Genomic DNA, 144,179 nt, shown 5'->3' with positions numbered 1-144,179 from the left:
CACGTATTCCCAGTGTTGCCAGATTCTCATCAGTGTCCCTCAGTAGACCAACAAAGTGAGAGGTGGAAGGAGAAAAGAAAAAAAACTTGTCCAATCTCAAACACCTCCACGCAATCTCGGTGCAACATGTAGGGCTGTGGCCAAAGCAGATTAAAATGAAAGAAGCAGTAATTACCACATCTGATGATCGCTGGCAGTGCGCTCTCACAACCACGACAAACCATAACTCACGTCAAAGATGCATTTGAAAGTAATGATTCATTAGAGGCTATTTATGATAGAAACAGCAGGATGCCGCCGTACTGCTCACATCTATCTGTAGGAGATGTATGGCCAATGGTTGCATCAGGAACTTAAGTTGTTTTGTGTGTGTGTGTGTGCGTGTGTGTGTGTGTGTGTGTGTGTGTGTGTGTGTGTGTGTGTGTGCGTGCCCTGAAAGAAGAATGAATCCAGTCCGAGCACATGTGGCTGTAGGGGTGTGTCGTTAGAAACCCCAGCACAGCAGGACGCCTCGCGCTGCCGTATTTGGCTGACAGGTACGATGAGCTATGAGCAATGTGGAAAAATAGATGTTGAACAAAGTCCTGCGCAAACTTCAAAGACGTAAGTCAAGGTTGACATGCATTCTGAATAGTTGTAAAGCGATGTCACAAATTGGATCATTAGGCTTGACGTCTTTTCTGGCCTCTTACCCCTTTGACATGCCCTGATGATCCACAACATTACGTGCTTTTTTGGTCCTTTTTCATGGTGACCAAACATCCCCAGGCCACTGAGGCGTGGACAAGACACCAGAAGGCGCTCTTTGGTATCTCATACCAAGACCCTTTAAGGTTTGTACAGCTTTGTTCACACACAGATGTTTACAGATCTTGCCTGAAATCAGGTTGTGTCATAGACCTAAGGAGAAACGTAAACAGATATTCTTTCCTCAGACCTAAAACATGCACACACCCTTCAGGACATTCTGATTTTCGTGACAGATCAGGGAGCACTGAATACTGAGGAACAAGATGCAAGCAGAACTGAGGGTGGGTGACTGTAATGCACATGCAGGCTGGTTTGCTAACCAACAAATCAAACTAATAGAAGAACAAGTTGATGCAACAAACTAACTAAGCAGAAACCAGCTGAGTAAATGACTGAGGATGAGTAATTGTCTCTTCAGTGAGAACTAGATGTGAAACACACTCTTGTACAGCACTGTAGCAGTAGGGTAGTATGCTAGCTAATGTTAGGTTACGACATATGACATACAAACTAGTATGGGTTTGAAAAAGTGGATTAGCCTCAGTTTCAGTTAGTTTTAGGTAATTTCAGTTATGATAAATGTAGCAAAAAAAAAAAAAAGATGCTAATGCTAAGAGCTTTACTGAGAAGTTAGTCATACAATACTGTAGCGTCTGACTGGATGTTAAAAGGATGACGGAGTGATCATATCTTTTGGTACAGTCAATCTTAAACAACTCTTCACATTTTTTAAATTCATTTTATAATTAAAACGCTATTAGCGTCTATGATTCAAACTAATGCTGCTAATCTCCATGCTCGACTGTCACTTTTTGCCGCTCAGCGGCCGTAACATCAAATTAGCTCCAACACCCCTGAAAATCTCATGGTTAGTCCTTCCTCAGACCACTGAGCCTGCCTCAGTAATACTTGAAGCAGTCGTCCAGCCATAACAACTAGGCCCTTTCCAAAGGGATGGGTGTCACTAAACATTTCCGGCATCAATTCGATTCGGATTCACACGGTTTCAATTTGATTCAATAATCAGTTCATTTAGAGCTATTTATTTTCGGAAACTATTTTACATAAAACAAAAAGAACGTTATAATTGGTTCCAGAGATTTGTCTTATGTCCTCAATATGCTTTCGTTCAGCCCTTCTCTGTTGTCATAAGTTTTAAATCCATTCAGCTTTCAGGCCCGATGGTGCCCTTTTGGTGGTAGCTTCTGTCAAGTTTTGGCACATATTTAAAAGATCGATCCAAGGATTTTAGGAATCAGAATCAGATCATTCAAACTAACAGATTTGAATGAAAAAATCTTCTTTTTTTTCTAAACCCGGCACCGCTTTATCTTTAAACCTGCCCATCAGAACCGACTGTTCACCTCCATATCCCAGACTTTGACATCGAGCCAATGTTATTTGCTTCTTCTGTGTATGGCATTGGTTTCCTACTGTTTATCATGATAAGATTTGTTGGTAGAAGCTGCACTGCCGGCTTTGTCTGTTATCCTGGACAAAACTCACGGCTGTTTCATCCACTTTTTTGTGCCTCATCAAATGTGTGAACGGATGTTGTTCTTATTCTTGCTATCCGTCCGCTCGTTGTGTTTGTTTGGAAGGTGCTGACCCAACCAGCCTTTGTGGGATTAGCTCAAGTTTGGCTCCACCACACTTTTGATCTCCATACTAATCAGCAGGCTTTCCATTTCCCATTTACTATGCTGCTGGATGGCCTTTTGTACACCTACATAGTAATCTCCCCCAGGTATTGGGGTGGACTCAAGGAAGCATAACATTTACATACCAAGTGTACCGAGGCTGGAAAATTAGGTGGCAATTATGTAACAATGGGGCAGGTAAAAAGAAGATATCAAACGGTTACTCGGATATGATATTACTCTTTTGCAGGTAAAGTGCTATTCAGCTTAGTCTCCCAGGAGTTTGATCAAAGAATGGGCAACCTTATGCTCCAGTTTGTCTTGTAATGTGCTGCCATGTGATTTATCTTTACTGTAAGGTGCATCGACAGTGCAATACAATATGAAATATTCAAGGACTCAGATTAGGTCGAAGATGCAGCGGTGCTATAGAGGCTTTATTTTCATTGTCACCAGTCTCTATGTGACTGCCAATCACACCCAGCAATAGGCTCCTGTATAGTGATCTTCCCAATAAAGCGTCAAATTTTTGATCTCTACTCAACTGTGGCCATACTCGATTACATTTTCTCTAGTAGAAAACTTCTTTATGATATGTAAAAACAATCACAACGTCATTTTAGTCTCAATGATTCCCTCCCTGGTTGATTTGGTCGTCAGTGGGTGGTTTGTACTTACCGGTGGCAACAACAAACGTGCTTCACTACAATAGATCGTGATCCTCTAAGAATAAGTGGTAATAGACAATGGGCTGGTGGATAATAGAATGTTTCATAGTGATCTGCTGTCAAAAATGATTGTTTTTGATGATACAGTCGAGCGCGAACGCATATTTCCTGGGAGTGCTGCGACTGTAACTGCTCCTACTACTGAGTCACCTAATGTAATGTGGCAGCAGTGGAAATGTTTGGTTTGCATTAGCGGCAGTCTCGTAATTCATCAGTTTCCTCATCTCATTTGGCATCCTACATTTAGCACAGATATCTGTTCGCATTAGCACTAGCTTAATACGAGATTTTTACAGGAAAGTTGCAACAGATTTCCAGCTCATAAGAATACAATTATATAAAGTTATAGTACATTTATTTAAATGAATCCCTGCTGAAGCTAGTTTATATGCATTGTTGGATGGATTAAGTGGGTGCAGAATGAAAAGGACCCCCAAAGTCTAGACTCTACTTGTGCTGGTGGTGAAGAAATAGGTGCAATAGACAGTCAAACAGAGTGAGGCAGAGGCAATGTGGCACTGATAGGCTTGGAGAAGGCAGGCAAATAATTAATTGGATGAAACTAGTGACGTGAAAATTGAATGATTGATTTTGACGTCATAGGAAAATGGAGGAGAAGTGGAAACAGAGCAATAGCTCATCATCAGTGGAGGAGAACATCTTGAGGGGATAGGTCTTCATTACTGAATTTCTGCTTAAGCGTCAGTACAATGACAAATAGCCAGAAAAGACAGACAGAGAGACAGGCCTTAATCAACAGTATTCAGTAAACTCTGAACAAAACAAAGCTCCACTGAGAGCAATGGCTGGTGATATATACCTGTTACACAACAGCAGCCATCTTATTGCTGCACAGAATCACAACGGAGTTTGAGAGATTACTCTCAGAATGTCTGTGCACTGTAGATTCATCTCCGCCATCAAGGCAGTACAAAGTGGGGCAGAATGAACAAAAGGACTTCTGTTGAAAAGTGGATATCGATTCTTTTATTTCTCCCCGTCTTTGCAAACAACAAAAATTTTTGCTTTCCCGCCATCGTCTGGTGAAGCTCACTCTGTCGACAAATTTGGCTGGGTAGAGTGTCCCGTGTCGCCTTTTTTCTTGGTTCTCTTACGCTGGGTTTTCATGGGAGGAGAAGGTGGATACTGTCATTGAGGATAAAAATAGACTTTAAAATGTGTCCACACTGCTGTGGATGTGGCCTAAAACATTTTTCATTCTTTTACTACATCCAGTTTCTGAACATACCTTGAATTTGTTCGTAGGGTGTTTTGCGTTAATACATATTTATATGCAAAATGGAAGATGTAATTATAGACTCAGTAGTAATGAGAGACAGTGTGGATATTGACATTGATGCTGTTTTTTTTGTGTACTCATTTGTGTACTCGAATTTTCATTTATTTGTCCTATTTTATATTGGCGTTAATGTGTACGTGGTGACATTTCTGTGTCCACTGTTAGATTGCTGTGGATCAATCACTGTGTAGCGCCCTAATTAACGGATGTGAAGCAGTTTGCGAGTCCTTTTTATTGTGATGTTAAAAATGTCTGTGCCTTCTCCTCATTTTAAATATACCTATAGATTCTGTATCCATTCACTATGTACCCAAGCCACAGGCTCGTTACTGGCACAGCTTTTAACTCACATTAAAGTTTCCCTGTGCGTAATGGAATGCTTCCTCTTCAGATGCTCTAACACACAGTGGAAGGTTGGGCTACTATAGCAGATGAAAATATGTGCGGAAGACGGCCTTAGGAGAATACTGATGAGGCAGTGGAATTAAGTTGGATTTATGGTGGGGATGAGCTCTTCATTTATCCCTTGTACTACCTCCATCCTGTGTTGTAAGGCTCGGGACGAGGCTTTGTCTTTGTCACAGTACGCCTGTATGCTGGGTTCTTCTTCTTTTTTTTCTTTTTTTTGCGATCAGCAAGACATCCGGGATCGTGTTGTCAGTCCCTCAGTTTGACTACTGGCCCAAGACTGAACCAGATTTTCATTACTTTTTGCACATTTGGGTTTACTAATTCTTGAATCCTCAGTTTGATGATCTGCTGCAAACGTCTTTTTCGTCTAGTCCTTTAAGCCAGACTAAATAGCTAACGTGTAGGCAGCTTTAAGGTGTATTAAACATGAGATAGAGGAAATACTCGTGCATGTTTTGCTGCTGACAAAAAATCACCTTCAGTTGGAAGCTAGAAGATAAAAAATACAAACGCACAAACAGAAAATCTTTTTTCTTCTATTGACCTCTGCCTATATTGTATCTGTCAATCTAATAATGTGACAGATGGATTTCCAACGCAAAGCCTGGAGAATACACTCATTATCACCTTAAGGCACAGAGAGAAGTGAAGTAAAATAGAGACAGAAAATACAGGCCATAGCAAAATAAACAGCTCAGAGAATTGATTAGTCATGTGTTTATTTAGTCCGGATCATTACTGGAAGCAAAAGGAGAGATGGAAGCAGAGCATCACACTGGTCTTTCCTTGGAATAGAGAAGAAAGGAGATGGTTATAGATCCAGATCCTTTTCACAAAGGTGAATAGAAAGAGAAAAAGCAGCTATGTACAGTTGCGTTCTTATTTACAGTTGTACCAGAGTCTGGGTTTTAAGCACTCTCGAGAGACATATCGGGTTCTGGTTATCATCATTGTCCCCGAGGCACGTCCCTGCGGCAAGAGTTCACATAATGACAGAAAACAAATCAATAACTCCACCATCAGCGATAAATCCCAAAAACAGAAATATACAGAACAAAATGAAATTCATTACACCCAAGTGCAAATGTGCAAGAGTGAAAGGAACACAGCCATCCGTAACAGCAGGGATTAAAGAAACATGGCATCTTTTAGTCCTTCCAACTGGTGCCTGGAAACGACAGCCAAGGGAGTGCAAGAGCTCCAGCTAGAGTTGATATCCTGGCTGTCCAATATAACATTGGCCCTGCTGAAGACCTGCCTGTTAGAAATGACTGGAAGTCAGTCTTTTCTTATTGGACAAATGTTGGTTGTCAAACCAAGCACTACCGCACAAAAACTAAAGTAGATTCTCTACAGCTTCTGACAGTTATCGTGTAGTGGAAGCAAATATTTGTGAATATTTAAACAGTCTCATTACCTAAATTGTCTTATATAAGCCAAAATTGATTTCTGAACGCCTCGCAATAGACTAGCGATCTGTCCAGGGTGTGCCCCGCCTCCGTCCATTGACAGCTGGGATAGGCTCCAGCCCCCCTCCGGAGGACAAATTGTTACAGAAAATGACTGAACAAACAAATCAAAGGATTTCGCTGCGTTTGGTGTAGCTGCAGCTGCTGTTTTGAATCCTGTTCGCCGTTGTTTCTCGTTGCTGTACAACAAATATTTATACTGTAAATACACAAGATGTATTATGATGTATTTCTCCTTTCCCATTTCCATATTTATCAGTCTAATTTGAAAAGTGATTCATCCTTCATGGTATTGTTATGCTGAATTTAAATAGTAAATTGCAGGTTGCATCTCAAAGTGTTATTGATGAATCAGTTCTCGGTCAACACAAATCCCTGGTTTAGGAAAAGGCAGTGTTAAAACTACAATGACGATGTTCCTCTGTACGGAAGCCCTAAAGGGTCAGACATACATACAATTTATTCCATCCGTTTTCTCGTGATAACGATAGAATTTCCCTGTTTTCTCGTGATAACGAGATAATTCATTTGCGTGCAGCATGTCTGCTCCTCTCACCCACGTTTAGCTTCTAAATGGAAACTGTGTTGTCATTGTTGAGTTATCAATACCTACATTACGTGAGCTTGCTAGCTATACGCTCCCATTTAGTTAACGTAACGTTAGGTAATATTAGAAAATAAGCACCACGAAAACTAATATTTATCATCATCATTTAGCATTTAGAAGCTAAACGTGGGAGACTTATGGGGTGGTTATTTGTGTCCAGTTTCTCCTGATTTGCTGCTGGCAAATGAATTATCTCGTTATCACAAGAAAACAGGGGAAATTTAGGTCGTTATCACGGGAAAACGGGTGGAATAAAATGCATGTATGGTATGACCCTTTAGGGCTTCTGTAGCTCTATGTTTACCACTGCTTCCTTTTTTCCTGAAGAGTCTTGACAACATCCAGCTATGGGGCTGCGTTTAGCATTTTACTAATGACTTTTCTGACCTCTGTATCCTGACCGTCCTCAGATCAGACAGCACACTGCTGGCTGTGGATCTGATCTGCACGCATGTAGCGACTAAGATGAAGCGACATCACACATACTGCACACTTCACAGCGTCCGCAGGATGTTGTCCATCGTTTTAATTGAAGGGACCTGGATGAGTCTCGTGCTTGTCTATCTTGCATATAATGTGAAGTGGAACTTTCTTCATAAATCCCCTGGCACATTCACAGAGGGCTGAAATCACCAGCCCCCGAACTCAACACAAATCACTTCACATTCCCAATAATATTTCATGCGAGCAGAGCTTTAGAGCAGCCAAGGAGTGTCTGATGGCTTGTTTTTGACAAATAGCTCTTTTAGTGGCTGGGCTTCACTAACACTAAACAGTAGGCCCCTTGAGCCACTTCAACATTTTAGAGCTCATTTTCTGGCTGAGTGCAGGCGTGGACTAAAGTAAATCAGGAAGTCATAATGAGCAACACAGTCAAGGTGATGGCAGAAAAAAAACAGAGTGTGGTGTGGAAGGCGGTCAGAATCTCAGCAGCTCTTCCTCAGAAACGACATTAGCCACCAGCTGTTTCCCTGTCTGTCAGACCGCCGCCATGCAATCTGCACACCCCTCATGTGGAATAACCTTGTTTGTCCCATCTCTTTCAGTGACTTCACGACAGCTTGCTTAATGATTAAAAAGAGGCAGAGCAATGAGAGGAAAAACATCGAAATATGTCATCCTGACTGGATGGCGTGCACGGCCCCCACTTAAATCTTTCATTAATCGCGCTGTGTGTCATTTTGGTGTGAAGCAGCAGTCAAGTCAGTTAAAAACAGAGGCAGGAAACCTCTCGTCTGATGGGGAAATAAAACAAAACATTCGATCGGCAAGGGACAAATCCTAGTTTCTTCTTTTTGAAAAGCTGCTTAAATGAACTTCAAATTGAAACATGATGGTCGATGAGGGATTTCAGGGTAGCCATTTTGGGGTAAACACATCAAGTTCTAAGAGCTAATACAACAAATACAATAGATTCATCTAAATGTCTACAGATACAGTCATTAAGCCACTTAGGGAAAGAAAGTAGATGGCCTTCCCACACAACTTCCAGCCTTCGTGCTAAGTTGATTATCTTTTATTTCATCTATAGGCCACGACACACCAACCCCGCAGTCGACTGAAACCAAAGTCCATCGGTGAACGTCTGTGGCCCTCGTTTTTGTGCCATGTCTCGCACCGGTGACACCAGTCAGAGCGTAGCTTTTCGGTCAATTGAGCATCGAACCGGCAGTTGAGCTGAGAGAGGCCAGAGTCTGATTAGCTGCTCAACCTTTGAAAACTAGTGCATCCCCTCTCACTGCATTCAGTGCTGGTCTATGGTTTCACACCCTCCTACATTTTTTCTTTTCTTTTCCATTTAAATCATTTAACTAAATACACAACTACAGTTGGTTTTGTTATGGCATTAGCTTATTGGCACATTGACACCACACTGTATTCTTGGTGAGGTGCACACATTTCCTTTACGTTGTTTTGTTGTCAGTTTAAATAAGTTGCACTGATTGCTTTTCTTTGTCTTTGAGTCTAGAGTTTTGCTTACGGGTCCCAGGAACTGGGCAAGACCGTGAACTGTCATGTTTCAAGGTGTTGTGTTTGCAGTTTTGTTTGCATTGGTCAGACCGGTCTGCAGAAAAGTTCCCCCATCTTGCTAGGTGAGTTAGTTGAGTTATAATGTTGGTCTGTTACCGCTTGAGTTTGTTTCTCTATTCAGTTGTACTTTGGGTAAAATAAAACTTTTTTTTTCTTTCAAAAAGTATATCTGGGCCCGTCTGCCCTTGTCTGCTCGACTGCCCTGACCAAAAAAAAAAAAATGACATAAACAAATGACAAATTCAAGAAGGAACGCAGAGAAGGCTCTTCTCGTCTGAACATTCCAGTGCTTTTCACGACGACCCATTCGTCTGGAAGAAAGAAACTGCAGAGCAGCTGATGAGTATGACTCAGGAGAGACCAACAATGATTTCTATCGCCTCTTTTTAAGAAAAAAAAAAAAAATGACAAACACAGGCTACTGCCACCTGCTGGTATGAATTTCTTTTTACCTTAGTGCAGAACACATTTGTGTGTGTCATTAAGTGTGTCAAGTACAACTTTTGGCTCAAGGCACATTTGATTAGTTTTAAATTAAAAATAGTATTTTTGTAATTTGTACTTTAAACGTATATTAAAGGGTTGACAGTAAACATTAACAGCTTCCTAATATGCACTTTTTATAGCACCTTGCATTACAGATAATTATCAATAGTAATTATGTATTAGTTTAGTAAAATTACCATGTATATAAAACCGTATTTATATGTATATAAACCGTGCAAATTACTGACGCCCATATAAAACTGTTTCCAATGAGGGCTGTAAACAAGTGTTAAAACATATGCGACCGTTCCTTGGTAAGTTGTTACTAAAAGCAATAAAAACATTTTGGGTCAGTAGAAGTGTTTCTCCCTCAACATTACGGAAAAAAACTAAAGTTGTCTGCAGTGTGGAGGTGGAATAGAGGAGTCATCTCCAAGGACTCAAGCAGAAAATAAGGGACTCCTTATGTTACACATGCCTTTGCTTGGCAGCACACTCACTCTCGTCCCAAAGCACGAAACAGAAGGGGGATAAGCGGGAGAAAGTCTTTAGCTGTGGATGGGTTTTCTTTTTTTCCCCTCCCTTTTTTGTTGTTGTTTTGTTATGATGGATAGTCCAGACTGAGCGGCATGATGTGTGTGTCTCTGGGAGTGCTGTGTTGTGACCAGTAGGGTCGCTCATCGATTCCCAGCCATCTCTACTAAACCACTAATAAGACACTTGGCATTTTCCCTGGTGCTAGATTACTCCCTTTGTGAGCTGCCTCGACTTCTTTCAGTTATTGGAGAGAGTGGAAAGTGTGTGTGTGTGTGTTTCTGTGTCTGCCCAAGTTTAGCTCTCGTGTTTCTATGTACATCCGTATATCCGTGTCCATATGCGACCGTGTGTGTGATGGCGTTAAGTCCACTGTGCTCAGCATGACGCGTGTGCACATGTACGCAGCTTTGCGCGTGTGTCTGTACATACATATGTGCATATGCCAGGAAAAGATAGATTACATCACGTGAGGCTGGATTTGTGGACCACTGCTGGTAACAATGCAGAAATCCCAGTGGGGGGTTAGGAGAAGTACACTGGGTTGAAATGAGATGAAAATGTCACTTTGGAAGTCACTCGAGGCTTGGTAAGGCTCGATTCCCCAGGTGAGATCCAGAATGTCATCAGATTTGAAGGAGAATCATCAGCGAATACGGTCTGATCTGTCTAAGGAGGGGGATTAGATGCAATGTTGGTGATGAGATCAGCGCAGGCAGATGGAGTATTTATTCAAGCGAGGAGTTGGAGGAACCCGACATGGAAGCGGGCTGCACTGTGTATTCACTCTTAACTCTGCTGCCAACTTTTAAGAAGCTGCTGTGAGCCTGGGCTGCTATGAAATCAAAGATATGAATAAATTAGGTGTTGCGTTTAATGTGTTCTGCAGTGTTGCTAATTTGAACTCTGGGATATTCACACTTTGTGACTTTGTCGTGCAGCCTGCTTAGTGTATTAACAGTTTGTCCAGTGGGCCACTTTGCTCCATGATTGTCAGAAAGCCTGAGTGCTCCAATTACTATCGTCAAATAACTAAAGTGCAAGAACAACAGAATATTAACATGTTTAATAGGCGTAACAGTGGTAAGTATTGTTCAGCTAGGTCTTGTTCATACATGTGTATTTAACGATTCAAAGAGCCACGTACAGGAGCATGAAGAAGATATACAATAGCCCAGAGCTGGGTGGCTCAAGGCCAGCGACCTCCATCGTAATAAATTTGTCTGAGGAAAAAAACGATGACAAATAAAGGCCTTTAAATGTTCCTATTTTCTCGGCACGTCAGTAAGAATTGATGTCTCACCATGCAGCGCCACAAATTACCCCCAGAGAGGAAAAACAGCTCACTGCAGACAGCTGAGTGTGGGGGATCCACTCCCTCTGGAAAAGTCATATTCAGACTGATAGGCTTGTGTGGAATTCAGTGAACCTGACTGCACCTTCCACCCACAGGGCTCAGCTCCTTTCTTATTGGTGCAGTTCAGATACCTTAGGGGAATATTCCTTTTCAGCTACATTTTTTTTTTACTTGTTTCCTTTAGAGGACCTGCTGCCAACCCAATTTCAGATGGCTTTTACACTTCAGCTACATGCCTCCTTGGTGTCATCCAGTAACTCTCGGGGCAATATATTCTATTACCATATTTAGGTTTTTTCTTTCGATATGTAGAGTCAAACATAGACTATATCAGATTGTAAACTGAGGCTTGATGCCCCTGAGCTAACTGCCTGTGAGTGTCCTGCTGTCCACAAATCCCTCTGCTCCTCATGTGTGTCCTGCAGATTGGTTTAGTGCTGCTCCATGCCCCAGACTGGGCTTCATTAACTGATAGCAGCAGAGATGGAGACATAGTGGGGAAAGGAGCCAGATAGAGAGGAGTCCGTCTCCAGGGATACACCAAATCACACCACTTTACCGTACAGGTCTTAGTACTCAGTGACACATACTTTCTCTACAGAAACCATAAAGGACATTAAAGCCACAGATATCCAGATTAAGCTAAGTGGAGAGGCGGTTAATAGGGTTACTGATCAATACTACTCACTAAATTCCCTGGCCCTGTGTTTAAGTTGTGGGGTTCTAAACATTCACTTACCTTCTGGTGTTAAATTTACTTCTACTAGAAGTAAAACATCCACAATTATCACTAGCGTCCCTACAGAGTTGGTAGTGCACTATTTGCTTCCTCTTATAACAGCAAGAGAAGGTGACACCTCCTGAAAAAACCTGCTCCAATTGGTTAGCTCCAAAGGCCTGAGCAAGCACAGCAAATGTACACTCACCAGACACTTTATTAGGTACACCTTGCTTGAAAAAGGTTGGACCCCCTTCTGCCTTCAGAACCGCCTTAATTATTCATGGCATATTTTCAACAATGTTGGAAACATTTCTCAGGGATTTCGGTCCATATTACATCATGCAGGAGCTGCTGATTTGTCGGCTGCACATCTATGATGCGAATCTTATTCAAGAAACCAGTTTGAGATGATATGAGCTTTGTGACATGGTGCATTATCCTGCTGGACGTAGCCGTCAGAAGATGGTGCACTGTGGTCATAAAGGGATGGACATGGTCAGCAACAATACTTAGGAAGGCTGTGGCATTTAAACCACGCTCAGTTTGTACTAAGGGGCAAAAGTGTGCCAAGAAAATATCCCCCACGCCATTACACCACCACTACCAGCCTGAATCATTGATACAAGGCAGGATGGATCCATGCTTTCATGTTGTTTACACCAAATTCTGACACTGCCATCTGAATGTCACAGCTGAAATTGAGACTCGTCAGACCAGGCAACATTTTTCCAATCTTCTATTGTCCAATTTGTGATCCTGTGAGAACTATAGTCTCAGTTCCCTGTTCTTAGCTGACGGGAGTGGCACCCGGTGTGGTCTTCTGCTGCTGTAGCCCATCTTCTTCAAGGTCGGACGTGTTGTGCGTTCAGAGATGGTATTCTGCATTCCTTGGTTGTAATGAGTGGTTATTTGAGTTATTGTTGCCTTTCTATTATCTCCAACCAGTCTGCCCATTTTCCTCTTGCCTCTCAGATCAACAAGGTATTTTCATCCACACAACTGCAACTCACTGGATATTTTCTTTTTTCCGGACCATTCTCTGTAAACCCTAGAGATGGCTGAAAAAATCCCAGGAGATCAGCAGTTTCTGAAATACTCAGACCAGCCCATCTGGCACCAACAACCATACCACGTTCAAAGCCACTTAAATCCCCTTTCTTCTCCATTCTGATGCTCAGGTTAAACTTCAACAAGTTGTCTTGATCACCTCTACATGCCTAAATGCACTGAATTGCAGCCATGTGATGTGTGGCTGATTAGCTATTTGTGTTAACAAGTAATTGAACAGGTGTACCTAATAAAGTGGCAAGTAGGGGTAGCGTTTAGGAGGCACACGAAAATTCAAGATAAGAGAATTTGTGAACAGGTGTGCAGAATGAGGCATCAATATTTTTTGTAAAGTGGTTTTAAAGGCTGCAAAAAATGATTAATGTTTTGGATTATTCAAGTGATTGTTTTCTAAGTAGTCAGTTAATCATATCGTTGACTTACTACTAAATAAATCCATTCATCTTTCCATCTTTTATTCAAACATTTTATCAAATGAATACTTTTCAATATGCAGTCTATTCAAAAAGCTCCCAGACATTTTCCGTTGTGATGGATGAGCATAGCAATTAAAAAACAGGTTTAGGATTTTTGGGAAGTGAAACAGGCCTCAGAGGATCAAACATCTTAAACACTGAACATGGTGACTTCAAAGCGGCAATATTATTGGAGCATGTGCTCGTTCTTGCTTTAAGTATCTGCATTTGCTCTCTTTCTTTGGGTCATTTATAGGCCACTGGGAGCTTTGCCACAGACCTATTCTTGGCATTTGAACTGATTGCCAAGTGATTTTTGAGTGCCTGTGTTTTCACTCAGATTGTTATGTCGCTTCATTATCCAAAGAGCACACAGTAGTCTTTATCATCACAAGTCGAAATGCTTCCCAGCCTATTTTATAGTTCGTTTGCCACTTGAAGGTCATTGTACAACAGCCATGTCAGAGTGGACTTATTGATACAGGAGCTCCTTTAGGATCTCTATATCTGCTTTAGTTGCGGTGCCTAGATGCCGAGGATGACACACGACCTCGTTTTCCTGACAGTCTTACAAATATCCTCAAAATTAGTCAGCCAAATTAGCCGACCACTCAGCGTTGAACTAGATTCAGAAATCTTGGAGAGCTCTGGGGGAGTTTTTCTTGCCCGAGGTTAAATGGCTGACAGCAGTTAAATGTCATTAGGCAAAAAAATGACAAAAACAAATAGCTAGGAAATGTCGACACTACTTACTGTGATCCTAATTTGTCCTTTTATCAAGTTTAATGAAACCAACATTGTAAGCCCTCACCCTCCTCTCTCTTCCGTCCAGCATATTATTCATCATTTTATGCACCTGAGTGTGTGATTTCTCAGCTAATTGACTCAGATTGCCGAGGACAATAAAATTAATTACAACATTACTTGCGGTGTCATTCAGCATTCACTGCAATGAAATCAACTACTTAACTATTTAAAACAGCCAGTGTTTCCACAGAGGAGATATTTCCAGTCCTTGCTCTTTATTGATTCTTCCAGCCTACACCATTCTAGGAGAGGCTAGAGGCAGGAGGCTAATATCAGGCAGAGGGATGACCAGAGGACGCTCTGTTATATTCCCAAAACCTCCCTCATACTTCAGAAGAGGAGTCCAGTTTAATTAGGGGAGCTTAATGTTGCTTTTTATGAGGCCTAAAGGGTACGCTCCTTTCCTTTTCCTTCTGCATATTTAACTACACTTTTGTTGGGAGAGACAAGACGAATTGCTCTATGTTTCTCATAAATCCCCACAAAAATATAACAATGGTAAAAATTTAATATCAACTCAAGCAGGTTCCTTCCGACGGGGCGGAAAGTCACTAAGTGCGCAATTTCTGCAGTATCGCCCATTATACTCAAGATTTACTTCTTTACACTTTCACAAGGGCAAACTAAAGCGTCCGCCGGGTGACTGGTGTTCAGTGTCTTTGAGTAACTTGAAACAAAATGCATCTGTAAAGAGCTGTGGCCATAGCACATCTCAGTAATGGCAATCATAAAAAGCGGCACCAAAGGAAAGGTCAGTGTTAATGGCTTCCGAGCAATAATTTGTGTCACTCAAAGCACGCAGCTTTGATGGCGTTTAATAAGAGCGGCCTTGTGAACAGTTTCCTTAACTCACAGTAATTAACAGGTTGCTCCGGAGGTAAGTGGTTGACACCTTCTCCTCCAAGGTATTAGTATACATGCCTATATTCAGAGAATGGATGTAGTTGTAGTTTCAGACTGTCTTAATAGACTTACTGTAATGGGAGGAAACTTCAACCCAGCATATCAATATCAATATGGCCATTACCTCCATGGTAAATATACACATATGTACCTATAATTCCACTCAGAGCAAAAGATAATAATAAGATAAGCCAGCCCACCTTCCATAACATTAGAGTCTCCCCGCTGGGAACTGATTATGTTCCTACAAACCTCTGCAAGGCCAATCAAATCGTTTGGATGGGCCTTATGCAGTGATGGACAGACTCATTTACAACACGATGGCTCTGATTGGTTATTGGACTATGTCATTGCGTACAGGTATTTCATCCTCTGCACTGGTTGACACATGACGCCTAATGAAATCCTAATGGTGTGTTACCAGACTCTGAGGAAATCTGAAGAGTCCGGCTATGTTATGGCTATACTAGGCTAATGAAACAATAACAAACAATAAATAGTTCAAATTATGTGAAGAATTGTCGGGAAAGCCAAAGATGCATGCAGTGAATCAACATCAGTGTTGTAGATAAATATAGAAATATGAGGTTTATGAATCAGCAACTGTCTGCCTGCAGTAACCTACAAAGACTTTTTTGCATCAAAAGTTGACTTTCAAGGTGGAGAAAAGGTATTCTAGACCATAGGTCTTCAACAGGGGGTCCATGACCCCTAGGGGGTCCGCGGAGGCATTGCAGTTGGGTCGCAAAATATTTGGCTGTTTAGACATTTTTTATACATAGCTTAATAATGAATGCACAATGATAATAATGTATATTTATAAATAGCACAACACATATAGTAGGTAGGGGGTCCCTACTTAATCTCTCCATCAGTTTGGGGTCCTTGGCCTGAATAATGTTGAAGACCCCTGATCCAGACCAAAAAAGTAGAGCAAGGAAGAATCACAAAAATTGTTCCAATTTCACTCTCATAGAAGCATCCTGCATGTATTTTCTTAGAGAAGACAAGTATTGAGGAATTAATGCAAAAAAGGACCTTGTTAGATGCTTCAACTGAAGCACGTGGGAGTTTCAGTCCCAACGGTATGAGCTGTGGTTGTAACATTTTCATGGTAAATCAACAACACTTCAGTTTTAATTTAACAGCGTTTTTTATATTAATATCAAAAACATGATACGATAAAGTTTAAAACATCATACCATAATTAAAGCCTACCATATGTACCAGTCTGTGCAGAGTTTATTGTTTACTATAGAATTTGACTGATGGAAGTAGTAAAAATACTATATTATCATAATGTCATAATGTATATCATCTTAATCGTATTTAGAATATAACTGCATGGCATCCCACTAAAGAGAGACTGGTCTCATCTATAGAAATCCTTTCTTGGGAGGCTTTCCAGCTTTACGACCTGTACTACAGCCACGCAGTTCATTTATAGTCTGTTTGCAAATCTTATTGACAAATAAAAAGAAAAAACGTGCAAGGAATACTAATACTGAATACTAACCTCCTTTTCCTTCCCCTGTTTTGTAGCATTCTGGAAAAACAAGGCAACAAGTAAACAAAGAGAGAAATTTAATCAAGCTGTGCTCACAAATCTAGTCCGTTAACATATCTTACAAATGAGCCTCTGTTTGCAGCAACATATTTCATGTGTGACACGTGAAAACTCTGCTAATTGATGCAAATGCAGCTTTATATTCAAAACAATTCTCCTAGATCTTAATTTCTATGGATACTTCTATGCCGGCCGCATGCTGATGCCCTGTTGTTGTATAAGGAGCAAGAGAAAACATGCATATTACCATAATATAGGTGTAACATGTGACATTTAAGGTTATTCTCCCCCTGCTTATTCAACTATCAGGCATAGTTAAGGCATATTTGTTTCTTATATCTGAGAGCTTTGATTTATAATGCTAGTAACTTCCCTGCAGAGTATGTTATTCTCAGATGTATGAACAAAACCAGTCTGATAGCAGTTTAATACTAAATGGTGACATGGCAATACACACAGCTCCCTCTGTAAGGCAATTATTAAGCGATCACCCCAGAGGTCAAATATAAAGTTCTACAAGCAGTTATGCAAATTAAATCAGGTTTCAGCTGAATTCTTGTGAGGAAATATTACACCATTCAACCATGATTAAAGGCATGTTATAACAAGGCGACACAACTAAAGAGCTCACTTTAATGAGTTTTCTTTTACCAAGTCTCTCACAAGACTGAAACATCCCCCTTTTTTTACGACTTTGAGAAAAGTAGCTGAAATAACTAGTCAGCTTTATTGGATCCCAAAACCACTTAGCAATCAGAGAAATCAAAGGAACACAATGACATACGTCTTCTGACCCTAAGGAGATCACCAGCACCTGTGGAATACATTATGTAAACCTTTGCTATTCAGAGCCTTCTTCAGATCTCATTATCAGCGGAGAACCAATCTGAGACGAGCACGGAGCCTTGAGAGGCCACAACCTCTGTAAATTGGGGAAAGGCAGCAGGTCTGGAGGGACTGTGTATAGATATGTAGATTCTTCTTTTTTTTTTTTTTTTTCTAAGGGAAAACACTAGGACTGAATTTAAAGCAATGAATAACAATGCCAATTCCTTTGAGTACTTAACATCCAGTTACATGTGACTCACATAGACCCCTTTTCAGCATTAAACGCTAATCAAAACATGACTTCAGTGACTCTTTCATGCTTTTCACGAGAAGGGTTCTCGGTATTGTTCATGCAAAAAAACGGAAAACTCTTTTCAGGCATAGTACCACCAGTCACATTGAACAACTTGTGAGTGCTCGTGGATGTTTTGGCGTTAAGATTTAAGACTCCTGAAAATGGATAAACATTTTGTCAGCTGCAAATCTTCAGCAATGACATAATTTTCCATCATTTCATGCTTAATCATGGATGTCATCGGGCAGCAGTCTTTCCCTCTTGCTACTTTTTTCTAGCCCGAGAACAGCCTGCTGTCGCTGTCACATCTCATTAGCATATTTCTGAAATGAAATTAGTAAACTTTCAGAATGGGCTGGCTGTACATGCACATGATGCAATTTAGTGTACATCCAATGACGCAATCTGTACCAGCACGAGCTCACCCTTATTAAAAAATACGGGTTATCTTCTATATATGCTATTCAAACTCTACTTATTGACTGATTTAGTGCCAACTCATTTTTGTAATCCATCTTTAGGTTTTAAGTACCTTGGTGTTCACATTACATTAGATTTGATGGTATCAGTTCAGCAATTAAATTGTCACATCACTTAATTCCTGGGGCTGGACACACTCTATCTATATAATTATAATAACGCTTTAAAAGATGATATGCCATATTCCATAAATTCATTCAATACCACTAAAATCTTAGACATAATTTTTCTGTGTATAATTGAAGAATATTTTATCACATTTTAATGGAACTATAAGAGATAGGGGATAGTAATAGCTTTCAATTACAGAAATGTGCAGACATATGGCGGTCCAAAAGTGACACAATAAAACCCAAGAATTCATTCAATAAATAGATCAATATGTCATTACTGATATGCCCATTCAATTGTTTATTAATTGATTCATGTTCATTTATTTATTTGCTTTTAAGTGTGTCATGGGGTCAACCACCCACTGGTTAAAAAAAACGTAATCAACAAATCAATATACGGATCAACACATAATTAAAATGCAGTTAATCAATAAAATACTCAATAGGGAGGTAAATAATATGGAAATGGAATAAATACAGAAACATTTTCACATTTTATTTCTGTCACATTTTATAAATTATTCTGGGCTCTAGGGGTCGAGCCAAACCTGAATATAGTATTCGGAAAGGCACAAATGATGTATTTTTTACAAATACTTTTTTCGAACAAATAGTTTTCAGATTATTTGTATTCGAGAAGAACAAAAACATCCTATCAAAAAGCTTCTTTTCATCATGTGACTGCAGTGAATATTTGTGCGTCTGCCCAGACTGAGTGACATTCAGGAGTTGGGGTGAAAAGTCTTGACTCCGTAACAGAGGAGGTTCTGACTGGACGAAACACGACTTAACTTAATCATGACTTTTGTCGAATTTTTTTTTTTTTTTTCTTTTCTTTTTTTAACTTAATTGGGTTGCAGAAGCAGCAAATAACTTTTGGGCAGAGGCGTTTGACCAGGTGATTATTCCGTCACGTTAGATTAGTATTGAGAAGTCTGCAGTCAGGTTCTCTCACGTTAGCATTCGTCTTAGCATTTGTTAGCTTGGTAATTCATACTATTGTTTATTGCTAAATAGTCTGGTTTGTATGTTGCACTTTTCTACCTGTTGGTACTCACAGCGCTTTACAGTCACAGAGGTTCAGTGTCTTGCTCAAGGACACATGTGGTACATCCAGGGATCGAACCACTAACCGCTCTACCTACTGAGACACAGCCACCTCTCTTGTCTGCCCAGGCACCAAATCATTATCACAGTCATGTTCTGCCCCTCAAGTCAACCTAAATCCCGTATAAGCTGCATTTATTGCAAAACATCAACAAATACTGCATATACATGCGTAATTATTATAATGGCTAGTTAAAGAATACTCATTTTAACACTGACATATCCTAAATTAGAAGTGTAACTTAAAAAAAAAAGGATTTTTACACTTATTTTGAACTTTTTTCTTATACAAACACTTTTTTCCCCTCAACAAATACAAATACTTGATGCTTTGCACACCCCTTCTGGGTACATTTCATGGCATGTTAAATAATTTATTGAATATTTATTTCTGTCTTTCCATTATATTTTGTCAGTTTCAGTCCTCTATACAAACATCATTGTATGACTCATGCATGTGCTACATTAATATTATTTGTTGGTATATTCTCATCAAACCTTTTCGATTCTTTTCAACAGAACAATAGACCAGGTATGTATCTCTAATGGTGAGTATCACTTACCATCAGTGCTGTGGCCTCACAGTGATGACCAGACTATTACCCCAAGGTGCCAGTGGAAGTGGTATCAACAGTGAGGTTACCACGTGTCAGACAGACGACAGCTCCAAAATGCCTCTAATGGATCTCAATGACTTTCTGGGATTTGTTTTAAATCAACAACAGAGAACACGGGCTTGGAAGGATGCAGATCTTTGCTTTTTTTCACCATAATTGTCACTGTTGCGTATAATGGCTGTGTGTGACAGATTAAATAGGAAGTAGCGAGTCCTTGGGCCTGGCAGGGACACTGCTAGGAAAGTGCCAATTTCATTTTCAGGCTGTGTGCGAGCATCTGGCCACTGACATTCATTACTGACAGCATGTCATTAGAAAGCCAATTTCCCCCACTTTAGGAAACTTTCAAGTGTAAGCTTTTCATGCACACAGCTGGAGCACAGACATATACTGAACTTAAAACACGTACCTTGGAAGGCTGCTTTTTATCTGAGTGTTTTTTTTTAGGTTAAGAACAGTTTGTCTGATCTGTGTTTCTATTTTTTACAAAGTTTGTGTAATGTCAAGCAGGTTCTCTTGGACTGTTACAGCCTCGACTAGCACCAGCACTCTGGATTAAACACTATCCATGACTGTGTGTGTGAGAAGAATATGATGTGCGATCCCCTACATGTGACTGACCTTGATCCTGAGATGACCCACCCACCCCATCATGCTTTACAGCTGCAAATTGAGGGTTGTGATGGAAGGACGCCCAGCGCATCCAATCAACCTTTCCAATCGTCAGAAATCCATTTTATTACCGAGTTACCAAATATGCAGCACAGTCCATCACATATGTCTCATGTTTTCATGTAGATCTGAAAAAAAAATCAAAATGTGAAACAGAGCATGAAGAAGAAATATTTAACCTCGGGCACTATTTCTCAGGTCTGCTCAAGGCTCATTTTTTTAATTGGGTTGAGTGCATTGGGTAATTGGGTAAGTCCAAAGAGTCTAAAACTCATTGGGCTTTGGAGACAAGATCATAGATCAATACTTTGTTCACCAAGAGAAAAAAAACAACTTGAACATTGGAGGAGAATTCGCTAAATAAAGACAGAAGGACTCTAACCAGAAAAGTACAATTGTCTAGGAGTGTTCTCAGAGGATGACTAAACTGTTACTCAGGAGAAGAAGGAAGGACAAACTGTTGGAAACGCACCAGATCTGTGGTGGTAAGGGAGAGGCGGTGTGTACGGAGGAGACACATGCAAGGTCTATCAAACACGGTGAAAATGTGGCGGTAATATTCATGTCGGGGGATTCTTTAGTACAATACAATTGTGCTCTTGCACTAAACTGACTCCACTTTGACCAAGGCGCACTCAGTTTTCCCAAGACCTGCTCCACCCATCTAGGTTTGCATGTAAATGTAGAAGGCTTCCCACTGCAGCAGGATAATGAGCGCAAATACAAAGCCTCCAAGAAGGACTGGAGATGACCAACGAATGCTCACTGAACATTTATGGGGCACTTGAAGACCAAGGAGGTGTCTGTTAGCTCGTGTCCATACTGTCGTTAAAGGAATTTACCTCATGCTATTTCTATATCAATTTATAATTAAAGTGCTGGACCTATTCAGCTAATTCAATAATGTTAACCAACCATAAAAAACACAAAATAAATATATTCCACCCCAACATTTATTTTGCTCCTTTACGTATTTAAAAAGCACTACATGCTCCATACAAACTACGCTGCCCATGTAAATAGTAATAATTATAATAATAACCACTGTATCAAATATTACAAGGAATAGAATATTTATCAAATGTGTAAACTGATTTAATCAGTATCAGATAATAATCTTCCGTATTGCTGCACACATTTGTTGAATACTGCAGAAGAATCAAACATTTATTGGGTTTCAAATTAAAAAAAAAATAATCACCACAACATTCGGATCTTTGCTCAAATGAAAATTCAGCGCTTTTGTTAAAATTAAATGATGTGATGAAAACCAGGACTCTTCCTCTGCAACAGTGTTGATAAAGCGTTGTTCTAAAATACATGTGTTCCGTTACGTGCAGCACGTATGCAATGTATCACGCCCATCGATTTTCTAAAGCTGTTATTCTGAGTGTGTTTACTCCATATGAACATGAACGCATACATCATTTCCGAGACATTATCGTGGCCGTCTCCATTCTGCATCTCATTAAGCGGAGACGGGCTGTTGACCTCCATTTCAGCCCCGCTTTGTGACGGGCTGGAAGTTCAGCTGAAAATCTTCCGCTAAGCAACATTTCACTTTCCGTTCTATTTTTGTAAATGGAGCTAACATCTATTAATGTTATGTATTATCCCCTGTCACCTTGATTTTCATTACCTCGGACTGCTGACACTGCGGCTGATTAATGCTCGTTTTCACTCCCTGTGTTGACACAATTTTGCAATTTGGGACACCAGGTGGGACGTACGGAGCCTTCAGATATCCCCACATTATTCTTTTAATCTCCACGATGAGGCTGAGGTAAACGTTATCCTCCGCTGCCAGCCTGTGCACACAGTGGATCCTGTGTTTTTGTGAATTTGGCATAAGTTTCTCCATGGGTGTTAATTACAAGCGCCAACAGCTTGAAAACGTCTTTGAAAAAGTTCTGGGACGTTGTACGACACAGTCCCTTTGTAGCATATTCTAACGACCCTTCATCTGAATCTTGGCATCTCTGCAACACAACGCGGACCCGTAACAAGGATGCTGCACACTACACCGTGTCACAAGTCTTTATTAATGTGGCAAAGTCTTCCAGCAAACAGCAGGGCATTTCCAAACAGCGTCAGTGGGTCTCAGCGGAGGTCGTTACAGCGGGGACGAGCAGCGGCTCCTTGCGCCGTCGAGTGTCCACTGACAATTTAGCAGGGAACGCGTGGATAGAAGAAGTGAGCTTTTGGAGGGAGAGGACATGGATGAGTGTAGTGAGTGATCGGTCATAATTGGAGACACACAAAACAGCATGGGGAGCACTGGAGGAGGGGGGGACATGAAAAGAAGCTGGATTATGGAGTAATCTGAGAAACCAGAGCGGTTTGCTATCTGGTTTGTGTGCAGCGAATGCCAATTCTGCTTGCACTAATTGGTAATGTGAGAGGAACTGACGCTCTCCATTAAATCATCTAGTCATAGCTGTTGACTATAGTTACCACATAGTAGTTTATTGTGGGCTTTAATTTTATTTTGCACAAGAACAGGAACACTCATTTCTCTCATACTGGCCTCCCTTCACTGGCTCCCAGTACATGTTAGGATTGAGTTTAATATTTTAGTGCATCTCTTCTTTAAACACACGTACTGTTCTGCCAACCATTTGCAACACAGTGTCCAAGCACATGGGAAATCATGCTCTTGCGGCTGCATCCCCCAAACTCTGCCTCCGGCCGTTCATCAGGCCCAGACACTGCCTGCTTTTTTAAACCGCTTCCTAAAAACTCCTTTTTATTCTTGAGTGTTTAATTCAGTTTGAGGGCTGCACTGTGTAATTTTGTGTTTTTAATTTTTTCCTCTTCCTCTGTATTTGAATTATTGATTAATGTATCGATCAAGGCGGTGCAGGCTAAGCTCCGCATTGGTCCCTTTGCCTCTTTTTCTTTCCATCTGACTGACTATTTCAGCAGTTTTGTCTCCGGTGCAAGTTTCAGCTGAGTTAGCTGAACTGACAGGTCAAAGGCTGCCTTTATTAAAGGTACATGAGAAAAAGCGAATCTTGACAAGATCCAACTTATTTAAAGTAATGACAGGGAGATACATTTTTTTGCCAATTGTAAAGTAAAGTATTTTACTTGTTTATATGTGTTTTTATGGATTTTTATAGTCTTTTATTGTTGTCTTTCTTAATCTGTATTTTTATTTCTTTTAATCTCCTTATATTTATCTACTGTATATATTTATATAAGGGTGCTTCTTTTCTTGAAAAGAAAGTCCCTCAGTTGGCATCAGTCTCTGATGTAAGTTGCATAAGTTAAAAGTATCAGAACAATTGATGGTAATTGGATCTGAAAAATTAAGGTCAGGGTATTTGCATATGAGACCGGCCCGTGTCAAAACCAGCTGAACCAATCTCAAACAGGGCCGGCCCAAATTGGTCCCATCAGTCGTCATGTCCACGCGGGTTCATTAGCAGTGATGGGCGCTCATAAACGTTATGCAGTCCAGGAAACGTTGAACCTGCAGCGTCGGTGGCCAAAAATGTATTTGGTCAGCAGCCAAAAGCCATGACGTGCACAGAACGCTGAAATAGTGACAGCCAAGTACAAGTACGCATCTCTGGCATATTGACAATTGCATAGAAGTCTTTAAAGACACTCCGGTCTGATCTGAGTTGGATAATACAGAGTAAATACTCTTGATGTTATGTACTCAGAGTGCAATAAATCCATATTCGAATGCATGTGAACATACATCAAAGATATCCCATCCAAGGAGAATAAACATCCAGACACACACACATGTTGCAAACATCAGATTTTAATGTATTTTTCATTTTTTGTGAAATATGCAGGCCCTTTCAGATATAGCGTGTGCATGCATCACACATTTGGATGGTTTTTGGGGATATATAAGCTCTGCAGATTTAAAATGATCTGACCTTTATCTGGATTAATAACATCTTCAAAGGACGACTGAGTCTTTTTCTTCAAAACTTCAGCTCACTCGTGTTTGTTGTGTGGGGGCTTTGTTGGTGTCATAATGCTGCGACGATATGAATCAATCCAGAGTAACAGCTTCGTGCGCAGCACTTAAAATACTTTGTCCCTGTCCCTGCACTTTGTTTTGAAGGAGGCCTCTTTGTTGAGCTTTAGGACTTTCAGACTGGCATTATCCCAAAGAATGAGTTGTTTTAAATAAAAATAAAAAATTAACAAAAAAATCAGTGCTTAGCGCTAACAACTCTGCTCACATTTCCATAGTCCTGCTTGTTTTTCTCCAGAGTGAATACATTTGAGAACTCAGCTGCACTGACCTGCTAGATAATTTAAAAATGAATGCAATATGAGACATCAGTAACCTTATTCGCCAGCATAGGTATATTGGTTTCGTTTTCTACAGTTGTTTGCATACTGAATATCTAATGTGAAATGTGCTTTGAACTATAGAAAATTCCTTTGCATACTGAAGGTTCTGAGTGTCAGTCCCACTTAATCTTTGTCATTTTTTAATGTATTATTCCGAAGATAATCCTATACCAGTTCAATTCATTTGCATGTGATAATTGGTTTGCAGCAGTGAATGCAGTAGGTAATTGCCAGTAACCAAGCATTCGGCCCCACCGACTCCAGGATACAGACAAATAAATTGATGGTGGAGTCAACTGATGTGACTCAAGGTGAGATTCCCACTTCACAGTTTGAGCATAATGCATGTATGTGTGGAGATGCAGACACAATCCTATCTGTGTGTGTCAGAGGCAGATTCCCTGTTGAGGCCTTAATTGCATCTCTCACTAATCCCATTGCTTGTCAGGGCTGCCGCTGCTGATGGCCCTTTACAGGCGGATAATCGCCAGACTCATGGGCAAAACAGTCCACACCTGTCCCACTTCAACCTGTCTCCCCTCCACCTGTCTCACTTCCAGCAGGTTTGCGAGCATGCCCTGTGCCGAAAGAGCTTCGATGTCGGTCTGAATGCAGCCATTCAGATCACCAAGATAAGATAAGACCCCCACCACCCCCTTCAAACAGCTGAAATGTACAACAAAGTAATAACCTTGTACACTCATCCCATAGTGATGAACGTGCAAAGTGTACTGATACAGGCATAAAGCCATAAAGCTGTCACTTTTTCAATATGAAATTTATTTTGTTATATGAGAACAAACGTATCGTGTTTGAAAAAATCGTGTTCGTTTAGTGAGATCTGATCAATATAAGACACTTAAGGCATACAGGGCTTATATTAGTTTCCTGAGTCTTTTCAGAGTGTATTTTGTTGCTGCTTAAATTGGTTAAATGCATTTTTCTGAACCACAAGGGCGGAGAAAGCAAACACAGGCATTTTTTTTTTTTTTACCTGTCTGTCATCTGTCATTATACATTAAAACCACTGACAAGAGAAGTGAATAACACTGAACATCTTGTGACAATACAATGTTCTGCTGGGAACCATTATGACCTGGCATTCATGTGGATGTTACTTAGACATGTACCACCCACCTAGACCAGACCAGACACCAATGACACTCCTTGATGGCAGCAGCCATCCCCAGGAGGATGCAGCCTGACACAGACACACACACAAAAACATGAAAAACTGTACAAAGTGTTGATCTGGCCTCCAAATCTACTAGATCCCGACTGATCAAGTATCTGTGGAGTGAAATCCACAGATACTTGATCTGATCTGACCACTTTTTTACAGTGACGAGTAATCTAAGGTGTTGCTATTTCCAAACCAGTAATCAGATTAAAGTTACTCATCCAAGTCACTGTGCGTCACTATTTTTCCCATTTTCCTGAGTAAAAAGATATATTTTTGCTTTCTTCTGGCAGGAGCGACAAGTCACAGCATGAGGACAACTCACGTGTACTACCACACAGCGACACACGCGTAAACAACTTTAAAGGAAAGAGAAAGATGCATGTTTTCGACCTGGAAATACAGCCATTGGTTTGAGTTTGTGTCAGCTAAAGAAAACAATATTAAGGTTCGCTGTAGACACGGTGCTACAAAACCGCACAAAGTCCTATAGCTTCAACAACACAACATCGAATTTAAAGAAACTTTTGGAGTCGCAGCACGGCACGGTCAAGCTAATAGAGTGAGTCCCAGCAGGTGGTGCGAAGCAGAGAGCTGCACCTAATACAGGAGGCTGCCTATCACCCAAACAACAAAAGTTGGACTTTGGTGCAAAACCAGTGAGTCGGGGAAGAGTTGAAGAAGTTGGTCGGGCAGTCAGTCCTATGTTGTAGAGGGAATGCTGCCCCTTTAAAAAGAACTTGTATTTTTTATATATGGAGGTTGTTTTTAAGTTAAACTGTTACTTACTAGTGATCTGCAGAACAATACTGAAATATCGATATTTCCGATACCAGGTCTTTATGCTCCAAAATCGTTTCTCAAATCAAAATATCGATACTTTCAATATATTAAGCAGTTTACAGTTTAGCGAGCTAGCAACCAGGACGCTTAATGTTGGAAATGTAAAGGTGTAATGAAGGCAGGAGGCCTTCTCCTCAACATCCTCCTCAGTCATAGCACTATGAAGAAAACTCAGAAGGACTAAATTACAATATTTTAACTCCATCCACCTCCACCTTGTGTGTTGCGTGGGAGTTGAAGAAAGATAAGAAAAGGTAAATAGATAGAATGTGTTATTAATGAGCTGTTTTGTAGATTCAATATCATATTTCTGTTAATAACAGTCATGCATCAGAGGTATGAACTTAAGGCAAGTGGTTGGTCTAGTCCCTGCATCCCCTCCTCGTGCTTCTGGAAAGTAGTCCTAAATATTTGACTCTTGTCAGACATTGTCCTGCTTCGATCTGCATGTACAGTACCGCTCAATTCATGTTAAGGGCAAATCCCGTTGGGGTCCTGGAGTCCTTTACCTGAGGCGTTGCCCCTTGATATCCGATTGTGTTCTCCCTTTCAGAGGCGGTATGCTTGTGATTCTTTCCTGGGAACTGTGTGTACCCCCTTGATGGCTTTCCACCTACTATAGCAGAATTTTGATATCAAAGCAAACACTGTATCACACCTGCCTCAGACACCAAGAGGCTTTTGGTAATCCCACTTTTCCGCCAACATTTGAGCAGCTCATGTGCTTCTGACCCATCCAGCTCTACCCACAGCTTACTGCCACTGTACAGGTCCTTGGCTCCCTGACAGAAAGATCAGTCGGATGGTGAGTTACCACTCCATGCGAAAAGGACGGACAATGCCAAAACCGTCTTGTCTCCTCATGCCAACTCTAAAAGAGCAAGAGAAGATTGTTTTTAATGATAGATGCTGGATGTCATTGTCCATGATTCTCGTCAAAAGATATTCTCGAAGACAACTGTCAAAACAGGACTTTTTGTTACAAGATGGCAAACTGTACGCAAAGACGGCACAGCAGTAGCCACAAAATGTTTGGAGGGCGATAATTAGCGATTACAAATGCAAAGATGCACTGAGTGCAACTGTCTGTCACTGTTGACTAAAACCTGACCCGAAATAACAAAATCAAATTTGCACAAGAACAAATCAAATCAAACCAAATCAGCAAAGTCAGTCAATGGTAATTAATTCCCTCATCCCTCATCCCTCATCCGTCCGACTGGCAGAGGTGTTTGAGGAAAACGTGGTTTCCTTCGAATGAGTGATCCCATCAACTCCAAAAAGGCCTCCACTTGAAAGTTTGCTTCCACCTGGATTCACCAACGTCCACTCCAAAATGGCATCGCAAGCTGACACATCTACGATGTGGCAAAACGGGGGCCTTCACAGGGTCACGAGCAACGTGCGACAGTTGATCATCAGAACAGCAGACACTTCATCTAGCAGTTTGACCTCCTCTACAGTGTCATTACCAAATATCTGATCAAAAGCCTTGCACGGGGATAGTCTTCGGGGAGCTGTAGTGTCATACAATGAAGGTAATGACCCGAGGAAGCTTTATATCCCAGAACTCTGAACAGAACGCTAGAACCTGTCATGCATGATGCCCCAATACACCCTTTCCTAACTAAAGAATACACTCTGTCTTTTGCACCGTAAAGGCTTTACATCAGAAAACAGCCAGCGCCTTTTTGTAATAGACAAGAGCATAGTATGTCATTATCAAGTGGCTGTTAATGGGACTAAAGTGCACATTCAGAAATACCGTACTTGTGGAACCAGGATTTCATCTCTCAAATTCTGCTTTTTCAACTTGGGCTGTATAAATTAATATAAAAAATTCCACCCTGAGAGAAGATATCAACCAACAATCCAGTTTTTATATTTCAAGATAAACTGTTTGTCAGCAGTGACTCAAAGGGATTTCACCCAGAAAGAGAGATCAATTCTTGAAACTCTAACATAGAATATCATCACTTCTTCTCATTGTTCTTGTATCTTCTCTGCATATATCACTGACTCTCCAAATGTATATTCTTGTTAAAATTATTTATTAATATGTTTGATTCATCCACAGTTTATTACATAATCTACAGGTACTCTAATGGACTGTTTTATGATGCATTGCAACCGTCTCGATTTGCAACATTAGCCTTGAAATTGATAGACACTGCGTGTGCACAATTCAAACAACATCAAAAATCATTTGTCTCTTGTCGCTGACGACTGCAGATAATGCAAAATATCATGAACGCCGTAATGTGGTCAGTGTCCTTTGCTGTACTGGTGTGTCTGATGCAAACCAGCTTTTAAAAAAAGCCATTTATTGTGTAAAGTAATGAGTTTCTTGTGACTAAAAACCACTTCAAGGTAAGGGAACCCATCTCTGATCGACTGCTGAGGAATCCACGGGGCCGCGTGTAATGCCTTGCAGCGCATTACGCTATTCAAGGTGAAGGGATCAATAATTCAGATGCTGTTTGTGATGAGTTGTTGGGCTTGCATGACAATACAAGGACCAGAACCGTCACTAGTCACAGCAGCTGCCGACGCTTGTTGCTGACAGATGTTCAGCGTGTCACAGGTGTACTCTTGCATGAAGCTGCTGACATCCCGCTGCAGGTCGTTCCTGTTAGCGCTGCAGATTCAGAGAGCTCTTTGACGAGGGTGACATTCTGCATAAAGAATTACTGTATAAACTTTTTTATTTAAAGACATTAATATGCTTGATTTTGGCTGAGATTTGTTTTCAGCATTTATTTTCACTATTTAACTAAAAGGTTTATTTAAATATGGTGTGTAATACACCTATTTAATATACGCTGCCTAACCAAAAAAAATAAAACCCGGATTTCAGCTAATATTGTGTTGGGCCGCCTTTAGCTTTGATTACTGCAGCAGTCGCTGTGGCATTGTTTCAATAAGCTTCTTAGACTTTCAAATTAGACTTAGACAGACTTTATTTGTCATTTAGATTTCCATCCAAATAAAATGTCGGCGCAATGGCTCAGAGCACAGCAGTAATGCTGATCAGAAACTGTATATACAGTATAAATACAGTATACAGTGTATACATTTAGAAACTTTGTGTAACAAAGATAATATAGGACGAGGATAAATATATTGCGCAAAAACAAATATTGCACAGCAACAGCAGTGGAGCAGTCCATGAGTCGAGCAGTCTTGTGGCATGTGGGAAGAAACTGCTTTTGAATCTGACTGTTTAACTGTACCAGAGGCCAGCAGCGAGAAAAGTCCATGGTGGGGGTGGGAGGGGTCTGTAGTGATGTTTTGAGCCCTTGTCAAACAGTGTGTCTTTGCAATGTCCTGGATAGGAGGAAGTGAAGTGAAGTGAAGTTTTCCACCCAGTGCTGCATTAATCTTTCACCAAGATCCTGTGTTGATGATGGGAGAGTCTGACCACGGCACAAAGCCTTCTCCAGCACATACCAAATATTCTCAGTGGGGTTAAGTTCTGGACTCTGCGGTGGTCAATCCATGTCTGAAAATGATGTCTCATGTTCCCTGAACCACTCTTTCAAAATTTGAGCCCTATGAATCCTGTATCACTTCATGAAGTGTAATCACTTCATCTGCCTCTTACCCTCTGCCTCTCACTCTGGAACAGAGTAAATCTGGACTCATCAGACCACATGATCTTCTTCCATTGCTCCAGAGTCCAATCTTTATACTCCCTAGCAAATCAAAGACTTTTTTCCAGTTAGCCTCACTGATTGGTGGTTTTGTCAGGGTTTGTAGGTTATGTTGACCCATGTGGAGGCCTCCAAAAAAAACAGCTGCCAAAAAAACATTACATGTACAGTACAGTAACATAAGGTACTGCAGAAAAAGCAGGAAAATTCAAATGGAGAAGAACCACACGGAAGATATGACAGAATGGTGGGATGACGAAAATCAGTAAAGCAATCGAGGAAAACACAGGAAACCAAAGAAGAACATCTTAAAATAAGACAGGAAACTAAATGTAGAACCATGATAGGTTTGTGTTCCCTTCGCATTGTATTTGTGGAAGTGCTCTCACTTTCACTATTAAACATGGCCCTTAGTTGTACTGTTGTTTTTCTTTCAATTGATTTTGCCAAAGGTTTAAGCGATCAACGGTCGCTATCAATCATGATTTTCTTCGACCACATTTCATCCTGGGAGACGATGCTTCCCCACTATCCTTCCAGTTTTTAATAATGCATTGGACAGTTCTTAACCTATTTTTTTGTAGTTTCTGCGTCAGCCTCCTTAGATGTTTTCTGTGCTTGATGCATGCCAATGATTTGACACTTCGCAAACAGACTAAGGTCTTTTCCACGACAAACTGGACTAAAGACTACTGTCTTTAGACATAAGAAATGAGAAGCTACTCATTGCGTCGGTTGAGGTTAAATAACTTGTTGTAGCTCAAAAATAATTGCCCATGCAGTAATTATCCAACAGAAGCCTCGTACCTATTTGGTTAGTTACATCCAGGTGTGTGTTTCATAGACTAAATATGCATGAAAAAACACTAAAGCATCTCTGAATGTTCCTATTAAAAGTTAAATACGCGATGATAGGCATACAACGTTACTGCTTAGGCAGCAAAGTTTGTTCACATGCAACTTATTTGCACTGGCTTACAGGCTTCAGAGCTGACGTGATGGTACAGTTTTTCTTGGAAAGCACATTATTACAAATTACACAAGGATTTCAATGTTAAACCATCATCACAAATCATGATCACAAATCTTCACTTTTACCATGTACTTAAGAGTTTCTCTTAATGTAACCTGAACCACAAAAACAGGCTTTCGTTGCCCAGCCATAAACACTGAAAATGGTGTTGTGCAGCAGTAACTACTCAGGGGTGAGAGGAAACCGTTCCTTGTGTGAGTGCGACCCAGTGTGATCAAGCAGGTCATCATATTTTCTCCTCTGAAAATACGCTTACAGAAGCGCTCTGAAACTGAACCTGTGATTGTACGTGAGAAGTAGAGACAGTGTGTTGATATGATTGAGAATATTCCAGTCTTCACTATTCGAGTCATCCTCTCTGTGGACAGAAGTAATTTAATGTATGAGCAACTTCAAAGATTCTGATTTTGACAGATGATTCCAATGTTGACGTGCTGCTGATTTATTTATTTTTTTTTTTTAATGGTCTTTTCAGTTGATATGGCGGTCTGCCGCACGCATTGAGAGCTAGACTATACCGCTAGCATTTTGTTTCGGCGTCTGTGGCTCAACTTAATGTTTGCGCTTTTTCAAAACCTTTCACTACTTTTCAAAGAGAGGCCCCTGCTTCGTTTTTCCCCACCTGAACTTGATGCATTCTGCTTTTGTTTGCGCTCAAAGTATTCTTTACAGGTAACAACATTTTCTGTCATATGGAAGAGATCCATTAGAGCAGTAAAAGACAGACTCTCAGCGTGGCCCTGCAGATATTCAGGTGATGAGAGGAGGCGAACAAGGTGAGGTTTCAGAATGTGAGAATGTGATCGGTACCCTGTCCTAGCTGAGCACAAAGAAAGACCAAGGTGACACCACTACCATGACTGTCTAAAATAACACACATACATTACATTGTACCTTATTTATTTAATTTGTACACAACGTGTCAGTCGTTTTTTGTTTTTGCTGACATTCAACGCTGTACTCATTTTATGACATTTCTGTAAGGTTTCCACCTGAGACTGCAGAAAACCACCACTGCTTTCTGAGAAATAGTAATTTCCCCAAACAAATGAGGTCCTACCAACACTTTTAGGATGATGTGTTTTTGAACTATGGGCAGAGGCAGGAAAGCTGTTTCCTTACTTTTGTACTCTTTATGCCAAATTGCGGTAATGGCCTTGTAGGCTGACTGAAACATTCTACTTGAGATTGGTATTGATTTTGTTGTATAACTTTTGAAAAAGAAAAAAAAAAAGATGAAAAATAGCTGAGGACAAACAACTATTTCCATCAAAGCGTGAATTACCAGTGCTGCCAGTGTGACTGGGCTCTACTGGTAAACGGGCTCATATACAGAGCATCTGGTAGAGTCGCATGTTTGACCTCAACCGTCCACCTTGATGCTCGAAGCGTTGTCGGAATCTGGCAGTTTGAGAAATTTCTCCAGCAGATTCTGCTGAAATATGGACCCTCAGCGGAGTTGTGGCCGGTTACTCATGAATGTGACAAATCACCTTTATAAAGGTCCTGGTCTCTAACACATTGCTCAATACAAACAGTGGCAGCAGGTCGATAATGGACATAGAGGTGACAATGGCCGCGACCTTGCAGGTTCTCGTCAATGGACATTTCAGTGGTCGTGGGTCGGAGTTCGCACACAATCACCTGAGATTGTGGATCGAAGGTCAAATGGAATCCCAAGTGTGTTTGAACACAAAGCAATTGTTTTCCCTTTTCCTCTGGCTACGTCATGTAGAGCTTTACTTGAGTCAAACATTTCTCAAAGAACATTGTTATCATATTTTATTAAATTAAGGTGTGATGGTCTGAGAATCATTTAATTTAGTGGTTTAACCCCCTACAGAAGAATATCAGATCAATCTGATGCCTGACTGTTGCCGGGTGTTAATTATCACATTTTTATAATAATTGAACAGAACCTCTCAATGCTTTAGTCGTATATAGCTGCGTAGCAGTCAATATATCTAAAAAATAAATAACTAAATCTCACAATGCACAATGTTATGATGATTTTGTAGTTGGGTAGTTTTAGTGGTTTTAATCAGCTCAGTCTGTGGCTTCTTCTTCATATTGCGTTTTATTGGCGTATAAAACAGTCTTACGAAGCTCCAGCATCACCTTCTGATTTGAGGTGTGGATGAGGACGGGTCTAATGGCATGCTGTATTCCTCCCAGGCAATGTTCCTCGGCTCACTTTAGGACGGTAAAATATGGATCTCACATCTGTGGTTATGTATCTTTTCTCAAGGCGCGCGTGTTGCGATGAGGAGTGTGACGCGTTCGCTCTCTGTTTAATTTCCATGCAGCTGCTGAACAGGCTGCGACTCGTCTAGTTTGCAGCTCTCCATTTTAGCCTTTAGTTTATTTGGAGCGAGAAAGACTAGCATTTCAATGCAACATTCAATGAAATAAGAAAAAAAGGAAATAATGTGGCTAGATTTATAAGTGATAATTTTCCTCAAATAGGAGCATTATAAGCCTCTGAAAGACGGTTATATCTTTCAAATGTCCAAAACAAATTAGGTACAATTACAGGGGCAGTCTTAACTGGCGCTTAGTATTATTATTATTATATACTGTAGTGCACAGGTCGTCAACAGTGGGTCCGCGACCCATAGGATAATTTTTTTTAATTGCTTTAAACACACATTAACATGAATCCAACACATTTTAGTAAAGGGATAAGGGATAGCTTAATATTGAATGCAAAATGATAATGATATATATTTATAAATAGGCCGAGTTTAATATAGAACACATATAGTAGGTGGGAGGTCCCTACTTAATCTCTCCATCAGTCTAGGGGTCCTTGGCCTGGAAAACAATGAAGACCCCTGCTGTAGTGTATGTCAAGCCTATTGTATTTATTTATTTTGGCTTATAGCACAGAACAGCATCTTGAGAAGCATCAGGAGTTGGTGCAAGATGTTTACGTCATTACATATGCACGGCTGGGCTCAGTCAGGGGCTAACCGAGCTGAGGTATTCTAGTGTTAAGAAGTTTGTATTTGCTGTGGATAAGTTCCGGCACGTGTGTCTTTTTTCAAGGACAAATCTTAACAAGAATAAAGACAGTAAACCGCATCACGAAGCATTAGCGTCAGTTCTTTCAGTCCTTGTCAACCCATATGAAATCACTTAATAACTTTATTCGCAGCTTGTTAATAGAAAAAAGAAAAAAGAGAACACTCTCATTGATATGACGGAGCGCTCTAATACCACAGAGCTTCCTCTGCTGCTTAAATGTGCTCCAAATGAAAGGGCTGCCAGGGACGACATTTTTCCATCATACCACACAAAATGTCAAACATTTCCTCACGTAACATCTCACGGGGCAGTTACGCACATTTTTAGGTAAAGTGGTACCTTTTTTTTGTTTTAAGTGGCCGCCATTATTTTTTGCACAACTTCTCAAGCGGGATGTCAGTCTTTGTGAATTTTTACCTCTCGAGAAGCTGCTCTTGCTGTTTGATTGACACGCGCAAAAAAAAAAAAAGCTTTTATGTGATTGTTAGCTCATGTGAGTCACTCGCTGTTGGCTCGAAGCGAAGCAGCGCCCCGATGCAGATGATGACGACTGTAACATAAACCGTCAGACTCGGAGTGTTTTTTTTTTTTTTTTGCCTCTTAATTTTTGAAGCTGATATAAATGAAGTTAATATAAGGTGAAAGTATATGTAGAATATGCTGGGATCATTGTGTTGAAAGGTCAGAACTGTGATGTGCCGTCCCACTGAACCTCTTGCAAAGAGCAAAATATATAAGTAGCAGAGGTACAGAAGATGGACACTGGCCATGATGAAGACTTGAATATTTGCCATTTTGGGACCTGCAGAGGAAGGGATCAGTTGTGCAGTCAACTTCTCTGCCACAAGATACCCTAAAGTGTACCCTGTTATTTTTTACTCTTTACAACATCATGTTAAATTGAACAAGACTTAAAACCACTGAAAACCACAAGGAAAACATTCACTTAGATGATATTGAGTGAGGAGGAGGAGGGTCGTTGTATTTGCGACCAGTGGAGCTGTTACCTGCTGCTGGCCATCAGAAATAATTCAGGTTTAAGGACACTTCAGGTTGGCTTCCATTTCAAGATGCGTATTGTATCCATTTTTTATGCACAGTGACAAACAGTGGCACACAACACAAAATAGCAGCAGCGGCTAGAGAGTCTTTCCCAGGAAAAGGTGATTAAAAAATGAATGACAAACATTCGTGGCCATCCTTCCCGTGACCTTAGGGACGTTCCATTCCCATTTAGCAGATTTGGATATGCCGATCCAATCAGAATATGTAAAATGCAATTCAAAAACTAACCCATGTTAATATCGGAAGGACCAGTATCCAGAAGAAGCCTCTATGTCCGGATCACATGCGATTCACCTTGTGATTTCCACCTTTAAGCCTATGATACTGTATCACGGGGATGTTAAAAAGGTTTGTGAGTTTGCTGCTGTTGGTATTTCCTTCATGTAGTTTAAGGCCAGTGCCCGATATATATGGATCACATAACAATAGAATAACAACAGAGCTCAAGTCTTCTTCAGATCAGGTTTGCAGTTGGCCTCTACACTATTTACCAAATCCATTCCCGGACCTGGTAAGTCCCAGGTGTGTCCCTGAACATGTACGGCTATGAATATTCAGTCCGGTTTTAATTAGGATTCGATCTTGTTAACAATCAGGGAAGGGATGTGCCACATTACACACATCTGACCGCTTTCGCCGTGTAACTGTGAGAAGAGGTGACCTCTCCAGGGGTGGGTGGGGGGCGGGGGGGAGCCAAAGAGTGGATCTTATTTTTTCTTTCCATTTCCTGCATGAGTGGATCTGAGTGCAGGCTTTGGTCTGCTTTTGTCTCCACTCTCTGCTGTTTCTCTCATCTGCTCCCTGCCTTACAGTTGACATTTCTTCTCCATATAGGTCAGTCTCCATTGGAGGCAAGGGAAGGAAGCAGGCATGGAAAATAAAAAACAAAACACAGCGTCAACAAAGGGAAACAACTGTTTAGGCAACCTGTGATGTTACGTGGCATCAAGGAGAAGATGCTAATTGCCTCTACTCAGAGGACAATCTATGCTCCATTTTATTTTCTCTCCTCCACCAACCTCTGCGCCGGTTAATTAGGAAATGAAGGATCGTGTTCTTGTGCGTTGAAGAAAAAAAAAGAAATGAAAGACAGAAGCACACAGAGACTGCTTGATTACACAAAGGTATCTTTTAATAGAATAGAAACTGAAACGAAGACCAGATCAAATGTGATTAGTGGCGTGCACAGTGAGAGCTGGCGAGTGAAAAAAAAAAACAACAAAAAAAAATCAAAACCTGTTTTGGAACTAACGGGGAGAGGCTTTGTGAATTTTAAACGTCTGTGAGAAAATATGACAACAGATAGAGAGGAAGAGCGTGGAGATCGGATCAGTTCTACACCCTCTCAATCATCCAGCTGTGAAGTCAAACACCAGCGCCGAGAGATAGAGTCATTTGTAAGATAAATAAAGCTAGATACTGCAGCGTGCCCTCCTGAACTAGACAAAGGAAAAGTAGCTGGGCGTCCCTCTCTGTCATCTGTCGCTGGGCCGAAGCTCAGCCTAGAAACTATCAGGAAGATGATGTGTCTCTGGAGACAAAGACGCCTGGGGGAAAGAGGCAGCTCTTAATCATCTGAGACCCACTTCTCTGGCATTTCTCTCATTGTTACAGGACACTCTAACTCATGCACACATACCGCATCTGCTTATTATGCTATTTGCATACTTGCAAAATGCAATTCTGAGCTCCCATTTGTTTAGGACTTGCAGACAATGGCATCTCTAAACTGAGAGTGTTGGTTCTTCCCTTTCATGGTTCTGCAGCGGCTGTTATTAGGCAGCGCAATAACTCTCCCAACAAGGCAAAGGCCTATGTGGCTAATTAGAGACGTGAACTCAAACATGGCTCATCTCTTCGAATGGAGCCTGGCATGCTCGAGTGGAGAATGACACAGGGAATCCATCTCCAGTCATCCTCTCACCCCCCCCCCCCCCCCCCCCCCCCCCCCTCTCCTCCATTAGATCTATATGGGAGCAGCAGCCAGCCACTGTGGACCATTTCAGCCAGGGCTGCAGAGAGCAGCCAGCAGGATGATCATTTGTTACAAGTCAAGATGCGCTAGACCACACAGGGACAGGAGGTGATATGACCTCAAGCAAATCTGAAAGACACGGCCTGTGAGAAAAATTAGATATGATATGTGATCAATAAGAAGCATGCACCATATAACAACTTGCACGTCTGTCAGCGTTGTGCGTCTTACTGCCATTAAACCTCAACAATCACTTTGAGGAGTGTACGGCTCATCGGACTTCCTGTGTGCAGGATTTATGTCATTGTCAGCATTTGCTATGTGTCTATTAATTTGCATTACTTCAAACGCATAACGGAAAAAATGTCACCTGGGGCGCGAGTCAGCAATGGCGGCAGGCTACCGCGACGGTTCGGAATGTCAAGAATAAAAAGTAGCGTTTGTTCCACAAGTAATTAACAGTGCACCCATGTTTCAATTGTGTCAAATCAACAACAATTATTTTAATTGTTCAGCATAAACACATTAAGTATGAGATTTATGTGTGCCGTGTAATTACAGAAACAAAATAAGGCCCCCAACAGATATTAGCTATGCACAGTTTTACACATTCTGCTGGGTTGTGAATGATTTATCACATTGTCCAATGTCTATTTTAAGCATTTAGTTTAATTGAACCTAACTGCAAAATAATCCGCACCATGTCAAGATTTCTAATGTGCTAGGCATGCAGCAGAAGCCCTCACTCATGTTCTGGTTTTCCCTGTTATGGCCCATTGGGGGCAGTAAGCTTCCAGAAACAGACACCTATTCGGTTAGTGAGGATCAAGGATAAGTATAGGGCAACCAGTATCTCCCTGTCACCCCCCTCTATCTCTGTCTCTCTTTGTCTTATATGCACTTAGAGGAAAATGACTAGTGTTAGAGAAAAAAATTTAGCATTCATTGTCAGCTTAGGGACTCGATTAATAATGCCTGCGATGGGGCTCGTATCAAATCTCGACTTGTTAAGTAAACAATCAATGGGTGGACGCGGGAAGTGAAAAAGCTGCCCTCGTTTTGACTTGTTTGGGAAAACAAGGGGATATAATAAAGGCCCCAGACACAAGGTGGAACTTCAATTAATATTCTTGCTTGAAGAGAGAAGCAGGCTTGATTTTAGGCCGGCCAGGAGGACGTGGCGGTGCTCTCTCCCTCTCTATCTCTCTCTCTCTCTCTCTCCCCTTCTCGGCTTCACACAAGTCAGATAATTACCTATTTAGATTTCACCCTGACAGCCTTTCTCCTGCGGGTGAAGAAGATCCTCGGCGTGTGAATGATAGCGAGCGGATAAGGCAGGAGGAGGGAGGGGCAAGTAGTCAGAGGCCGCAATAAACTCCAGGGAAAATTAATATGCCATTGTTCAACGCGCATTAGAAATGACTGAATGTCTTCACAGAGGTGTTTTCCATGAAGATGGGCAATTAAATTTTAAGCTTGCCAGCGTTTCAGAGGACATTTGTTTTGCCACTAAAAGACAGCTAACAGATGTACTTTGATGAGTGGCGCGCAAAGCCAGACCAATTGGATGTTGATGTGCTTGTGGCTGATTCATCTAAATCAGTGGAAAAAGAGGGGACATTTGTTTTCAGCGGAGAGGGCTATTTATCAACAGTGATTGATATCCAGCAACACTGGGCTGCCTCGGGCTGCACTCATCCATCCGCTGCCAATCACCGAGTTTGCCAGGAAAATTCACAGCACCTTCAGCACTGGAGTCCCTCTGCTTTAACAGCCCGGCCTCGCTCCGGGGACTTCGCCCTGATGAAACTTTTCAAACGTGGGGGATAATAATGGTCACATGCTGTGTTTATACATGTATACATTTAAAGTTCATTGCTGCATACAGATTTGTAGCACACTGGATCACTAACAACCATTAATCCTAGAGTGTATTGTAAAATGTGTCGCGAGGCTCACCACGGGATAATTTGTGTTTTGAGGGCTGGGGGATTTGGCCAAGACGCAAATCAAACTATTGAGGGCCAGTCACCTCAAGGAAAGAACGCGGCCACCTTGTATCACAAACAATGACTGTTTGAGTGCTGGCCATGTTGCCTGCCATCATTAGCCAAGGGGGAAAAAGAGAAGAAGAAGAGAAGAAAAGAGCTTTGTCTGTCCTTTTGAGATAGTGTCTGTCTGTGCTCTGTTCTTCCATGGTTGTCTGCTCTGCTCCTTTGTGTTTTTTTCCTCTATCTGGAGCGGGGCCAAGTGTGTCTGCGGTACTCTGCACACATGTACACAGAATGTGTTTTGTGAAACGAACCAGGATTAAAGGTGAATGACATCTGTGCTTTGCAAAAGCCATTACTATTCTAGCAGCAGGTTGCTGCCCCATTCATTAGAGGGAGAACTCCTGTAATTAGTGCGGGTTTTTATTATACTATGCTTTTTTATTTGACATCCCATTTTCCACTATTGCTCTTTCTCTTTTCCTCCATGGCAGTTCTAAATACTAAAAAACAACAACAAAAACTAATCAAAAAACACCTGCTTAAATGTCACCTGTTTAACTCCCTGGTTCCATTTGTCTTGTCAGTGTTTCCATCATTATATTTTCTGTATCTGAACTAAACGATGATGTTCAGAAATACTGCTGATGTGACATGTTAGACCAACCGCGCAGCCAGTGTTATGGATGCTGACTTAACTTGAACCAAATGCTGGCGTGTTGTTGTTACATTGATTAGAGCTTAGGATAAGTAGGGATTACATCTCCAGAGGACTCCTGAATTGATTTTGGCCTTCATTGTGTGTGCTGTTAATGACTGAGAACTTTCAGTTTGTCAGTAACGTAGCTACGCGTGTTCACAAAATAGAACTAAAACAGTTATTGCACTGACTTGTGGATGACTCTTAGTTGTTTCTAGCCATGTTATTTTATTTCTTCAATGTGTTGCATTGATTCATTTACTTATTGGCAGAAACATATTTGCTTTGAGGCCTTCATGTCAACACCAGGAGGATAGAGTCCAACATGTCACTATCATATTTCTGTCCAAAATGGACAAACCAAACACTGGCTCTTGGGAGGACTTGACACATAGTTTCTCCTGCATGAATGGCGCGAGGAAGGAAGGGGTCTTTAGTTGGTTCCAATCTGTAACCTCACTGCTAGAAGCCATTAAATCCTACACTCTAGTCTAAAAGGTTTGAATTTAATGTGATATGTGTTAAAAGACGGATCATGTCCAACCATTAAGGTCCCTAACTTTAATTTAGCAGTCATTTATACTGCTACTGGCAACAGTTCCCTAGCTGTAACTTCTTTTGACCCAAGCCCTGTCCTCCTCTAAACCCAGCCAAACGAGAACAGTGATTTGTTTGAATGTGTAGACACATTGTATTTCCTTGCTGATGTGGTAAAGCGAATTATCTTCGTGTGTCGTTCTGCATTGGAAACACCCCCAGATCTCTTAACATGAAGCTTTTTACTCCCTTTTCTGTAAGTGCATTGTTGCTAACCCATTATCGTCTCTTGGTGCCACAAGTTGAGTTGTGAGCCGTAACGTAAGGCTATGATTCAAAAAGAATGGAGCACATTAAGATCTGTAATGCTTGGCCTACTCTTATTCCTTAACAACGTAATAAATCAGGTGTACAACATTTTTACCAAATTTGAAAATGTGAAGATTTGCTTAAAAAACTGGGTGAAAAGGGGCCTAAACTGTACAAAAACAGCACATTTGTGAAATCAGCTCAAGATGTCTCAGATTCCTTTGGAAGAAATTTGTTCCCTTTTTTTTTTTTTTTTCTCAAGAACACCTGCATCATGTTTCAACTTCAGAGAGAAACAATATAATGCTTGAGGGCGCCACTAAGTCAGTGTTTTCAAGGAGCATATGAACTAAACATAAAAAATCCAAAACAAGCTAACAGATGCATTCACTCGACAAATTATCATTTTGCAAAATAATAAATAATAAATTATTATATTTATTATATAATAAACTAAAACTATGGACACTTAAAAACACTGATGTAATGTTGGCAATGCATATATATATATATATATATATATATATATATATATATATATATATATATGTAGCCCTTTGATTTGATGTTGCAGCATCGGAGCAATTGCTTGATAAGTGGTTTGTTTGTATCTCCTGCTCTACTGCAAAGTTCACATGCAGGCAATTTGAAACACTTCTGCAGACTGCGGGGGCGGTGACACGGTGGTACAGTGCATTGAACCCATGGTATACCGTAAATAACAGTTGGTGCTGGTTACACAAAAAGAAATGCAGTAAGGTTCCAACAAAAGCATGGAAGTCGCATGGATGCTAATTAATGTGACCATGGACATAAACCATGCAGGTTTTAAAATTTGCAGTGTCAGGGTGTTTTAGGAGTCGCTGACGACATCATTACAGCATTCCTAGGCTGAGTCCTGGTTGGATGTACAGTAATTACATATCCTACCTCCACATTCTCTGTCCATTTCCTATCAATTATCAAATATAAGGCTATGAAACATAATGCAAAAAAGAAAGGACTTTTACATTTTCTCTTCATAAACTATTTAAGTTTATTTATTAAATATATAATATGCCAAAGTAAGATGACTCCAGAAGGGTTTGAGGTTAAGGAACTTGGGTGCTCTGAGGAGATTCCAGTGTTTCTCACCAAAATGAGCTGTGCATTTCCCACTGACTTTCTATAAAGATGGAGAGGAACTATGACGGTGACCTTAGGACACCGAAAAGAAGAGCAGTTTTGAAGCTCGGTGTTGTGGCCGTGGTTGTCGTCTGGCAACACCTTACCCTGCCCAATTCCAGCCAATTCAAAAATAGGAAAAGAGGCGGAGAGTGAATGGAGTCGAGGGTGGCAGGTGGCCGGCGGCAGGTAGGCTGACCACTAGTGACTTATGGTGGCAGTCACATGTCATTCAAAAGAGTCACTCTCTTAATTGCGCATATTTTTAATCCTTTATATTGTTTAAACATAGGGGTTATATAAAAGTAAGCAGGCTGTAAATATGTCTATTTGTGCCTTAAAGTTTGGGCATGGAGGTCTATTGGGTTTAACTTGCATTTGCTGCCAGTCTCAAGTGGCCATTTGCTGTTTGTTGGTTTCATTTTTCACAACTCAGTTGCCACTTGGTTTTTCCAGTTAGCAGCTTTCAACACTCTTGCAAACTCGTTTACTAACTTCCAGCCTTCTACTTTTCCCCAAGTGACACATTGCTATATACAGTAGGTAATTTGGAAAATTTGGCACCAAAATCAGACAATACTCTGATAACACTTTCAGGACTGTTTGTCACATCACCAGTGTGCATGCATAGATGAATGTGAATCTTTATGTATGTGCATGAGGTACACCACGTAGGTCAATAGCATCACCAGAGGCCACAAACGCTATGGGCAGCAATTATTGGTACTTTCCTGCCATTGACAGAGCAGACTGTTTTATGCACATGGTCCAATGGACAGAATGTAAACTGCACAGTACTAAAAGGCTACTGAATAGATTTTTAATTTACAAACCGAGCACAAATCACTCTTGGGATTCTGTGGCACAGTCTCAATGCAATTGATATTCCACAGTAAATTTGATCATTATTGTCACATAATATAAGCAGGCCGCTGTTTAACAGATGCCATTTTATATTCAGAGTGAACAACTATCTCAGAGACAAAACAAACATTTAGGCCTATTAACAGTAGCTTTTCACATAATAAAGCACAGTGGGAAATAAACCAATCCAATAACTCCAGCCACTTTTGTCCTGGGAATAATCCCCCTGATTACTTGTCGGTCCCATTCCTTTGAAAAAGCTTTTTTTTCTCCTCTCGACTTCATTTTTAGTTTTGGTAGCAGAAGTGTTGCAATTAATGATAGATTGCGCAGGCTAAAGATCCTCTGGGCCTTTGAGTCAGGGAGTTACCAAGGCATGCCAACTGCTAAGAGACTATTACTATTGTTTTCCAACTGATTAATATTGCACTCCATAATAAAAATAAACTTCAAATGAAATAGTTTTCATGATGCCCATGTGTTCAGAGGCCACATATGCAGCTGGAGCTTCAAAAGCAGTTAGCCCTGTTTCTCTTACTAACAGCCATCCCTGATGAAGAGATACAAAACTGATGGATAAACAAAATTGAGATTGCCAGTGAAAGTTGTATTGTGACACTTCTGATATAATCTAAAATGCTCTAAGAAAGCCCGAAAGATTAGGTTTCACCAGTGTCCCAACATGATAGTATTGAATGGGCTTCTTTTTACCCTGAAATTTCAAGGCTTACGTACAAGTCCCTTGTGAGTTAAATGTCTCTTTCCCCAGACAGCCTCCAAAATGAAACACAGTAGCAAGATGTAATATTTTGGCTGCAGAATGTATTCAATGCTTTCCATTTCCTTTACACATATATATAAAAGGTGTATAAAATGAATGAATGGATATCTTACAATTAAAGTTTGGGTAAATTATAAGATACTTTGATCCCACACGTTTTAATGGAAGTGTCCGTATAAGGGGTTACACCACAGACGGACTGATCTTTTGTCTTTCCACAGCAGTTTGTAGCTTCACAGTTTTTGCATTTGTGTATATAACAATCTCACTGGCATAGATTTGCAATGATTTCTTGGAAACCGCTGTGTAATATCACTAATGTACTGTGCAAACTAAATAACAGCAAGGCCAAACACTGCTCCTTGATGCACACCTATTTTATATTTCATGGACCGTTCCATCGCTGAAAAGCTGCGAATGGAGGAAATAACTGCATGATGCTAAAAAAAATATACATGTATGTGTGTATTGTGGTTCAGCAGTGTTGGGTAAATGGAATTTGTAGAAAAGAAAGACTACTGCAGACATTCTTAACCCATACGCAGGCTCATTTGAAACCACACAACTATACAGCTTTAAGAACAATTTATTTGGAGAAGATATTTGCCATAGTCCATAATGGAAAGAAACTATGAGACTATAAGAAGTGTGTGTGTGTGTGTGTGTGTGTGTGTGTGTGTGTGTGTTATTTCCCGTCATCTAAACTTCACTGAAGGGCACATGAAGGACTTACGGTGACACACGAACTCCCCAATACATTCTCATGTTTTTGTGTATCTGCTATGCAAGTTTAGAAGATCTGGCTTCTGCTTTATTCCTGTCTTTTCCAAAAGAGTATATGCAAACAACATTTATCCCTTGGTAAAACGAGTCAGGCATTATCGGGGTAAAAAAACAAACAAACAATAGAGCCGGTAATTCTCTTTGCACTTGCCTGTATCCAAACATAAAATAAACAAAGGAAGAAATTACCTGCTCTGAGTCCACACTCAACACCCCCAACACCATATTACTGTTGTGGCATGTTCTTTCGTGTCTGGAATTGACGTGAAATAACGCTCCCATTCTATCAGTGGCCTGCATGCTCAGTGTCCCAGGTTGATTTGATAAAAAAAAAAAAGAAAAAAAGAAAAGGAATAAAGAAGCTGCAGTCTTCTTGCTGCCCTTTTTGAAAACTGTAAAGGCAGTTAGGATAGAAGGATTTATTTTTGGCTGTTGGATAACAAATGTCTAATGCAATGAATTGCGGGTATCCTTTTAAATGATTCATTAACAAGAAATAACTTTGTAGTTTAATGTTGTGGAGCCATTAAAACGAGATGACTTTGAGTAACCTTGCGTTTTGCAGCTTGTATCAAAACACTTTCATGTTGTCACTTTAAACACGTGTGTCAACACGTCCAGGATATTAAAAACTGTTTTCAATTTACTTGACACGCCACTGATTAATAATGAGGTCTGCGAATAAGTTCATACGCGGGATGTCGCGCATTAAAATCTGCAAATGAAAACTGGATCGCCTAACCTGACATTTTGGTGGACCATGTAGGTGAGGACAAACGACTGACAGTCTGCTGCAGCATCCAGCCTGACTTTTCCACCCAACACTTATTAGCGCTGGACAGTTTTTCTTTTCTACTGACGTGCAGTTCACATGTCAGACTTTTAAAGTATTAAAGCAATGACCATTAGGTGAAATTTTGATCATGTTTTTCTTTATAATTTCCAATTCAGCAATAGGCATTAAAAAGTCAAACGTACAATGAAATCCGCATTTCAGTGTCTATTTTTAATGTCCAGCAAGCGTGAGAGTAGACAGTAACTGTATGAATCAATATATACTGAGCATTTTTGTGCTGCTATAAATATTAAATGTCGAACCAAATGCGTTTTGATCAACAATGCTGAAATCAAATACGATAAATAAATATTCAACGTTAACATTCGCGGCTTCACAATTTCAGTTGTGTTAGCATCTTCTGCTTGCTCAGTCCGTTCGTTCCCTTGAACAACTGGCATGTAGTTGCGTTAGGGACAGAGAAAGCGAGCAAAGAGAAGGGAGGAGAAGAGAGCAGCAGAAGCAAGGGGATCAATTCATACATACAGTACGTCTGAATAAAGCATACACGCATGCATGCATGCATCAATCGCGACACAAACAATATACATGATATAGGCGATACATGTTACATGAGGGATTAATAATGAAAGAAAAGGAATGGATACAGCTAGCATACAAAATATTCCCTGCAGAAACTCCTAATGGGTAAACCAAGCGCTCTGAAAGTTACTGTTATAGGAATAAATAAGAGCACAGTGGCATAAAGCTGTCACTGACAAACAGTAGCCCTATTACAGGTGAGTGAGCTGGTACGATGTACGATATAAAAAGGTATGGAGAATTATGCATGGCATTTCAATCAACCTGTCCAATGAAAACTGGACAGGTTGATGAGGCCAAGGACATAGCTGAGCAGCAGGAAGTGCTGCAGATCACAAAACACTCAAAGGGAGATGGGGGACCAGAGAGAACCACAACAATTCAGAATAATTATAATTGTTTTTAATTTAAAGAGAAGCGACGCGTGTGGAAAGCTTGACTTGGATTAGCAGCGTTGTTCAAAAGAAGGTAGGGTTGGACGTATCGATCTAAATATAGATAGTATTGATGCCATGGCTGGTATCGGTATCGGATCGATATTAGTGGGTTGGGATCTACACTTGCACACTGCAATATTACTCACATGCAGTGTTGGGCAAGTTACTTCCAAAATGTAATATATTTCATATTACAAGTTACTGGCATTTGAAAGTAATACGTTTCTTTACAATATTATCTTCTGTGTAGAGTGATAAGTTACTTTACATAAGTTTCCTTACAAAATGAAGGCAATATTTAATCATGGCTAATAGTCCTTTTATTATTTTCACCTTATTCTTTTAATCTACTACAAGTATATGAATTGCAATTTACATTGCACAGTTTTAAAGGTTGTCCTCTATGAATGAATGTTCCTCAGGCACCGAGACACAAATCTCTAATGAGTCATAACTTTGTGTTTCTATCCATATTTTTTCTTTGTTAGCGCTTTGTTCATTATCACCCACAGTCTCATTTTTGAGTACTGTAAAACATGGATGTATTATTGTTACTGTTAAAGTATTCTGAGATGATGTGAAAATAACGATTAAAATCCCTCTGCAAACACAGCTGACTTAACAAATTAAAACAATGTTTAATCATTGAACCACCTGTAGTGTCTCATTTTAAATTAACTATCTGTGGAAATGTGTTTATACCTTAACAATGGGACTAAAGTTATATCATTAGAGATTTGTTTTTACCTTGTCACTTGATCGAACAGGGATTTTGCTGACAAGCTTTTGAAACGCCAGCGACTCAACTGTAGAAAGAGGCAGCGCATCCTCAGCCATTCAGCCCCTTCTCACTTCTCCTGGGTCAAACATCTTCACCTCTGGTCTGAAGAAATCCAACTTTCGTTGTTTAGATTTGCTCGTGCTGTCATCTTGCGTCTGTTTGCTGGCAAGAAGTTGTTTAGCCTCTAACTCCGGGTGTTTCTTCAAGTTACTTGTACTATTTTTAGCCATAGATATTGACCAAAGAGCACCTTGCTGTGAGGTTCTTATCCATTTCTGTGACAAATTCAAAATAGTGCGAGTATAACCACTTAGAAAATGTTCAGTTGTTGCTACCTTGCCGTCTTCTTCTTCTTCTTGTGTTGATTTTAAACCGTCTTCTTCTTCTCCTCTTTATTTACGGCTGTTGCGCCTGTGTTGTTTTTTCGAAACCTCCACCTGAGCGACAGCTCGGATTGTAACATATTACCGGACTCAGTAACTGTAATAATATTACTAAAATATAAGTTAGTAACGCGTTATATTACTCCGTTACTGCCTACACGTAATGTATTACGGCAACGCGTTACTTTTGTAGCGCGTTACCCCCAACACTGCTCATATGTAGCAAGAGGTGGGATATGGAGTCCTAGCGTCACAGCAGCATAACACAGCTGGCACTGGTTCCATTATTGCCTCTCTGCGCAGTTTTTATATATATTATTACATTGTTGCTTTTGTTTACATTGTGACATATTTTTGTTACATTGTTCCTTTTTCTTTTTTTTCTTGTTTTGCACTAATGACTTTTTTTTTGTAAAACAATTACGTGTGGTAAAAGGGGAACTGTTTAATTTCTATACTATAAAATTGTTTTATATTGCAATTAGTTAACAGAAACAGGATTATTTGCCAAACATATTTGTCGATGTTTTATCAAAATCATAATCAACAAACTAAAGGCAAAAATACATAGTTATCCAATGATCAAGTTAAAATCACTATCAGATTCCGCAACGGCGATATCGGATCCATACCAAAATCCCCAGTATCGCCCAGCCTTAAAAGAGCGGGGAACAGATGCGGATGTGAGTTGTAAAGCCTTCATCATCACTGGCAATCCTCACCTGGATTCCACTTAGTAAAACGATAGCTGGCATCTGTGGTCAGGTATCAGAAGAACAGGACTCAGCTGGAATAAACTCGACCAGAGAGATCACATTAAAGATATATGCCTTGATACTGCTGCGGCACAATACCTGCAATTGTGGTAAAATGTTGGGTATATAAACAGCTGTTGATTAAAAAAAACATATATGCCACCAGATATATCAGCCATCCAGATGAGGACACCACCATATCATCCATATCATTGCTTGTACTGGTTCTAACACATTACAGAGGTGAGAGGTCTGCGAGAAGTGCATTCAACATGTGTGATAGCAGTATCACACTTGGCTTAATAAATGACAAGTATGTGACGGCACATGGTGTGAAATGCATGATGAAAGGCTTCATGCAACCACACAGTTTAAAGTTATAAGTGCATGTTTTGAAGCACACATACGGTACTGGAAACTTTTCCAATAAACAGGTCTTACTGTTCTTCAGTCATACAAGGTTAGATCACTCCTTTCATCCATGATTAATTTCCAACAACAGGAAGTTATTTTGGAAGTCTTCCAGCAGTGCAGTTACCAATAAAGTTAGAGCGTTCCCACCATGAACCCACCTACAAATAATAACATCTGCCATAACTCTATTAAAAGCTTGTACTTAGCAACACAGCTGTGCCACGCAGTTTGTTGTGGCTCGTTCAAACCGAAGGAAACTAACAAGCAACATCTGCCCGATTCCACGTTTGCCTACATTTTAATGGGCTAATAGTGCCATTCGATTCCACATTACATTAGTTTAGCGCGCCATGCCTCAAAGTCAATGGGACACAAATGCTCAGATGGGGCCTCATTACAGGTAATGGGACATGAGCAACACCTACAGCTCTCCTTTAGTGTCCTTGGTATGACATCTGTTTACTTCTAGGTCCGAATGACATGGCTGCACGTTATAGCGCTGTAATTAACAATGCACACTCACTAAAATGTTTTATTCACACGTGTCAGACGAAGAGGAACTTTCAAGGACTTTTGGCTAGCCATGTCCTTGTCACTCTATAACAGTGGGATTCTATGCGACTGTCTTGCATACCTCAGATAATTTATTTGCTGAGAAAACTGAATTCCTCTCACTCCTGTAAGAGGTTCCATTTCTCTGGGTGCATTACAATGACAGATCACTTCTTTTTATTGCACTGTAGATTAATTCAAACACATTTTATGAAACACCTGGGCTCACAGGTCTTTCGCAGTTCCGACTTGAATTAGGCTTTATGCACGACTTTGCCGTCCTGTGGTTACCTATCAGTTCTTTTGCATCCTGCGCTTCCTCTGCTTTCCATTCCACACCAGTAATGAATATGTATAGTTTGATTAGAATGTTTTGTCCCTAAATGATCTTAATAACCTGTTATAACTTTCTACTGAGATTGTCTTTCTGGTTCTTGGCAAGTTGGTGCTTAAAATGAGAACCGTTTTAGATGAACACAAACAAGTACGAAAATATTTGACAAGGTTAGAATTTCTTATTTCAAGCATCTTATCCTTTAAAACAGATAATGACCAAATGTAATTCATTTTATTATCGTTTACTGTGTTATTAGTCACATCTATCGCTGAGGAAACGTTTTTCCTTGCATCAACCCAAATCTGCTTATTTTTAATCTAAAAACACTAGTTTTGACATATCTGTGGCTTCTTTAATGCTAGATATGTTTAATTGTTTTAAGAAACTCTTGCCAGATGTTCCCGTTGTATTGGCAGAGAATTATTTAAAGTAACATATCCCTCATTTACTACAAGACTAATCTTATCTTAAATGGATTAAATGATCAAAAATGGTCAATATCTCAAGAAAACCAGTTACAATATTGGCTTGCCATCCCATCATCGTACAGAGAACAAACATACTTTTGTGTGTAGCATGTTTCCTTGGATGGAAAAAAAAATGTAAACTTTGCATACGACTTAATCACGTTGACTACATTCAGTGGCTTTGGTGCTGTAAGAACTAATCTGGTTCAAATAAGAACTTCATTAATGATGACGAACCAGGCAGCGTGCACAGTGGATATTGAGCTGAAAGAGGTTTATGCACAAGCATCCAAAAATGGTATTTGATGGATATAAAAGCCCCCCAGTGACAGCTGATGTGGGTAGTGACATTGACAGGGCCAGAAATAATAATAATAAAAAAATTTAAAAAAATTAAAAAAAAACTGAAAAAACTGTGCAGCTTTCTCTCATCTGTTCCTCTGATATTGTGCCGCAGATGCTGTAAGGTGGGAACTGAACTACTAAAATATTTACCCCCAGGTTTTGAATTCAAATGTTTGTATAATGAGAGCATGGAGTCACATTAATATATGTATATGTAATATAACGTGTAATAATTGTGTGGAGACCACATCCACAGCAGCATACTAAACCATACGGCAAGATTATATCCACCAACCCTCACCCTTTCACCAGCGAGCTGAACGACACAGGAATACTGACAGGGAATGCTCGGGGGATTAGTTCATGTACCTGAGCCTTGCTGATGGAATAATCTATGGAATTTGTGTTAATTATTTAGCATAAGTAAAGTAAAACTTGTTTAAAAGTCTAAAGTGGAAAAAGGAAACAACAGGAAAATATAGCTGTGAACATCACTGGGCAGCTTTTGATTACTGTCTGTGTCAATTTTCCACCCACTTTCTTAAGTAGTGTTGTCTCTTTGATAGTTAATAAGTTTGACTGTGCACTGAGGGGAGGGGGCACTGTGCCTCATCCCACAGATACTTGATCAGTTTAGGATCTAGTGAATTTGGAGGCCAGGTCAACACCTTGTGCTGTTTTTCTGCTGTGTCCTGGGTGTCATTGCTTTGGGGTGGTGGTGCCTGGTTTGTCTGATCAGTAAAATACAGTAAAATCTAATCTGTAATAAATTTTTTTTTTTACAGATTAATGTAAAAAGGTTAACATGGACTTTATTTTTACACATTCTTGAAAAAAAAATCTATTACAAAGTTGTGAAATGTTAGAGGTGTTAAGGACAAAACCCATCCCAGAGAGAACGAAAACGTTTGTGGCCTTTTTGAACAGTTTAGACTTTCAGCTTTCAATTCCGAAGAATCCTCAGTTGATTTCAGGGAGAATGGGACTCAAAGCAGCGTGAGGTGAAAGCAGTATTGATGCCGCCTTCCCTCGCTGCGGCAGAGAATCCAGAAAGCACGACTAAAGGCAGCAGGGTGGATATGTACTGATTGAGAGCAGAGACAGCTCATGATAGCTTATCAAAAGGTGAGGTTCATACCACCCAGCCACTCTCGGGAATGAGCTTCTTCCAGGAGGATCTCTCCCTAGAGAAGGGTAGCTGTATTAGGATTCAACGTCTTTTAATCTCACAGGGGTGGGATGAGGATCAGACACCTCCCCCGTCTGATCTTTGTTCTCTAAAGGAAGAGATAGTGAAAGGCAGGCTGTGGTGTTTGTAACAGAGCATCCATTAAGAACCCATATTCCTTCCTCCTGTCGCTGCATCATGAGAAAAATCCGAACTGTGATCAAGAGTGAAGAATTGTCGTCTGATTCTTCCAGACATCATTCACAGTGGAGGACACCGGCAGGTTTGGAAGGCCAGATTTATGGGAGCTTCCTCAGCAGGAAACGGAAAACTATTAGTGTCACCAGTTACTGCATGCGCATAAAAACACTGGTGCAATAAGTGTGTAAAAAAAAAAAAAAGAATGACATACTCGGACACTTGAATTGTTTTGTCTGGTCAATTCTCTGGGCATCGGATGAACCTGCATTTATCTCTGTTTAAGTCTCCAGCATCTCTAGAGAAAACGATCTGACGCCTTAGCTGCTGAGCCTATGACTGCTGTCAGTGGAGTTCGTAGACTCCGAATGGGCCTCGGCAAAGAAACCACCACCATCGCATCTAGACCAGTCAAAAAACGCACACAAACACGCACCCTTGTCAAAGTATCCAAACAGGAAGAGCAACAGGTGTTTATTAGCTTACACATGCTGCAAAATCTAAATACCACAATAAAAAACTGGTAATGGAAACACCTACATTCCGAATAATCTCTCAAATATCGCTAAAACAGTTTTACGCTCTTATGAGGTGTTTTTTCAAACATATCGATATAAAGGTTTATCACAAAAGTGCAATGGAAAGACCTTTACCGGCGCCCGTTACCGGCGTCACTGGAGATGATGCAGGGTGTCATGTGACCAAGGGAATCATGGGATATCAAGAGACTTTACGAGAGTCATTCGCAACTACAACTTTCAATGGAAACACGTACAATTGTACTTTATCAAATTTCAGAAATATCGCATTTATTTATGGAAACGCAGCTACTCTCACATTCAGAAACAGCTAGAGTTACTTATGCGAATTCTCTATAGGCTACACCTTTACTTTACATGCAGTCATGCGATACTTGTGATAAGGGCACAACATTAGTCAGGTGGTCACAATGTTACGCTTGTAAAATGTGACAGAATGTCTTCAGGGTAACATTCTCTCTGGATGGCTGCGATTTTTTCCCCTGGTAAATTGATGCACTCATTGATACAGTATGTCAAGTAAAACAATATAGCTTTCAAGTGTAAATGCCTCCAGTTTCTTCACTTGAGAGGCTGGTTTAAGTGCGTGCTTGACCTGTGGCGTCAACGCACTGTCTGCTAGTAACAGGAAGTACTTGTTGAAACTGCACTCATTCATGCGCAAAGGTCTCCGGCTCTCCGGCACCTTGAGGAAGACATTTTTAATCTTTTCCTTGTGTCTGTAGAAGCGCGAGCGTGGGGAGGCAAGTGAAAGATCGTTTTTGTACTTCAAGGATTCAGCTGTGGCGGCGACAAATCACCTTTGTGTCAGTTTAATGAAACAGATAACATTCTGCTGCGTAAATGTATTAGGTGTCTTCGTGGGATTCAATTCATGATAAAAAAATAATGAGGCACAACAACCCCGTATTTTAATAAATGGAAGCTCCACAGTTCTTTTGAAAACACAGACTGAAAATCATTAGTGTTAGAAATTTACATTTATCCATTTGATACCGCCAAACCTTAATCACCCCTGTCTATTTTTGTGTTGCATGTGTGCGTTTGTGCGTGCATGCCCGAGGAGATTATTCTATGATACGAGTGTAGTCTTCGAGGAAAACTGAGAATATAACAAAATGTGTTTAGTTGTAATATATTGTTGTTTGGAGAGGTCTTTCTGCAACTTCCCCAACAAACTGTAAATGTAAAAACCAAGTAGCCCCCCCAGAGAGGTCCATTAAACATGATTAAATTAGCCCATAAGAATATTTAAATAAAAATGGCAAAGTTCTGTCACATTTATCAAGGTACAAATTCCGAGTATATCTCAGGAAGGGCAGGACTTTGCCACCAGTTATTATTCATACTCCCAGGTCACACCTAGTTTATTTTGTGTTCATTTTAAAATGTTCTGCATGACGTCTCAGTTCTCGGGGGTATTGTGCCAGTGGAGTCGGGAATATGCATTCAGAGGATGATTTGCCTGAAGTACCTTACCCTTGATTATTTGAACATGAAAATCATATCATTCCACTATTAACATAAAAAAGTTGAATAATTTCCATTCATCATCCAGGCAAAAATAACAAGCCAAAGCCAACCTTCCAGGAATATGCAACAAAAGCTCTGATGGCACTAGTAATCAAAATTCACTTGTGCTTTGAGCATGTTTGATAGTGGTTAATTTAAGTGCCAGAGGGACTTGGTTCAGGGTTAATGAAGTTGTGTCACGTTCTGGAGATCCTGTAGTATCTCTAACATGCCCTGAAACATTAAACAAGTATTTAGATTAGGGACCAAAGGCAAATACATATTACATGACATTGTAGTGTTGTTACTAGTGTGTAGTTAATGGCCTAATTGGAGGAGGAAGTGAGAGAATATCCAGCATCCTTATGGGAGGCAGTAGAAGGACAGGATGGTTGACAGATCCGACGTGTTAGGAGCGGTCCACGGCAGGCCTCAATCAGCTCGGCTATAGCTGCTGTGAGCCGCCAGTTCTGTCTTTCCAAGTATTGTTGAAAGTTAAAAAAAATGGTGAAGAGGTGATAGGTTGCGAAGAACTATTCGAATGTCAAAACTGGATTTGTGTTGGCATCTCCACGTCTGGATGCGTCTGAATCCCCCTGCGGGCTCACCTGACCATGTCTTATGCCTCCTTATAGGGTCATGACACTGGAAGTCAAATTCACTTCTTCAAAGTCAGCATGAGAGACCAACCCACCAAAACAAAGACTACAATAGAAGTCAATGGAGTGTTTGAACGCATGTTGAGAATTATCCTGACATGTATATACTGTATACATATAGACAGTATAAAGAGAGATGGCTTAACAGCTCCTCAAAAGTGAAGCTGAAGCAAGTAGAGCTCCCCCTTGTGTCTGGCTGCAGTATAGGTCTTAGGCTCCACCTCCTCTATGTTACCAATGGGACTTGGGCCAAGCTAAAACACTGAAATACATTCGTTTTAGGTAAATAGTAGTATACTGATGCATGTTTAAGTGTCAATTCTTTGCATATGTTTAGTTTTAGTTAGTTATTTGATGCTTTAAAAACAGGATGCGTCATAACGGCGACTACCAGTTGCCATGCCAACCGCTCCATAAAGCGGTCCCGTGTGACCGTGAGAGTTGTGCAAAATAAAAAAAAAATAAAAAAGAAAACCATTTACAGAAAAATATTTAGCCAGCAGTTTGTCCTGCTTTACCTGTGTTGCTACAGATTGGATCGATTTTAAAAGCTGCCATTTTTCAAAAAAGAAGGAATGCCTTAATTTGTTGGTGAACAGTTTGCTATCGGAACTTCCAGACAGGTGCAGTAGTTTCTGCATAAACTGGGGGGCATCCAAAGGTTTCTGCAAAGACTGTCAATCAGGAGAAATTGGGCTTTTAAGGGAGGAGGTCCTATGAGAGACAGAATGATTTCGGATCATTTCCGATAGTGGATGAACTAAGGGCCTAGGGTTTATTTGAACTGTGAATAATTTAAACTATAATCCAGTCCTTGAGTAGAAATGTAGAGCTAGAAATGAGCACAATACACTGATCCGGCATAACAGTACAACCACCTCTGATAAAAGTTTCGCACCAGAACATGGACACAAGATGGTCAATGTTCTTTACTTCTCCTGCCATTGGCTTTAATGTTGTGGCTGATCGGTGTGTGTCCCCTTTGAAACACAGGCAAACTAATAATTAATGGCAGAACGCTTTGCTTTCCCAGCAACCTTCAACCCCATCAGCAGAAATCAGGGGTGACCTCTGTATTAGTTTCAGCAAAATGTTAAACAAAAGACCGACAGTAATACAATCCAGAACATCCAGAGACAACACTGATAGTACTAAATGGGATGGCTGGCTCTATTCCAAGATTCACACTTGCAGTGAGGTTCCGAGTTGTGTTTCACATTTCCGATAATTACCCGGTACTCAAGCAGGAGACTGCAAGTCTGAGGTGTGAAGGATTTTCAAAATGTGCTGGGAAACATTGGGTTAATGAAATCAACTCTTCTTTGTGTAAAAACACAACTTTTCTTTTCTTCTCCAAACACAATGAAGTATGAGTAACAGATTTCAAGTTAAAGCAAAAAAACAAACAAACCCAACCACAATGCAACAAGGTGTAGGGTGAAACAATGCAGTGCGCTGGCAACTCGCAATTTATGTTGTATTCACACACTGTTAGTTGTTCAGGATTTTTTTTTTTTTTTTTTTTTTTTGTTCAAGAAACAAAAAGGGACATAAATGCACAAATTGGTTGGACAAATCCTTGAACAGGGGTTCAAGCAAATAGTGTGGATAAGGTAGACGCACAACTATTTTCCTGTAAAAACAAGCCTAGATACACTGCCAGTCAAAACTTTTTTTCCTAAAGTAATCAGACACATCACCTCATAATACACAAGTTCAAACTGTGCTGCTCTCTTTTCTACTGAATGTAATACCTTCTAAAAGCACTGACTCACTTGCCCCTTTTGCCCAAAACACTATGCGTTACATTGCGGTTTACCCGGCTTGTGTATACCCAGAAGATGTAATGGAGTCTTGAAGTTTTTGGATCCATTATAGATTAAAGCAATATTTGATTTTATTGATTTTTTTTTTCCTTTTTGTGCTTTCAGGAAGATGCGGTTAAAGTAAGTGTTAGAGTTCGTACCAGCCTTTGGTAAATTGCAGCATTTGATGTGTTCTGAGGAGTTGAAATTAAGAGACGCGCTTTTTCCAGTATTTCTTCTTCTTTTATGTGAAATCGTGTAAATGAACATGCACATGAGACAATAAATACACAGAAAACCATCGGATATACAGAATTAATTCATTCTGCATTACATCAGTGAACTCCATTTGTGAACTACTTTGAATAGTTAAGTTTTCAAGGTGAGTTAATATTTTTCCTCATCTTACAGCACCTAATATTCCAATATATTGCTAGATCCAAAAGTTCTATATTCAAAGGATATTCAAACATTTGATTCATGCCCCAGAATTGCAATCATCTATTTTTTTCACCTTTAAAATACTTGTTGTAAACCAGTTAATTAAGTATTTGTGGATTTTATTTTCATGTCGAAACTGGATGACTGGTAACAGTTCTGTGTTTAACTTCAACCACCAATAACAACACTTTAGTCGTTGTCTGATATAATCTCTGAGCTAACAATGCATGGACGTCTTGTAAACAAGCACATTCTTGCAGGAGGCACTTGCTTGCGCCCTGCGGTAATGACAATGTAATGGCACTGTTCACACTATCATGGAAGGCTGATTGCCCCAGACAACAAGATAAACCCACACACACACACACACACACACACACTGTGTTACCAGAATAACTGATGATCTCAACTAAGCAGCCGTCGCAGGCAAGCAATTTCACTTACCACTCAGTGAAAATGTAGAAGACAAAAAAAAAATAGTAGAACTTTATGTTATTCTGGCATTAACTTAATTACAGCCATGCTAAAAGTCACCTCCAAAATTATGTTCCAAGGAAAAGGCCCACAGAAAAACCTCACACTCACTGCTGAAACTTCACAAAAGGTCAAGACGCTTCATGTCTGAACAAGAGACAGCGCCCACCCCAAAAGTCCAGGATGAGTGTTATACAGATTTTTCAGTATTTCTCTCACAACTTTATGACCTTTATAAACCTGACGTGATTGTCTGGTCATGCATTACCACACTGAAATATGTTGCATTCAAATTAAGGATTTAAATTGTTTTTCATTGGTGTTGCAAAGAAGCCATGAGTCGGGAGGGAGGTTCCTCTTTATCACACCTTCAGACTGTCATAACTTGTATGGTCTTTGTCCAATAGTAGCAGCATAATACCAGCATGTCCATAGAGTGAAACACAATATGGAAACTTGCCACTTTTTTCTGTGCCAGCTGTTCCTTGTACACCAATCAGGCGTAACATATATCATATCATGACTATCTTCCTAATGTTGTGTAGATCTTCTTTGTTCCTCATGGGTCTTCTCAGGGTGTCCTGTGGTGTCAGGCAACAGGATGTTATTAGTGGGGGTCTTTGAGTCCTATGGGTGGAGGGGAGGGGTCTCTGTGGATCAGGTTTGTTCCAGTTCATTCCACAGATACTTGCTCAGTGTGGGATCTAGTGAATTTGGAGGCCAGGTCAACACCTTGTGCTGTTTTTCATGTTTTTTGAGTAGTTCCTAAAGCGTTTTTGTGTGTGAGCCTGTGTCTGGCTGCACCCTGCTGCCATTAAGGAGTGTCATTGTTATGGGGTGGTGGTACCAGGTCCAAATGTTTCCCAGCAGAACATTGTACTGTCACAAGATGGTCAATGTTATTCACTTCTCCTCAGTGGTCATAATGTTGTGGCTGACTGGTGCATTCTATGTGGGTTTTCTGTGAAATATGGCAACCTTCAATTTGCATCTGCAGCGTTTTATCTTGTGGTATGTAGTGTTTCAGGCAGGATTTTTATGTTTATCATAGTCATATGTTTTTCACTGCTGCATGTAGAGGTCAGAATTGTCCTTCATAACACCTCAACCACCAGCCTGGTGCAGCCACACTCAATTCTGGAGCCACACAAGAATATGATGACCCAGTCTAATGGGATCAGGGTCTTACAGAGAGTTTTATAGTCTAGCTGATGTATCTCATCAGATGTGAGTCGACCCCCTGCTCACACACACGTATCCTGCTGCTTACTCTCCATGCATGAAGAGAGCGAGTTCGGTGAAAAGGTTAGAGGTGGGACAGGGCAAAGCGGATCTAGTGCATTACAATGCAGCAAGGAACAATCATGTGTGTGCCAGGTTTGTTATCCGTTTCCCAGTGCAGCAGTCCATCTCGTGGGATGTGTCTGATACTTAAGTTCAGCCAAAACAAATTAAATATCCCATTAGTTTTAAGTATTTTTGGCACAAAACACAATTCCACACAGCGCCAGTGTTATAGGCATTAACATCCAAAACCTCCTCAAACTTAAACAGGTTAAGATGAAGAAATACTGATGATGATACTGGTACTTCAACATCATCACAACATGTACTGTATCTCTTCCGCCACTATAAGGACACCTCTTTTAAACAATGTCCTCCCCACCCCTGAGATGCTGCACCAGTGTCCCCTGAGGTTTTAACGCCTGCATTTGTCAGTTTAGACTAGTGTCTTGCAGCAGCCGCTGTGCTAAGTGTGTGGCCTAAAACTGTGTTTCCTTGGCAGCATATTCTTGTCTCGCAATTAAACTAGAAGATGTCTGCTACATAATCATTAACACACAGGGCACCAGGCAGGTTTGTAGGGTTACCTAAATTCTTTTTAAACCCCTGAGTAAAAAAACAGGCAATGTTTTGCAGAAATATTTAACATTTGGTTCAGTTTAGTTGTCGATATTTTAAGCCTGTACCTCTAATGATATACTTTAACGCTAATAAGAGAGGGTAAGCCTGGTTCCTTTGGTTAAATAAATTGTTAGTTGTCCAATTCAATTTAGATAAAAACCAATTTAGCTGTCTCCACTATTTTCTGGTTGTTATGCTAAGTTAGTCATGCAAAGCTAACTCTCCTGCAGCTCTAGCTACGTAATTGTACTATTCCTACATGAACGACTACCATTTATAACATCGAAGCTGCTTTTAACAATACTATTTTATTTGACGTTATTATCGCATAATCGTTTTTCTCTCTGCAGTCCAAGATGTCTGTTTGGTGTCAGGACTTGATTAGTACGAGAAACCTTACTATATTTGGTGCAGCTTTTAGGCGACCGTACAAGAGGAGCAATTTTAGAGGCTGCAATTAACATCCATTTCGATAATTAACGTAATGTTCCCATGGATGACCTTTAAATTCAAATGCATGCAGGGTTTTTGATAACAAAGAATCTCTGCTATGGTATTTAGCACAAGTGACAGCTAAGTAGCAGCTTAATATCAACATCGGTTGCAGACGCACCCATTCAATTCTTAATCACTCTAATTAAGGGCAATTAGACAATGGGCATCTGAAATATTCATGCAGCACTTAACTTTGCCTTTCTTTTCCAATGGGTTATAATTCAGAAGTCCTTCAACGAGATCTGAAGTTATTTTTGTGTCTGGGCAGCGTCTGAAAGTCAAAGCATTACAAGGAGTGGAAATTTCTACGCGAGCATCTTCAAAGACTGGGTGAAAGGAAAGGTAGGACTCCTAAAATGTTGCCAAGCCCAGCTTCTACATCATGTGATAATGGTAATCAAAGGACAACATAGGGCATAAAGCAACAAGATGCTACTTGACAATGACAAAAGGCAGAATGCATCATTTTAAGAGCAGTCTTTTCTGCAAAGACGAACTTCCTCTTCACATGAAAGGTGGAATGACCATCTGACGGTTTTGGCCCACTAAACCCCTCGGCAGCGATGCACTACACTCCCAACGCAGGCACAGAATGGATGAATCTGTTAATAGTGCTGTCCTCATATTGTAATACCATCTGTTCCGTGGCAGGCCGTCGAGGGGTTTGCCATCAATTTGACTGTGCAGATTGAATTTTTATGCCCTATTTTTTTTTTCTTTGCAACTTTAAAATCTTTTGCACTTTTTTTGCATCTTGGGAGAGAAGGACTCGACAGGAATCTTCCGTGTGCACTTCGACAGATTCAGGACTCATTATAAAGCCGCTTCTAACATGCGTTGCTGGACGGATAAACAATACAGCACATCATGTATGAATTTCCAGCCAAGATGCCAGGGCATTCACATGATGATTGAGTTCTGGGAGTCACTACATTTTCATTCCAGTTTTCATCTTTGCGCCTCCGTTTTTTTTCTGTATGACCTCAGGATTTTGAATGTCTTGGAAGGGGCTTTAACATATCAGGATTTTATTAACACGGTGGTTCAGATTTGCAAAAAATAAAAAACTTTTGAGAAAAACTACTGTAATATCTCACAGGACAGTTCGTATATTGTGTGTGAGTGGCCGTGTTTGTTTGTATTCTATTAGGACCCACTCAGTGCTTATTATTGTGCCTGAAAAGACTGGAGGTCAATTTTTCTCTCTTTCTGGACTGAATTGAAAACAGCCGAATAATAGCTTCTCTCCACACATTCCTATAAACATAATTTATCACCAGGAAGGCAAAAGAAATTAGATTTCTGTGCAGCGTGAGACAAACAAAAGCACTGGTATTACATGAATGCCACACATATCGATAGGTCACCTGACCTCATCTTGGGAGGCAATACTGGGACGTTATGGTGACTACAAAGACGTCTCAGAAACCCATTTCTTTCATTCTAAATAGCATCCATCTGCCTAATATGTGCTGTCCTGAAACTTGATTTATTTTCTTATCATTTGTTTTGCTCTTCTTGTGGATTTGGACGCATTTGCCAGCATTGCCATAAACTTTTTGTGAAAAATTGGTCTGTTTGAAACATTTAACAGTAAATGGAGCAACATTATCATTCATTTGGAGAGGCGTTCATGACCACCTGATAAACGTAAGACCAGTATTCTCGTTCAGGTTCTGGCCTCTTCTAAAACTTGAGGGAAATCCGTATGGCTGCTAAATGCTCCATTACGTTACACCAACTAGCTACTAACTCTGTCTGCTGTTTGGTGCTGAGTAGGCAGTGCGTCTATAGAGCTTCTTTTCCTGAAAACAGCAAACCTCCGCGTTGGCTGATATTGGAACGATTAGTGAGATGAGAGGAATAAAACGTTAAACTTGCAGACTGGGTGGCTAAACAACAGCCAGAAATTGTCTATAAAGCCGCAGCCTCAGCAGATATATAAACAGATGCTTTCACTTTGCCTTTCATCCCAATCATCCCATCACTACCATAAAAATATTGATTAAAACCACTTTATCTGTGAGACTGAGTGAAAGGCAGGTTTCAGAGAGATGAGCCTTTCAGCGTATTTGACTGCTTTAAGAGAGTGTGATGCGTGCATATTTATAGTGTTTGACTAGATGACAATTCGTTACCAGTTTGTAAAAGCAACGCAAAGAAAACTGACACGACCAGGTTGTTAAGGAAACGAAAGATCTATTTTAGGGAACCTGTGTTGTCCTTCCTTTTTCCATCTACCTTCATAACTTTCGCCAAATTGTCATGGAAGTGACAGCCCAATGCTGTCAACATGGGTTTAATTAAATTGTGTGATTTTAGGTTTGTCTGCTCTGCTTTCTGCCAAAGATAGCAGAGCAGTTGGGGACTGAACGAGACAAGACTCTGCGCCTGTAAGCATTACTCGTACAGTCTCCCTTGACATGATGAGGAATATTGCGAGTGGGACCAATGGACTGTGTCATTTTAATGTCCAATTTCAGCTTGAGCTCAGACCTCCCGCCAAACAAATCAATTGATGTTTTACCACGGGGCATTTGTTGATGAGCTATGTCAGACAGAAGAAGCTCTGAGCCTTAATCAGGATCACATCGTGTTCATCTCTGACGTTCAGTATCAAGACATCTGCAAGTCTATAGACACTGTTTAGAGTTAGGAATCACTCATAGTCAACTACAACATCATAATGCAATTATACTTTCTTACACTACACCAAAATAGACCATTCACATCTCTGAAACCATCTTTTGCCCTCGTATACAGCATTAGTTGTTCCATACATGGATTTGGAGATGTGAAAAAACACTTTGCCGCGCACTAATGGGGCACATAGTTTTGTAATGAAACAATGAAACAATGATCAGACCCTCCAGAGCTGATTTCCAGCAGTGCAAATGCGCCTGGTACAAGGCTGCATAAACACAAATCTCAAGTGTTACATGAGGCATTTGAATTTAATTACTTGTTTTAATTGGCAGCATTGACATTATTGTCACATGTGAACATTGTGTCAGGTGAAGAAACACAAGAGGCGAGGAGGGGAAGACAAAAAATATTAATTCAAAGTGTAGGTTGCATTGAAGCAACAACCACGTTGTGAGACAATAAGAGCAGACAAGGCACAATGGTGCTAAACTAGGTGGGAAATAGTGTGGGCAGCTCCGAGCCGTTTTGGTATTATTCACATAATTTATTCTCTAATAGTCACAATAGAAAAAAAAAAAAAAAAAAAAACAGTGTTGAAAGCATGGAAAGGGTGTTAAACTCTGCTTTAATTCTCTCATTGTGAGACGTTGTGAGGAATACTGGCTGCCATGACAGCTATGATAATGCTTTGGAAATGTGGAATGGCTAACACAGAAAGGTGGAAGTAATATCTTTTCTCATCACCAAAAAAAAATTTCAAAACAAGGTGAAGAAAGAGAGAGAGAAAAAAATATATATATATATTACAGACAGAAGGCACCAAGACAAGCCAGAGTAGTTATTTAAAAGGACAAGCACAGGTTTTGTTAAAGACTTGGAACAGGTTGTATTTTTAAGCTGGTCAGTGAAATGAAAATATGGACTGAGTCTAACTTGCATAGTTGAACGCGTCACCTGAGCATCGTTGAGTGCCTCTATTGGTTGCAGTGAAGGACTATCAAGTTGCATGCAGTGTTACAATGTTGGTGTGTTACCAGATTCATTTTCTGAGTCAAGCTAGCTTCTTCCTCTCACTAATTAACATTCAAGGATTCAAGGAAACTTTATTCAAGTCATTCCAACACACATAACCCCAACCCTAACATTTCAATAAAATTCAATTCTATATGTGGTATTAAATAAAATGCCGTTGTAATGTTCATTTACTTTGGTAGTCGGCCGAACTACCATTAACTTTAATACTGTAACTACAGCATTTCAACGTCCGTTTGTTTACAGTCAAATGTTTCATTTCAAACATATTTTCTCGTCAGAACCGTCCCGGTTATATTAGTCATTTAATTAGGAGCGGTTGCAGGTGTTTTGTTTGCAGGCTAACTTGCACTGCACCCAATCAGAGGCACATTGTTGTCCAACTCAACGATGCTCAGTCCATATTTTCATTTCACTGACCAACTTACAAATACAACCTGTTCCAAGTCTTTAACAAAACCTTGTTGAGTACCTGTTTTGACAGCTACGATGGCTCACCTTTATATTTTTTTCTTTCAATTTAATCTTATATAGTCACAAAGTAATATGCTGTCTCTGCCAGAGAGGTGACAGCGCTAGAGTCAAATAGAAGGGACGCATTCATTTTATTCAGACGGAATAAAGTTATTGGTCAGACTTTTATCAGAAATATATGAGAACTGAATATTGATGAGTTTCAACAATTGATGGATTTCCTTTTACTTTTTATGGTGCCATGTGTGTATTAGGATCATTTTAAGATTACAAAAGAAAAGTGTAAAAACGGCAGAAAGATAAGAATTGCTTTAAAAGAAGGTCAGTCTGTACAGAGACGACCTCATGTTCTCTGGAGCTGCAAAGAGGGAGCATGCTGTGCTGCTGACGTACAGTAAGTTGTTGCATAGGCTTAAGGTTTTTCCTCAACCAGAGCTGAAAGTTTTTTCCTGGGAATAAATCCAGGCACATACAGCACACGGCAAAGTAAAAAAAAAAAAAAAAAGATTATTAAAAGCTTTACCACACTGCAAAAGGGATTGTGATAATGGTAATATATTTCTTACTGAGGAGAGAGAAGTGGGTATTTTCTTTTTGAATACAGATCAGTCACCAGAATACTCTGCTCCAACAATCTGCTAGTCATTGCCAGTTTCCAGTTGGATTTTTGATATACCATTTTGCGTGTCTCCAACTCCTCTCACCAGTCTCTAATCACACTCCTCATTCTGCCAGCAGCCAGCCAAGTATATACTGTACACTACCCTGATTTCCCTGTTCCCCTGCCAGATTACATACGGATTACTTTTCTAAATTTTAAGGTTATGTGTCAGTGAGAAATTCTTGATATGAGAATTAAGCAAAAGTAGATGAAAGTTTGCAAAGGGGGCACCAAATTAGACTGCTCTTATAGCAGTATATGAGGAGCCTCAGCTTCAGAGTTTGGGACAGTTAAATCAAAAAATGTGAGTGAGTAGGACTCGATAGGAATTTTGATGTATATGACCAGGATGGAAACACTGACATGGCATCCATGTGTTCAGTTTACACTGATCTTATATATCAATCAGTTTTGGGCCTGGATTTAGGGGTGGCCAGGAGAAGCTGATCGGAGGACCTGAGGGACCTTGGAGGGACATATGGTTCCAGCAGTTCGGATAGATGGATGAAATCAATCCTATAGCACACAGGAAGCCAATGGAGGAAGGCGAGTACAGGGCTGACGTGCCCTTGCTTGCGCACACCTGTTAACAGATGAGCAGCAACATTCTGGACTAACTGTAAGCAAGAGATCGAGGCCTGGCTAACACCAGCATACAAGGCAACGCTTTCAGTCTCAGATCAAATTTAATCAAATTTTCATTGCAAGGCAAATATCCAGGAGCGCTTGGCGATCATAAGCCATTAGAGGATTGACATTTTCAGTGACAAATGACAAACACGCACAAAGTACTGGTACAAACATGCACAAAATTGACAGCGGCAGACGGACGACACACACTGACGCCATCACTTCCGCATTCAATCATATTACCAACCATAAACATCATGTCACCTAAGCGTTCCCGTCATTCACATTGTAAAATATAGTTAACAATAATGCGTTTACCAGTTTATAACATTTGGGACGAAGTAACATTGGAACGCTCCCTTTGTGTTCAGTTTCCGCTGCAGCTTGGCCTTCGTACACAGCCTGTGGTATATTAAACGTATCTCGCGCTGATGTGAGAGCTTGAAATTGGCAGTAGTGGTAGTAGCCACGCAACAAGCCGCAGGGTGTTGGTTTCATCCAGCGGAGTTATATTGGAATTGGCAAGGAGATGCAGGTATTTCATTACTCTCCTGTCTCCAACTAATGGCAAAATATAGACAGTCCTGTCAATTAGGACTACTAGGCCTGTAACTCCTCTAAGGAGGTACGTATTAGCCTTTCAATACCTGATTATATTAGCTAAACTTATGTTACAGGATAGTTTTAGTCAGGTAAATGTAAACATGTGACATATTTTTTCAGTCAAAAAATAACGCATGCACACACACGCAAACACAGGCAGGGAGAGAGAGAGAAAGAGCACTGATAATTAGTCTACTCAAGCAGCAACTAATCCAACTGAGGTCTTGCCCTCTTTATTACTGTATATAATCAGCAATAGATTGGAGTTCACCACCTGCTAAATATTATAAATGCCATAACCCCTTGTACAGGAAATATGTTGGCTGGCCGATTCGTTTGGCATCTTGATTTTAACATATGGGTGATGCTGTATGTGGCTGTGCTTTTGACTAATCTTTCTGGTTGGCCACCTGCCTTTATCAACCCCAGGGCTTTCCATGTATTTGCCTGAGGTGTCATCATTTACACAGGGCAAATTAAGACCGAATATCCGATGCGGTAAATAAAACGGTATTTAAAAGCAGCCTGGTGTCATCTAACGGCATATGGCGAGCACAGAAAGTGCTGCCACTGGATATTTTGTGGTATTTGTGTGCTAGTTTGTGGCATACTGTATAATCTCGGGGAATGTGAAGCCTACTTCCGCTCATATGGCAGGTTTATGGCTTAGGTTAGGCCTAAGCCTAACAATCGCATGTCTTTTGTCAGCATTTTTATGCCAACCTGTGAATCATGTAGGTACAATTACGTTACGTGCTGTAGAGATTGAATGAAGGCAGGGACGGACAATTTCTCCCTTTTTCTACAATTGTATTCCTCACATTAGCTAGAGAGTAACAACAGAGCTACAAAAAAGAAAACCACTCCACTTGACAGCCCTGTCCGACCATCACACACAAACAAAACACAGCATGCAGAACACATACAGAAATTGTGCGAATTAAGTCTTTAAAGTCTGCTACAGCATCATCACCAGCGAAGATAATCATATCTCTTAACTGCAAGCTGCCAAACTGCTGACTTTATGCACATTAATGTGCATCCAACCAGATGTTTTCATGGCTGTTCTTGCGCTTACAGCAGCAAGGCGTTTCCGTACAATGCTACACCTAAATGTAGCCACAACTCACAGAATGAGGGAACAGAGACGATGGGGAGTCTCTGGGACTCTAGGGAGTCAACAGACAAACAGATTAAGGACAAAATTACAGGCAACATTCTTCTCTTTTTTTTGTGGCCGTTTTAACGCTACTAGGTGCTTTATTGCCTTTCACAGGGATAGGATTAGTTACACTTACCACATTTTATTTCTTAATATACAACCCTGCATCATGAAGAAACTGTAAAAAAAAAAAAAAAAAAAAAAAAAAAAAAAAAAAAAAAAAAAAATTAACTGAGAAAGACCATACACTTTGGTCTGAGATTCTCTTATACAAGTTTGTTTTCTGTGTCATAAATGATACATTCCAGGAAAACATACTTCACTGTCCTGGGTTGCCGACAACCACATAACCCTGTAAGATGTTTCCCCTAAAAAGTACGTATTTAGTCCACAGTATCCAGGCCTCAGTCTGGTTCTTCTTCTTTTTTTTTTTTTGTCTACAGAGCCCTTTCAATTCCCAAATAAAAAGTGACCCTGGGACTGAACAGAAAAATGCCTTTCTGTGCGGTCCCTTTCACAACAGTGCCTACAATTCCCTTTAAACAACATCTTCAGCTTTTCTTCCTGTTTACTTATCTGCCACAGCAATGTCATTGATGTGTATGGTTCCTCTCTTTAATGATGCCTTTGCAGAGCCAGGATTATATACACACTGAGAACTAATGAGGACATATGTGAGGCCAATTATGGAGGCATGAACCCAGACAAAGACAGGAAGTACAACTACCCTGTGGGTAAGGTTCTTCCAGAACCCCCAAATGTTGAGGGGTTTAAGGTCCAGTGCATTTTATTTTTTTTATTTTTATTTTTTTTTACTTAGTTTGTATCTTAGATTTGGTTCGGTATATCCTTTTCCTTAAAGTCTCCAAGAGGCTCAGAATCGTGTTGGAGGAGGCACCGCTTTAAAGGGATCAGGGGATCAAGCTGAAGTGTTCGGTCACGACTAATACTGTGAAAGTCCCTAACCCACCTCCACCACACCACGTGTTTATGTATGATAATGGATTCCTTCAAATCCCACCTCGTTTGTAAATTCAGCGCTGGTTTGTTGGTTTGCAAATGGAAATACCAAATAAAGATGCCACTATGGCCAGGTCACATTTGACTGAGTCGTGTGTTCTGGCCTCAGAATTTGGACAACGGCAGTGAGTGCTAATCCGGTTAGTCACAAATTCGCTCCCAGAACACACGTAGCTGAAAAAAAGTAGCAGCAAATTACTAAATTACTCCCCATTAGTGTATCTTACTGGAAGGCATGAGTGCATAAAACATGATTTATCTACATGCTCTCAGTTTTGTTAGAGACTCTCTTCCCACACATCCCTCTGGTGTACTGTTTTTGTAATTTCTGACAGCACTTGTGTGTTCATAGACCAGGATCAGTAACACGTGACTGTTTTAAGTGCTCAGAGCTCCCCAAGGACATTAGAGAGATAGAAGTGGGTGTGTTGGGTTCAGGCAGGCTAGGAAACGGGTCAGGTGTTTGAGAAAAACAGCAACTCTAAGTCTTTGTGTAGAGCAGTAGCTTTTTTGCTGGCGGCAAAGAACGCACACGCATGCACACACACTCCCAGTATGCACACAGTCTCATACTAACTGTATTAGTTACTATTAGTTCCTGTGTTTTCAGAGGTTTGACCTTCAGTGTAAGGGAATTACACACAAGTAGCATCGGGTGCAACGCTTGCTGCATCTTGCTCTGGGAAAAATGAGATCTGGGTACATTGTCATGCACGAAGAACAAGCTCATCATCACCAATTACCTACATTGACAGCCTGGAGAATTAATTTTGCTCCCAGAAAAATACAACATTGCTCATTCTTGCCTTACGGTACAATTATTTTGGAAAAAGTTTGATTCGGCTTGCAGTGTTCAGGACTGCATATCACTCCAGTGTTACAAGAAACCATTAACTGCAAAGGCAATGCTTGTTCTATAAAGATAAGTCCTAACGTGAAAGCTTGTAATTTTTATGTAAATAGTATTAAAAGGATGCTGTATGCGATCCCTTTCAGTCCCGTCTTGCACCATTTAAGTATACATCTACTTTGCAATATGACAAAAGGGAAAAGAAACATCACTAAGTTAGTGATGCTACCTGTACTCCTGTACTCCACATTTTTTTGAACTGTGATCATCCAAAGATAAAAAAGTGCAGGAATACAGAGGAGCTTAGTCAGCTGTAGCAATATAACCAAAATGAATATTCTCGAAAGCAATAAGGCCAATTGATTGTGTCTGCTGCAGTATGATTGTGGTGGATTGTTGTTTTTCCATACACATGAACGTAACTAAATTGATGCAGTAATTAAAATTAGAAAAAGTTAGGAGCATTCATTTCTGGTACATCCACTGGAACACATCATGTCTGTTCATATCCGCTGTAATATGAACTTCGGGGAAGAGTCAGAAGGACCTACAGAATTAAAGCAGTTTCAGCATTTGTGCTTTGAGACCGAAGAGGGACACAAACTGAACATAAATAAGTTTCACATTTTTGACAAAATCCTGAGTACGTACAATGGAAGGAAGAACATTCTATCATAATATCATACGATTGTTAATTAAAGGTGGTCAACCTGACAATCCAGTCATGAGATGAGATGACACGGCCCTTTATTTATCCCACAGTGGGAAAATCTTCGGCACTGTAGCAGCAGAGAGTTTAACCACTTGTAGCTTCTGTTATTCACACACATTCATAATATTTCCACACTGTGCCTGCACATTGCGATTTTTCCCACCCTAAATTATATCCCTGGAACGTATACATATTTCACAATAGAACGTGCCAGACTTGTTTTCCAAATACCGTTCAACTGTAATTACGACTTGGGTCTGTTTTTGTGATCTGTCCTGGGAGTGCTAAACGCGTCATTTGCGAAGATTTTCTCAGCTACTGTATGTAGCTATAAGCGCAGACAGGGCAATGAACAAAACAACCAGATGGCCTGCAAACAAAACCTGGGTTAGGACGTTATTTGGAAATCACCACGTTACTGAACAATAAAGTTGCTGTAACAATGCGGCTTGTTCCTCTGCTTTTCTTGAATGTTTGTGCCTCACTTCTAAAGGTCAGGGCTCATTACATCTCAGGGGGATTAAACCACAGTGTTTTGTCCACCCCTCTCTATTATGAGTCATTTTGTGTTTAACTGAAAATATGTGTTAATCATTTACTGGTAATGCAGTATATTGTGTACAGCTACATACTATGCTTTTGCTATCAGATATAAGCTACTCTAAAGCTCGTAAAGCCGCTTTTTAACAAAGGCCAACTGTAATTTCTCCACATCTGCACTTAGATTATTGATCTCACGACTGCATGTATCAATGACAGCACCCAAAGTATATTTTAATGGAGCATATTATTCAAAATCTCAAAGCGACTCAATCTCAAACAACTACCAAATTCACTTCTGTCCGCTGTAGCACTCTTTTTCACGTTTAAATTGTCATTAAGCTCCTCTGTCGTCTTTGAAAAATAACCTAATCGCTCTAGGGCCGGTCGGTACAGCTTTGCGTCTGTCTTTACAGAACTCCCACATCATATTTCGTCTCTCTTGCAGAAACCTATCCAAGGTCAGGTTATGTATGGTCAGGTTACGTATCACATATCACAGCACACTGAAATAATTTCAAATCTGTCCAGTCCTTGTTCTGTAAAGAAAGACTTGTAGTTCTGTAGTAAAATATTAAACAAATTGTCAAATGAGTCATAGGTTGCACCGATCAAGCACTGTATATTCCACAGTATCATAGCCTAAGAGCTAGCCCGGACTTTGCCCACCCACAAATGTCGAGAGTTGGTTATGCGCAGTCACAGACCTGCTGGGCCAAATTAAATTGCTGGGTTGGCCTTTATGTGGTGATGAACAAAAGAGTAACAAGGGTAGGACATCCAGTCTGTGTCGGCTGAAGCACATGGCGTGCATGCTGTACCAGACTCATCGCCTGATCTCAACTGTGTCTGGCTCCTTCAGACTAACAGTATTATACAGTCTCGTTGTATTAATTAAAACAATTAAATAATTAACGGAGAAAAAGAGATTGAGGGAAATAACATCTAAAAACAGCACCCTGAGGAAGGAGTATGAAACCACAGTAAGTACAAATGCTGCCAAAATTACCCCTCAGTAATGATTTAGCTTAGCTCCCTGTACATGTGCTCTCTAGATTTGATGAGCAAGTGAAGCCAGATGCACTCAGGAAGGAAGGATGGTACCTGGGAGAGCACAGGAGAAATAAGTCAAGCCGTTTGTTTTTTGCATAGATATGTTTTTATTCACCAGCACGCTTGTTAACCGTGTCATGCGCACACAAGTTACCTCCTGATGTAAAAACATTCTTGGTCTGTACTTGATCACATGCACACTTTGAAGACCAAGACCATGAGTACAGGCAAGAACACTATTCCTAAGAAACACCTAGCGCTCATGCAAGGATTGTGCAGACCACTCACAACATATAACAATGTTCATACATATACACTACATACCCTTGACCCTTCCATAGACATGACTTGAAAAAAGCACAGTATGACTGAATATGTATATTATCCTAGGAAACAAAGGAAACAATATTCTGACAGAGCTTGGAGATAACCATGGGACCATGATATGTAACCTCGGGTTCTAAGGTGTCAGCTGGGTAATTTCCTACTGTGTGAGGTCAGACGAATTCAGAGAAAGCTTCATCCTGCCTTTGTGTAAAATTTCACAGGTGAATGATCCCTCAGAAAATCATAGAGAGTGGCATATATATTGCATATTTCGTAACCTTCACTTTCATTTTTTGTGTTTAAAAATATGTTCACTGACAAAGGAAAACCCTTTATATGTATGTGCCCGCTGCAGGTATTGCCAGAATGCATATGGACGGTTCTCATCCTAGTATTTGTACTGTAAAGAGACCACCTGTCCAACGCCTGAGTGCTGAACCTAAGTCACAAAATCTTACTGCAGGCCAAATTGTGAAAAAAAAAATGTCGTTTGATTTCTACATGACATGTAACAACTTTATGGAGAATAAGTCTTATGTTTGCATGTGATATAATTATAGTTAGAAGTGCATAATACATAATAATGTTGATAAACAGATGGCAGCTCAATAAACCATACCCATAACCCATTTCATTATTGGCAAAAAAATGTCTTAGCTCCCTGTTGAAAATTTATGTCGATGCTGCTGGCCTGTGACTTGTCCGGCAGCTTATGTGGATGATTTATGTGTGGCAAGCCTCAGGATTGAAACAATAGCTGCTCTTCTGCCAACAGGCTATAATATTTGTCGGGCTTCATGATTGATTCCTCATTTTAATGTGCAAGCTTCATGCCTTAATGTCAAGGTAACGTTTTGTTGCAGAGTGAAGCTGTGGAAGAGAGCCAGGGCTGACATATTTGTTCTTCATCTGGGCCAAATCACCCTTTGCATCATTACATTACTTCACATAATGGTTTTCCTGACAAAAAGCGCACAATCCTGCCAGCAGTGATAAGTTGTTTTAGTTTTTTATATTATTAACTTTACTAAGACTTGGAACTTTAGAACAAATCCATGTGAATGAAGAAATGTCAGATGGTAGATGTGCATCTATTTAGTCAAGACAGTGGGATGAAACAGTTCACAATTCCTAATCACACCCATCAGAGTCTGAAGGCTGCGCTCATGGAAAAGGCCTGTTAAACGGCTGAAAAGCTAATTACACTGGAGCTGTTCCTTGAGTCATCCCGTAGTGCCCCAAGCCTGCAGACCCCTTTTGATTTATTGCACCTCAAATGGTGCCGTATTGTACAAAAAAAGGTTTTAACAGAATTTCTTTTAAAAGGCGCCTTGATTCTGCAGGATTACGAAGACAACCAATTATTTTCTCATCACTGGAATAAACTGTTATTGTCATAATAACCCAGTCAAAGAAGTTGTTCTAGTGTAATTATAACATCCTCACATCAGTTGATGGTTGTCCAAGAATATGTTCTTTTTTTTTTTCTTATTTTTATCAGGCAAATCTCAGGCCAGTCGAAATTTCACACCAGATGAGACCATGGTCCCCTTGAACTAAATGGAAATCAACTAAGTATACTGTATATACACATACTGTATGCAATGAGAGAAGTATCATTGTATAAAAATATAGAAATTACTGAATCATATGTCAAATACTTTGAAAATATTGTATGATAATGGTGTGTGTTATAAGTTAAATTCTCATATAAGCACTTTCATTTAAAACAACTCGTAGTATGTTTCCAATCACTGTCAGACTGAGAGAAATCCACAAAATCTGGGATTTGTTACAGTCTGAGCTTCACAACGGATGTTTGACGAAGTGTATAATGGCACGGACAAAAGTGCTTTCAGCGGAGCTCAGTAAAAGAGTTGTTGTTGCTGATCAGGCTGGAAAAGGTTACAAAACCACCTCTGAAGAGTTTGAAATCCACAAATCCATGCTCAGACAGATAGTGAACAAATGGGGGAGATTTAAAACGAGTGTTAACCTCCACAGGAGTGGTCTACCAACAAAGATCACTTCAAAAGAAAGGTGCATAATAGTCTGGGAGGTCACAGAGGAACCGAGGGTGATTTCTAAGCAACTAAAGGCTTCCTTCCTTCACGTTGACTGATGTTCATGAATCCACCATCAGGGGAACACTGAACAACCATGGTGTACATGGCAAAGTGGCAAGGACAAATCCACTGCTCTCTAAAAAGAACATTTCTACCTGTCTCAATTTGATCAACATCATGTGGACTAGAGATGTGAAAATTTCATATCACAATTATTGTGACCAAAGTTATAATTATTATCATGGTATTGTTGAAATGTGCTCAAAATGTTCAAAAAGTACTTATACATACTGAATTCATTTAACCAAAATTTATTTTGAAAGAACAAATTATAATTATAATTATTATTATTATTATTAGTATTATCTGACTGACACACACACACATTAATTTTACTGCTGTTAAAACAAAGCACGTTCTTATGTTTCCTTTGTGATTTGTTCTTAACACGGAACGTTGTCTTCTAAAAATTTTACCGGAACTTCCTGTTTGTTTTCATTCAGTTTCTTTTATTGTCGAACAATAGGAAAGTTTGACAGACAAACGAAGACATTCTCCACTAGCCCCCACATCACGCATTCAGCTCGATTCAGCTACAACTCGGCTTACCTTGCATTCGCCGTATAGTTGTGGGTGGTGTTCATGGAGATGTCTTATGAAATAAGTGTTACCTGCGCAGCGCAGGTGCCTTCCGCCATGTTTTAAGAGCAAACTGAGCATGTGCACCGGCGTCTGAGGAAGTGAGTGCTGCTGCCTGTCCAGAAATGAGCCGCGCGTTAATCACACACGTTTTAATGAGAAATGAATTAGTGGTGTGCGATACTGCATATTTTGGTATCGATCCGATACCAAGTAAATACGGGTCAGTATCGCCGATACCGCTACTTTTCAATCAATAAGGTGGTACTGGATGCATCATTGAATTGCTAAATCGCTAAGTGTTTTTTGTGATGTTTCCTTTTTTATTACTAAATAGTTAGAACCCAGGACAGAATTAGGACAAAGATTATAATTAAATAGAAAACGCTTTATTATCAGTTGTTTTGCTCTTTCCTCTTCGCTGAAACCGCGGCATTGCAAACAAAAGCAGAACTTAAAGTAAAGTATTGATCTCACCAGGCCAGTATCGATCCGGTAGCGATACCGACTCGGTATCGACACTATCGATATTTGGATCGATTCGCCCACCACTAAATAGAACTAATCGTCGGGAATTTTATCATGAAACCAGTAATTGTTACATCCCTAATGTGGACGAGTCAGACTATTGTTGAAATTTTTTGTGGACCGATGAAACCAAGGCAGAATTTTGACCTTAATGCTATAGAAATGTTATGGAAGGACCTGAAGCAAATAATTTATGTGAGGAAACCCACCAACATCTCAGAGCTGAAGCAGCCCTGTACTGAGTTGCTGTTATTGCTATTGAAAACACACTTTTGCACCTCACAGATATGTACAAATTATTAGTTTTCTTGAATAAATAAAAACAGAAGCATAATATTTAAGTTTCAGTTGTTTGATTGGGTTCTCTTTGTCTACAGTGAGGACTCGTTGGAAAGTCTGCTGTTGTTTTGAGTCATTTTTATACAGAAGCACTGTATGTCATAAATGATTGCACTTGTTTCATTTAGCTGTATCAGTATCTCACTTCACTGTAAACACTAAAATAGAAGAAAGGTATTAGTGTCATAATTAGTGGTGCGTGTTGTCCAGTTAATTTGCTACTTAATTGATACTTAATAGAAGTGTTTTCATTCTAAATCGGTCATTTTCTGTTTGAAATGATATCTGATGCTGTAATGCCCCAGTTCCTGCGCTGAATTCATTCAGTCATTTAACTGATTAAAAGTTATGACACTTTCCAGCAGCTATTTAAACTCTTTGTAGTTCTGTCTCTTCAGCATGTCTATATGTGCATCAGCTTAGCTTAACTGGGTTTTATTTCAAGAAAGATGCTGTTGACATGTCTCTTAGACAACAGCTGTTTGCAGGAACCTTACGTTTTCACAACACATAATGAAAGCATGCATTTTATCTTCCAAGGCAGTACTTTGCCCATTAGCAACTGCTCCCTTAACAGCATTAAATCAAGTCCTCGAGAGGACCCCTGACTTGTGTACAGTGGATGAAATACTATGGAATTTATCTCCCTATCCAGTCAAGCTTGTTCAGCTTTTTTTTTTTATTGCTGCTGAAAACATCCGAACCAGAGTCTGCCTATACACTGTCAACAAGTAGTGAGATCAGCGTGTACGAAATGAAATAAAAAGTAAAAGTATATGGAGATACAGTCTAGGCTGGAAGCACTGGAAACAAAATGAAGCTCGAGTCAGTGGTCTATGTCTGTTCTATATTAGAAATACCACCCACCTCACGCCATCCCCCTTAAAAATGATTTGGGGACCGTTTGTCTGATCCTTCATATTCCCCAATCTCCTTCTAGCCTGAAGTCTCCCCTACAATAAATTAAAAATTAGACGAGGGAGTCCGAAGACACAGAGGTTTCCACATGAGGAGCAGTGTTGATTTATTAGTGGTTTACAAGGTGGCTCCCAGTGTTAAACTACGGCAGAATAGAGGAATAAATCTCACCATATCGGACTGAACTTGACTCAGATATAATGGTTTGTTTGGCCCCTGAGGTCGGGTCTGCTGGCTTTTGGTCACGTCTTCATCCTTACTGCTGAGCTAAAGCTGGGATAATCCAAGGGGGTTTCACCAGCCACCTGTGGATCTTTCCCAGCCTTCTCAGTTCTGGTAGCAATAACACTTGGTAACGCTTCACAATGAAGTACACAGGATTAGTTACAGATCAGCTAGTAAGCAACAATAGTTCTTAAATAACCACTTAAGAACCGACTGCTAGACACACAAAGATCCACTGACTACATGATTAGTTTCTCAATGTCTGTGACAGATAGAATCCCTTATTTCTCCTGCATGTCAGATTTCCATTTATCAGCAGTTGAATCCAGATTTGTTCTTTCGGCTGACATGCTAAGTCCTAAATGGCAGCTCCCCTGCAGGAGGTAGAGGCTTTTCAGATTTTTATGTTTCTCTCTCTCCGTGTTTCCACTCATTTTAATTCACAATAAAATGTTTTCAACTTCAATAACTAAAACATTTTCATTTTTCAAATGATGATACCACTTTGACAGCATTGATATTGGTGATATACACATTAATGCTTATTTACAATACTTATTTGTGCGTCACCATTTCCCTCCACTGATGGTTTATGCTAGCATGCTAACGTTTTAACGTTTCAATTAGCAGGAAATGCAAAGCGTTTGGGGTTCAGTCAGGTCAGGCTGGATTTCTGCATGGACATATTTATTCAGTTGTTGTAGTTTGGTCTTTGGTCATGAGCCAAAGTGTTGGACAAATTAATATTTTGTTGCTGTTAAACGAAAAGTCAAGGACAATTCAACATGAGGGAACATGAATGTCCGCCGGAAATTCAAAGCCATCCATCGCTGTCAATTTTTCTCTCCACAATCCCAAATGCAAACCTTGGTGCAACACGAAAAAGGGGGAGATCCAAAGTCAATGCACCCCCTGGGAATCATGAATATCTTTTCAGTCCAAATGTAATGTTTGTTGATATAGTTCAGCAGGGATGGTCAGACCAATTGACTGCTTCACCCTTCACTGCCATAGCTTAAATCACCACAGGCAAGGGTAGACAAAAATCTTGAATATTTAAAAAAAAAATGTCATGGGACTGGACATAGCCTAGAAAAGGAAGAAAAAAAATACCAATAAAGGAAACACAACAGCATGTAGTGTATGAATATTAAAATATGGTCAAGTAATTAAATGAAGCCTAGAGAAGGAGCTCCTGTTATGTTGTATAACCGTTACTAGTTAGTAAGCAGACTGACGATTAAAATAACAATAATACAATGTCAGCCACGATAATTGTATGTGGGCATCAGCATGCTGAAAAAGACTTGAATATGAGCAATTTCTTTTCAGAATACAAAATTATGATAATTTATGACAGCTTACTGTCCTATCTGACATTTGTAGGGAAGGCTATCCATGTCACTGAAACAAACCTTAGAATATTTCTTCACTCATACAGCTTTTGGGGCTTTTTAATTTACCTTCCTCTAATTGTCATTTCCTTCCGAAACGATGATAAATGAAATGCTCAGCTTAGACTTCACTCAGTCATTTCATGTTTGGAGCAGGTGATTGTGGCTATCTCCCATCCTCGGCCCCGCCGGTGAGGACAGCCTTTTTGATTTACCACCATCCACCTTATATTCTGAGGCCGTGCTTTATGCTAATAGGCGAATGCAAATACGGCGCCTGACAACAATTCCGCTCTGAGTCCTCCCAGGTGTTACTCCAAGTTTATGACCCTTATCAAGGTGCGTGCATGTAAAGATGCGCGCGTGGGGGAATGAGGCAGCGATAAGGACAGCCACTGGGAGAGAAAGAGAACTTGTAATAGAATTAAGAATGATTGAGTTCACCGACACACACAGTCCTAATCACCTCACATTTAAAAGACCCCTTGAGTAATTGTCACGATTTGCAGTTGGGCAGATGGATAACCAGCACAGTCTCAGTGGGCTAAATGTCAAAGACAGAATCCCCTACAGCACAACACCCACACATAAGCTCTGTTCTTCCACAAGGACACCGTCAAGGACAAACACCCCCACATATTTAATACTACAACAGTGTAAAACACACTCGTATGTCATTGCTTTCTTGCATTGAATTTCATCACCTAAATCCTCCTCAGATACTTGTTTCAGCCGAGACGCTAAAAGCCATGTAGTTTACAGTAGTAGTTTTGTTTATGAGGACCAGTGTAACTTCTAAATTCAGGGTGAGCATTTTGTCCTGAAGTTTTGACCTTAACACATCTCGACTTATTTAAAATGCAGAGCATCTGCCACTGCATCCAAATGTTCCCATAAATTAGCCTGCGTTTCCACCTCCCTCTACTTTCGGCAAGTCCCCAAAGAATGTTAATGTCTCTGTTTTGATTCACCTATGCACCTAATATGGTGATGGCAATGGGGAATTAAATCTGTATTATTTACTAGATTACCTTCACATAAGGGATTTACTTTAAAATGTGTAATATCCCAAAGAGCACTTAGAGGGGAGAACACTGGCCTGATTATCAGCAGCTAAAAGCTCCCTCATTCCTCTTACTCCCAGTGAGCATGACCGGAGCTCTCAAAGACAGGCACAGCCATTATATTCATAAGGAACAAAGGAGAAGCAGAGGGCTTGGATTCACAGCCGAGTTTTAACCACTTTTCTTAAAAGACCCACTGTCTTAACACCCAAGCTCAAAAAGCCACAGAGCATCACTGAGTAACCAGTGCACAAGACAAAAAAGATTCAATCAAACTGATTTAGCCTTCTGCCGCCTCTAACCGCAGCTTATTAGAGGGGATAAAACATTCATGTAAGAGGAACAAAAGGCTGGGCTGATGTAAAGAGTCCTTGAACATCAACTGAAGAGATTTTAATGTGCTTTAATGCTAAAATTATGACATTTCAAAAACCATTCACACAAATGTAGTGCTAAAAAAAATACGCTATGTAAGAGTGTAGTAGCCTTGACCGTGAAGACAGTAGCCTTGGGCATTTTGTTCAGACAAAAGCAGCACGCAGAGTTCTAGGTTTTGTGAGAATAATTATGCTCTGTGTAGCAATGGCAGACATGGACATAAACAATATTATACTATTGGCTCTTGGAAGGCATGAGACTTTTTTGGGATCTCATCTTCTGGAGCCACTTATCCTCACTAGGGTCGCGGGGGTTGGTGAAGCCTATCCCAGCTGTCATCAGGCGAGAGGCGGAGTACGGCCCTGGACAGGTCGCCAGTCTATCGCAGGGCCAACACAAATATTAGAATGGAAAAATAAACGTCTTTAATTTTCTTCAGTATGCTGACAGGCATTATGTCGATGCCATCTTCGAAAAGAAAGCCCACATCATTATATCTCACTGGCTGCTTTCACCATGTAATTCGTGAAAAAGGACTGCAGATAAAAGATGACGCAGCGTGTGCTAAGATTGCACTGTAAGAGTGAAGATGAAAGTCAAGCACAGAAAATGAATATGTACGTATGCGCTGTACCAGCATATGTGGAATCAATATGATGAAAGATGTTTCTAATTTCTGCAGCTTTATTATTGTTGTTCTTGTCCCTTGCTGCGCTATCTGCAGTTGCCCCAATTCACCCGCCATTTACAAGCAGTGATGCACATTTTGGAGGGTATACTACAATAATTGCAAAGAAAACAGTTGGTTTCACGGTAGATGCTCCTTGAAGGTAGACAGCTTATCATAATGACTGGCAAGTGCTGAGTGGGACGAGAGAAAGGCTGAACCAATGATCCACTTCTTGCCTCAAGATAAGAGTTTGCATATTGTAGTGTTAAAATTATCGAGACCGTGACTGTGTTGTGTTAACAGACCATTACAGTCAAATTAGTTTTTCAATTATCAGCATTTATTAAATTATTAAACATGAAAGGTCCTAAAGCCTGAACTGAAACATATGAAAAAAAGCAGACACAATTCACACACAATACAATTCTCTGATTAATCGTTCCGTATTGGCGTTAAGTGACTGAGTCCATAAGATCTCGATGCTACACTTGTTAATGTCAACTCACGATTAAAGCGATGATAAGTACCACAGCTAGTAATGACAGAAACATTTCACACGTTTCCTAAGACACTGTGATTACCACATTTCATACAGAAGTGTCAAGAAGGGGAGGGTGAGAAATAAAGCTACAGCATGGTTTATGGACGACGGAGAAGGCTCCATGTGAGCAGACATGACAGAAATCCTAGCAGAAATTGATCCAAAACAAACCCATCTGGTAGAAATGTACACAGTGCAAGACACAAGTTTATGGCACAAAGACATGTGTTGGTTGTTCTACTTAAGAGGAAAGATGCTCCATAAAAACATGTCGAGAAGAGAGCTCCGCTACCAAAAACAGCTCTTCACTATCAATTGTTGGATAAAAGAAAAAAAAATCAATCAAGGTAGAAAGAGACTTCCAAACAAACCAAATTTAGGTTTCAGAAACAAGAAAGTGTGTTTTTTTTTTTTTTGTTGTGCCACAGTGCAATCTGTTAAGAAGAAATAGGATAAAAAGAAACATTAGTACTGATAAGGAAACTAGCAACATCAGCGGCAATAACTTGCAGTGAAATGGTTCATTTCATGCAGCTAAATATGTGAAGTCATCACATCAACAATGTGCCAGCCTGGCTCGTTTCAAATGCTTCTGTTGGTATACGGAGAGGGTATGCAGTGACGTCACTGTCTGCTGCCTGGGGCCATACCCCTGAGTGGCAGAAACATAGTGAAATGTATCAGTATCAATCAAATTAAAGACCAGATCAGTATCAGATCAAATTAAAGACAAATGGACTCGACAGTGCATCCATACGAACTAGTATGGATTGGGAAAAGTGGACTAGCCTCAGTTTCAGTTAGTTTAAGTGAGTTTTAGGTCATTTCATTATGATAAATGTAGCTAAATAACAGATCCTAACGCTAAGAATTTTACTGAGAAGAAGCGTTAGCCATACAATACTGTAGCGTCCAACCAGACGTTAAAAGGATGATGAGGAGTAATCACAAATGTTTTTTTAGTGTAATTTATTTTTCAAACTGATATAGTTTCTGCCCCAAAACAACAACATCGACAAACTTCATCCAACAACCCTCCAGAACATAACTTAACAAGTAACGTAAGGTATGCCTTCATCAAAAAATACAACGTGAGTAAATATTACCTGACAAAATGTGAACCACAACACCAGGTTTCTTCTTCGTAATGCATCAAGCCATTTACTTCTGTAAAAGAAATGTGTAAAAAACAGCTCTTCACATTTTTTTTAATTAATTTTAAAAAGTAGATGCTATTAAAGCCCATGATTCAAACTAATGCTGCTAATCTCTAAATGCCACTCAGTTGCCGTAACCATGGAGGCTTTGCTTGCTGTGACGTCACGTGCATACCCTCTACAGAACTCTGCGTACGCTGTCCAAATTTAATAGTGAAGTGTGTGAATTTCAACATGGTACTACTGTTTCTAATGAAACCAAGCTATGCCAAGCTAATGCTAGCTGCTGCTTAACCCCTTTTCATGTAGACATCCATAATTTACTCTGCAGGCAGGTGAACAGTTTAGTTGGTTTCACGATTAACTTTCTGCTGTTCTGAGAGCATTATCTGGATACTCAAAATACACCGTGTGAATGTGTGTGGTCCAAATAACGAGAGTAAGAACAGAAGATGACATGAAGATTTTCGCACTTTATGGAGGGACTGTGTAGAAGGGCTGCCTGGGAGGAACACAAGTTAGTTAAAGTATTGGTCAGAAACACACAGTGAAATAACGCTCTGTATTTTTCTAAGTGTCATCTGAAAATCCCATCACAACCTATTATAGACATCTCCAGTGCCATGTCTCTCCCCGGTGTCACTAGCTCCATCAAATCTGCTCCAATTAGTCAAAATACTTGTAGTGTGTTCAATAAACTTGTGCTGTCTCGCACTAGAGACGCTCAACACGAACCACTCTGGGTCTCTTAGCTATCTCTAAATCATTTCCAGACCAACGCATCTCATTAATATGATATCTGACCTGACGTGACCCATAATTAAATATAGGCAGAGAGCTGCTGCTGGGCAGTGGAGACCAAAGGTTTAGGTGGTGAACAGCAAGATGTAATAAAAATGCATAACTTGTGTCTCCTCCTGCTGAGACCAGCTACACGGCGGAGCATTAAAAAAAAAATAATTTTATGTAAAGCTGCCACAGCTTGAATACTTTTGTTTAATTTAAATCATCCAGACAAGAGGAGCTCTTGAGTTTGGAAGTCATATGATTATTAAAAGGTTTGCATTTTTGAGGTGCTTTCTCAGAGTCCCTTATCTCCCCCGTGCTTCATCTGTAGTTACTTGCAAAGAGAATGTGATAGGTCATTACTAAAACTAGCCCAGGCTCCACCTGCTAACTCTGTATTCCCACCACTTATAAATGAATTCAGCATCTCTTCCATTTTGTGTCCAGCTGTGTCTAGTCTCCACCACCTCAAAAATTGCTAAAATTTAATGGTTTTCTCCCACGCACGTCTGTGCCTGGTGATTCTGCACATCTGAGCCATGTGTCTCGGATGTTTGGCTTAGCCAAGGTTATTATTGCAGCGTCTCGGAGTCCTGGTATGTGTGACCCTCCAAGATCACAGGTTCAGAGAAGTGCTACTCGGCATTTAGTTAAGGAAACTCCTCAGGAGAATGGTAGGTTGTTGTTTTTATTCATACAATGGTTGTTCTTAAAAAAGTAGCTTTTTATGCTTACGAGCAACGGCGCGCCTGCAGCATCATGTGATTTTTATTGAGGTGTGTGATATATTTTATGTGTTGTCACGTTCTTTCAGACTGAAGCTGAGAAGCCATTGGGCTGTCATCTGATGAATTCCGGAGGCAGCGGCCAAATCTGTCAAGGCTTTGCTGTACTTTTGCTTTCCACACAGCTCACCTGCATGCAACCAAAGCCTGCTAAAACGTGGTTGGTCAGTACTACTTGGACTACAAACACAAACTCTGTGTATTCATTTGCATGTATCAATTTATATTGATTATGACCCACCTGTTGTGCAAACAGTTTCCTACCACATGCAGTGCACTGCATAATGGGTTTTATTTGGATCTGGATTTTTGGTCGCACATTCACACTTTTATTTCTCTGGTGTCGTCTCGTGTGGAGAAAAAAAAAATCAGATATTTACTTTGTGTTTCCATGTACACTTGTATTCCGCAAATAATCAGGACAATTACAGAACAAAAGAACAAAATTGCCTCATCAAACCAGTCGGAGCAGATTGGCCCAATCTGGCTTGATTGTAAGGAATTTAAATCAGAGCGTTGACATAAACTGACATAATCTTCTAAATAGACAAATTGTAGCCCTTCATAACTGTGTTGTTTCTCTCTGTGTGGAATGAATACATTCTTTCTGCATATGTGGGGTTAACCCCAGTTGACTTAGCTAGCCCGACCCAGCTGGAGAAAGGGTGAACTCTTTGATTAAGTTCCCGTGAGTAAAATTAATTATATTTACATCTTTTGTGTATATTTGTTTGCCATTATTTGGCTTGACACTGATGCTTCTGCTGGACTTGAAGTGATGGTGCTGGTGCAGGTGCTGGTGCAGAGGTGGGTACAGTGAGTGAGAGGAGATTTTTTTCAATGGTTCTGCATGAGCTTTATCGCGTATCCGTATGATGTCGATGGTTTCTATAGCATTGGCTTTCACAACGATTGTATTGAGAGTAGTTTTGAATAAGGCTGGAGGGAACTAAAGGCCTTGATGGAAACCGTATGCAGTACATCTGCTGTGAATTACTTGGTTCAAATTTACTAGATACAGCAATGCAGTTGTTGCTGATCGGTCGCAATGCCCAGACGGAGAGTATTAAACAGAGCATGCTATTTGTGTTGAGAATTTTTTTAAAGGGCATTGACAGGAAATGTTTTATTTTGAAATGTGTGCAGGTGACCTGTGTGCTCCTCTGATCACTACAAAGAAGAATGGACGATGCAGGAAATAAAGTCAAGCTGTTTTATTTCTTGTCTGTAAAATGCAGCGTGTGTTTATTAAAAGCTTGCATCTGAAGCCGCCACCTCGCTACATCCTAACAAACTGGCTTGTCAACCAGAACTGCTACACAGATTATAAATACATGCTGTATACTACATTGGTATCCCTCTTACAAAGGCTCCCGTTCTCTTGAGTTCATCTCAAGTCTGTGTACCGCGTATACCTGCATATTCAGTTTAAAGCTGCTGCTGCTGGTAATATTTGGTAGGAATGAGTGCCATGATGTAATCATGAAGAGATTTAAGTATTGATGACTGATAGCGAACTGAGCCTGGCATGTGATGATGTCCCCGGGTTATTCTGGCTGCAATCATCTGTGCGTAGCACCGTGCAAAATTATTGAACATTACGTTTCCCGCAGTACACGCATTCTCTTGGCAGACTGTGCCGTATATGACACCACTAACCACTGGCATATCCAAGCCATTACCGAGACTGAGATGTGGAGAGATGTGGCAGGATGGCTTTCCATGGCTCCTATTCCTCTAATTGGCGAGACAAGGCTTCAGCATTGTCTGACAACAGAAGGCTCAGAGAGCAGGGGGGGTTTGTCAGTTGGGAGCGTTGAAGTGAAAATAAGGGAGATTTTAGAATAACTGTGCAGTATGAAGCAGATATGGCACGCATTGATCACCCTCCATTTGCTTTAACTGCTTCACATTTTCCCATATTAGAAAACTTAGACATTCTCTAAGACATACTGTTTGGTTAAAACACTTTCTTCAGCTGAACAGTGTTCGTAAGGATCATTGGCACAGGCGCCCCGAGACTTCAAACTCACAAGAGATACATTTCAGCACACTAATAAAAGACTACAGGGTAAAAATATCAACTCCGCGGTCATAGTCTATAGTCTAACAGCGCATCCATCTACACAAGTGTTTATTTTATGGCTGGTGCAGAAAGCTCCTGTGTGATTATGTACAGTGGTGTAACCCGAAGCATATGGAGCACAACCTATTTTCAGAATTTTTTTTTTTTTTGCTGATGTTGACAGTTGCTCAGCCGGACTGGTGTTGTTTGAGAGGCCACAATATCTCCCCCTCTACTGATTCATAGCTGCCTTTTTGACCGTCCATTCTTTTTATAGGGCTGCACTGTGCACGACCCACGAGGCGAAAATGTAAAAACCACAGGACTGGAAGTATTTTGTACATGAGTGTAAATATGCAATAAAGTTCATGCATGAATAGCAGAAAACACCAACAAATGGGGCAAAGATGAATTCATTTGTATTTCTTGGCCCTTGCAGTATAAAATAACACAAGTCAGTATTGATACTTGATAAGTGAGCTCCCCTTGTGGTGAGGGAAGGTGTAGCTCCTGGACTCTATAGCTCTATAGACTGCAGCAAGGATTGGTTTTATTTTTGGACAAATTGCCTATAATATAGTGTTTATTATTCAGAGTTTTTCAGTGGCCTGGTAGAAAACTATTTGTGCCTTGGTACTTGTCCAGGGACAAGTATAGACTGCATTCAAATTTAATTATGGAGTGCTGCATCTTGCCATTCTTTTTTCTTCTTATTTGGAATTTAACTCTCTGTGCATTTCCTATTGCTTAAAAGAAGCTAAACACTTAAAGCCTGTAAAACTGCTTTCTTTACATATTCATCGCACAATCGTTTGCTCTTATTCCAGGCGTTCGGTTTGGTGTTAGCTGAGTGTAGTAATTGCTTCATGACGACTGACACTTAAGCTTTTAAATTAATAGAGACATCACATCACCTAAAACAGTCAGGCTAGATGTGGCATTTTAAATTAATATGATTTTGCACACGTTTATTATGTTTAATGAAATGTTTCATCTGTATTTCTTTTAAACAAAGTAACCTGCGTATAGAGTGGCATGACTTCCTGCATATTTCACTTGAATGCGCTGTATACACCATAAATACTTTAAGATGTTTTTGAAACATGTCTGATGTCTGTAAGCCTCATAAAACATTCAACGCTCTCTCAGAGCGTTGGGAAGCAGTTGACAAAGTGATGACCAAATGGACCTTGCTCAGCTGATCTAAGCGTGGATGGAACTTCTTGTGTCTGGCTCTGCATTAAAAGTCACATTTCAGTCACGAGTTCTGAATTTTGAATCTTGAATAATGCATTTAATGCTATATTCTTCACTTTGCAACACCCAAAGAATGACAGTTACAGACCAGTTACGTGGGATCCACTTTGAAAAAAATCGCAGTAAAAAATAAAAATAAAATGATCTGTTGGATATTAAATGTGCAGTAATAACAATGATAACACACATTGGCACAATGACCTGCCATACTTAGCTTGTGTACATTGAACAATTAGTATTTACATGGACATTTTTGAGATGTTTATTCTATAGATTTATAATGTCTTTAATTTAATATTTGTAATTTCCCAAATCCAAAAAATATATAATTTTGTTTATTAGTGTCAACTGTGAACTTCATGCAGCCTGTTTCCTTGGACACACAGGACACACACGAGCAAACCACCAAACATCTTAATCTCTCTAATCAAACATCTTTTTAATGACAGTAGCAGGAAGCAGCGTGGTGGATCTGTTGAAATTAAAGTCGCCAAGATGGAAGGCAGCGGGTACGCTACTGGTAAGAGGCTAGTGTTTGAAAATGAGTTGTCACTCTGTGGCTTTCAGGATAGAGATAACAGTGATGCACTGGAGCATGCCGGTGCTATGTGTTTGTTTATGCTCGCTGCAAGCCACAATGACCTAATCCCTGTTTTGCACATTTGCCATTTCAGGACAGCCGCGATGCCAGCATCTGGCCGTGTTTCATATCAGCTGATCTAGCACAGCTACGGTGTGTTTGCAAAGCTTGCCCTGTGAGAATGATAAATTGAAGTGATACATGTGTGGTCTCACCTGTACGGCTCGGGAGTCTCCCGGGTGAATAATTCCATTCTGTTTGTGTATGTGTACTGAACCTAGCCTCTCTCCTGGAGGGGAGGAGGGGGCGCTGGGCACTGTGGGGCCTATGGGAGGACATTATTGCCCACCCACCTATCCCCATGGGTTGCAGCTCCCTGTATCCCTGCCAGAGAGACTTCTCTATCATTTGTTACTCTGGGTGTCTCCATCTTTGTGCAGGTGTGGCACTTTATTTATTGTAGTCATTGCTAATTTAAATGTGAGGAGTCTAAAGCTCCCATCATTAGCTCTGCACAGTTTCTGCCTTCATACTGTATCTGCGGCACTTAGTGTAGGCCCATAAAGCTACATTCACACACTGAACTCCCACATATCTCTGGGGCATTTTACTGAATTATCTTTCAAGTCAGTAAGCTGAACATTTGAATTTCCCGTTTAGGCTAGTGTGGCATTGTCATTTTAGGAAATACTTGCTTCAGTGAGCCCCCTAAATATTTGGATAACGAAGTCACGCTTAGAAATTTATAAATTTCATTGAATTAGAGCAAATAAATATACCACATTTCCAGAAGCCTTTCTGTTTATGTTCTTCTCCATATTTAATAATAGCTATGTTTTTCTCGCTTGGCTATTCTATGTCTGGGGCTATTTTTAACAAATGACTTCTTGAATCAAATGGATGTTTGCTGAAAGCTTAAGACGCGAGGAAGAGGAGATAGAATTCCAATTTTGCCCACACTGCAGGGTTACTTTGCTGCAAAATATGACTTTCCCCCCTTTGCTAATTCTGAAAAAGATAACACTAATGAAACTGAACATTCCCATGATGTTCCCATGTTGCATGTTGACATCCAGGTCTTCCTCTCCTCTCCTTTCTTTTGTGCATGCTTCCAAACCAAAGCTTTGCACATTGCCCAGATCTGACTGTAAACAGGCAAGAGTCTATGTGTCACTTGGATTAATATTCTTAATGGGCTTGATACATGTTTAAGCTACATCCCTAACAACAAGACAATAAAGAATGGAATATTGTTGTGGATATATATGTAATCAGTATACACAATGTACTACATTTAGGTGAAGCATGTGACTAATGGTTTAATTGGAAAACATCAGGTATTGTCTTGCTACTAGCTAGTATGTTTGCAGCCAGTGTTAGCTAGTAAAAGAGGGAAATGATTATTTATCTTTTTAGTTTTTGTAATACGCTGTTTTGTTCTTCAACATGTTTCAAATGCTCGCTGTAATTTAAACTAGCAGAGAGACACCACTCAGACACATTCTGTCCAATGACAAAAGCACCAACCTCTCACTAAACTAGCAAGACATGGATCTACTTTCAGCTGTTCATTTAAGATTAAAACCAGTCACGCCGATGCCTTGTCTGGAGAAAGCTACGCCATCAGCTCCTTTCTCCACATCCCCCCTCCATCCGAGCTGGAGTTATGCAGAGCAGACGTGTAGAAGGTGTCAGACAAGGACGTTGAGTTAATCAAGGATAGGAAAAGCAAGCCGGAGGCTGTAAGTAATGCGAAGCGTAGCTTGACGCACCTCCTTCACCCTTGTACTATTGGAGGAAATGAGCCTAACAAAGATGTGTTACAAGTGGGAAGAGATGGAAGAGAGGATGGAACAATGTGCACAATCCAAGCTGTTATCACTCCAGGCAGTCTCATGCAAATATGGGAGGATGTTGCAACCTTGAAAAAATGGCCAGAATTAGAAATGACTTTTTTTCTTTTGTTGCTGCAGACAAAGATGTTCTTCAGTCTTCAAAATCAAGTTGTAACTGACCAAGCTCTAACGTGTCCCTCAAGTAGGTAACATTCATATTCAAGTGTCCAAGGGATGTTTTAATTCTGCCATTTGCCGTGGTCAGTTGAAAACACATGTTCTTAGACAACAGGTTAAAGTACATATTGAAAGTCACTAGAGCATAGGTCTTCAACGGGGGGTCTGCGGAGGTACTGCAAGGGGGTCGCAAAATCTTTGGTTGATTAGACATTTATATATATTTTTTAATTTCCCCCCACAAATTTAAATGTCTTTAAATGCACATTAACATTAATCCAGCATATTTTAGTAAAGGGATCAGTCAGCACTTCACTCAGTCAGTGATACAGGAGATGTCTCAACAGCTCAACACTGTTTCAAACAGAGCCCCACAGTAGCCAGACCCGTCAATCTAAGCCTCCTCTACACAGTAGGCCCCGCCCCTATTACTGCTGAGCCAATCACGAGGCCGCATATTTCACCCTGAGTTCCATGCAGCTGGCTGAGAGCCTCTTCAGTCCCCAGGTGAAATCCGAGACTCATGCTGCAATATTAGCAGAAGAGAAGCTAGTGCTAAATGCACCCTCTAACATTAGGTATGTTTATGTCAGCTGTGTTTATGTTTATGCCAGTTGCATGGCCACCCTAGTGTTGCACATGTTTAAAATTTAAAAGTATATATATAATTGTACCTGTGTGTTATTTGAATAACTTAATATTAAAAATAATGAATATAGAACATATATAGTTGGTAGGGGGTCCCTACTTAATCTCTCCATCATTTTGAGGGTCCTTGGCCTGAAAAATGTTGAAGAACCCTGCACTAGAGAGGACTGGGTTAATAACAACTGTATGCAGACACAGTATACTGTAGTAGTACTGTGGTAACGCGGGCTAAACATTTGCCACTTCTGACTAGCAAACAATCACTATATTTGACAATATCCATCACAGGACTTTGAACTCTACACCACAGTGCGGATAAAGAGCAGCTATTAATCCTTTTGAATCATTCATTGTCACGTGGAGAGAAAAAAAAAAAAAAACAGTTACTGATGCCTACATTTAGACAGAAGGGATTTCTGCTCATGGCTACGGAGGATTTAAATCAGAGCTTTTGTTATTGAAGCCAATTGATTCACTGTCATCATAATCTCACCTCAGCAGAGCACTGAGCTCCTATTACAACACGCTTGGAGTTGTTTGTTTACTCAGCGATTAGCCTTCTGCGCGGATGACAGAGTGGGGGCTTGAATGTTATTGAATATAACACAAACCTGGGCGGTGAGGAGATATTTCTGATCCTTACGAAGTGAGGTTGCGGTTGTGTATTGTTTTGTTATTGCGGCTGTCCACATCTAGCATGCTGGAAACGCACAAACTTTTCGATATGCAGCGGTTGCCTGGTGTAAGTATTAATGACTCCTTTAGCCCAGAACTACTGTGATGCCACATTTATGACGGGAAGAAATAAATGACTCATGTGGTGGTTTTAATAATCCTCTCTATGCTAAATTGGAATATGCAAATATTCATTTTGACTAATGCAGTTCTTGTCTGTAATTTATATACGCTGACACAATTGTCCACAAGCAGTATGATGGAGAGCTTTAGAAGACAAATCTATGACTTGACTCAATGGATGCTGAGGTCCACACAGTCTTAATATACGCAATGCAAGCATGCAAGTTACTGTCTCTGTAGAGGGAAAGCTTTGAAATTGGAGACACTAGCTCGGCTTACGTGGAGACTTTTTTCTCATTCCAACTGAAGGTTTCAGGTCAACTGTTTACATGTGAGGTGATCTATTCCCATCTGATGTTTACATCTACCACTACTTTTAAATGGAACGGCCGTTTTAAAGGCAGGTAACATGCGCAGATCGATGAAAACCTCACGTGACTGATCAAAGATGGAGGTCTTTCGTCTAATCAGCACAGCCGTTGTGATGGTTTTTACACTTTTATTAAACCAACAGCTTGATTCTAAGGAGCTCCCACTGGAAGCACTGAAGGGAGAGAAGTCGTACAGAAGGCTCTGAGATGTTTCCCCGTTCTGCCCACACCCCCTCCAAAGACCAAAAGTTCTGTGTGATCTGTTTAGATGCCACCACATTTTCACCTGAGGAAATGCCACTGAGCATTTACATCAAGACAGAGCATACGCAGGCACAACAGAGACCGACTTCGTTCCGATCCACCGTTTGCATGACTTTCAATCGGTTTGTTCTTCTAAGCCAATATTTTGCTCCGTGTAAACCCAGCTACCGTGATGAGGCATGGCTATGTTTTGTGAAATGCAGCCTTTCAAACATCCCCCACTGACCCCCATACGCGAACACGCCTCTTCAACTGCAGTGAATTCTTTGTGAATTCTTCATGAGAGCAGATCTGTCCCTTATGGACGAAATTCCCACACTGAGCTGCAGATCCTTTATTCTTGTTTAAACACAATTTACATCTCTTTCTCTGTCTTCCTTCTCTGACCCCAGCACCCCTATCCCCCGATTCGTCCGCCGTGTCACATCATATCTTAGTCGACATGATAAGACACAAGATAATCTTCAATCATTCTGACCCCTCTTTGATTCGGGTCTTGTCCAGGATGCTGTGCACGCTTGGCGGCTTGATGGGTGGCAAACGGCGTCAAAGTGTTTCAGAGATGTGGCTTGAATGCGTGAAGACAACACGCCTGCTCCATTACCCCCTCTGTCACATTCTGTTTCATATATCAAACTGATTGTGTGGCTCGTTTGGTTGTGAGGCATGTAGGATTATGCACTACGCAGAGATGGACAAATAGAACAGACAGATCTGTTATGCTTGGTTATCAAGGGGCTTCGGTCCTGTCAAAACATTGCCTCATTCACTTATGAACTCCACCGTATTGCTGTTAGTTAAGAGTCACTCTTACCCTGAGATGGTTGTTTAGTGTTTGAAGAACCCATGTGTAGATTTTGGGGGATTAACTGGAAATGGAACACATACAGACCTAGAATTATGTGTATGAGTGTGTAATCATAGCGTGTATTCACCTGTGATCTGTTATTGTTTTTCTTAGCTTCTGGGTGGAGTTTGCATGTTCGCCCTGTGTCTGAGTGGGTTTTCTCCAGGTGCTCCGGTTTCCTCTCACCTCCAAAGACATGCTTTTTCTTGCTCGTGTTGTTCAATCAAGTCAATGTGTTTCCAACAGGCGCGCTGTGCTGTGCTTCAGAGGTGTCCCAGAAGTAGGAGTGGGCGATACTGGGAATTTTGGTATCGATCCGATGCCAAGCAAATACATGGTATCGTCAATACCAACACCGATTAACTAAACCTGTTTCTATGAACTAATTACAATATATAACAATTTAACTGTATAAACTTTAAATAATTCTCCTTTTACTAAACATAATTGTTTTAGAAAACAGTCAATAGTGCAACATAAGAAAAAGCAACAATGTAGCAAAAATATGAATAGACCAATGTAAACAACACAACAAAATTGCTCATAGACGGAAATGTTGGCTCATTCATTTCTGACCACAGAAGTGAGTCTGCATCCCGTGTAGTTGTATGCAGAAGTAATTGCGTTTGTGGGATGAATATGGCATGTGTGTATTTTTGAATGTTGTTTTTGCACACCTTGAAACGTTGTATTTATCATGAGTCTTTTAGTGTTTATAGCTTTTGTCCACTCGCATCCAAGACATGTTTATCCTATGGGAGATGAATAAAGAAACCTTGAAGTCACCAAGTAATCACACTGTGCTGTAGCTTGTAGAGGAAGCCTTTTACATTTACATTGAAGTGGCAAACACCGTAGCTTTTCCCACACGCTCGTAAGGACACAAATGAGGGAGGGATATTCCTCCGTTGATCCGTTATTTATAACCACTTACACTATGGAAGGTCACAGGCCCAGTTGGCATCAGACGAGTGGCGTCAGTTCGCCAGTGGGTCCCAGGCCTACCACGGAGAAACAAGCTATTTATTTTGAATCTCATGATTGGGTGAGGAAGTCAGAGCGACATGAAAAATATCCCACACATTTGCAGAGAACATGCAAACTCAATATTCAAACCCAGAACCTTATTTCTCTTGATCTGCTCTTTCAAGTGATGCCTGAGGGGTATTCAGTTGGTTGCAAATTACAAAGTACAAGGGGTAAAGTACAAAATCCTTGACACTAGTCCTTTGAATACACCACTGCTGCACTGTCAGTGCACTGACAGTGCACTGACAGTACAATTCTACCAACAGTACTGAAATTAAAGTCTGTGCTGTGTTTATTTTCTTAACTGCTTGAATTCCGAATGTTCTCGGGTTCATAGATGATGAAATGTTGTAATGAAAAATATCACTGAAAACAAATGGATGCCGCCTGTGTCATTCTGTAACAGCGGGTGTTTTCATAACAGAAGCCGTCCAGCCTATAGACAAGTAGCATTCAACTATTTAAAAATTCCATGGAAATATCAGCAGTCTGTGCGCTGTTTCGCTTTCACCAACGGAGTTTGTAGAAAACTGTCTGATATATTAGTATTCATCGTATCAGTCGCTCTTCAACCTGTCCACCATTGTCTCATATCGAACCACAGGCCTTAATGATATATTATTCCTCCCAGTCGAAGAAATTGTGACAGAAAACACCTTGGACAACGGCGCGTGCATTACCGTATGTTCACAGCATTAATCATGGCTGCGGTATGGGCTGAAACAACAGCTGTGCCTGAAATGAGACGTACTCAATTGGCACTTTCAGGTTCAAGAATGTGAGTGGCTCCATTCTATACATTAAATTACATTTCAATCAAATTGCACCAATTAATATACCTCAGTGGGTATTTATTAAAAAGAGGATAATGCAATACAATAGATTAGCATTGTTTCATGTAGCTTTTGGTGATTTATTCACATCATTTAGCACCAATGATTCAGTTTGTGTAATTTGGTGTGTACTGTATCATGCCTCTCAGGCTCACTAAAACAGTCAGGCCTTCACAAAAATATCCAAGGGACGAAAGGGAAAGTGCGACTCAATGTGATATCGAGAACTGTGACACAATGTGGAACACCTAAGTGTCTCCTCAGCTTTGATCTACAGGGCGGGTTGAGAGCAGACACGTTGGTCTGCCACTTAGTCTAGCGTGTCGCTGCAGTGGAACAACGGAAAATGCACTAAGCGTCTATATTCCCCTTGCATAAATTATTCTGACAGCAAATTCTTCAAAAGATCCTTGAAGTGATTCCAGGATAGAGCTTGCCTTTTCGGCGCTTGAAAGAACAGGTACGATCTCAAACTGAGACAAAAACCTCTCAAAAGTTCCTTCGTCTGCAGGGGGAACGTCAGTTTTGTCTGTTACGAGATGAAAGGGAAGCAGCGGGGTTTCGATCCAGACTCAGCACGCCACCAGGAGTTAACCAGGCCATTCCTCCAAAGCTCATGTCACCAAAGAGATTAATTGGCTCTGGTCTCTTCAGCGTATTACCGATTGGCTCTTAGAAATGCACAGGCTTTTATCTCATTGGTTCAGGCATCGCCTTGTGTGGAATGAAAGACTGAGACCTTTCAGCTGCCCCAAAGTCCAAGTTAATATGTGACAGGCCTTTCACTAGCCTTTTTGTCACTTGTCCCTCCTTGCGGCGTCTGTTGCTTTGTCGGTATCTGTGAGGGGAAATGGCCATCGGGTATCTGCTGTTTGGCCAGATACTTTTTTGTTCTATTTGGTCAAATGACTGTGCCATCTACTGGACTGTAGCCAGAGTCTAGTTGTAACAAGCTTTATTTTACTGTAGGCTTGTTAGTTGCTAAGTTGCTAAACAGAGCACAGTGAGCTCCAGGTGTGAATGCTGGTCTGAGGTCAGCACATTAGAGAGTTACACCAACAGCAGCAAATGAGTCTGGTGGGTTTCTAATTAATAGACACAGAACACGTCATGTTCAAAACTCCTACTCCTGGAGCTTGTTTGTAAATAAATTATTAATATCGGTGTGTGTTTGAGATCATCATCATCGTTCATGTAGCCTGATGAAGACAGACAACGTTTTTGACTAACGCACACAAAAGGAGAGAACACACAAACATAGAAACCTGAACCTACTCAACTCAGAATAACATATTTAAATTATAGACGAATGCTAATCATATTCAATCCACATTTAAAATACACAGTACTGCTTCTTGAACCAATAATTCGAGCCCTGCTTGCTTAGATGTTTATTCTTTTATTGCTGCCGGCAGAGTTTTGGACATCAGTCCTCAGATATTCAGGATGTTTACACATCATTTGTCAACATCTGCAGGATGTGCACATAGAATAATCTTTAAACCTCATTAGAATTTACACTCCGTACTTCGGTCAGTAAATGGAGCAAGCGATGAAACTCTTTAATGGTTTGAACTAATCATGGAGCCCATTGCGTGACCACATGTGACACATGGAAAGCAATGACAAATCAAGCCTGTTTATCATTCCTTTCTGTGTGCACGACAAATAGGTCAATAGGAACAGACCATGCTGATTGATGCACATGGTGGTGGTTATCAATGCATGGAAGTTCATTTTTTAAATGACAACTGTGCTACAAGAGTCATTTTTAAAATGCTTCAAAGACATGAGGTAGTGATGTGTAGATTGATGCTGAAATATCAATACCTTCAATACCAGGTCTTTATGCTCTAAAACTGATTCTCAGATCAAAATATCGATATTATGGAAAGCAACTACTGAGTTGAGGCAACACAACAAACCTTAGATCGGAATACAATAAAAGCAATAACTTATTTTAATATTGTTGTTATTTTGCTTATTTTTTAGTGTTTTAAACAGCATGTTTACATATTTTGTATGATTGTGTCCTCTATTTGGTTTTTCTGTTGTTGTATTAACTCGGCTATGCAGTAAATGAGGCCACTGCCTCAGTATACCTCTGTATTTAAAGTAAATAAATAAATTACTCTGGTGTCTTGTATTCTTTATGAAGCTATTATTTTAAATACACTACTTTATTTAAGTCTACCGGTCACATTAGGTGTACTTGCGGATCGGTATCGCTGATACCAGCCTGAATTTTACTCAGTATCGGACCGGAAAGGAAATCGGTTGATCAGTAACAAACAATGACTTAGGAGGCAGTAGTTTAAGATGCAAGGGTTAGGGGGCATCACGGAATCAGAACTATGCAGCCAAGTGAAGCTTCTGTCAGGGACTCTGTTTTTTTGCTTTGGGAATTGTTGTGGAAACTTAAGTCTTCACTTTCCTTCAGTTCAGAAATAGATTCTGTTGAGAAGCACAGAGGCTGGATGCATTCAGTATCTTTTACGGTTTTATTGCAAGAACAGAGATGGTGAGAGGCTCAGAGCCTGCTGTGTCTGTGGCTTTCACAGAGAATTAGCAAAACTTACAGGTCCATCAGAACTGAAGAAGCTACTCAGATGAGTGGCAAAAACATCTTCTTGAAGTTCAGTTGCTTTTTATCGCTTTTTGGATTCATCTACACAGAGTTAAGGCAAGGTTGAACAGTGACAGTTAACAGTGCCATAAACATGTATGTTTAGCACGTATGCTAATACATAACAAAATGGTCCTAAAGGGAAAACAACTCTTGTCACACTCATCCTTGTCACAGTGATGTTGTAGAAATAGAACATCATCACATCATCTGACATGTGTGTGTCTTGTCTGTTAAGGAACTCCTAAGATATGCTGTTTACTAAGATAATTATGACCAAAGAAATGTTCTGGGAGATCTCTGTGACCTTGTCCTTTCACCACATTCACATTTCACCGCATTATAATGAAGGTTAATCCTTCAGCCAGTGCTATGTGTCAAAGACTTGACCTGACAGATACACAGACAGACACGTCTGCACGTCAGCAAGGCATTACTTTTAAAACCTTCTTAAATGTACCTTACACTGATGCAAACAAACCTTTTCGAGTGTTAATACCCTTAACTCCTCTTCACAAATGAGGCATGTGAGATAACAAATATGAATTCTGCATTTCATTATTTTGCTTAATATATGTTTCATATGTATTTCATTTCATTTTTTTCCCTAAATATCAAGAAACTGCGCTGGTTGATGTCATATGTTGCCATATCAATGTACCACGGCCACCAAAGGCAGATAGCATTCCTTGATCTTGTCAGAGCGGTGAAGAAACAATGAATCAAACACATTTTTAGTGTGAATGAGTTTAAACTTTAAACCACACGCAATTCCAAAAAAACCCAGCATGACCAGGATGTTGACTGGAAGAAATATTTGTCTGCACATTTGTGTGAAAGTCACGCTCAAAGACTGAAATTCGCCATCAGTGCTTGGCAATAACCATTATCAAGACCTAAATGTTAATCTACTGATGGAATGTGCTGAAACCTTTCTCTGGCAATAGAAGGTGGGGGATGTTCTCATAAGATCCACATACAGGGATCGTTAACTGATGATCCCGCTCCTGGATGAAAATCATCAACCTCCCTATACAGTGGAGATTATGCTTGGTGACACATTAACGGCCACACATGAACGGGTTCACTGAGAGGGCATTTGTTGATGCCACCGAATGACATCAGTGCTGTTCATGAAATCTATGTTCACATTTCTTGTGTGTTGCCTCATGAATGTTATATATATAGTCCACTTTTGGTTATACACCCAGTACGTGGACTACACTGCATGTATAATGACGGCCCAAGCTACTACATGCTGACAGCTCTGCCTCTGTGTAGCTGCAGTAATTAGACCAGTCCTGCTGTTGGACTCAGTGGGTTGTTATTGTTGTTTCAGTTTCGGTGACTGGTCTCAGCATGTTGGCAAAGGTCAAGGTCATCTTGTAAAACATGTGTTTGGTCATAAGACCATTTTTTTGTTTCTGCACTGATATCTATCACTTTATAGACATACGTATGTCATGACCACTAGCTTATTATGTCATCAGCAAATGATCACAATGTGTGTGACATTATTTAAACCATGCGAAATTAGACATATAGATAGATATAAATAGACACATACTTTATTTGTCCTGTTGTTTGTTGTTTATAATGTGTAATAATGATTCTTGACACTTGTGTATGTGTGAGCTGCGTGGGTGTGTGAGGGTGCTAGATGTATGTTTTGCATCTGAATTCCATTGTACATAGGTAGGTAGGTCGGTTGCTCTGTAGGTAGGTAGCTGGGTAGGTAGGTAGGTGGGTAGGTGTTGTAGTTGGAGTCTGAGATAAATGGGGTGAATAGGACAGGGGAGAGCACAGTCCAATGTCCCCCTGTGTGCCAGTGCTGCTGAAGATAGTCCCGGGAAGTACAGTTCCCCAACCTGACATACCTAGGTCTCCCACTATCCAGGAAGTCAGTTGTGAGTCCACTCCCACATCTATTAGCTTGCCTCTCAGCAGTAGGGGCTGGATGGTGTTGAAAAGAAAATATGTACAGAATATTTGCAAGAACACAATGTTTCAACATTTCCTTCCCGACAAAAGGATCAAAGCCACTTTGGGAAAAAAAGGCCTGCTTAGTTACCTACTGTAGCGCCTTGTCATTCACATCAAGTACTGTGGGCAGAGGCCCCCTTTCTGTGGATAAGGTTATCTTGAATGGAAGAAATCCTTGGAGAAGCAGTATTGATCCAGCCCACAATTTCGCACAAAGCTCCACATTTGCCAGGTTGGCAGGGATGCTGTCACTGCCTCCCTGTTTTGGGCTTAACACTGAATTCTCAGGAGAAGCTTCCCAGTGACTTTAGTTATTCCTTACTCAGCCTCCCTTTGGGCCATATCATAAATGTCATCATATGCAAAGACGGATTTCTGAATGCCCTGCTGCATAAATTGAACACTCAGTCTTTCATCACTGAAAATGACCCTACCACCTGGCACGGCACTGGCTCGACTCTTTGAAATAACCTTGACATTCATTATGCAATCGGTGACACTTATCTGACTCGTTGTGCTGTCATGTCAGAAAGCTCTGTACATTACAAACAAAAACAAACAAGCTTGAAAAAGTGGAAAAGTGGAAAAAAAGTGGAACTACATTTAGTCTAGTATGTGAAGTCCGTCACAGTTTTCCAGTGTGCTAGTGGCGCTACTGATGCCGCTGTTAGCCACAAAAAATTTGTGAAGTTATCCCTGCTCTCCAAAAGGTGAATCCTACTGGCTTTGGTCGTCTCTTGGCCTTTCATTTGCGGAAGATCTGTCTAACTTACAGATTAGGGGGGGATTCCTTTTTGACTTTCCCTGCAACAGTCCCGACAGTCACATCGCAGTGGATGTGAGTGACACACAAAAACATGTTCCTTAAATCTTGTCTAGTGTCTGTAAAAGACTATAACATTCACTTCCATTATTCAATTAGTTAATAAATTACGCCTTTCAAGCAAATCTGGGTCTGAAAACCCAAAGCTGGGAAACCCTGGGGGTAGATCGTCATGGTTGGAGCTTTGAAGTAACGCTGTCATCTAATGCAATGTATTCATGAATGTATTTTCAATGTCAAAAGAACAGAGACGAAGTCTTGCTCTGATCTGTCTGGAAAATAGAGCAGATGAGTCAGATCGGCATTATTCTATGAGCAGCTCGGCAGCAAAGATTTTCAAGCTGTTTCATACCCCTGACTTGGACCCTGGGAGAAAGCCACAGATCTCCAGGTTGTATTTTAAGTGTTTCCCCATGGTAATGGGCGAAAGACTCAAGAGAATTTCATGTGGGAAGCTGCATTCTACCTGACCTTGAGGATGTGACTAATGTATTCATTGCTTTCAAAAGAACGAGCACAAAGAATGATATTAACATCTGTTGGGTCATAGATCTCACCTAAGAGCATAACGCTATCTGTGATTTTCTTGCATGAGTTGTATTTAATTGAGTTGATCAAATAGGAAATGTCAAACTAAGGTCATAGTGAATAAAGTGAAGTTCAAGAATCGTGCCGCAAAAGCTTTCCTGATCATAAATTCTCACGTTTTAAATTGCGTCTATGTCTAAGAATTAATTGGTGTATGTAAGTGCTAGTGAAGCAGAGATTCCTGGCTCAGAGTTTGAGGGGAGAAAAAAATATTGGAAATTACTAATTACAGTTACATTTTTATAGATATCACTTTCAATTAATTACTTGCACTACAGCAGTTGCCAAGTATCCTTCCATATTATATGCCTACACATATGGCACTAGCTGATAAAATAGGCACATACAACTAAATTATCTGGACATTTTCTCCTTTATGTCTGAAGGAAGAACCAAAATAGTCCAAATTCTCAAACGTGACCAGTACATGGTTATTATATTTGCTAGTAATATATTTTTTTCTGCCAATACTTACTAAATTACAAAACTATATTTTCACAGAGACCAGTGAGTAGCTGATTAAAACAGCTACTTTTCTGATTTTAATTAAATATAAATGTTATTAAATAATATTATTAATATAGTAAATGGAATTCAGATCTTTTATATTCAGTAAGATGAAAGCTGGTTATATTAGTGACACTGTTATTGGCATTTGAACCTATGCTTTTTAAATAACACAACTGTCAATATGTGTTTTTTTCAATAAAATGCGACTGAAATAAACAGAATATTCAAAGTTCACCGCGTAAAGGATGTGAAGGACGGTTGTTTGATTGCTAAAACTTTTATATGCTGTAATTCCAGTGTCCCTTTGACACACGCCAAGCAGCAGTAACGTTGGTATAGAATATGAACTGTGACCTTCTTTCCTGAAAGAATAAGAAGAACCAAGATCATGCTGTGAACCAGACCATCAACAACAGACACTATTTAAGCTGTTTTCTAAAGGCTAATTTTGTTCTTCATTCCTCTACCATCAGTTCATGACTGTTCATTACAGATAAGTGTGAGCCAATTGAACTGTGTTTCCAAAGAAGCCAGTGAGCGCGCCTAATCCTATTTTAAAGAGCTCAACTGGGGGAAAGCTAGCTAATATCCACTCCAGCAGGAACCAAAGCCTGCTGGTGCTCCGCTAGACCCGGCATATCTGGACCGGAGAGACGGAGTGTAGCTGAACAGCAAGATGCGCATGGTCTCACGGGCTATTCAGCCGGCGCCACAGTGGAGCTTCACTGGAGGCATCAACAGTCGAGTTGTAAATACATTATGTGTGGCCAGCACTGGAGGCGAGAATGGGATCGCGAAGACACAGGCGCAGTGAAAAGAAAATGATAAACTGCACTTTAAGCAGAAGAGGGAAGAAAGGACAAACAGCGAAGGCCAATTAGACCAAGACAGAAGCGTTGGCCGGTTAAAAAGTTTCAGGGTGGTTCTGTTTAATATCTATAATTACAGTCCCCATCCCCATGTGTACTGTGTGAAAACACATCATTTCCTAAGCAATAATTAGTTATAAAGTAAAAGTGACAAAATAAACAAAACAAGCCAAGAAAATGCCTTAGGCAAACTAGCATATGCACACAAAAAACTGTGCAATAATAACTTATTATATGTATACAATTACAATGGATTAAATGTTTATGTGTAATGTGAAAGCGGTTACTCTTGGTGACAAACCCCAGCTTTACGTCACCTTTTTTTTTTTTTTCCTTAACAGGCAATAGAGATAAAACTGTCTGTCTGCAACCAGTCCAGGATCAAACGGCAACAAAAAAAGGCGAGGGCTGGCTTGTGAGCATGGTCGGACATGTGCAAAGTAAAAGTGCATACGGTTTTAACAGGAGTTAGGGAAGACACATAGCAAAGTGACACAAATATCTGTCGAGTATGCTCTTTGTTCCACCTTGGCAAATTTCTATTAAGTAATGGTAGAAAAGATAATATTTAGTTCTCTGCAAACTGATAGTATAGTTAGGGAAAGGTTAAATTAACCAAAAATTGCTAATACCGTTAATAACAAACAACTATGATAGGTGTTGTCATCATCATTACATATCGTTGCGGTAGATACTGTCCACTGTCCAAAAGTTCAAGGTGAAAAAAGGGCACAGTTAGTGTACTAATGTTACATGGCTGCGTGTTGTGCTTTCTTTTAGGTCTCAGTGATTGGACAGGCTCAACTTTCGAATCCCAGTGCAGTACATTTTAGTGAAAATCAGACCACATACTGTCTCATTTCCTTTGGCGATCAACCAGTAAAAGAGTTCTGTAGTTATTGGTTAAATCTTCATTGCCAGCGCACAGCTTGAGTCATTTATTGGCTCACTGGACCCTGTTATTCTGAAGGGTCTACAGCGAGCAAAAAGCAATGTAACGTAATGCAAACATACTCTTTTTTTTTTTTTTTTTTTAACTGATGTCCACATTTCCAACAAACTGCTGGAACCTAGATCTGCCCTGACTGAATTCTGCTCCAAAGTCATAAGTTTGTAATAATTTGAAAGCATTTTCAAATATGATCCACTTAAGGCAGTTGACCTCTGCACTATGAAGGTGCTTGGACTCCAATAGGTGAATGCCCATGTCTATGAGTTGAGTATAATTATAATTTTTTTTTTTTTTTAGAGATTAGCAGTGTGGGTGTTGGGATAACTGATGACTGACTGTCATTTGTGTGGTCCTCCACATTGGTACAAATTTAAATATAATTTATTATGGAATTCCATTGTAAATTCATGTCCCTGAAACAAAGGTCTCTGTTGACTTCAGAGAAGATCTGACTTTTAAATAAGCAAACTTATCTGTTTGGACATTTCACTGAGCAACACACAGCATGTTGTGATGTGAAATTTTCTCTTGTTTATGACTATGTTGGGATATTGACCTCCAAAGCCAATTGCATTCCATCAACTTGTTGTAACTTTCGGTTTACAGTTTCTTCAGTCCAAATGACCTTGTTGTTATGAATATATTTGTGTGTTGGAATGTTCCAATGCGGCGAAGACGAAAAGCAAAAGAGGCCTGTCTTGATTGTGTTGTTTGCATTGCTTTCACTTCCCTTGTCTCACTGCAAAACTTAACAGCCAATCAGAGCACCCTCTTTCACTGATGGCTCTGCAGCTGATTCGACTCTTAATCGGCTGAGTGCCTGCCAAACAGATGTCTAACTAGTGCCAATGGTGCGATGCACACTGAAAAAATAAGACCACAAATACTTGACAATGACCTGAAATTGGCTGGCAGTCCTGCTTCGTGTTTCACATTTTCACCTACAGAAATCACCTAATGGTGGCTTATTACTCCTTTTTAAATGTTTCCCTGTATCTCAAGCAAATTGCTCAAAATTTGAATATAAGTGGTAGGTATACAGAGATCAGCTGCATCATTATGACCACTGACAGAAGTATCTTGTGACAATACAATGTTCTACTTAGACATGTGCTGCCCACCTAGAACAGACCAGACACACATGCAGCCTGACACACACACACACACACACACACACACACACACACACACACACACACACACACACACACACACACACACAAACGGTTTAGGAACAACTAAAAAAAACATGAAAAACAGCACAAGGTGTTGACCTGGCCTCCAAATTCACTAGATCCAACTAGATTCACTAGATCTGGGTGGGATGCACTGGAAGAAGTCTGATCCACAGAAGCCCCTCCTCTCAACCCATGGGCTCCCATTATGACACCACAGGACACCCTCAGAAGGTCCATGTCCATTCTCTGATGAGTCAGAGAATGAACGTGGACTTATGTAGGGAGGCCTGCATAAAATCAGGATGATGGTCATGATATTATGCTGATTGGTGTAGTATATGCCACCCATGAATCTGTCCTTCATGACACTATATTTTATTATTCCCCCACACTCAACGTTGTTTCAAAAACAGAATTAAGAGGCAAAATATTTACAGACTTTATTAGAATCTGAAATGCCAAACTGCCGGGACAGAAAATTTCACTTTCCACAGCACATCTCATAACACGCTGCAAGGACTGCATTTGCATGTTTGAAGGGGTGGGTGACAATGTCATTTGCATAAATTTAATGAGTCTTTCAAAGGGAGAAAAAAAGTGCAGGTACCTGCGGAAACAGGCTGACATTGTTCAAAGGCCCCCCACCCCTTCCCCTATTACTCACAATATTGGCCTTGGCTCGCAGACAAAGCATCGTTACACAGATAATCAGGAGGTTTGACATCTTTGTCCCAGAGAGGTTGTTTTCTGTGGAGGAAAAATGTGCACAGGAGATGGAATTTCATCCCCCGCTAAATGGATGACATAGATAGTTAGGATGATACAGGTATGAGGCCTTGTTTTCTGGGAGGGGCTGGCAATCACCAGTCAGCAAGGCCAGCATGTTACCGTTGTTACTGTTGGCAACTCGTGGCACCTCAGTCTGTGGTGTTTTGATGAAAGCATGTCGACTGTCAGCAACAAAATGGGCAAACTAACTACTAGCGTTTCCTGGTTTAACCTCACCACAGCCGCGGTTGGCCCCGAGCACTGGGTAAGACTGCTAAACTGAGTAAAGGTGCATGTTCTGGGTGGGTACACCAGGGACTATGTAAATGAATAGGGTTGAGTGTATGGAAATGAAATAAATGTGCTCGTTTTATTGGGAACAGCACAGTGAATTCCAATGAGTGGGAGATGGTCTCTGTGGCAACAACAGCGAGGATTTTCATCTCCGTACTTCCTCAGTGTCAGTCAGGCTTCTAATGTGAATCTATGGAGCGGTGCCACATGAGGTAGCACAGGCCTTTTGTCTTCATGTCGTCAGATATCAGATGAAAGTTTGCGCTGGCACTTCAAAGATAACATTTGTGGAAACTTTGCCGTGGTCATTTACATTTTCAACAGCTCTTCCTGTTTGTGCGGCTATCCTCAGCGGCATATTGTTCTCTCTCCAGAGTCATTTATTAAATACTGAAGAAACAATGGTGACACATAAGCCCTCCTTTGTCAGGCCCAAGCTCAGTTAATTAATTAGCAATCCATGCCACGGTGCCAGGAGGTTGTTGATTGTATCATTCTAAGCCGCCATCCTGTGTAAATTGACTGAGATTGAGATCTAACAAGGCTTTGACCTGGATCCCTCCCTAATAACCTGATGTGTGGAACATTGATGAGGGGATTTAGCAGGAGGAGAATAGAGGACATGTTATCTTTAGCCATGGCATCCGTTCCATTATGCAGCAGTGGTCAGATACTGTGCAACTGTAGTGTTGCTGGGCAACCTTGAAAAGTGTATTGGTAGCAAATCCTGAAACATTCCAACAAACCAGTTCAGACACAATTAAAATACGCCATTGACTTTAAGATTTTAGTCCTAAATGCTGTCTTCCACTGTGCCTCTTAGTTTCTCATTTTGTTCCCATGTGATAATTTCCTCTGAAATAAGTCCGACAACATTGCCATGGATTTAGACTTCTGTGTCATTTGTTTCTGGTATGTGAGAAACGATATGCACGAGGTGTTGTGTGACCTGTCTGTTGTTTTAATAAAAACACAAGCAAAAAATATATCTGCGCTGTTGGGTCCCTGTCCTCAGAAGGAAAAATGACATTGGCGGTCACACAAAAGCGGTTTGTGAATGCATTGTCACCTCCACGGGCCACCTCCTGCTGTAAGGCTACAGTAAACGTTGAGTGAGCTGCCCGCAGGGCCCAGAGAGAGGTTAGAAGTCTGTTCACTCTCCTTTCACGTGCTCTTGTCCAGAATAACAAGCACTGGGGCTCGCTTTATCTCCACACAGACAGGGTTGGTCCAGACATCATATGGTATGGCAACAAACAAATAAAACATTTGGTCTGAAAGAACGTTTGGATTAAAACCATACACAGAGTAGTACGCGGCAAAAAGTACTTAGTGTAACACCAACAATAATATTATTATTAATAATAATGTCAGTTAATCATCCAGTAACTGCATTATAGTACAGTTGTGGGTCTGCATAGCTGATATATTGTCATATAGCTCGCACTCACTCATGCATAATCAAGGGGAGGTGCACCTTGTATTATAATGTTCTCCAGAGCAATATTATTATGAAAAATGGCCTCAAACAGAAAAAGGAAAACAAAACAAATTTGAGTCTATTCCTAGCCTGGAGTAGCCAGACTCGTATTCTGGTAACACTCTATTAGGATTTCATTATGAGGCATGCTTGAGCTGATACACAGAGAAAAAGCACCTCTGCTTGCATATGAATAGTCCTTCAACCATGTGTTCAAGGCTTGTTTGGCAAACGCTTTAATTACTGGTAATTATTCGTCCTTTAAAGTTATATCAATGCCTTTTACAATAGGTGCAATAGCAGGCTTTAAGCAACCACTGCGTTGTCAACAAATTCAACAAAGAGACACTCAGAAGACATGTATGACTGCATTGCTGCTATCCTCTTCTGTCCATCACCTCGTAAAGCCAATTTTGATTGAGTGGCTTGGCAGATCTTTGCATAAGAGAGCATAATCAGTTCCCGACTTAGGGGTTTCAGACCAGTCTATCAAAGCAGTCAAGCAACAGAAGAAAAAAAATTGTTTCTAATATTTTCTATACTAGACAATAAATACAGTTTGTGGATTAAAAATAACGAAAAAACATTGTTACCTTCAGCCAGACATAACACAGAAAGAATAACAGAGAAATAACTGTCTCCGCGCAACCTTTTATATACCACTAATTCCATTTCCTCTGTGTTCCCCACTGCAATATCAACCATTGCCATTGCTGAATGTTATTGCTGATATACTCACAGACAACATATCTTCCAGTGACTGAAGTGCTACATACAGAGATTGTAAGGAGATTCTTGAGGCAGTTGGCAATGTGTGTCCTGAGTCTAGCAAACCAAACATGTACAAGAAGTTCTAATATAACCTCCAGACACACCAAATTGTGCTCCATAAATCAGCAGAAACAGTGTAGTATCTGTGGAATGAACTGGAACGAGCCTGGTCTACAGAGGTCCCTTCCCTCAACCCATAGGACCCAAAGACACCCCACTAACAATAAACACCACAGGACACCCTGAGAAGAATCCATGTCCATTCTCTGATGAATCAAAATTGTTTTGGAGACACAATGGAGACCTTCACAATATTAGGAAGGTGGTCTTCGCATTATGCCAGACAGGTGTATATCCATCATCAACTATTAGAGATTTTATGATGGAATTTCTGTGCCCGATCTGGATCAAATCAAACAGCATCTGCTAAGTGCTTCATCATGCTAGGAACTACTTAAATTTAGGAAGGTGTCATAGTATTAAGCCTGATCTGTGTATATACATTATAGTTATGCAAGTACAGACTCTTAAATTTGGGGGTATTCACGTTAATTGGAGAAAATGTGCAGGAACCACCTTATACACAGCCAATATTTTCAAGGACTCGTATGGGACTCAATACATGAACATTATCACAGATTAAAAGTACAGTTTATTGAGTTGAAGTGAATAAAAGATTTGGAGCTTGCGTGTGTTTGTTCTAGTAAAGTTTTCTCTTTATTGTAGACTTGAATAATGATGTGTCTTCCTCTTGGAGAATGTTGACATGGTTGGACATTTTGATTGGTTTTTCCATATCATGGAAAGGTTCCTCAGTTTCTCAGCCTCCCTAACACACATTCACCAGTAGTAACAGGTATAAAAGAAATATGCACAAATATTCTTAAGATGCAGTAATTAGATGTACCCTTGTCAGTTTTGATTCCATAAGGGTTTATTCCTTAAATCTTAAGTATTCTAATGAGCATTCATTGTTATGTACCATCCACTGAGGTTGTCCGTTGGTCTGACGTTAATCGCATGCTCCCCTCGTGCACAACCAGAGGTTCACCTGAATGATGAATAGTCAAGGAAATACTAATGAAGGCCTCTGCTGTTATTATTTAATAGAGTTCGCCGCCTCTCTGTACGTGCTTATATTCATATTATTTCTGTCGGTTTGTGATTAGCCTCCTATTGGCCCTGGCGCCTTGCCGAGCTGAAAAAAACCCTGTGCCCCCCACAGAGAGACATCAAACTGAAGCAGGACTGATTAAACAGCCTCTTGAAATTTTCACAAAACAGTTTAACCTCACACGAGGGTCCATGGGTGATTAATTTTGCCCCCCCTCCCCTCTACAGTGTAACAATTGTTCACATTGGGGGGGCTGAGGAAGATTTTGGGAAGATGTGGGGAGGAACATGGGCCGCGAACCCGTGACCGCGTTCAGTTTTAAAGGATATCAAGTCATGCCTCAAGGAAAACGTGGTAATTATGAATAATTGCCGCATCTTCTTCTCATAATGTTCTGTGGTTTTGCATGTATCATAATTCATGTATGTAATAAAAATAATATTTTTACTATGTATGTTATACAAATGTATCGCTGTACTTATTAACTTCTAGTCGATTGTAACAAGATAGAGGCAAGCCATGAAAATATGAAAAAAAACTAAAGAATTCCAGCATGGCATCAGTGTGAGGAAGAGGAAGTTCTGTCAGATACACATTGACCTTTTTGGCCTTTGTTTTGGAATATCAAAACACCTTGTCAGAGAGCAGAAACTTGTTCTGGTCTCCTAGACAGGTGCAGCATTTTGGCAGGACGTTGATTTTGGTGGTGGCAGTTGGCAGTAGTGTATCTTTACCAGAGATGAAAGCTAGGGACATACTGAACACTGCTGTAGCCCTGGCTTCATGTCATCCTCCACTAGAAAACCACACATTTTCAGAGCTACTTGTGACAACAAACAGAAATCAAGACAGTGATGCAACCAACTGACCAATGGTTGTGAAGAGGTGATGTAAAAAAAAAACATCAAGAGTCCTTTGGGGTCTGTCCTAAAGCATTGCTAGAAAGAATCAATCCAGTAAATAAGGATATTATCTTTCTAGAGAAGCTCAAAGGAAGGAAGATCAAAGTTGAGTTTGTTAATACTGTAACCAAGGCTGCATGTCATGACTGAGGCAATTGAGAAATATCAAGATACTACATTTAAATATAGGCCGACACTTTCAACTAAATACTTGTACTAAGTACTTAACTCTGAAGGCCTCTCTCTTTGTGCCTTTATAACACTGACATCCACCCTCTTTGTTTCATTTGGAAACCAACAATCAAGCAATCCACACAGCTGAAAATACGCACTATAGAACTCCGCTCTCCCGTTCCCTCTTTCTTCATTCTGCACACAATTGCGTGCACCACTTGTCATGTAGAAAACCGAGTGCGTCACATGAATGCCTTTGAGCAGGGGCTGTCAGAAAGTATGCGCCGGTTGCTTATTTTGTATGATTCAGTGCCTCTTGCAACTTTCTACAGCGGCAAACTTCTTCTTCCCGACCTTCAAATGATTTTGCCTCTATTTGTATTTGGACAGTTGTCACGTCAAGCCAGTTCATTTGAAACATTATACCACTTCATCAACATTTAATAAAGGAAAAAAAATTTGATGTTTTGGGATTAGTACTTATTTTATGTAAAAAGAAATGCTTTCTTTGAGCCCTTAACTTCTAACACACTATTATTGGGACTTGCACTCTGACGGGGCACGCTATTTTTAATTTGACAAATGCTGCTTGAAAACTTAAAATGTCTTTTGAGAATCATTTAAAGGAGACGGGTTTTCAAAGAGTTGAAGTTCCCAGTCCATGTTAAAATACAACCTTGTCTGTTGACTGGAAAATAAACGTCCAGATGGACAGGGCTCTTCTATTTCAATCTCCGCCGCTGAAGCTTTGCTATATTAGCAACAGGTGAGTGGCAATGAGCTGCAGATTACACAGGCACTATTTGCATGTTGATGAGTGGCAGGTTACTCAAGTGTGAAGTCGCTGAAAGCCTACCAGCAGGATGCAGTCATATGTGAATGGACTGTTAACACGGTGTGAATTCAAACACTGGAACTTGTAAATAAACAGCACAGTGTGAAGAACACTACATTTATCAGTACCTGTACCTGTAATCCTCATAAACGTATACATACAAACTCTCTGTTATATTGGTTATGGTGAAATTTGCACATGAATTCACTTTAACGTTTCTGCTGTGGTCAGTCAGTGCGTTTACATGCACGTGAAAAAATGAATTATTATTGCCTTAATCGGACTATAACAGGAGAACTTAAGTATGGACGTTACTCCGATTAAAATCGGAGTTCTCATTATCCGATTGAGACACCCAGATAATGTGATTGGAATTAAATTATCTCTGGCATGTATACAGTGAATCACATTTTTTCAATCGGATAATGCTTATGCGTATGCTCCACAAACGCTCTGCTGGCGTGTGAACAAAAACATCCAAGAAAGCCGGTCGCAGAAGAAGAAGAAGATGAAAAGAGCCCGTAGAAGAACCGTCTGAGGGATAGCGCATATCTTATGCGCGCACATTACGTACGAGATTAAAAAATGTACTATTATCCGTCTGGTTGTTGTTTGAAATGCTGGTCTGCCGCATGAACTCTTGTTTATTATATGACGCAATAGGTCAACTGGAAATCGAGCCGTATTAACGTGGTATTAACCCACTGCAAAGACACATATCGCCACCTAGTATGGAGGAGGAGAACAGTTATTTTTTGCGTGTCCGTTTATGATAAGGAACTGCTAAGATTTTGAGACTGAAATACAATGAACTGTGCAGACATTTTACTGCAAATTACCCAGAGATGCATACTCAATGAAAGTGTACAGAAAAAGCTCATAGGCATTTAAAAATCTCACAGTGCCAAGCCCTACATCTCTGCAGGCTTGTCAGAAAACCAATCCCTCTAGTCTGTAAGGACAGCTCTCTTTCAAATGTTTGAAAGTGTCAGAAATGGATGGGATTCAGTTTATTTATATTTTCACCATGCTTCACCATTAATTCCCTGAGCCAACTGAAGGTAGGTCTTATAGTGTCCTTGGTCAAGGCACTGAATCCGAATTTGCTCACTCTTTCTGCCACAGGTGTGTGTCTGCAAAGAAAGTTTTGAGTGCTTGGTGTACTGGTAACTGCTATATAAGTTCAGACCATTAACCAAAAGATTTAAAGTGGTCAGTAATACACTGTCAATAGTGTTAAGTAACTGTTAAGCCATAGACCAACCAGAGGAAGAGTGTTGCATTTGGTTACAGTAGCATTCGCTGTGTCATTGTTTCATTAACCTTCTGCAGTGTCATAAGATTTATTTCCATCTAGTGTTGCATTCATTTTGCACCTAGATCTTGTATTGATGATGGGAGAGTCTGACCACTGAGCAAAGCTTTCTCTAGCCCATCCCAAAGATTTTCAACGGGGTTTAAGTCTGGACTTTTTCTCACAATTTGACCCAGATGAATCCTGGCATTGGCAATCATCTTGGAATATGCACGTGCCATCAGGGAAGAAAAAATTCCACTGACAGAATAACCTAGTCATTCAGTATATTCAGGTAGTCAGCTGACCTCATTCTTTGGACATAATATTGCTGGACCTAGACCTGACCAACTGCAGCAACCCCAGATCATAGCACTGCCCCCACAGGCTTGTACAGTAGACACTAGACATGATGGGTGCATCACTTCATCTGCTCTCTTCTTACCCTGATGCCCCATCAAATCTGGACTGATCAGACCACATGACCGACTTCCATTGCTCCAGAGTCCAATCTTAATGCTCCCTAGCAAAGCAAATTTTTTTTTCTGGTTAGTCTCACTGATTAGTGCTTTTCTTAAGGCTACACAGCTGTTCAGGGCCAATCCCTTGAGTTCCCTTCTCAATGTATGTGTGGAAATGCTCTTACTTTCAGTATTAAACACAGCACAGAGTTCTACTGTTGTTTTTCTTCGATTTGATTTCACCAAACGTTCCACCAAAAATAAAGATTTTTTTCCGACCACATTTCTTCCTCGAAGACGATGGTTCCCCACTATGCTTCCAGATTTTAATAATGCATTGGGCAGTTCTTAACCCAATTTTAGTAGTTTCTGCTTCAATCTCTGCAGACGTTTTCTCTGCTTGATGCCAATGATTTGACCCTTCTCAACATCTTTCCCATGACCACGGGATGTGTCTTTTGACATAGTTGTATAAGAAATCAGAAGCTACTCATTGCATTAATTGGGGTTAAATAACTTGTTGCCAGATAATCACCCATGGACTAATTATCCAATAGGAGGCTTGTACCTATTTGGTTAGTTGAATTCAGATGGCAACATTTTTTTTTTTTGGGCCAAGCATGTGTATTTCTGTATCCTTTCTTTTATTCCTGCAATCTTTTTTTCTTTCATTTCTTTTAGCATTCTAATGCATTATGCAACTGAAGGGGTTGTGATTATTCTGGGCAAATAGTGATCAACTAGGGTCGATTTACAAGTGACACAAGTGCTTAGTCTCGGTAAGTGCTAAGCAACTATTTTCTGTACAAAGGGTGATTTCTTCCTTTAGACAAATTAAACTTTTAAAGTCTGTCACAGTGTGAAGCAGGCTGTCTACCAGTAGACATCAGCTGCCTACGTGGAGAGCCCCTTGTCTTTGCAAAGGGTATTTCTACAGAATAGACTCTCCACATGTTGATTACACCTTTCAATAGGGCCTCTCAATAAAGAGAGAACATCAGGGAAGACATGTCAAAAGCAAAAACTACCCTTGACTATGCCGCAGTATGCTCTGTGTGGTAATAGCATTTTTTAATTATGCATTCAGGAATGGACTTACAGCCTTGTATGCAATTATACAATTATTTTTCTATCGTGTAAGAACTGTGTTTCTTAAGAGGAGGTATATATTTAATTTAGAGTAGTATTCAAGCCTGTGAATCTGTCAGTTATAAAAAAGAAATATTGCTATAAATGACAGTCAAGCAGGTAAAAACATTCACTCTCATACACTATTCAGGAAGTAACCATGTTTTCAATAGATTTATACTTGTCATTACAGTTCATGCACATTTTAAACGTGGTGACAGATAAATAGATTAACCAAAATGGGAGCTTTAAAAAGTTCAGTACAATGGTCATACAATGATATTAAATTTCACTGTTGTTACGTGGATATGGACCAACAATACCCAATGTTGAGCTCTCCCGCCTTTGCGAAGGATGTTCATTCAAAGTTGCCAATCTCCAAGCTGATGAAGCAACACCAGGTTAGGACTGTCAAGGACTGAATTAGTTGGCATTCAAATGCTGAAATATACAATGTGGTGGTGAGTAAGTAATCTCTGGTAATTGTCCATCTAAGAAGGCACTATATTATGCAGCAATGACATTTAATAGCATACCCTAATTTTGCCCTTGGTAAGCACTTCACAGCTACTTGATATTTACAAAACGGAAGTGGATTATCAAATGCTTATGATGTAGTTGTGGTTGAACTGATGGTGAAACATGCAGCAGAAATGTACTGGACCAGATGCTAACAATTCAGTATGAAAATATGAACAATGAATGGATAATTAAAAAAACAACAACATTTGTACCATTATTTTTTGTCACTTACATAATACAATTAGGTCACTGGGTCAGAAATGCTGAATACAGTTTGGTTGTGCAATTTTGTCCCATTTGTTGTGCTTGTTGGCAATAAACTATTTAAGGTTTAGAGATGTTGTCAAGTAAAAGATATCACATGAACACTGAAAGCCTCCAAACATACATACACTTTTTGCTGATTTCAGCTTGGCATTGAACTCCATCAGCGCTAGCTGACTGGTCAACAAACTGCAGCTAAGAATCCATCCTCCACCACCATCCTCAACACCGGAGGGCCGCAGGGCTGTGTCCTGAGTCCTGCCTTCTTCACGCTGTACACCCATGACTGCGTCGCCACCCGAGATAATAATTTGCTGATGACATGACCATAGTGCGACTGATCAGTGGAGACAATGAGGCTCCATACAGGGAAGATGTCCAGAGACCAGTGGCCTGGTGCAGTGACAACCACCTCAACCTCAATACCAGAAAGACCAAAGAAATCATCGTTGATTTTAGAAGGTTGAGGACAACACAGCACACAGGTCTACGCATCAATGGAGAGGTGGTGGGGTGGGTCATAGTCTTCAGTTTTCTTGGTTTGCACATCTTAGGCAGGATTTAGGACTAAAAGGCCCAGAAGCATCTCAACACTAAGGAACAACAAACTCCCTCCACCTCTTTTGAAAAACTTTTACCGCTGTACCATAGAGAGTGTGCTAACCTTGTGACACAGGCAGGTAAAAGTGTGAAATGCAACTGCTAACTGTAGCCTCATGTGAGCTGTTAGATGTCAGTGCTGCTGCCTGCCTCATCACGTGACCTGTTCCAGCCAGGCAGTCACAGGTGAGCAGTGGGGGAGGGTGGTTAGGAGGTGACAAAGGCAGAGAGGTTAGAAACAATTGGGAAGCTTCTTCACTTTTGTTCAGTGACAGAGAGCAGGCTAGCATCTCCTCCTGACATCTCCAGCCTCTGACCTGTATGGTTTACCTTTTCTATTGACTGAGACAGAATGAAAAGGTGGCCACAGGCCCATAAAGTGGTTCACCTCAGGAGTTGGTGACTGTTCCCCTTTTTGTGTGAATTGTGGAGCCATTCCTCACTGTGGATTACCTTTTTCCTCTTTTTTGGAGACTCTCTTTTTGTTCTTCGGTGGATTACCCCCTTTTTTGGAGCTTTCGGTTGGATTTTATTGACTGCTGGTATTTTTCAAGGATTATAATTTTGGGATTTTTTCAATGGACAAAGACTGGGCAGACAAACGACAGAAGAGTTACGTTTACTATATAATCACAATTTTGATTAAATCATTTATAATTTGCCACATTCATTCCATCTGGGCCTTTCTGATGCAGAGTTGTTTTGTTGGAGTTTAGGGAGGGGATATTTTATGGGGCATTTAATCAGTTTTCATTTAATAGCAGGGGCTCCGGATTTATTTTGGCAACACAGCTTGTAGATCCAGGCCGAGTGTTACAGTCTACGGATGTACAGTGTGGTATGCCAGCTGCACCACGGCAGAGAAAAACAGTTGCAGCAGGTCATCAGGACAGCCGAGTGGATTGTAGGCTCCCCACTTCCACATCTCGACAAGATCTACTCAAGCCGTGTCCTCCGACGGGCCAGAAAGATTCATAGAGAGCCCACTCGCCCAGAACACTCCCTGATCAGCAGCCTCCCTTCTGGTAGACTCTCGTGTAGTCATGCGGAATGGGTATCGTTGAGGTTTTATCAGATACCAGTGCCAAACCAGCACTTCTGGTTCATTTCTAGTAACCATTTTGAAGGTTCACTTCCATCCATGCAGGTTAAAAACTGACGTAACGTCACATTTGACGTCGGCACAGCAATAGAGTTAAGGAGGTGATAATTAAAAAATCAGTAGCACCGGTATGAAGCACTGAAACATGCTTTGCTTTTCAGTCTGGTTAATACCATTTGTGTCAGCACCGGTGATAGTATGGTACCGAGCATCGGTACCCATCATGAGTCATGCAGGCCGCACCAATAGACTCAAGCACAGATTTTTCCCTTATGGCTGTGAAAGTGCTTTATTATTTATTTTATATCTATTTATATTATATATTTTTTCATATATTATTACCTTACCTGACCTGAAGCTGCTACTAGAAATTGCTGCCAGACAAAGTTGTAACTTTTGTGCAATGACAATTAAAGTTCTTATGAACTTTATAGTGGCAAATTCACTCAATATAGTTTTTGGTCCCAAATTTAGAGAGCTGATTGACTGTTATAAATCTTGGGCAAGGTGACGAATTGCTCTGTATCCCCAGAGGTTCAGTTTGTCTAAAGTGTTCTATCCCACTCTGTTGTGTCTACAGACAGGGAGTTGTCAGAGGAGGCTACGTAGAAGAATTAGCAGCAGAAGCACAGCAGAGGAACAGAAAAAACGTTGTGTGGCTCTCATTGTTGCTGTAGGAATGATGGTGCTTTATTAAATGGTCTCAGGGTCTAATCTGGCCCCAAATAGCTGCCCAACCAGTTTAGTACTTTACCTGCTATGTTAGATTATCTTTATTATCTAATATCTAATTGTAAGTATCTCTCATTATCCGATATTAATCACAGATGACCACTTTTCCTCTATAATGCATTACATTCATGTAAAGTATGTGGGCAGACAAATTTGAGGATATGTATTTGAGGCCTTGATATTATGCAGTTGCACTGACCTCGGGTTCAAAGACGAAGCAGACTCTGGCTGTGATAATTTAAACCTGCTGCCCTGGAGAGTCCATCCCTGGGCAGCCATTTGGAAGGAATTCAAATGGTCAAGAGAAGCCTCCGGTTAATTAAAAATTAACTACAGATGATTAATTGACACCCCTGATAAGCGGATGTTAACAGGATTCCATTTGTGTGAGTCGAAGGCTGGTATTTCACTTACAGGAGCCAATAATGAAAACACATCCAAAATCATTAAGGGTAAGGTCATTTTAATTCAAATTTTTACCCATGATTGACTATCCCCAAGTGCTGGCAATAATATCATTAGTAACTATATGGATGTGACTTTTTTTTTCTTTTTTTTTTTCTAATGTATCTTGACCTTGCCTCAGGTCTATATTAATGTTACACAGTGTCATCAGAATTTGACCTAATCTTCAGAATTTCAGTGGACAAACACATTTTCACTACGTCTTCTCTTTATTAAACTTGTTACAAGAATCAATATAATATTAAGGCAGCATATCAGCATTATTAAAGCATTTCAAAATAAAGTTGAATGAAACAGTTATTTAACCATTTCACATTTTTGCATTACTCTCATATGTTCTACTGGAGTTAAAATCATTTTAATTTTTTTCTATTAGGATGCATTTCTACTTTACATTGCTACACTGTAGTGTCCTGTAGAGTATCCTCTAAATCGGGATTCCTCCCAGCTCAAACTTTCACACTCATCTCTAAATATTCCTCGCTGTCAAAACTGTTATGCTTCTCAGTTGTCCAGTTGAACACTCCATGATCTATGGAATAGGATTTGTTGGGTTTCTTGAAGATATTTTGTCACTCATCCAAGTAGCTCCTTCAGTTCTAAAATATGTCTGAAAGAGTTTCTACAGTTCTTATTTTTCCATCATTTTGAGTCTATATGATTGAAAATGGGATAGAAATGTTTGAAAAAAAAAAAAAGAAAAAAAGAAATGTTTGAAGCTGGCTATAGCATTCTCACTTACACAATAGTGGACCAGTTCCAGTGTAATCAGTGGCATTTATCATGGGGAATGCAGGACTTTAACAATGCATGTGTGATGTTTTAAATTTACTTACAAAGGTCAAAATACAAACATCCAGGTTTTCAAACATATACAGTTTCACTCACTTTAAAAGTAAGCATGTGTGTCGGATAATCAACTGTCACCATGAACTGACTTGAAAAGGGGTGATGGAGGGCTGAATTCTGCAACTTCACCACTAGATGCCACTAAATCCAAAACACTAGTCCTTTAAATAAAATTGTGCGAGTCGCGTTTTTGATTCAAATCTACCAGTCAGTGTTACATGTTCTATACTCTAAATATGAGCATGTTATTGTAAAAGAGTTGCTTTTAGAAATGCTGGCCTATTTTTCCTTGTTCAAGTGGTGACCTCGGAGGCTGAAGTAATAAGAAATTGCAGCTCCTTGAATGGCCACCTGCAACTGTCTCCAAAAGTGAGTCCGTCCTCACACTCAATTTAAATACACACACACAATTTAAATATAACTCGCATGTTTAAATTGTACCAAAACCTGAAGTTATGCATCATTTAGGAAGTTTCTACTTTCAGTGACAGGTGGGTGCCCTCACAAGCTGCAAGCTCGTTGTCTAAGCATCAGCCGCCTGCCTCAGCTCCACTTCAGGTTCTGCCTCAGGCTGTTTTTATACTCATATTCATGAATTCAAGTCAGGAACAATGGAAAGACTAAAGACGCCAAATTCTATAATTCAACATATATTTAGTACATTTCAGGCTTAGGCTTTATACGCAGCAATGCTAAACTACAACAAATGACAGATCAAAGATACAAAAACATGTTTTTAATGCCAATTCAGGAGTTTTTACACTTTAAAATTGATGTTTTCTCCATTAAAAGCCATCCATCTGCCACATCTGTTAAACTTTGGCTGGCTGGGATGTGTCACACTCTGAACTGTTCAATATACATATACAACGACACAACCAATGATCATACAGCCTGTTGTCATTTTTTCAGGCCATGGATAAGATCAACAGGTAAACATAAACATACCTGACATAAACGCACCTATATATACACCATGCACTGTTAGCTTCTCTTCGACTAATATTGCAGTGCTTCTGGGATTTCACCTGGTGACTGAATAGGCTCTCTGCCAATTGTGGGGAACCTGACAGTCAGCATGTAATATGCGGCCTTGCGATTGGCTCAGCAGCGATAGATGAGGCTTAGATTCACAGGTCTAGTGCAGCACTGAGTGATCGGTGCGCTGTTGAGTCAGCTCCTGTATCACTGAATGAGTGAAGTGCTGACTGAAGGATAACGTCTTCTGTCTCCATTTATCCCTTTACTAAAATATATTGGTTTCATGTGTATTTAAGGAAGTTTAAATTTGTGCGTGAAATTTAAAAAAAAAAAAAAAAATAGAAAATGTCTAATCAACCAAAGATTTTGCGACCCCCCCATGCGATACCTCCACAGACCCCCTAGGGTTCACAGACCCCCTGTTGAAGATCTATGCTTTAAAGCAAAAAATGGAACAGCAGAGTAAGATGTTTTGAGTTAACACAGATGTTCCTTTTTTACCTATTTTAAGGAAAGCACACTGTAATTAAAATCAAGAGCCTTTTGTCTTCAAGTTTTTGTCTGCAAGGACAAGAAAAACCCCTTAAATCACTTTGAAGGTTTTGTTATGTTCCTGCAAAACTGAATTACACCCCACGCCTCTTTCAGAAACCAAAATCCATGTGTCCCAATTTTATCTTGTCTTAACAATGTGTCCACGAAGATCTCATAAAATAATCAAATGTTGTACCTAACATTTTTCACATGCAAAACAAGACACCAGGAGTATAATTCTAAACATTACAAACTATTCTACTCTCTGTTGGCATGACTATCATTTGATCCTAACCTTTATACTGTATAATAACTGAGCCAGTATTCAAAGGTGTTCAGTAAACTGTGTATCACGATTTACTGTTGGCTAAACCTTTAATTGTAGAAGCTACTTTCATTTTCAGCAACAGGTCAGTTAGACTTATGTTATACAGTTTGCATAATTACCAATAAATGAGTACACAAATCCATGTAATCCATATGCAAATCTATAAATGCAAATAAGATTGCGTGGGAAAAGAATCTGCAAATACATGCATTTAAACATAAAATGTTAATGTAAAATGTTTCAATTCATTAAAATATACAGATCTAAAGTACAAGTAGCTAAGTCTTTGGTGAACAGGTAAGTTGCTCAAACTATTTTCCATATCTAAACATCCACTTTAGGATTGCAGCTTAATTTTTTCCTTATTACCTGCACTGTGGTTGTAAATTGTAAATCTATGTAAATACCTTTTACTGTAACCGGGCTCTGACAATTTTCATGGATACATACTATTTCTTACAAACTAGGCGGACACTTGGTGAATGATTAGATTTAATGTTACCAGCCTGACAAGTACCCCAGACATAATTATAACATAACATAATTATATTGAATGTGCTTTTGCTGAGATCATAATCTGTTATTTGGCAACATATGACAATACTGTCCAGCACAGCAATGCAACTCACATTTTATCGTTATTCACTGCTGATTGTAATGATGGAACTTTCTCATTGGAAATATTGCTATAATTGAAACATGTGCTTTGTTGTTCATTTCATTTTTAAACTCGGCAAGAAAAAGCACTGGGAAATGATTCATTTATAACACTGTCCATGTATGCCGTCATGAATATTCATCCAAAGGCCCCGACATCACTTTTCTGAAAACAAAAGTAGCAGGAGGTTTCTAAAAGGCCATTCAGAAACTCATCCATTCTGTCTGCGTTACGTCTTCCCCGACGAATGGAGGACATTTGATTAAGAAGCAATTTGTTCTGCATGAGCTCCCCGTGCCCCTTTTTGGTTTTTAACTCCATCTCTTTTACCGATAGCCAGTCATTTCGTTCACATCAAAGGCGTTTTGAATCAGCACATGTCCTATTTATTCCAGGGTGACATAGGGCTGAGGTTGTACTGCTTAGACGCTTGCAGGAATATGCCCCTTGCCTGGCCCACATTTCCACAGTATGGTGGCTGAAGGGTTCCCACTTCACTGCCAATGACACTTCAATTAAACAAGTTCCAGGTCGATTTGCTCATGATCTGCCCCTCCAACAAGTACAGTGGAGGAAAGCAGAGTAGACAGCATGAACTACGGAACAATCAGTCGACTTTGAAAAAACACACACAAATAGCTACCTCTGAAATTGCTGCCTCCACTTCAACACATTTGTAGTGAAATGAGATTTCCTAGTTATGTTAAATCTCTGAACAGCACACATTTTCCATTAATGCTGTAAACCTTGGAGAGCTTTTGATGTATTCCGATTTATCCCCCGATTCACCACTCCCCACAAGCTGAGGTGAAATCTGGTGATGTGATGCCCAATGGGGGGGCGCCAAGATTAATTAACATCACGATTATAATGTATACAATGCAACATGGCGGCTGACAGTGTGGCCAAGCAGTGAAAGTAAATACCCGAGCCCTTACACCTGAAGTTGACAGATATTAAAAATGACAGGGAGTCTTTTCCTCACCGAGAAATTGGAGGCGAGGCTTCAGCTGCGTTGACCGCATCTCTGGAACGACCTCCTTTTCACCACACTTGTTTGTCCTCCCGCTTTTGCTTTTGTTTTCACGGCAGAGCATCAAGTCACAGCAAGTTTTATCTTTTGTTTACATCCGCTTCCCTGTAAGCGCACGTGAGGTGGTGCATTCAACGCTTCCTGATCTGACGCGATAATCTAACTAATTTCCTGTGGCATGTGCTGCGCTATTATTTTCAAATCTTGTAGAGTGCATGTGTCTGCATGTTTGGGACTAGAGTGATGGACATCTGTGATGTTTCTCCTTGTGGGATGTGACCTGATTTCAAAATTGGTTTAGTCTTGTAGTTCTAGCACAGCTTGCAATTTGAAATGAACATCACAACAACAACTATGCCCTGTATATCCTCTGCTTGCATAGCCAGTTTTATATATTTTATGATTCAGCTGGAGAGTAATTATCTTATACTTATGCATTAACTCGCAATCTCTTACAGAATCAGTACCTGCTCCAATGTGGTCTTAGTTTCCCCATGTGTATTCTGTTTCTGAAACCTGTCCCCCCTCTTAAAATGGAAACATGTGGCCAGAAAGAATAAGTGAAAATGATAAAAAAGGGAAGAGAAATAGTCCAAATCTGTGTGGTCATTATTACTCTTTATGCATGTTGTTAAAAAGCTCAAAGAGATATTTTCATTTCTGAAGCAGGGCCAGTGTTCTTGGACAATGTTAAAGGAGCTCAGTTCCTCCAGTTTTAACTTGAGTTTTAATCAAGAGGTTGTCTTCCAAAAGCTGACATCAACTGGCAAATTGTTGTTGATGCACCAGGACCCTCCAAAACAACATGGCAAATCAGAAAGAATCGTAGCCACGGAATAGTTGGGATTTTTCGTTCTCAAAACCACTCAGATAGCACTGCTGTTTTTTTTCCCCCAGTATTTTAAAAAAGACCTCTTAAATAAGAAAGAACAAACATGTAACTTCATCCCTGCGACTTGTAAAACATTGCGATTAAGAAAATACAAGGACCTTTCCAGACGACTACAGACATGACTCGGTGAACAATGCAGAAACATGACGCCTTTCCTCAATTGGGAACGACATGTTGGGTTTCATCAAATCCTTCTCTTCCTTTAGTATTCACTGTTACACAAGCTCTCTCTACCTGAGTGCCTTTAAAGGGCCCAGCTGAGCCACCGATCACACTGCCACTGGCGCATGAAAACAAATGCAGAGGGGCCATTTAGATTTCGAAGCAGCACAATTTTCCTCTCCTTCGGTGGACCAGTGGTCATACAGTAAGCCTAGCCAGCTGGCTGTCATTTAAAATATTTGAATGAAGCTTGCTGTCTATTACAGGCAACACATTATAGTCTCTTCTCTGTCCATAATTTATTTATATTGATCAGCCACATCATTAACAGGAAAATTAAACAACATTGACCACCTTGTGACAATTCAGTGTCCTGGTGGGAAACCTTTGGACCTGGCATTCATTCGTGTGGATGTTACTTAGACCCCCACTGACAACGTTATGTTTCCAGACACCACAGGACACCGTCAGAAGGCCCATGTCCATTCTCTGATGAGTCACAACTGTTTTGGAGGCACAAGGGAGACCTACATGGTATTAGGAAGGTGGTCATAATGTTATGCCCGATCAGTGTACTTCTATCAGCTATAGAGATTTCATGGGTTCATGTACATGATCTGGGTTATCAAACTGCATCTGGTAATACTGAGTCCAATTTCATTATCCTGCAAAGTACCTAAATGCTGAATGAATAACAAGCATAACCTTTTCAATTTAACCACCACTTTTCAGAGGGAACATGAATTATCATGTTCCTTCTGCATCCTGAACAGTTATAGCGAAAAAAATATGAGACAAAATAACAGAGTCGCTGAATGAACTCTTAAAATTTGTGCATTCTCTTTCTTTTTTTTTGTGAATAACAGAAGAAAACAGTGGCAGACATAAAACACACACGTCGTTCAAGTGGCATTGGATCAGTGGAAGGCTAAGATAGAATCCGGGGGGGAAGGTCGTGGGCCAAAATGTTAATTTTGCAGTATATGGGTATATATAGCATTCCTGCGTAAAATTAACACTATCACTATTATTATCAATAATTTTGAAAAACGAATGACACCGGTTATTGTGCTTCACATTAAAAATTACCGAAAAATCTATAACAAATAAATTATATTACGAAATAAAATCTACGGTAGAGTATTGGGGCCACCCATGAGAAAAAAAAAATAGAAGGAGGTAGATTTTTTTTTCCATCATCATGCAAAAAGTTTAAAAGGCAGAGGGTCAGCGGTACCATACGCATACGGTTCTGCTGTTCTGAAGGTCTATTTCATTGTAATTAGTGACAACGTATTTTGACTTTTTTTCTCAAAATTTCAACTTCTCTTGAAATTTTGACTTTTTTCTCGAAGTGCATGATGAAAAAAAAAATCTACCTATTCTATTTTTTTAACAAACAACAAAATGTACAACCTTAAAGCTATCCTTTAATTCTTGCATCCTGAGAGGGGTAGAGGTTAAGTCTGTCTTTAGCATGGATGAGTTCATCCACGTACAGACTGCAGGTAAACGTGTTGGAGGCGGTTGTAGCACTTTGACTAAAATGACAGGGAACAATTGGAGCTGAAAACAGTGGCACGAACTGATGGTTGAGCTGGCAACACCCATAGTCAGCTGACTGGAGAAAGAGGAAAAAAAGAGAGAATGTTGTGAATAAGCGAGGATAAAGGTAGTCTTTCTGATTGATCTTATGATCTCACCCAGCTTCATTAACACTGAAAATAAACTCCTCCGCAAATAGACAGTGCTTCAAATGCCAGTCGAGTTCAGTCTTTCACAAAGTCACCAATGGAAAAACTTAATTATGATCACAGAGCAATGCAGTGGCACGTACAAGTAGCAGGACCTGAACCTGTATGCATTCCAAGTGCTGAATGGATCACAGAGTAAAACCTCACAGAAGTTGGAGTTCAAGATGCACATCAAGTCATCAAGCTCTCACAGAGAGACATTAATAAGACATTAATGAAAAAATGCTGATTAAAAAGATGTCCCATTGAACTCTAATTCCAACGTGGGGGGCACCTTACACCTATCAGCCATAACATTACAACCACCTTCCTAATATTGTAGGTCTCTCTTCTTGTGCCTCAAAAACAGAGAATGGACGTGGGTCTTCTGAGGGTGTCCTGTGGTGTCTGGTAACAGTATGACGTTAGTGAAAGTCTTTGGTTTCAATGGGTTGAGGGGAGGGGCCTCTGTGGATCATCCCGCAAGTCAACACCTTGTGCTGTTGTTCATGTTTTTTTTGATTTGCTTCTAAACTGTTTTTGTGTGCGCGTGTCAGGCTGCATTCTGCTGGGGATGGCTGCTGGTGTTTGGGTGTCTGGTCTGGTCTGGTCTAGGTGGGCGCTACGTGTCTAAGTAACATCCACACGCTCCAAACCTTTCCCAGCAGAATATTGTATCGTCACAGGATGGTCAATGTTATTTACTAACCTGTCAGTGGTTCTAATGTTGTGGGTGATCTGTGTATTTTTTCTCAACAGGTTCTTTAAACAGAAGCTTCAAATATTTCGAACTGGTAAACTTAAATTATTGATTTAATGCAAAAGTTAAAGTTTAAAAAGTAAATCTGTTAGGTGTTCAGACTACAAAAACAGTCCGGTCGCAGTAGTACGGCCGTGGATAAAGAATGAGGCTTTTTTTGAAACGATCTCTGGCCAGGTGCAGGCCCTAACGAGCCAGCGGTCCAGTTTCATTTTGGTCTGTCACGTCACAGAACAGAAAGTGGCCCCTGATATGACTTCAGTGATGAAAACAAACAGCATAACAGTTGTTATCTTAGCAATCCATATTTTTCCAACTGGGGTCGCGGCAGTTGTTTACCAGTAGGAGAAAAAAAAAACACATTTTCACATTCACACAAACTAATTTTGACTCGCATAATGAGCAAAATGCTGGTAGTGCGGAGTCCAACTGTTATTAAGAAAAGCAGTGAGCCGCAACTCTAGCAGGCTGAGGTATTTAAAACGCAGTGAAGTTCAATGAATGACTAACACCACAATAACTGTAGTTATAGCAACTTTGTTCATTGTAAAACAATTTATCAGTAACAATAATCTGTATTTATAATGCGGGCTCGTCAACATTGTCATCACTTTCTCCATTTCTACAAATCGTTCTTGGCCCGTGTTAAAGCTGTGACTGTGCAGCGGCTGTTGCCGCAACCCGCACTTCGCTCAGGTGGTCTTCTCAGTCACAACTTGCGTCTTCTTTGGTCACCTCTGGAGGGATATGTAAAGTGCCAGACCCCAAAAAAGGCCTGCTGTGAAACTGATGCAAGTGTCCAACAGCAATTTCAAATTAATTTCTGTCTCTGCAGGTACTGTACCCTGAGGCTGGGATGGTAATAGGATTACACTTGTCTGTCTCTATTTGATACATGCAGTGGGATCTTAATCTGAATTGGATCTTCATTACAGGCGACTATTATAGTAGCCACGCACAAAAGGTGAGTCTCTAACATTATGTCTGCTGATATCGAGTATAATCGTTTGTGCAGTGTAATTGTTGAGGTCGATACTGAAATCAGTGATCCTTAAGGGTTTCAGTAGTCGAAGTGATAATTTTATGTAATCACATTAGTTACATCATATCCCAAATAAAATGTTGGGTTGTTCCACAACATGCAACTGTAACAAGCTAGTGCAGGATCGCATGAAGGCACTCGGGTGTACTCAAGAGGAAGCTCTGAGGTATGTGTATGGGTCGTCATCCGATCGGCCAAACCGCCTTCGGAGGTGTTCAGGGACGTGCTGCGACACACACCGAACGCAAGTGAAAAAGCGGTTGTGTTGTAAATCTGCGCAGGTGGAAATATATAATCTTGCTTAACGTTCCAGACCAGTGAGGCGGCAGCTGGGCATTTAGGAGCCATTTGCTGGACACAAAACGCACAAACACACTCGTGGATGGAATAAGTGGAGTTTTGTGTTGTTATTTTTTTTGGTTGTTTTTACTTTTCTTTTCTTTTTTTTATTCTCCCGACGTTAGCTGGACACATCATCTCAGATCTCAGCTGGTTCTCAGTGCAGCCACAGGAGATGCATGTTAATATCAAGCGTAAATGTAATCAGGTTAAAGTCACATCATTAATCAGGACGGGCTCATTTTATGGGGTCTTAGCTTGGTATCCAGTGTTTCAGTTTTTGCGTTGGGCCACTCAAGGCTGATCAAAGGCAAGGTGCTGCGCGGAAATTACGTTGAAGAAGTCAATTTACAAAATCAAAACAAAAGTATTTATCTTGACTAGAAATCCTTATGCATCCAGCATTTTCCAGAACAACAGTCTTTCTTTGCACCCATCCTGCCAAGTATATTTATTTCTAAAGTGTGAAGGATATTCTGGATGGGGTGCATATAAATACACTGAGATTGTAGCAGTAAACAGCCACCTACTTTAACAACCCCAGTCTATAACATAGCCTTTATAGTGTAAACCTGTGTTAAGCAAAGCCAAGCAGAAATCACCACACCAGAAGAGGTTATACTCTCAGACTGTACGATGAGCCAGAGGACAATGTGCAACTGCTTTCACCGGCTTTATTCCATACGGGTCTTGTGAACTGACATTCGTGTGTTAACCTGGCAGAAAGCGTTGGTGTAAGTGTTACAGAAAAGAAGAGTGAGAAATATTGCAACACAGCTTCAAGTCAACTGCACAGAACAGCTCTTTATTGTACATGGGTATGAAGGACTTGCAGGTTGTAAACAGCACTGTTTTTGTCATGGGAACATGAACACTAATTGAGCTTGTGCTCGTTTAATGAAAAGCGGAAAATGAAAAATACACAATGTGCAGTTCCTTATATAGTGCATGTTACAGTCAGCATGTAGTTTAATGAATATGTGGATTTGTCTTTGTCAAAACAATTTTTCCATTTATTTATCGACAAATACAGCGCTATAACAGTAAACATATACTCTGCTGCACCACGTGATCTAACACTCCACATGCAGACTGTGTCTGGGAGACAGACATAAAGAATGCCCTGTTATTCAATGCAATCATCGTATGCTGTAATTATGGCTGCAATTAGGTTGTTGAGAGATTGATTTAATAATAAACTAAAAAAATCTACAAGAAGCCACTCATGTCATCAGTTCATCTTTACAGTAATTTGTGCAGGACCTTGATGAGCATGTGATAAAGGTTAGCGGAGGCCACCTCCAAACACACAAAATATGAACCCTGGGCGCCAGACAGGATTCACACTGTCAGAAAAAATATTTCTAGTTTTATGTTTATGTAGATAATTGGAGAGGTAAGAAAAAGACCCAGCTATTGGTCTAGCACCACAAGGAAAACAAAAACATTCAGTTTAGGTATTAGCATTTCTTTTAAGTACACCAAAGGTTCATTACAGCTTCAATTCCCAGATAATCAGTCAAATTTCTACAAGCAATTCAACTGAAGTTCAACCAAATTAAGATTATGATGAAAGTTAAAGTTAATTCTCAAGCAAAAACTGTGAACAAAACAGCTCAATAAGTCAATAAGTGACTGTGTGGGAGTGTGTTCAGGTTAGAGTTCGGTCCAGTTCGCAAGGATGTATGTGAGAGTGTGTGTAGAATCAGCTCAGTTCAGTTTGTAAGGGTGTGCATGTGTGGCGTTTGACCAGGTCCGAGAGTGGGGTTTTGCTGATTCCAAACGGGCATGAGACTGTCTACCTGTTCCATGGAACTCAATCATCTTCTCCTTAAAACCGATCCTTTAACATGCCACCTCCAGTTCACTCAGTTTATTAGCTTTTTATCCCAGTTCCGGTTTCTTTTCCTTCCTCTCCTTGTTTCACTTCTCACACCATTTCTGCTTCAGCCTTCCTTGTCACTTTGTTTAAACGTCCATCCTTCTCTTCTCTTCCTGCTCAAGTGTCTCTGATTTGTAAACTCCCCACTCCCTCCCTATGAGTGATGTCACTTCCTATCCACTTTCCTTCTTGTGTCCTACTCTTGCTACAAGAGCATGTGCACTAAACCATAGCACCAAAACAGTGCTCACTCATGATCACCCACACACACACACACACACACACACACACATACACTTAAATTTATTTAAACTTATTAACATGAATCCAACATATAGGGATATGGAATAGCTAATATAGAAGCTAATATAGCTAATATAGAATTCAAAATGCTAATAATAAAGTATATTCATAAATAGCACTAGGCTGAGTTTAATACAGAGCACATATAATAGGTAGGAGGTCCCTAATTAATGTCTCCATCAGTTTGGGGGGCCTGAAAAACATTGAAGGGCCCTGCACTAAACTAAAGCAGATCCACTGAGGGCTATGAATGCCAGTAGTAAACTTTTATGACAAAAACCATTACATGATTACTTCTGACCGATTTGAAACTATTTTCCAGAGGGTGGTTGACTTGTCATTTCTCCCTGTGTGAAATACCATTTTGTGTGTCATAATTATGACAATCACGAAACCATTTCAAGCAACGCAAGTGAAACTTGTGGCTATATATTGCTACACACACGCGCTCTCTGCAGGGATCATAAACTCCAGAGCATATTCAGACACCTTTCTGTGAAAGAGTACATTCATAATTGGTCTCATGTTGGTTGAAAGTAGCAAACTATAGGCAACAGGGCATTTAACAGGGGATTTAACGTGGAGTGAACAACACATGAATTTCACCGTTTCTCCTCCAGAATCCTCTGATGACATCTGATGCCTAAATGGGCATGTGTCAAAACGTCATTTTGAAATGCTGGACTGGGAAACAAATTGCTTTAACAAAAGAGAGTATTCACGCATGCTTTTCTTTGATTTTCTGCTGATAACACACAAACAGCCCTCGCAAACTTATTACTAAAAGCCATTTAAAATGGCTCTTATTATTTTACTACTGCACTAGCTTTTACTGTGCACCCACACCTGCCTCCAACCAAACACTGGGGAAAGGACACTATTTAAGATCTGAGGTACAGTATGTATGTACATGTAAATGTATATTTCACACATTATCTCTATAAATGCAAAAGCTAAAATAGATGGATTATTCCCACCACATTCGAATTGCTGTCAACCACGTAGTCTTATTTTGATTCATATTCTTGTACATGAGAAGATTTTTTAATTGTGGGCGCCAGATTAAATAAATTAAAAAAAAAAAAAAAAAAAAATAGGAGGGGATTTATCGTAGTCCCTGAGAGATGGTTCTGTTTATAACTGGAACGCAAAAGCACGTTTACTGATGTGAGCCAAACCAACAAGTTAAATGTGATTAACTAGGTTTCATAATTTAAAAAAAATTTAAGATCTACTACCATGTCCTATGCCAGACTCAAGAAACGCTACAGGAACTTTCTTATCTTAAGTCATCAATCTGTATAACTCCTCATCTGTTTGTGAGAGATGTTCGTTTGGTTGTGAAATTCATTTAATTACATGGCAATTTCATTTTTAATATTCAATCACTTTATTATTCTGTTTTTTATTCTGGTTACTTTTATTTTTTAGACATTGTTTTTCTTCAAAATAATGAAACACTGAGAATAAAAATATTTGTGTTCAGCCAAGGAATCAAGTGTAACTTATTGGAGGGTAAATCGTCATGGTTTATAATCAGCCAGGCAGATTTAAAGTTTAGAACAACAAATGTTGACCTTGCATTCGATAGATATCCTAAGTTTCAAACATTAAAGCCATCCTAATTAAACTTTTATTATCACCTTCAGGGCAATAGAAAGATTTTGCCAAGTGTCTCGATAAATGGGGGCTTCACAAAAAAGTTCCTTGAAAGTGGCCTCTCACTTTCCACTCCTCAGACCTTTCAGAGACATTGTCAACCCTGGGTCATGATCTTATTCCTAACTAAGCAGAGACACGATAAAACACATTCTACTCCTGGCTTGAGGATAAAGCACAGAATTACAAGTAGAAGTAGTCAGATCTGGTTCCCTGGTACCTTGAATATGGTCTAAGATGATGAAAGTCGTCCTTTCACAAGCAGTCCAGGCATGTCACTGACAACAGATGCGCATCCCTGACTAACAGACAAACACATACCCACTCAGGTACATGCATTTAATGATTGCCTCTTTTGCCGCTTACAACAACCGCAACAGGTCACTGTAAGAAGAGGCCATTAGGTTGTTACACTTTTCTCTGCAGCTTCACACAATTCAGATGATTTCCTTTGTAAGGTGGCTCCTTCTTCATTAAAGTTTCCAGACACTAAAGTGAACTGTGTTGTTTCATTTTCAAAGGTTTTTCCCATTGGTAGTTTTAATATGAAAGAAGTGCATGGGTAACACTTCGTGATAATTACACAATTACAAGCATTTGTAAATACTTAAATCGTTTATCGCCTACATTAATAGACATATCCAGTGTTGACACTGGTACAATTTTAAATCAATAATTTGTACACTTTACAGAAAGAAAGAAATGTACTTTTTATCAGATTGTAGATGTTTAGTTTATCTTAAGTTAGGTTTTCTGGAAGTTTACAGAAAACTTTATCTTATAAGACTGCAGTGAACATAAGATGTATACAATGTTATGCATGGTTATTTTTTCTCCCCCACATATTACTTATTATCAGTGGGATCACTCCTGCATCACTTTTCGTATCATGTTCATCTTCATATTCCAGACATTTATACCAGTCCTACTTAAACCTTTAACTGTCCTGCTCGTCTTCGTCATAATAGTCCCTGCAGGATCCTCAAGGCAAAGTCATGCATTTCATAGGCATCTGACTGGTTGACCTCCAAGTTAACCTCAGCACTAACTACTGGCTGGTTCTGCTGCTTCTAAAATCTTGGTCTCTAGGAACCTGTATGTCTTCATTTTTGAAGATTTTGTCACGGTTGCTGTCAGATTCAGAGCAGACATCATCCTTCATGTCAGGATCCTCGATGACAGAGTTCTCTTCATTATCTCCCAGCTGGCCTCGGATGATTCCTACCACACTATCTGGCAAAAGATCACCAAGATTTCAACCCTCTCTATATACTGTATATCCTATATCAATGTTCTGATGTCACATGATCCCACCCCAACCCATAGCAACGACACTCCTTGATGGCAGATGAACAATTGTCAACGCTGGTGAGAATAGGTTATTCCTTGTGGTTTTCTTTTAGGAGCTAGGGCAGGGGTGTCAAAAACATAGTCTACGGGCCAAAACAGGCCCCCAGGCAGTCCAATCTAGATGAATTGGCACAGTGTGAAAACAACATAGTTACTTTTCTTGAAAAAATGCAGTTTAAAAACGCCTGACATCCAAACTACAACAAAGGCTGACATCAAGGGCGACGTCAAGTCGCCTGTGTCTGGACCAAAAAGTCGTACTTTAACACACAGCATAGGCTACAGCTAAACGGCTTTCTAGCATGGACAAGTTCTCTCAAATTGGACTGAATGTGGCCCTTGAACTAAAATGAATTTGGCACCCCTGCACTAGAGTTTACCAAAAGTATAGAGACTTTATATGTGGCAGCCTAAACAGCCAAACTACCCCATAGTCAATCTCTGCAGCAGCTTGTAAAATCCATTAGCTTACAAAAGCATTTTGAGTGTTTTTATTCTGCTTTGCCACATCTGCTCATCTCAGCTTCATGTTTACTGTTGGAGCGTAACAGCAATGCCTGTCTTGTGCTCTTTATAACGCTGTCAATGCTGTTTTGTTACAAGGCAGCTCTGGTATGGGTGAGGGAAGCAACATTAAAACCAGATGGAATTAACTTAATGCTGAGGTTTATTGTGAAATTATTAAAGTGCAACAGAAAGCACAGTACTAAGGCTGGACAAGGGATTTTGAATAAGCAATTAGTAAAACAAAAACAAAACATATAGAGATATTAGTGTCACTGCTAAAAATGAAATCTCAAAAGGAAAACCTCATTTCTTAACCAAAATCAAAACACATCAATGCACAGCACCCCAATTCTAAATGTGACTATACAAGCAAAACTAGCAAGAATGAACCAAACGAGCCACAAAACCAAGTGCTTATTTAACAAAATTTGTCACCAACTAAATATTTCGGAGGTAATTCAAACGAACAGTAAGTACAAGTTCAAGTACATCGTTGGGTACACCATTGTCTCTTCCAGCTGCCACAGAGCGACTTCAGCACAACATTTAAATGGGAACCCTCAACCAATCGGTTCTTCAAGAGGTGGGGCTATGAGTCTCCACAGGAAAACCTACACACTTGGATGCTCACAGGACAGAAGTGGCAGGGGCCATAAAAGCATTACTGTTATGTGCTTTGAGGAGCCGGTTGTTGTATTGTCATGTGCAGAACAGCTGGTGTTTTTGGATTTTTAGACGTAGTGGAAAAGTAGTTGTCAACAGTTGCTCTAGCGTGGAAAGCAGCTATAGAGGAAGATATAAGGAAGAAGTGATAGCTGCAGAATAATCCTGCACTGATGAATGCTCGGTTCTGTTTTCATACAGAGGGCTAAAAACTCGAGAAATCTTTTTGACACGGCTGTCATGTGAAACTCTGCATTTAAGAAGACAGTTATGCAGAGCATAGTGTCTGTGACTGTCTCTGGCTGAGAATTAATGCAGGTTAGCTTGTGCGAGTGGAGAGGGCACTGGTTCGCGTACACTTTTAAAAGCAGTGCAATTTATCATCCAGATGCAAAACGGTTGCAACGGGATGAGATGCCCTGCTGGTCGTGTGGGCGATATATCTATTGTGCCTTCCCAGTGACTCAGCAGATGTCAGCAAACAGGACCAGTTTTACTTGACTGGTTTCCCCAGCTCTTTACACATATCTGTGTATAATTCTCTCTCTCCTTCTCCCTCAGCGGGCCAACTTTCTTATTTTAAAACACATTAACATGACATGTTCTGCTTCTTTCCTAAAGGTTTTAGAAATACATGGTGGTATGGTTTAGACGAAGGCAGCTGGAAATCCCAATGGACTCATTATCCAAGTGATCCAGTGTTGAAGAAATTCACCTGATGAACGTTAAAGAATACTTGTCCTCAAAAATACACATTCCTCCACCAAAGGGGCTGCTATTTAGTCCTCTGAACAGCTGTGCTTAAATGGTATGTATGTTTAAAAAGCATAGAAAATACTGCAAAGATATATAGTTGTGATATTAATAGCATGGGGAACTTCTTCTTTCAGAACTTGTATATGAAATTTTAAGTAATTCCTTAAGTAATTAACAATCTTAGATCTTTGCCAGTGGCAAGACTTCCAGCTAAGAATCCCTTACATGAAAGTTGCATAAACACAAGAAACAGGATTTTAGTTCCTCCAGCTTCCAATCGGATGATTTGTTCTCATTTTACCACGTGAACTGTTTTTGGTGGGTCTGTACCATTGGTACAACGCAGAGGATACAGCTTCAAGTTAGCATACAACAGCGGCAGCAGTCTACTAGATGACCTGTTAAATGCCTGATCATCGGAGCAGAAGATGGATGTAGCAGATGTCTATTGTGCTGACACACACACATTGGCAAGTAAAAAAAAAACTGAGATTTTGTTGTATCTTCTGCCAACGCCCTCCATACTGTTTTTTATTCAAGAGCTGTTTTAAAGTTGAAAAGGTGCTGAATTATTTATTTGAACCAGTCGGCTCCTCTCCACAGAGCAAAGGGGCCAATTTTTATTTAAGGCACAGAGCCCATAAACTGATTAAAGTATATATAAAGAAATTTCTAAGAAGGCACCTACAGTACTATGTTATATTACATTTCGGATTCATGAATCACACACAAGACCTTTGTGTCAATGAATTTGTTCACTTCGCTACTCTTTGTTCTTTCTTAATTTTCTGTCTGAAGGGAAGAGGCAGTCAAGCTTCTTGAACATTTTGTTCTGAAGGACTTTTTATCAAAATTAAAGAAAATAAGTGAACATTACTCACATTAATGAGGATTGTTTTCTTTCCTGATCATTGACAAAAGGATGACTAAACTCTCCCTCTTGGATCAGAACAGACAATTCCAGGACTATTCCTGTTATTCATGTATTGGTGAAACCGTCTTATCAATTTCTTTCCTGGCAGCAACTTTTTCAACTTTCACAGTTACGGATTAAGCTAAAAGTGGCTAAAAGTAATGTAGTATACTGTATGTAGGCTATATTTAGCAGTAGCTATGATACCAAAACAGAATCTATGAAGTTGCAGTACTCAAGTGTTATAATTAGAGATTAAATTCTGGTCTGTGTTACACTAGAGCTGGTCTAGTTGAGTAGACAGTAAGACACTTTACAAATTAAATGTTTCACTTCATATTCCAGCTGAAATATTTAGATACACATTCAAATTCTTGATCCAAGTGCTGCACAACTTCGCATACACAGCCATTCATGTTTTCTTTCTCTGTTACCGAAGCGCGTAATATGTCAGTGTGTTATGATGCCTGCAGTAAGACGAAACATACCATTTGTGCCGATGTCTTTTTGCCACCATTTGTATGCCTGGGTTGTCATGGTTGCCAAATTAATTGCGGTAAGTCTTGTTTACCCTGTGCAGTGATGCTGGTGTTGAGTTAGGCTTTAACATGGATGAATGTTGGAACCGGAAAAAAAAAAAAACTCATGTTATGATTAATTAGGGAGTTAGAGGTTAATTTCAAATATAATTAGAGTTAAAAGTGAAATACAGTGGGGGAAATAAGTATTTGATCCCCTGCTGAATTTGTAAGTTTGCCCACTTCCATAGAAATGATCAGACTCTGGTTTTTATGGTTGTTTACTGGTTATGGGTATAGACAGAATATCAGTCGAAAATGCATAAAAAACACAATCTAAAAGTTATAAATTGTTATGTATTTTATTAAGGGAAATAAGTATTTGATCCCCAAGCACAACACAAGTCAGTACTTTGTAGAGAAACCTTTGTTGGCAAGCACAGCGATGAGACGTTTCTTGTAGTTGGTCACCAGGAGGGATTTTGGCCCATTCATCTTTACAGACAGTCTCTAAATCCTTCAAGTTTCTTGGCTGCCTCTTGGAAACTCGGAGCTTCAGCTCCCTCCACAGGTTTTCGATCAGGTTAAGGTCTGGAGACTGACTAGGCCACTCCATGACCTTAATATGCTTCTTCTTGAGCCACTCCTTTGTTGTCCTGGCAGTATGTTTTGGGTCATTGTCATGTTGGAAAACCCACCCACGAGGCATCTTCAGTGTTCTTGCTGAGGAAAGAAGGTTTTTGTCCAAGATGTTACAGTACATGGCTGCATTCATTGGCCCCATAATGCGGTGAAGTTGCCCTGTACCCTTTGCTGAAAAACAGCCCCAAAACATGATGTTTCCACCTCCATGCTTAACCGTGGGTATGGTGTTCTTTGGGTCATACTCACGTTTTTTCATCCTCCAAACACGGCAGGTCAAGTTAATGCCAAATAGCTCAACTTTGGTTTCGTCAGACCACAGCACTTTCTCCCAAGCCTTCTCCGAGTCATTTAGATGTTCACTGGCAAACTTAAGGCGGGCCTGTACATGTGCCTTCTTGAGCAGGGGGACCTTGCGGGCACTGCAAGAGTTCAATCCATAACGGCGCAGTGTGTTGCCAACTGTTTTCTTGGTGACGGAGGTCCCAACTGCTTCCAGATCATTAACAAGCTCCTGCCGTGTTGTTTTAGGCTGCTCCCTCACCTTTCTCATCATCATCCTCACTCCATGAGGCGAGATTTTGCGGGGAGCTCCAGACCGAGGACAGTTGATGGTCCTTTTATGGGTCTTCCACTTGCGAATAATGGCACCAATAGTTGTCACCTTCTCACCAAGCCTTTTGCTGATGGTTTTGTAACCTATACCAGCCTTGTGCAGGTCTACAATCTTGTCCCTGACATCTTTTGACAGCTCTTTGGTCTTGCCCATGGTGCTGTAGAAGTTGGAATGTAAGAAACTGATTCTTAGAGCAGGTGTGCTTTATATACATGACGAGTTAAGATCAGGAGTATTGGTAATTAGTTGACTGAGCACAGCTGTGTGCCACATGCGCACCAGCCAATCTGTAGGAGCCTGAATTCTAAGTGAATTGTTGGGGATCAAATACTTATTTCCCTTAATAAAATACATAACAATTTATAACTTTTAGATTGTGTGTTTTTTATGCATTTTCGATTGATATTCTGTCTATACCCATAACCAGTAAACAACCATAAAAACCAGAGTCTGATCATTTCTATGGAAGTGGGCAAACTTACAAATTCAGCAGGGGATCAAATACTTATTTCCCCCACTGTAGTAACTCATCTTCACTGGAAGACGTTCCTTTGACTTTCCTGGTTTAAATGCTTCCTCATTTAAGGACTAATACATTTTTTTTTTCAATCATTGTCTTGTTGCTGCTTTAATGACTGATCGATACAGAAAATACTGTATATTGCTTTACATGTTGTACACATCTTGCTCATCCAGCACAAAACAATACAGTCACATGACTTCATTACTGTCATTCTTAGTGCCTTGTTTCTACAGCAGCATGTGAAAGCTCAGTGAAACAGCAGTAAAGACAGAAAAGCAGCACCATCTCGGTCTACAGGCCAAGTTTGGATTCATCCTCAAACCATCAAAGAAGAGTCCTCTGCATGGTTGACCAGAATCGTCGATGTAAGCACAAAGCTCTACAGAGGATGACCTCCCTTCATTTTACGCGAGGCTATGTTGGACGAACAGAATGGAAAAAAAAAAGACCTGAGTCACAGGCTGTTTCAGCTGCATCAGCTGAAATGGGCATATATTGATAGGTCTGTGCTTACACTGTATCGTCAAATATATTTGTGCACCTGCCTTTACATGTATGTGAAATGACATCCCATTCTTCATCTAATGGGTTTAAAATGCAGCCCTTTGCAGCTATAACAGCTTCAACTCTTCTGGGAAGGCTTTTCACAAGGTTTAGGAGTGTGTTTATGGGACTTTTTGACCATTCTTCCAGAAGCGCATTTGTGAGGTCAGGCACTGATGTTGGACGAGAAGGTCTGGCTCGCAGTCTTCGCTCTAATTCATCCCAAAGGTGTTGTATAGGGTTGAGGTCAGGACTCTGTGCAGGCCAGTCAAGTTCTTCCACACCAAACTTGCTGATCCAGGTCTTTCCAATTACAGAATGACCATACTGCGTCTTCTTGTCTGTACTTCACACCAGCAAATATAGGAGGACATAACTGCAGTGGGGTTACATGTACACTATGTGTATGTGTATGTGTTGGATGTTTTCAGATTTTATTTTGTGGTTTTGTTATTTTTTCCCCAAACAGAATGCAAATAAGATATAGCGATGAAACTCTACTTGAAGAGATGGACTGAATGTACCACACACTGACCATGGCAGACAGCTGAAGATCGAATCTGTCAAATGTTTTATTCCTTCCAATGTCCACAACAAGGGAGGGGAGAAGGTTTTCCCATTCTACGATTTTAAACCCTGTACTATTACATCTTCCTCTGTCTCACCAGTCGGCCAATCTGAAAATGAAAATTCTCCCTACGTTGAACTAATTTAAATTGTATAACGGGGAGGTGTAATCATGATTATTTCTAATTTTTAATCGTATTTCATTTAAGATACATTTTACATTTTGCTGTTAATCATGGACACCTTGACAAACAGCAACCTCCACTGCAAATTTTAATCCGATATGAATAAAAGTCATTACTGTAACCTTCAATGAAATAGTTCAGTTTGAAGAGCAAGATAATGATTAAATTGTCATACTGGTGGACATGGGGATTTCACTGCATAGAGATGTGAGACGATTACTGAATTAAATTGTTCAAGGCTTTTGCACTTTCATCTAAATATTTGAAGCTGGACCAGTTAAATTGCTATCCATCTGGAGAATGGCTCCTGTTAATATTCAAAAGAACATATCTCTACACCCTTTTTTTTCCAAAACCAACTCATATTTCTTCATTAAGAGCCAGCCAACTACAAAGGTGTAAAGCTTCCTGCATAAAAATGTACCAGAAAACAAACAATGCTGTAATATGCACTCTGCGACTGAAATATATCTTAGTCCTTATTTCCTTCCATCTTTCCTAGCTTTGTTCCGCTCTTCTTTCTGTCAGTCTTCTTCTTTTGTCCTTCAGCAGCTAGCAGATTAAAGGAGAAACCTATTTTAAGCTCGCAGTCACGGAACTAATGGCAACATACAGTGAACAACCAAGAACAAGGCAGACGTCTAAGCTCACTTGACTTCAAAATGAAGATGTTCATATAAGCGCTGACAGATCTCAAAAGATCAAAGGCCAAAAAAATCCAAAAATATGTCGGTTTAAGCCCGTACTCCAGAGAAAGGTACGTGCAGTGAGTTCTACGAAATTTAGGGAGTCGTGGGCAAGAATCACAATTATCTAGCTGCATCCATGCTGCCAGGCCACAAAACTCAACTGAACTTCCTCTGACCGCCACCCCTCATTCCTCTCACAGCAGAAAGGGTCAGGAACTCTCTCACCTCCCACCACGCTGTGGGGCTCAAATATCATATAGTCTCCATGAAAAAAAAAAGGAGCTAACATATCATTTCCTCAACATCTGGTGCCGCAGCAGGTTTTTGCCTCCTGTGAGCTGGCAGGGCCTCATGCGACTGACATGAAGTGGATTTAAACCAATAGGGAGATTATTGCAGCAGCCAGACAGACTTGCCAATTATGGCACAGAGAGGCAGGCTGCTGGCCATTATCATTCAGACACTTCAAATGCTCTTCTACTTAAGGCCACCTCACAAGGTTCCAGATCAGGCCACAGACAGGCAGACAGAGGAAGGCCAATTTGGCACTGAGGAATGGAGAGATAAAGAGCCCTGAGCTACTTTTGGAATGTTAACATATTTATTTTGCCGCCCGGATAAAAACATGTGCAGAGAAAAAGGACACTGCACTATTCTCCTGGCACATATGCCGGTATATCCATCACACATAATGGTCCGTGGAGGTGGTCAGTATGCGACTAATAGGTCAAATGTGTCCACTCGGTGTATGGTTCCTCCAGTCACGCACATCAGAACAAATAAGGTACACAGATACCTCTGTTCCAGTCCACCTCTTTCATTTCCTATTCATAGACTACATTACTGTGGTAGGGAACAATTGTCCTGCTATATAACCCGCCTCCTCCTTCTCTATTTCAGTAAAGCATGAAAGTCCGTCTACAGGGAGGGACAAGATGAATCGAGAAGTGAAGACAGTGGCTGTTTTCAAATCCGTACAATGGCTAATGGCAGCCGCTAAGATCTTTTTGGGTTAAGTTAATAACACATACATTTCATATATCTGTTGCTGTTTTTTTTACTCCAAAAATAATGGTGTAGGTTTTAATTCGGGTATGGTGTCCTGTGCAACCAGCCTTCGTCGCTTTGTTACATCTTGTTCTGGAAAAAGAAACTGAAATGGAAATGTGTTCCCGGCCAAAAGTACTTGCTGAAAGTAAACTAAACCAAACTGTACAATTTGTGGGAATACAGATATGTATTAGTCATTACTTTACTTTCTAGAGGGTCAAAGGGCAGCTGGAGCCTATTCCAGCTAGCTTTGGGCGAGAGGCAGTGTACGCCCTGGACATGTCCCCAGTCTACCTATGCAAACGTCATTCAAATGCCTGTCAAGTTTAGTTTCAAGTGTGAAATGTCTACTGACAGGTGGCATCATTCATTTTCTGTCCTCTTATCCATGACTTTAAAAACCCTTCACATTCTTATATTACACTTTGCAACCAAACACATATTCTGAACCTTTGTTTATTCAGGAAATTTTAATCTTGTCTTCTGGTGTTGAAACACATCATGCATTGTCGTTTTTCTTTGGATTGTTTCGTTATTTTTTGAGATATCAAATAAATGACGTGAGATTTTCATTGCCTAATGAGAAATAGACAAAAGTACTGTATGCAGAAGTGCTAAAGTACCTTGCCTTGTGCCATCACTGATACATAAATCAAGTTATAATAAAGTTAACAGCCTTTATTTAGGTGAGCTGGAGGACCCTCTGAAAATAACAATTCCATAATGAAGTAGGTGTTAGGACTCAAAGAGAGATATGTTTGGAGGCTCGCCTGGCTTCATAGCCAGGCTGACATGTTTGGTCTTGGGTGATTGACAAGCCCCATGGATGCTGTTTGGATAATAATAACAATAACAAGGATAATAACATTGTTTCTTATTATTTGTCGGTGGAATAAATAAGAGTTTTTCCAGTTTGTTAGTTTCCAGTTTTATTTGGATCCACATATTTTATTAATTAATGATTTTTTGGATAAATACATGTTTGGTTATGACTTTCAATTTGATTTCACTTTATATTCAGTTTAGCATTAAGTAGAGTGTTTACTTTAGAGGAGTAAAGGTCGAGTTGCACCTGCTGGAAGTTTTAAATGTAACAAGCAGAAGTCTATATATTTCCTATGTATTGTAACTCACAGTTTGACATCTCATATTAACACAGAAAAAAATTGCTTTGATATTTCCGTTTAATGGCACACACTGAACAGTGGTGTGAAAAGTGTTTACTCTTATTTTTTATTTATTTATTTTTTGCATATTTTATCACACCTAAATGTTTCAGATCATTAAAAAAAATTATATACAAGATGACCAAAATGACCCCAAGAACACAGTGACAACTCAACAGGTCACAAAAGACCCCATAACAACATCCAAAGAACTGCAGGCCTACTTGCCTCAGTTGAGGTCAATGTTCATGACTCCACCATAAGAAAGAGACGGGGCTAAAAAAAATCCTGCATGGTAGAAATCAAGACCAAAACCACTGCTAAGCAAAAAGAACATAAAGACTTGTCTCAGTTTTGCCAGAAAACATCTTGATGTTCCCCAAGACTTTTGGTAAAATACTGACTGACAAGACAAAAGTCAACTTTTTGGAAGATGCGTGTCCCATTACATCTGGTGTTAAAGTAACACCACATTTCAGAAAAAGAACATCATAGCGACAGTGAAGTGTGATAGGTCTGGGGCTGTTTTGATGCTTCAGGACCTGGAAGACTTGCTGTGATAAATGGAGCCATGAATTCTGCCATCTCCCAAAAAATCCTGAAGGAGAATGTCTGACCATCTGTCAGTGACCTCAAGCTAAAGAGAAATGAGATGAGTGAGCCATCTTAGGGGACAATCACTTTTTCAAACAGGGTCATGTAGGGTTGGATTTTGTTTTCCCTTAATATTAAAAACCTTCATTTAAAAGCTGCATTTTGTGTTTACTTGTGTTGCCTTTGACGAATATTTAAATGTCTTTGTTTGATTCTCTGAAATGTTTAGGTGTGACAAACATGCAAAAATTGTATTGCGCACACAAGAAATCACTTTACTCTTAATGTTGAACAGATATGTAAATTAAATTGATAGGCATGAATCAGCAATTAGCTGGTTCATCTTGTATAAACTGGTCGAATTTTCTGTTACCACCATCTCCTTCCATTCTGCTCTTTAAAAACCACTCTGTATTCAGTTTTGCGAAAAGTGCGCAAAGTCAATACAGGTGTCAAAGTGTCAGAATGAAAGCATTAAAATGCATAGTGCAAACACGGTCTTTAGTGCTACATGCTGCTGTGATCAAGGGCTGAGAGCAGAGGGGTGGCAACATCACAAAAGCTGCCAAAGAAAGAGCCGACCCTCCCACAGATTTATTGGCCAAGCTCACTGAAAGTGCAGCTTTCACCATGGGGATTACAATTCAGACCCATTTCCCTCCTTAATCCGGTCATTAGTCAGGTTTTGTGTGGACGCAGAGCATCGTCCTTTCAGGCCGTCTCTGCTGCATGTGAATGTGACAAGTTGTTAACCAATATTTTTGACAAAACAAAATTATTTCAGCGTGTGTGGGTAAAGCTTCCTAATTTTACAGGCTCTTTAAGGACAGCGCAAACTTGTTCAAAACCTCCAGCTAACAGCCACTTGTTCTTGATGCTTGTCAACAGTATTATTTATTACCTATGGTATCCAACTAGCTTTCAGGGTCAGCAGGGTCAGGGTCATATCTACACTTCAATTCAAGCTTTGCATTGTATTTTACCACTGAACACAATAAAAAAAGATATGTTATGGATATGAAAATACATTTTATTACCCAAAGATCCAGAGAGCCCACTCGAGGATACTGTAGCATCACACTTCAAGAGCATTGTTCATACTGCCAGTATCTGCAAAGCTTCTGAGACTAAAAAGATTCAGTAAACAGCCTGCTAACTTCCAGCGACCCCTCTTCTTCTGAGTTTATTGCTGTTTGGCAAATAAGCTTGGAGGCCACATTCTACTTCTGCCAACCAGTACATCTAAATTCAATGGCGCATTCACATCAAAGACTGTAAAAGAAGTGTACGCCATGACAGTTCCTCAAAAGATAAGCCAAAGTATGTGATGGGCAGCTGGTTGCAGTATAGGTCATGATTTACAGTTGCGAGAGCATAGTAAAACGGTATAGCAAGTAAATAAGTGTAGCGTGCAATCTAACATTTGTTTGTAATTGGTGGATGTAGTAACCAAAGACAGATGAGTCACAGTGGAAGTGAGGGTGAGTCCTCAATTAAGTGTCTCCATGTGCTGCCCGTATGCCCAGAATCCTGGCATCAGTATGACCAGTGAAAGCAGGTGGAGATGCATCATCCAGTTTTGCTACGGCCTATGGTTCACACTAGCAGCAAAAGAGCAACAACCTACAATTTTTTATTGAATCAGGTGATAAAAAGGACGTCCGACATTTGTTGTGTGTAAGACATAAAAGGGGTGCTAGCATGATCTTTTATTGTTGTTGCTCCACTGTCGCCTCAAAGCATTTGCTTAAGCTGCTGCCATGTTCTGTATGCAGACACAAACACACAAGAAATGCTCAATCTGTTGCTTAACTCTCTGAACACAAAATGCTCTGCATGTAGAGTTTCCCATGTTACTTGTTGAGCTAAAACTCTCAAAAATGTACAGTCATTTTGTCAATTGACTCAAGGATGTGGGGTCTACTATAAATGCCACTGATGGCCTAGTGGCAGCTGGCCCTTTACTCTCACAGTTCTATTTCATCCTTACTGACCGCCAGAGGCGGTGCTTCAAGCACTGAATGCATCCATCTCGCGCATGCGCAGGTCGAGTATTATACCAACAAAGTCACCTGTGACCCCTGATGACCCCGGTCACCTATATCTTCCGGTGACATCAGAGGATCGGTTCCTTTTCATCTTCTCGCTTCGCAGGTAACTGCACGCCACTACGCTAGCTAAAGCTAAGTGGCTATTGCTTCGTTGCCGGTAGCCTTGCGACGTTTCGTCGGAGCCGCGAGCTGCTCGCCCCTCCAAAGGCTGCAACGGACTCCGCCGAGAGGTTTGTGGTTTGCCGCGGACACATCTGCATCGGCTTTTCATCCTCGGTTGGATAAGTTTATTTCGTTCTATTATATACATTCTTAAGTGCAACCGGTTACTCGTTGGTTGTATTTGTTTGTTTGTTGGTGGAGGTAGTGTTCCCGCTCCCTCTCCCGGCATAATATTATGTGAATCAGCTGTTGGCATTGCGTGTGCTTGCCATTAGTGCTGACTATCGGTGCAACCCTTTTGCATTCGCTTTGTTTTGTTGTTTCGTTTGCTGGTGAAGGCAGTGGCCTCGCTCCCTCTCCCGGCATTCGTACCGGTATATGGTTGTATTATATATTTGTATTATATTTTCAATTGTTGGTGAAGGCAGTGGCCTCGCTCCCTCTCCCGACATTTGTACCGCTATATATTTGTATTATTTTTCAGTTGCTGGTGAAGGCAGTGACCTCGCTCCCTCTCCCAGCATCTGTACCGCTAATGTTTGCCAATTAGCTGTAGGCATTGCGTGTGCTTGCCGTTGACTATCGGTGCAACCGATTGTACTCGTTTTGTGTTGCATTTTTCACTTGTTGGTGACGGTAGTGATTTCGCTCCCTCTCCCGGCATTTGCATTGCACTTGGTATTCCAGTTGATTGATGTGCATCAGCGGTCATTTTCTTGACCGTTTGATACTTTTCTTTCCCTATTAATTATTACCGGCGTTTTTCGCTCGGCCTACCTTAGTTTGTGTATTGTGGTGCCATTTTGACTGTGCCCGTTTTGTGCAAATACCCCTAACTGGTGAAGGCAGTGCTTACGCTCCCGCTCCCAGCATAGGTGTGATTTTGTAGTTGGTAGCAGTGTTCCCGCTGAGGCTAACTCATCTCCTGCAACATTTATCTGGTGACGGCGGCGGTTTCGCTCCCTCTCCCA

The sequence above is a fragment of the Mugil cephalus genome, chromosome 12 (genome assembly GCF_022458985.1).
Source record: "Mugil cephalus isolate CIBA_MC_2020 chromosome 12, CIBA_Mcephalus_1.1, whole genome shotgun sequence".
Classification (NCBI taxonomy): Eukaryota; Metazoa; Chordata; class Actinopteri; order Mugiliformes; family Mugilidae; genus Mugil; species Mugil cephalus.
Note: the sequence above shows the minus strand (reverse complement) of the source record.